Source organism: Bos taurus, chromosome X (genome assembly GCF_002263795.3).
Source record: "Bos taurus isolate L1 Dominette 01449 registration number 42190680 breed Hereford chromosome X, ARS-UCD2.0, whole genome shotgun sequence".
Classification (NCBI taxonomy): Eukaryota; Metazoa; Chordata; class Mammalia; order Artiodactyla; family Bovidae; genus Bos; species Bos taurus.
The window spans coordinates 87,915,990-88,030,730 of NC_037357.1; the positions used below are offsets into that span (position 1 = coordinate 87,915,990).

General features: G+C 41.2%; 2 protein-coding genes across 3 annotated transcripts; one reads left to right on the forward strand and one right to left on the reverse strand.

Annotated features, from left to right (window-relative positions):
• Nucleotides 1-577: 577 nt before the first annotated feature.
• AKAP4 (A-kinase anchoring protein 4) lies at nucleotides 578-18,357 on the reverse strand (the record flags this gene model as incomplete). The annotated part of the gene is given in 6 exon segments (NM_174235.1): nucleotides 578-942; nucleotides 1,172-3,313; nucleotides 4,854-4,955; nucleotides 5,181-5,231; nucleotides 17,254-17,349; nucleotides 18,241-18,357. Coding segments are annotated over 5 exon segments (2,547 nt in total). The 3' UTR covers nucleotides 578-786.
• A 6,419-nt stretch (nucleotides 18,358-24,776) lies between these two features.
• CCNB3 (cyclin B3) lies at nucleotides 24,777-84,802 on the forward strand. 2 transcript variants are annotated; one of them, XM_024988519.2, is made up of 12 exons: nucleotides 24,777-25,230; nucleotides 39,778-39,906; nucleotides 44,142-44,228; nucleotides 54,078-54,208; nucleotides 55,972-58,747; nucleotides 59,536-59,631; nucleotides 60,877-60,969; nucleotides 76,343-76,480; nucleotides 79,948-80,103; nucleotides 81,190-81,339; nucleotides 84,140-84,270; nucleotides 84,493-84,802. In XM_024988519.2, exons 2-12 carry the CDS (start codon nucleotides 39,814-39,816, stop codon nucleotides 84,563-84,565), a joined length of 3,924 nt encoding a protein of 1,307 aa, XP_024844287.1. In that variant the 5' UTR covers nucleotides 24,777-25,230; nucleotides 39,778-39,813; the 3' UTR covers nucleotides 84,566-84,802. The 2 variants fall into 2 exon arrangements, with proteins under 2 accessions (XP_024844287.1, XP_010820249.1); XM_010821947.4 differs by lacking the exons at nucleotides 24,777-25,230; nucleotides 60,877-60,969 and adding an exon at nucleotides 35,400-35,523.
• Nucleotides 84,803-114,741: the final 29,939 nt, after the last annotated feature.

Here is a 114,741-nt window from a genome sequence, read left to right on the forward strand (position 1 = left end):
CAAGAAATCTAGGAATTTAGTGCTAGTCTCAAAGGAGATATTGAGATTCACATAGGGTGGCTGTGAAGAATTTATCATTCTATAGCTTTGTTCTCTGCAAATTTTTTTCAAACTGCTGGAAAACAAGGAAATCTCATCAGTTGAAGGAAATGACTTATAAGGAAGCTTTGTGTGTGGGGAAGGATTGGATCCTGATGTAGTTCTGGGTGGTATTTAGCCATGTGTAGTGGACCCTGGGAGTGTATGTGTGTGCGTGAGTAATATGCTTTCTGAAGTTTGTTTTTCATCTAGGCTCCTATCTTCAAACTCTTAAGTGACCAAGAAATCTGCATTCTTGGGATTATAAGGGGGATTATCAAGTTATGTGCATAATTCAGGAAGAACAATAACTTGTGGACTGAGATTTGGATAAGCCAAATGACTTAGGAACTTGGACATGGGTTATACCCCTGTGTCTTGGTTGCTTAGAAAATAAACCAGGGTGAGATATGGATACAAGTCCAACACTGTTATCACCATTCCTTGAAACTGGACCCAATTGCCTTAGATATATCTGACAAAGAAAACACTGGCACCATTTTTCATTTTAATTTTTTTTATTCATTTTCTTTCCCAGCTTGTTGGGACACCCTGTATTTGCACAGTCCAACTGCTGATGTATTGGGAAATACAATCATGTAGAGTGCAGTTCACTGGCTTGATGGTAGGGGGTGTTCCAGCTGGGATGGAATGCTGCTGGGGGCGGGAAGTAAACGGAGAGGGAGAGGAGGCAAAGGAGTTGTTGGCTCACAGGTTAGCGAGCAGCCAGTCTAGCAGTTGTTTTCTAGCCATGTTTCCCACGGCTTCATCCAGTTGTCGTTCCTTGGCAAACTTCATGACCTCTTGAAGAAGATCTCCTACGCTGTACCCCTTCTCTGCTGCCTTAGCCGAAACTTCAGGAAGCTGCGCGAGAGCAGAGATAGCTTGAATCATGTGATGCTTTTAAAGCCAGGACCCAGAGGGAGAAAGTCACCTACACCCCACCCATCTTTCTGCCTATGATTCTTGGATTAAAGGCTGAAAAGATAGACTGAAAAAAAGAATGGACTGCTCTGAGTACAATACTACCTCCCTGCCCCTACCCACTCCAGCCCCCTTTCTTCTTGTTCCTTGTCGTGTCGCTATCGCTTACCTTCTCCAGTTGTCCATCATCATCTCCCATGAAGTAGAGCATGGGTACATTAAATTGTGAGGCTGCAATCCACTGCAGGACAGCTTGGAGCTGCTTTTGCAAGCTGCTTGTTGAGCACTGATTATTGACAATGACTTCAGGCCCGTGAGAGTCTTGGTAGCTCTGAGACATCCCAGCTTCGTAACTAGATCTGGGGCCACTGGTCTGGTAAAAATTAGAGTTGTTGGATGAGGATGCTTGTTCTTCCAAATCAGTGAGGGCTGCCTCGTTGTTGCTATACTTAGCCATGATAAGGCACAGCTTCATCACAGATTCTACCAGCTGATCTATAAATTGTCGGTTCACTTGCTTCATCCCACCGACAAAGTCAACTTCTCGATTGTCCTGGCCTTGTTCTTCCTCTCTGTCAGACTTCTTGAATATGGAGGTTGATTTGTTTGTCCTGATCTCGGAATGTTTGTTCTCACCTTCACAAAGATCTTCACAGTTGAAGGGGCTCTCATTAAGCAGTTTTTGAATAAGTGATAGAACCATGTTTGACATATCCAGCTTCTGGGAATCCAGATGTTGATTGTCCTTCATAGAGGTGGATGGTCCAGGTGCTCCACGAGTTTCTAGATGTTTCATTGAAAGTGCCTTGGCACTTTGGCTACCTCCGCACTTTTCATATTGGGCACTCTGGGTCATATAGCTCGTGGTACCAGGTGGACAGTCATCTTCACATGCCTCTTTGCCCTTGGCCTGCTGGGTCAGATGGTACTGGATCAGCATAAGGGCAGAGACAATCAAGTCCTTTGCCAGTGAATCTGTGGAAGGGCTGATCTTCTCTCTCTTTTCCTCCTTATGGGGACAGGTTTTGCTAGGCATCTTGCCTTGATTACACTGCTTTTGGTTCCACATAGTCAGACTCTCCTTGAGGATATGTTCACTGACTTTCTCAGCACTGGTCAAAGACTTGCATTCCTCTTGTTTCACCTTGCACTTGTCCTTTCCTTTCATCTCAGCCTTCACAGATGAAAATTCAAGACTTTGGTTTTTGCACTTGGCATCATGGGACCCGGCTTTCAAGGATGTATATGACAAACACTGAGATTTAGTTTCCTTTTTTTCACCAAGAAGAGCGCTGACCAAACGTTTCAGCATAGCCTCCATGATATCAGCAGCATTTTGTTTCCCATGATTGAACAGATTCCTCTTGACAGCTGAGACAAAGTCTGAGTCAGTCATCAGGACCCCAGTGATGTTATGTAGGTTCTTCATGCAGGAATCAATCAAATCTGACACAATTTCTTTGGTATGTTTCAATAGCACCCTCTTCAGGACCACACAAGCTGGAATTGGTTTCCCAGAGCTATGAACTTTCAAGGTCTTCATAACAGAAACCATCATATCGGATGCCACTTGATTGGCATAAACCATGAGTCCTTTGCTGATGGAATCTGCAAAGTCTTTGCTGTCTCTTTGGCACATTTGTTTGTCTCCGCCTTTGTTCTTGTTGGATAATTCACTATACAGAAAGGTTTTTCGACCACCATCCCTACACTCCTCCCCAGTGCCCCGCATTTCTGCAGAGGTCACTTCTACAGCATCATGGGCCATTTCAGAAGCGATCTTGCTCACAGCACTGCGAGGGCTGTTTTTCCCTTTGTCCCCACTGGGTGGATAGATCGAATGATGAAGACATTTGCTCCCATTTTCTAATTTCTCCTTGATTTCCTTACGGGCCATCTGGATTACCAGAGAAGATAATCGATTGACATAGAAGGAGAGATCATCCATAGAACATTCTCCATCAGGGGAGATAACTGCCCTCTGATTACTAGGAGATTTGCCTGGAGGAGTAGAAGGACTCTGGTTATTGTTGGTGTTTTTGGCTGCTGTCATTTCCAGACGTAGGCTCTGAGGTTCGTTGTTCACACAATCCATGTTCAGGTGATTGGCATAGATGCTGTAGCAGTTCCCAGAAGACAATTTTTGACAGTTTCCCTCTGTCTCTCCTACTTTATGTTTACAACTGGAGGCTGAAGGGCTCAGTGCATGTTGGAAACCTAGGGCATACTTTTGAAGATCATTCAGAAGCCAGTTGAAGACACTTAAAGGATCAGAAGGAGCTTGTTTGAAAAGGCACACTGACCCCTCCGTCTAAAAAAAGAACAACGCCCATCCATAAGAGTTTGGATAGGTACTTCTTTACCCTATTTAGAAAATATATCTCTGAAGTTTCACAGATTAAGGATTTGGCCTTTAGAATTTTCATGGGCACATATCATACAATTATATACATTAATACACATTCAAGCACAAGTGGCAGTGACAAAAGCTTAGTGTATATACATTTGTACATTTAACTACATATAAGTGTTATCAATATATTTGTCAATTTCATTTGAGTATGTGAATTTATAACAATATATGTCAAAAATGTGTCAGTGTCTCTGTTGTGTGTGTATATGCACATTAATATATCAACTCATGAGTGTGAATGTGTCAGTCAATATTGTGTGTGAAAATGTGCCTGTGTGTATGTGTGCACATGTGTGTCAGTGCACATGTGTGATGTCACTGTGTGTAAGCATGTGTCATAAGGTACTGACATCATACTCATTGTATTATGTCATCTGTATAGGCCAGCATGTGCATGGTAGTATGAATATTCAGTACATATGTGTGAATGTAAAAATATGCATGTATATCAGTGTGTCTCTTAATATGCTTGTCACTGCCACATGTAGCTTAAGTTACAATCAAGGAGACCTACACTGTGTGTTATAAATATGGGCTCCTCTTCTAAAAACAAACACCAGGTGTATCCTTTCTATTAAGACCCCAGAGTGAAGTTGGCCACCCCTAACTGAACCCAAAACCCTTTGGAAAATATTTTATAACTGGTTTTCCCTGCCTTCGAGTCTACTTTCATCATAATACATGTAAAAAATGCTTCAAAGGCATCTGTGGTCAGAAATTATGTTTCTGATCATAATATGAGCCTAGGAACACAGAACAAGGAATATTTAAGTCTTTTGCACTGAAACCAGATATCTTGTTCCAATTATCAGCTACTCTAGGCTTCTAGGACTGTGAGAATTATCATGTGTGCTAATGCCTACCCCAAACCAGCTTACCAGGTGTAATTTGGAATATTTACACAAAAACAAAAAAATTCCATATGTGATAGTGGTGTGCAAATGTAATTGATTCAAACGTTATGATACCCACTAGCCTAGGTAATCTCTTAGACAACAGGGTGGAGACCAGGCAACTACAGTGTTTGATTGTTGTGGATTCTCTCTTCTCCATATCTTCTCTATTGTTTTGGACACTGGGCAATGTGAGACACACAAGTCCATTACAAACCAGCAAAGAACATTGCAAACGATCTTGCTTATAAGCCCGTGTCTTTGTTAAGAAAAGCACAGCAAGATTCTATTTGCAGGAGCTACTTGAAATCAAGAAAGGGCATTCTGAGCCTCTGTGATTAGTGTCATTGTGAGATACTGTGAACTTACTGGGGGCATTGAACTTACCATGACTCTGAACTTAGGCATGTGTTCTCTAGAATGCCATAGTATTAAAATTTTGAGTCTATTTGACAATAGTTCTCTTACTATCTCTGAACCAGAGCCCTCAGATTCAGCACTGAGCTCTGGGAATGAGAAAGGCTAGACTCAGGGGCTGTCTATACCTTAGACTGGTCTTGCTTCTCAGTATCCTTGATCACAATAATTTCTTTTTCTTCTAGATTCTCCAGGTTTAAGTCACCTTCTGAACTACAACCAGCAGCATCCTGTGGAATTAAGAGATAAGATTCTTGTGAAAAGTTGCTTTTTTGAGATTTTTTCAATCTGCCCCCCTAGGCTACTACTTCAAACCAAGAATGATGGCTTCCCACCTGAGTCCCCTCCACCTTTCCCCCCTCTGCCACAACCTTTCCCTTCTCATGCTGTCACTGATAACCCTTCTTGGCAGCTTCCCGCCCATTCCAACTCTGAGGGGAGGAGAGGGTACCCACCTTAGAATCTTTATCTTCCATGCTCAGGGTAGACACATCGACAAAGCATATCTGCATCAAATTAGGAGGGTTAATTCAGAAAAATTCCAGAGAAAAGGCATTAATTTTCCTGGAAGATGATAGTAGCACCTACCTTATCAGTTCTTGTGAGAATTGATTGAGATAGTGTGTGTAAAGCTTTTAGGAGAGTGCCTGGATATAGTTAAGTATGCAATAAACAACAGACAAATAATTTTTATTAGGCAGATAGAATCTTAATGTTACTACATTTCCTAAGTGAGAATACTTGTGAAAGAGAAAGAGTTCAAAATACAGCACCCACATTTACTGAGAAAACCAAAAAGAGAGATGATTTGCCCAACTGACATAAACTCAAAGGTATAACTTGTATTATAACTGGCTCCCAGTTTGGAGCACTTTCTACTGTTGCCAAAATGTGGTGTTTTTACTATTGATAACATAGATTTTAGGTGGCCCATGGATAAAAATTTTTGTGTTTAATAGGTAATTTTTAATTGTTATTCATTAGGAAAATACACACTAGAATATCAAATCTATCATATTATGGATAACAGTGTTTAGAGTGATGGTAATTTTTAAATGTAAGTCATTTTTTAAAACATTGTAGAGGAGGCGGTCCTAAGATGGTGGAGGAATATAGGACGGAGAGACCACTTTCTCCCCGACAAATTCATTGAAAGACCATTTGAACGCTGAGCAAATTCCACAAAACCACCTCTGAACGCTGGCAGAGGACACCAGGCACCCAGAAAGGCAGCCCATTGTCTTCGAAAGGAGAACAAAGGACTGAGCGAATACTAGAGGAGAGCTAGCCGGCTCCGGACTGGCCCATCCCCGACTGGAGGCAGGGAGACAGGTGGGCAGCAGCCAGAGCTGGAAAGGGGCAAACTCGGCCCTAAAGATGGCACCCTCTACCAAACTGCAAGCAGGCTTCCAGTATCCAAGACTTTCTGGGATTCTGGATGGTTAACATCCGCCAGGAGGATTGTAGCCAGAGATCAGCTCCCCAGAAGACACACACAGCACACCTGAGAGGGCGTGCCCACTGCCACCCAGGAAATCCAGCTGCTGGGATCAGGGAGGCGATAAGACACACTGCACCTGGGGAGAGCGCGCTCGCCAAGCACCTGGTTGCCTGAGCTACTCAGACTTGGGAAGGGAACAAAACGCAGGCCCAACCAAGTCTGCGCCTTTGTGGAGTACCCAAGAAACTGAACCTGAGCAACTAAGACCTGGGAAGTGCACACAACCAGGGCCTGCTTCAGACAGTTCCACTGCAGAGCAACCTAAAGCCTTAGCAGTGTAGACTGGAAAAGCACATACGCTGTGAGCAGGCACAAACCCAGTGTGGCTGAGACACTGTGAGCACTCCCCACACACGCCAGTGATATTTGTTTGCAGTGTTCCTCCCTCCCCACAGCACAACTGAACAAGTGAGCCTAAATAAGTGACCACCTTCACCCCCTTGTGTCAGGGCAGAAATTAGACACTAAAGAGACCTGCAAATAGAAGAAGCCAAAATAAACAGAGGGAATCATCTTGGAAGTGACAGGTGCAACAGATTAAAACCCTGTAGTTAGCACTGACTACATAGGAAGGGGCCTATAGACCTTGAGAAGTATAAGCTGGAACAAGGAACTATCTGAAACTGAACTGACACCACACTGCCCACAACAGCTCCAGAGAAATTTTTAGATATATTTTTACTATTATCATTTTTTTAATTAAAAGTTTTTTTTAAATTTTAAGTCCTCTATTACTGCTTTAATTTTCATTTTTATAATCTACTATTACCTTGCAAAAGAGAAAAAAAGACCCTATTTTTAAAGCAAACTTCAATATATTTTTTATAATTTTTGTGATACTGTCTTGTTTTTTTAATATTGTACTTTTGAGAGTATAACCTCTACTTTAAATTTTTAATCTTTGCTTTGTGGTATTTGTTATCAAATTTGAACCTTTAAGAATCCAATCTTGAGTACCCGTTTTTACTTAGGAGTGTGATTACTGGCTTGATTGCTCTCTTCCCCTTTTGACTCTCCTTTTTCTCCCCCAGGTTACTTCTATCTCTTCCCTCCCTCTTCTCTTCTCTACCCAACCTTGTGAATCTCTGTGGGTGTTCCAGGCTGTGGAGAACACTTGGGGAACTGATTACTACCTAGATCTCTCTCCTTTTGATTCCCCCTTTTCTCCTCCTAGTCACCTCTATCTCCTTCCTCCCTCTTCCCTTCTCTATGTAACTCCATGAACCTCTCAGAGGGTTCCAGATTGTGGAGAGCACATAGGGAATTGATTACTGGCTAGATTGTTCTCTCCCCTTTTGATTCCCCCTCTTCTCCTCCTGGTCACCTCTATCTGCCTCCTCCCTCTTCTCTTCTCCATGTAACTCTGTGAACCTCTCTGGATGTCCCTCACTGTGGAGAATCTTTTCACCATTAACCTAGATGTTTTATCATAGGTGCTGTATGGATGGAGAAGTCTTGAGGCTACTGTAAGAACAAGACTGAAAACCAGAGGCATGAGGCTTAAACCCCAAACCTGAAAACACCAGAGAACTCCCGACTCCAGGGAACATTAATCAATAAGAGATCATCCAAAAGCCTCCATACCTACACTGAAACCAAGAACCACCCAAGAGCCAACAAGTTCCAGAGCAAGACATGCCATGCAAATTCTCTAGCAACACAGGAACATAGCCCTGAGCTTTGGTATACAGGCTGCCCAAAGTCACACCAAATCCACAGACATCTCAAAACTCACTACTGGACACTTTATTGCACTCCAGAGAGAAGAAATCCAGCTCCACCCACCAGAACACCGATGCAAGCTTCCCTAACCAGGAAACCTTGACAAGCCTCTGTTCCAACCCCACCCTCAGGGAGGAACCTCAACAATAAAGGGAAACCACAAACTGCCAGAATACAGAAAGGCCACCCCCAAACACAGCAATCTAAACAAGATGAAAAGGCAGAGAAATACTCAGCAGGTAAAGGAACGGGATAAATGCCCACCAAACCAAACAAAAGAGGATGAGATAGGGAGTCTACCTGAAAAAGAATTCAGAATAATAGTAAAAATGATCCAAAATCTTGAAAACAAAATGGAGTTACAGATAAATAGCCCAGAGACAAGGATTGAAAAGATGCAAGAAAGGTTTAACAAGGACCTAGAAGAAATAAAAAAGAGTCAATCAATAATGAATAATGCAATAAATGAGATCAAAAACACTCTGGAGGGAACCAACAATAGAATAACGAAGGCAGAAGACAGGATAAATGAGGTAGAAGATAGAATGGTAGAAATAAATGAAGCAGAGAGGAAAAAAGAAAAAAGAATTAAAAGAAATGAGGACAACCTCAGGGACCTCTGGGACAATGTGAAATGCCCCAACATTCGAATCATAAGAGTCCCAGAAGAAGAAGACAAAAAGAAAGGCCATGAGAAAATACTTGAGGAGATAATAGTTGAAAACTTCCCTAAAATGAGGAAGGAAATAGTCACCCAAGTCCAAGAAACCCAGAGAGTCACAAACAGGATAAACCCAAAGTGAAACACCCCAAGACACATACTAATCAAATTAACAAAGATCAAGCACAAAGAACAAATATTAGAAGCAGCAAGGGAAAAATAACAAATAACACACAAGGGGATTCCCATAAAGATAACAGCTGATCTTTCAATAGAAACTCTTCAGGCCAGAAGGGAATGGCAGGACATACTTAAAGTGATGAAAGAGAAAAACCTGCAACCCAAATTACTGTACCTAGAAAGGATCTCATTCAAATATGAAGGAGAAATCAAAAGCTTTACAGACAAGCAAAAGCTGAGAGAATTTAGCATCACCGAACCAGCTAAAGGATCTTCTCTAGACAGGAAACACAGAAAGGGTGTATAAACTCATACCCAAAACAACAAAGTAAATGGCAACAGGATCATACTTATCAATAATTACCTTAAATGTAAATGGGTTGAATGGCCCAACCAAAAGACAAAGACTGGCTGAATGGATAAAAAAACAAGACCCCTATATATGCTGTCTAAAAGAGACCCACCTCGAAACAAGGGACACATACAGACTGAAAGTGAAGGGCTGGAAGAAGATATGTGATACAAATGGAGACCAAAAAAAAAAAAAAAAATGCAGGAGTAGCAATACTCATATTAGATAAAATAGACTTTAAAACAAAGGCTGTGTAAAGGGACAAAGAAGAACACTACATAATAATCAAAGGATCAATCCAAGAAGAAGATATAACAATTATAAATATATATGCACCCAACATAGGAGCACCACAATATGTAAGGCAAATGCTAACAAGTATGAAAGGGGAATTTAACAATAACACAGTAATAGTGGGAGACTTTAATACCCCACTCACACCTATGGATATATCAACTAAACAGAAAATTAACAAGGAAACATAAGCCTTAAATGATACAATGGACCAGTTAGACCTGACTGATATCTATAGGACATTTCACCCCAAAACAATGAATTTCACCTTTTTCTCAAGTGCACACAGAACCTTCTCCAGGATAGATCACATCCTGGGACATAAATCTAGCCTTGGTAAATTCAAAAAAACTGAAATCATTCCAAGCATCTTTTCTGACCACAATGCAGCAAGATTAGATGTCAATCACAGGAGAAAAACTATTAAAATTTTCAACATATGGAGGAACAATATGCTGCTGAATAACCAACAAATCACAGAAGAAATCAAAAAAGAAATCAAAATATGCATACAAACAAATGAAAATGAAAACATAACAACCCAAAACCTGTGGGACACTGTAAAAGCAGTGCTAAGGGGAAGGTTCATAGCAATACAGGCATACCTCAAGAAACAAGAGAAAAGTCAAATAAATAACCTAACTCTACACCTCAAGCAACTAGAAAAGGAAGAAATGAAGAACCCCAGGGTTAGTAGAAGGAAAGAAATCTTAAAAATTAGGGCAGAAATAAATGCAAAAGAAACAGAAGAGACCATAGCAAAAATCAACAAAGCCAAAAGCTGGTTCTTTGAGAAGATAAATTAAATTGACAAACCATTAGCCAGACTCATCAAGAAACAAAGGGAGAAAAATCAAATCAATAAAATCAGAAATGAAAATGGAGAGATCACAACAGACAACACAGAAATACAAAGGATCATAAGAGACTACTATCAGCAATTATATGCCAATAAAATGGACAACTTGGAAGAAATAGACAAATTCTTAGAAAAGTACAACTTTCCAAAACTGAACCAGGAAGACATAGAAAATCTTAACAGACCCATCACAAGCACGGAAATTGAAACTGTAATCAGAAATCTTCCAGCAAACAAAAGCCCAGGGCCAGACAGCTTCACAGCTGAATTCTACCAAAAATTTAGAGAAGAGCTAACAACTATCCTACTCAAACTCTTCCAGAAATTTTCAGAGGAAGGTAAACTTCCAAACTCATTCTATGAGGCCACCATCACCCTAATACCAAAACCTGACAAAGATGCTACAAAAAAAGAAAACTACAGGCCAATATCACTGATGAACATAGATGCAAAAATCCTTAACAAAATTTTAGCAATCAGAATCCAACAACACATTAAAAAGATCATACATCATGACCAAGTGGGCTTTATCCTAGGGATGCAAGGATTCTTCAATATCCGCAAATCAATCAATGTAATACACCACATTAACAAATTGGAATATAAAAGCCAAATGATTATCTCAATAGATGCAGAGAAAGCCTTTGACAAAATTCAACATCCATTTATGATAAAAAAAAAAAAAAACTCTCCATAAAGCGGGAATAGAAGGAACATACCTCAACATAATAAAAACTGTATATGACAAACCCACAGCAAACACCATGTTCAATGGTGAAAAATTGAAACCATTTCCCCTGAAGTCAGGAACAAGAAAAGGGTGCCCAATTTCACCACTGCTATCCAACATAGTTTTGGAAGTTTTGGCCACAGCAGTCAGAGCAGAAAAAGAAATAAGGAATCCAAATTGGAAAAGAAGAAGTAAAACTCTCACTGTTTGCAGATGACATGATCCTCTACATAGAAAACCCTAAAGACTCCACCAGAAAATTACTAGAGCTAATCAATGAATATAGTAAAGCTGTAGGATATAAAATCAACACACAGAAATCCCTTGCATTCCTATACGCTAATAATGAGAAAATAGAAAGAGAAATTAAGGAAACAATTCCATTCACCATTGCAACGAAAAGAATAAAATACTTAGGAATATATCTTGGAGAAGGCAATGGCACCCCACTCCAGTACTTTTGCCTGGGAAATTCCATGGATGGAGAAGCCTGGTGGCCTGCAATCCATGGGGTCACTAAGAGTCGGACACAACTGAGCGACTTGACTTTCACTTTTCACTTTCATGCATTGAGGAAGGAAATGGCAACCCACTCCAATGTTCTTGCCTGGAGAATCCCAGGGATGGGTGAGCCTGGTGGGCTGCCATCTATGGGGTCGCACAGGGTTGGCTGCAACTGAAGTGACTTAACAGCAGAAATATATCTACCTAAAGAAACATGGTGATAGTAGCAAGGTCTGATGCTGTCAACAGCAATATTGCATAGGAACCTGGAATGTCAGGTCCATGAATCAAGGCAAATTGGAAGTGGTCAAACAAGTGATGGCAAGAGTGAACATCGACATTCTAGGAATCAGTGAACTAAAATGGACGGGAATGGGTGAATTTAACTCTGATGACCATTATATCTACTACTGTGGGCAGGAATCCCTCAGAAGAAATGGAGTAGCCATCATGGTCAACAAAAGAGTTTGAAATGCAGTACTTGGATGCAATCTCAAAAAGGACAGAATGATCTCTGTTCGTTACCAGGGCAAACCATTCAATATCACAATAATCCAAGTCTATGCCCCAACCAGTAACGCTGAACAAGCTGGAGTTGAATGGTTCTGTGAAGACCTATAAGACCTTTTAGAACGAACACCCAAAAAAGATGTGCTTTTCATTATAGGGGACTGGAATGCAAAAGTAGGAAGTCAAGGAACACCTGGAGTAACAGGCAAATTTGGCCTTGGAATATGGAATGAAGCAGGGCAAAGACTAATAGAGTTTTGCCAAGAAAATGCACTGGTCATAGCAAACACCCTCTTTCAACAAGATAAGAGAAGACTCTACACATGGACATCACCAGATGGTCGACACCGAAATCAGATTGATTATATTCTTTGCGGCCAAAGAGGGAGAAGCTCTATACAGTCAGCAAAAACAAGACCAGGAGCTGACTGTGGCTCAGATCATGACCTCCTTATAGCCAAATTCAGACAGAAATTGAAGAAAGTAGGGAAAACCACTAGACCATTCAAGTATGACCTAAATCAAATCCCTTATGATTTTATAGTGGAAGTGAAAATTGATTTAAGGGACTAGATCTGATAGATAGATTGCCTGATGAACTATGGACTGAGGATCGTGACATTGTACAGGAGACAGGGATTAAGACCATCCCCATGGAAAAGAAATGCAAAAAAGAAAAATGGTTGTCTGGGGAGGCCTTACAAATAGCTGTGAAAAGAAGAGAAGCGAAAAGCAAAGGAGAAAAGGAAAGATATAAGCATCTGAATGCCGAGTTCCAAAGAATAGCAAGAAGAGATAAGAAAGCCTTCTTCAGTGATCAATGCAAAGAAATAGAGGAAAACAACAGAATGGGAAAGACTAGAGATCTCTTCAAGAAAATTAGAGATACCAAGGGAATATTTCATGCAGAGATGGACTCGATAAAGGACAGAAATGGTATGGACCTAACAGAAGCAGAAGATATTAAGAAGAGACGGCAAGAATACACAGAAGAACTGTACAAAAAAGATCTTCATGACCCAGATAATCACGATGGTGTGATCACTGACCTAGAGCCAGACATCCTGGAATGTGAAGTCAAGTGGGCCTTAGGAAGCATCACTACAAACAAAGCTAGTGGAGGTGATGGACTTCCAGTAGAGCTATTCCAAATCCTGAAAGATGATGCTGTGAAAGTGCTGCACTCAATATGCCAGCAAATTTGGAAAACTCAGCAGTGGCTGCAGGACTGGAAAAGGTCAGTTTTCATTCCAATCCCAAAGAAAGGCAATGCCAAAGAATGCTCAAACTACCGCACAATTGCACTCATCTCACATGCTAGTAAAGTGATGCTCAAAATTCTCCAAGCCAGGCTTCAGCAATACGTGAACCATGAACTTCCAGATGTTCAAGCTGGTTTTAGAAAAGGCAGAGGAACCAGAGATCAAATTGCCAACATCGGCTGGATCATCGAAAAAGCAAGAGAGTTCCAGAAAAACATCTATTTCTACTTTATTGACTAGGCCAAAGCCTTTGACTGTGTGGATTACAATAAACTGTGGAAAATTCTGAAAGAGATGGGAATACCTGACCTGCCTCTTGAGAAATTTGTATGCAGGTCAGGAAGCAACAGTTGGAACTGGACATGGAACAAAAGACTGGTTGCAAATAGGAAAAGGAGTACGTCAAGGCTGTATATTGTCACCCTGCATATTTAACCTATATGCAGAGTACATCATGAGAAACACTGGGCTGGAGGAAGCACAAGCTGGAATCAAGATTGCCGGGAGAAATATCAATAACCTCAGATATGCAGATAACACCACCCTTATGGCAGAAAGTGAAGAGGAACTAAAAAGCCTCTTGATGAAAGTTAAAGAGGAGAGTGAAAAAGTTGGCTTAAAGCTCAACATTCAGAAAACAAAGATCATGGCATCTGGTCCCATCACTTGATGGGAAATAGATGGGGAAACAGTGCAAACAGTGTCAGACTTTATTTTTCTGGGCTCCAAAATCACTGCAGATGGTGACTTGCAGCCATGAAATTAAAAGACACTTACTCCTTGGAAGGAAAGTTATGACCAAGCTAGATAGCATATTGAAAAGCAGAGACATTACTTTGCCAACAAAGGTCCGTCTAGTCAAGGCTATGGTTTTTCCTGTGGTCATGTATGGATGTGAGAGTTGGACTGTGAAGAAAGCTGAGCCCCAAAGAATTGATGCTTTTGAACTGTGGTGTTGGAGAAGACTTGAGAGTCCCTTGGACTGCAAGGAGATCCAACCAGTCCATTCTGAAGTAGATCAGCCCTGGGATTTCTTTGGAAGGAATGATGCTAAAGCTGAAACTCCAGTACTTTGGCCACCTCATGCGAAGAGTTGACTCATTGTAAAAGACTCTGATGCTGGGAGGGATTGGGGGCAGGAGGAGAAGGGGACGACAGAGGATGAGATGGCTGGATGGCATCACTGACTCGATGGACGTGAGTCTGAGTGAACTCTGGGAGTTGGTGATGGACAGGGAGGCCTGGTGTGCTGTGATTTATGGGGTCGCAAAGAATCAGATACGACTGAGTGACTGAACTGAACTGAAAGACACAAAAGACCTATATATAGAAAACTATCAAACACTGATGAAAAAAATCAAAGAGGACACTAATAAATGCAGAAATATACCATGTTCATGGATTGGAAGAATCAGTATAGTGAAAAAGAGTATAGTAACCAAAGCAATGTATAGATTCAATGCCATTCCTGTCAAGCTACCAACGGTATTTTTCACAGAGCTAGAACAAATAATTTCACAATTTGTATGGAAATACAAAAAACCTCGTATAGCCAAAGCAATCTTGAGAAAGAAGAATGGAACTGGAGGAATCGACCTGCCTGACTTCAGGCTCTACTACAAAACCACAGTCATCAAGACAGTATGGTACTGGCACAAAGACACAAATATAGATTAATGGAACAAAATAGAAAGCCCAGAGATAAATCCATGCACCTATGGGCACCTTCTCTTTTACAAAGGAGGCAAGAATATACAGTGGAGAAAAGACAATCTCTTTAACAAGTGGTGCTGGGAAAACTGGTCAACCACTTGTAGAATGAAACTAGATCACTTTCTAACACCATACTCAAGAATAAACTCAAAATGGATTAAATATCTAAACGTAAGACCAGAAACTATAAAACTCTTAGGGGAGAACATAGGCAAAACACTCTCCGACATAAATCACAGTAGGATCCTCTATGACCCACCTCCCAGAATAGTGGAAATAAAAGCAAAAATAAATAAATGGGACCTAATTAAAATTAAAAGCTTCTGCAAAGCAAAGGAAACTATAAGGAAGGTGAAAAGACAGCCTTCAGAATGGGAGAAAATAGTAGCAAATGAAGCAACTGACAAATTAATCTCAAAAATATGCAAGCAACTCCTGCAGCTCAATTCCAGGAAAATAAACGACCCAATCAAAAAATGGGCCCAAGAACTGAACAGATATTTCTTCAAAGAAGACATACAAATGGTTAACAAACACATGAAAAGATGCTCAACATCATTCATTATCAGAGAAATGAAAAGATGCTCAACATCACTCATTATCAGAGAAATGCAAATCAAAACCACAATGAGGTACCATTTCACGCCATTCAGAATGGCTGCAATCCAAAAGTCTACACACAATAAATGCTGGAGAGGGTGTGGAGAAAAGGGAACCCTCTTACACTGTTGGTGGGAATGCTAACTAGTACAACCACTATGGAGAACAGTGTGGATATTCCTTAAAAAACTGGAAATAGAACTGCCATGCTGCTGCTGCTGCTAAGTCACTTCAGTTGTGTCCGACTCTGTGTGACCCCATGGACGGCAGCCCATCAGGCTCCCCTGTCCCTGGGATTCTCCAGGAAAGAACACTGGAGTGGGTTGCCATTTCCTTCTCCAATGCATGAAAGTGAAGTCACTCAGTCGTGTCCGACTCCTAGCGACCCCATGGACTGCAGCCTACCAGGCTCCTCTGTCCATGGGATTTTCCAGGCAAAAGTACTGGAGTGGGGTGCCATTGCCTTCTCCGAGAACTGCCATATGACCCAGCAATCCCACTGCTGCACATACGCACTGAGGAAACCAGAATTGAAAGAGATACGAGTACCCCAATGTTCATCGCAGCACTGTTTACAATAGCCAGGACATGGAGGCAACCTAGATGTCCATCAGCAAAAGAATGGATAAGAAAGCTGTGGTACATATTCACAATGTAATATTACTCAGCCATTAAAAAGAATACATTTGAATCAGTTCCAATGAGGTGGATGAAACTGGAGCCTATTATACAGAGTGAAGTAAGCCAGAAAGAAAAACACCAATAGAGTAGTATACTAATGCATATATATGGAATTTAGAAAGATGGTAATGATAACCCTATACGTGGTACAGTGAAAGAGATACAGATGTATAGAACAGTCTATTGGACTCTGTGGGAGAGGGTGAGGGTGGAATGATCTGAGAGAATACCAATGAAACATGTATATTATCATATGTGAAACAGATCGCCAGTCCAGGTTTGATGCATGAGGTAAGGTGCTCAGGGCTGGTGCACTGGGATGACCTAGAGGGATGGGATGGGGAGGGAGGTGGGAGGGGGGTTCAGGATGGGGGACACACATACCCATGGCTGATTCATGTGACTGTATGGCAAAAACCACTACAATAATGTAATTTAATTAGCCTCCAATTAAAATAAATAAATTAAAAAAAAAACATTGTAGAAATACATATTAAATAACAATATGAGTGGTGCTTGAACATGATAAAAAATATGAAGTACTATGTAAATCACTCTTAGTTTTGGAACATAGCATTAAGTATTTTGCCCCCCTGAGGGAGTCCAACTTTGGGGCAACTTACTGGTAGCTAGGCAACATCATTATGACTTCAGAGGTGTGAGGTAGTGAAGGCTGGTAACTAGGCAACCACCACCCCTCACTCCCCTCAGCCTCCCTCCCCGGCCTGCCCCCCCCTCCCAGATCCTTTACATCACTCACCGCCCCCCCCCCAGATCCTTTGCACCCCGTCCTTTAATTGTGACTGTGTTATCCATGACCTCACTGATCCCCCACAGACCTTACTGAGCTTGAATCCTTGGAGAGGTCACTATCCATTAGCCTATCCTGGGCTCCAGGATATCTATACCCAAACACCAATCCTTTCCACTCCTTGGTAGGAGTCATTTTTGTGTCTTACCACTTTCCGGTCCTGATCTTGTTGTCCTCTTGGGCTGTAGAGATCAACCTTGCACACGCCCCTGCGGCTGTGTAACCAGTCAATATCATCAGACATCTGGAAAGAGAAATAAAATAAATCTTAAAGTCTAATACATGATTTTAAGAAACTGAATTGGTAAAGAATCCCTGGAGGGCTTTCTGAAACCCATCTGTGTTTCATATAAGTTTTAGGTTGGGAACTGATAGGGTAAGCCATGGGGGAAGGACACTCTGAAATGTTTGGACCTGAAGATCAAAATCTTTTAGCTCAGTCCATGGTCTTCTTTAATTTAGATTCCCCACACCAACTATTTGAAACCAAGGGAGTATCATATTGACCTGGGAAAATGCCAGTCAGGAAAAATGACAGCCTGGGAAACAAATTTAAAAGGGGGTCTACACACTGTAGGGGAGTCAAGTTCACCTCATTCCCTTTAACTGAATTTTAGCTAAACCTAGTCTAACCCATGCCTTCGGTTAACAGCTATAATACTTACCACATAGGGCCACTGGAGAAGACCAAGGTCAATACTAGTAAAGTGAATAAAGATTTCAACATATAGAACAAGTTTCTGAACATTGAGACCGCTCAGTCTAATAAGTATAACTAAGAGACAAATGTCTGAGGGAAGATCAGACCCTGATCCCATAGGACAAAGTTTAATTTTACTTTTGAAAGAGAGAATAAACTCTGCCAACTTCCTTCAAACCCCTTGACACCTCCCACACTTTTCTCTCCCTCCTTTCCTCCTCTTTCTCTTCCTCCCTTCCACCTTCCCTCCTTTCCTCCCTCTCTCGTCCTTCCTCCCTCCTCCCTGCTCTTTCTCCTTTCCCATCCTCCCTCCCTCCCTCTCTCTCTTTCCCTCTGCCTCTCTCAGTCTCAACATTTTAATAACTATCTTCTGATGGCTAGCCTTCACAGGATACTAAAAAAAACTGTAAAAAATAAAATTTATAAACTCATTACCTTGATAATGAAGTTATTTTAGACTTCGGCTGAAGATGTGCCACCTAGAAGGGAGATGGGCCCCTTGAGATGGAAGTGGGCAGTGCCAAGTTCTTGGGCACGTGCAGCTGGCTGCCACCCCGGTCAGCTGTTGGATGAGACTGAGGGAGCCAGGCTCTTGCCTGCTGCTTTTGACCCTGGTGTGTGACATCAGGGTTTGTTGAATCATAATGCCTGAAACCATAGCAACCCAGCAGAGGCGGGGCAGGCTGGCAAACTCAGTAGCCCTCCATGTCAAAAGCATATCAGTTTATCTACTGTACAACACATCTTTTTCTGTTCTATCCAGAAGAGTACACATATTTCTTTTATATTTTGTCCTACTCACAACTCCTTAAGACTTCCCTTCACATTCACAGATCCTTAAGGCCTCCCTTCTCGTTCAGAATGCCTTAAGATCCCCCTTCTCATTCCTTTTCAGCCTAGACTTCCAGTACCATCTAGTCATATTAGTTACCAGTGTGGTGGGGTCTATTTTTCATATACAGATTGACCACCAGCCTCTCTGAGCATAACAGTATTAATTTTCATAGCTTATTTCCCTTTGGAAATTCAGAGTTATGTGGCAATAAATCTTTGGATGTATGTAGAAATAGAGAAACATTAAAGTCCTTTCTGGGTATCCTGAATAAAAATACGAAAGAAAATTTGAGGCAGCCTCAGCCCCTTCTGTAGTTTCACCTCACCATTAGGACATCCCAGTAGCTAGTCAAAAAGAAGGAAGAAGATGCCCTTACCTTTGTAGTATCAGAATAGGCTATCTTGTAGGACATTGGAATGGCTTTTTCTTTTAAATTTGGATGGTGTGATGACCCTTTCAGTTTGGCTCAAGATGGTGCTGCTTTCCTCAACCCTCCATACCCTCCTAAAGACTTGATTGCCAGTTGGTACCAGAACTTATACTTCATGACATCACTGTTTCCATGGAGAACAGTGACAGCACAGTCAGGGACTTTGTCCTTAGGATTCTAGTGTCTACTTCGTCCAATAAGCTTTAACCTTTCTTCATGAGACATTATTAGCCCCCCCCCCCCCCCACCCAAAGCCAATCCACTTGGGTCAGGGTCACCCTTTCACATACTCCTCAACCAATCAAAAGACCTGAGCCTCACTTATTATTTTCCATTATGGTCAGTGACAGATTGCTGGCTACAGTGTTTCTTAAAGCAATATCCACCCATTTGAGATGCCTTCAGGTTAGCCCCAGTTTGGAAGCATTAGCCCATAACCAAATCCTCTTATTGTGTCCAAGTCTTATCTTGGTTTTTCCTTGTCCTTTCTCCACCAGCCTTCACCTTAACCTCATGGGAACAAATGTATCTAAATTAAAAATCAGTTAAGATGAACACCTAAATCATAGTTTCAAATCCTTGGTTCTACCTTCATTTCTTCTTTTATCTGTTCCCTCAAATCACATGTCTTAACCCTCCTGTACAATTTTGATATTGTCAGTTCATGGCATCAGAGACAAACAGAGCTGGACCTTTGTTTGAGGTGGCAAAACCTATTTTATTCAGGCTACTGAAGTAAGGGAGATAACTCAGATGAACAGAGCTCAATCCACTGAAACAAAAGGCCTTTAAAATGCTGGGAAGTGCTAGAGGAAGTAAAATCTTGGTGGTGCAGTGGTAAGGAATCTGCCTGCCAGTGCAGGAGATGCAGGAGATGTGGGTTTGATCCCTGGGTCAGGAAGACCCCCTGAAGAAGAAAATAGCTACCCACTCCAGTATTCTAGCCTGGAAAATTCCATGGACAGAGGAGTGATGAGGGAAATCTGTGTGGTGGGAGGTTAATCAATGTGATCAGGACATCTGTGTTTGCTAACTGGTGCTTATCAAAGTTAGATTCCTACCCTTCCATACAGACTGGGAGACAGGGGCCCTGTCTTTCTTGATGATTACATTTCAAAGGGATGACTCCCAGGCCTTCGAGAAACATTTTCCTGGGTTATAGAGGATACTTTCCAAAGGGACAGAGAAAAGATTTACAATCACAAGTTTTCTAATGTAAATTTCTGAGTAAAGGAAGATCAGGGGGCTACAGTCAGGTTTTGGCTGAAATAAACAGTAAATTCTTTTGGCACTTTTGAACTTTCTCAGACAGGCATTTTAAAGAGGTTGGTATCATCATCCCATGGACATGGCCTTGAATTGATAGAAACTATGCTGGTGTTTGTTCAAGTCTCTTAATGTAGAGAGTGGATGAAATTGTTTGTGCTGAAGGTTATAGTTCTTTCTAGGCCAAGGTTGTGGAGAAGGCAATGGCACCCCACTCCAGTACTCTTGCCTGGAAAATTCCATGGACAGAGGAGCCTGGTAGGCTGCAGTCCATGGAGTCGCAAAGAGTCGGACACGACTGAGTGACTTCCCTTTCACTTTTCACTTTCATGCATTGGAGAAGGAAATGGCAACCCACTCCAGCGTTCTTGCCTGGAGAATCCCAGGGACAGGGGAGCCTGGTGGGCTGCTGTCTATGGGGTCACACACGACTGAAGCGACTTAGCAGCAGCAGCAGCAGACCAGGGTTGAGGCCTAGTTGAGAAGGCAGCTCAGAGGAACCTGACTATATCAAACCATCATGTTATATACCTTAAATATATACAACTTTACTAAAAAAATAAGTTTGGGTCAAGGAAGGTGTCTTCATCAATGGTTAGAATACTTAATACAAGACTTGTTTTTCCTATACTACTCTTTGGTCAGGGGAACTTTTGATGATTAAAGAAAAAGTTGGAGCTCCTGTGTCTGGCTCATGTCTGTGGAATAAGAAGCAAAGAAAGAAAATGTTTACTTATTCTTCAATCACAAGAAAGTATACCCTAACATAAAAACAAACAGACAACAGCCACACACACACACACACACAAAGCTATAAAACACCCCTCACAGCCTAGAAGAGAACAACTGTGATCTCTGTCTGGAAAATGTCTGATGAAATCACCTAACTGATAAAGAGGGAACTATTATGGATAATTAGAGGCCTGTCCCTTGGCATCCCAATCCTGTCATCTTGGAGGCTAACCAGGAACAAACAAGAGCAGCATTTGGATGGGATGGGAAACCAATAATGAAACGTAAGGAAGTTTAGTCATAGGTTACAGTATATCCAACAAGAGCTTCTCTCAAGTTGCTGAAGCTCTCAGACTGGTCTGTACTGACTTGAGATGGGGATAGATGGGGGAGAAGGGATACTCAAAGAGTCAAAAGAAGGAATATGCTGTGTTAGTGTGTGAATATGTCTGAAGTAGTATACACTTAGGTTAGCCTTTAAGAATCAAACATAGAGATGTTAAGCACACAACCTTTGGTTATCATTCTCCCTCCCAATCATCATCATCTGTTTTCTAACCTTGTTTATTCTACCCAAACATCTCTTGCACACAAACTTGTGAATAATTATACAAGTCAACACTTTAAATATGCTTTCAGTTTGCATTTGGTTTGAAAGAGCTATTAAGATAATAGAAATGGGACCTGTGCCTATAATGTAATTACTATGAATAATGGCAAAATGAAATTTAAATAAGCGGAACGATCAGCCTTTATTAAATCACTCTGCCTGTTAGTACCACTAATGATCTTCCAGACTTAGATTTAGCCTACTTAATTTAGCTTATATGATGACACTGTGACCATTTGGAAAATGGCCGTGATGCTAATGATTATCAGACATTGTTTACTGTGAACCAATACAAATGGAAAATCCATTTCTTTTTCTCCTGAATTGTTTTCCAACCATGAGAATACACAATGTCATTTAGAGCAGCTTCATGCAAACATACTATGATGAAAAATTAGTTATTTTGACATCTTGGCAATGGTGCTGCATAATTACTTCTGTCAAGCATTTATGTCTGTACTGTGCATATCTGTCTGTCCTTTCCTATGAGTGATTGAAGCAGTGGAGGGAGAAAATAAAAGACTTTAAAAGCTATAAACATTCTCATTTTTTTTTTTTTTATTTCAAGGGGCAGCTGGTAAAGGAAAGCAGACTCCTAGATATTTTGTGATTTTCTTTTAGGCAGGGGCTTAATTAGGCAGCTAAGATCTGTTCTATTGCCTTGTAGAAAATGACTTACAGGTATTTTGAGGGGTGGGCTTGGCTTGGCAGTGAACATTTCTAGTCAGGCCCTCCCCCTTATAATTGTGAAATTTCCCTCCTGTGATTTCCTAGAACATTTGTTTATTGTCTGTATAATTTATCTGACATTGACTAGATCTGGCCTTGTAGAGTTAATTAACTTTCCCTATTCCTGGATCACCTACATTGAAAGCCTGGAGGGCAGTTTCTCTGTCTCTTTCTCACTGTTTCTGTCACAATACTGGGCACACAGCTGGGCTCAAGAAACAAACGATGGCTTTGAATTTCAGGCGGGTAACAAGCCAGAAGCCATATAGTCATGAAATCTGTAATAATGACAAAAATCTTGGTTAGTTACTGGAGGGAGCAGCCTTCTTAGAGTAATAATTCTTACTCTTGAGTGTGCCTCAGAATCACCTGGAGAGCTTGTTAAAATAGAAGGTTAGGGAGCTCCCAGGATCAAGAGGGTAATGTACCTGAAAAGGGCATGAAGGTTCTGCATACACCTACCCCCACCCCATGTCTTGCCTTTTACATCCCTTCTTTTGGCTATTCCTGAGTTATAAACCAGTAAACATCAGTAAGGGCTTCCCAGGTGGTGCTAGTGGTAAAGAACCCGCCTGCTAATGCAGGAGACATAAGAGATGCCGGTTGGATCCCTGGATTGGGAAAATTGGGAGGGTACGGGCAATCCACTCCAGTATTCTTGCCTCGAGAACCACATGGACAGAGACCACGGCGGGCTACAGTTCATTGGGTAGCAAAGGGTCGGACTTGACTGAAGCGACTTAGCGCGCATGCGCGCGCACACACACACGCACGTGCACACGCACGCGCATGCGCACGCACGCGCGCGCACACACACACATAACAGTTTTAAAGTTAAACAAACAGATAGTTGGGCCCCATCCCAGAGTTTCTAATTCTGCAGGTCTGCAATGAGGCCTGAAAATTGCCCTGTACTGTGTTTTGCATGCATTATCTCATTTAATTCTCACACAATCTTCTGAAGTAGGTACCTTTCATACTTTTTCTCAGGGAATTTCTCTTCTGCATCTTGGATCTGCTGCTGCTGCTGCTAAGTCATTTCAGTCTTGTGACTCTGTGCGACCCCACAGACGGCAGCCCACCAGGCTCCCCTGTCCCTGGGATTCTCCAAGCAAGAACACTGGAGTGGGTTGCCATTTCCTTCTCCAGTGCATGAAAGTGTAAAGTGAAAGTGAAGTCGCTCAGTTGTGTCCGACCCTCAGTGACCCTATGGACTGCAGCCCACCAGGCTCCTCCGTCCATGGGATTTTCCAGGCAAGAGTACTGGAGTGGGGTGCCATTGCCTTCTCCGATCTTGGATCTGAGAAGAAACGGCCATTTTGGTGGTAGTCTCACACTGGTCACTACCATTATCCCGGACGTGGGTGTCTGTGTGTGCACAGAGATTCGTACCCCACCCCCCCTTTTTTTTTTTTTGGATTCTTCTCAGGTCCAAGATGCAGAAGAGAAATTTCCTGAGAAAAAAGTATGAAGGGTACCTATTCTGATCTTTTGGCCCCATCTGGTGGTTTCAGGTTTGACTGAATCAAATACTGCTCCCCCTGCTGGTGAGAATGGTTGGGTCTGTCAGAGGACCTCTTTTCCTGAGGTGGTTTTTTTTCTGAAGAGGTTCTGCTGAGGCGGTTGTTCCGAGGCGATTATTCCGAAGCGGTTAGTATTCCCCCACTCTCTGCCCCTTTTCTGGATTTTGTTTGTTTTGTTTTCTGTTTTCGTTTCTGATTGATGGGGAGCTCCTATTCAATGTAAAGCATTTATTCCAGTCCCCCTGTGACATGTTAAAGGTAAACATATTTTTCTAGGTATTAAGAGTCTTTTGCCATATATATACATACACACACACATATATAAACATATAAATATATAATTATATCCTGTGTCAGAGCTGGAGATGTGGCTGAGGGAATTCGGCTGTTAATCGGATTTTTTTTCTCTGTCAAACCCACAAACTTGTCTCGGACATCCGACAAAAATACTTAAAATATAGTATTAACTGGAGACAGAGTTTTTATCCTTCCCTCCAGATAGTGTCATTATCAGCGAGTGAATGTTTTAAACAAAGATCTTGGAGGAGAGGAAGGGGATCTTGGAGCACGAAGCCTCTCCGGTTCCCTCACAGACCCTGTAGGGGATTCCCTCCTCTCCCAACACGCACACTTAAGGATGATTAAAATAGGGTGAAGACTACCCTAGTATTCTGCTTTGCGCGTGTAGTGTGGCCCCGCGGGGCTCTCAGGCTTAGACCTTCTTTTGCCTTTTTCAAATCAAGATGACACAGAGGGTAATGAGTTCATGTGACCACCAGGGGGTCTCAGCTGCTTGGAAAACGTGTTTGTACACAAGCCTGCTTTGCCAAGTGAAGTGAAAGTCGCTCAGTCATGTCTTTGCGACTCTTTGCGACCCCATGGACTATACAGTCCTTGGAATTCTCCAGGTCAGAATACTGGAGTGGATAACCTTTTCCTTCTCCAGGGGATCGTCCCAACCCAGGGATCGAATCCAAGTCTCCGTCATTGCTGGCGGATTCTTACCAGCTGAGCCACAGGGAAGCCCAAGAATACTGGAGTGGGTAGCCTATCCCTTCTCCAGCGGATCTTCCCAACGCAGGGATCAAACCCAGGTTTCCCTCATTGTAGGCAGATTCTTTACCAACTGAGCTATAAGGGAAGCCCTCAAAGTGAAAATCGCTCAGTCTTGTCCGACTCTTTGCTACCCCATGGACTGTAGTCCATGGAATTCTCCAGGCCAGAATACTGGAGTGGGTAGCCATTTCCTTCTCCAGGTGATCTTCCTAATCCCGGGATCGAACCCAGGTCTCCTGCATTGGTGAGTCTCCCAAATTGGTGAGTCCCTCCCTGCTAGACTCACTCCCCATCCTAAAAACTGTTTGTATATGTTATATTTATTTATACGTTTCCTTAATGGCCCCATCATAAAAATGTGTATAGGTTCAAGGAGACAGCGACAGTCCAACTCCGTAGAGAAACTAACAGGGCCTCACGTACTTAGCCATTCAGTAATCACTCTTGGTGCTATCAGAGTGATTTTGACAGTAGTGATTGTGTTACAGTAATCACTCAGCATGTGTCCTCTGAAGCCTGTTTTAGTTTTATATTCAGCTTGCTTTGGGGCTTATCACACTCTGCCTTGTGTTGTAGTTATTTCATTAGGCACTTTATCTTTCCAAATACAGAAATGCTTCGGAGAATGACTCTGTTTTACTCATTTTCATTTACACTGTAAGAGATAGCACTAGGCTGGTCTATATTAGTGAGTGCTTAAGGATATTTACATAATTGAACGTTAGTGTGTACACCTGAAACTAATATAATGTTATATAATAATTCTTTTTCAATAAGGAAAGAAAGACAACCACTGGTAATGGTTGTCCAAGAATTGCTATGCCCAGAACCAGACAGAAGTGCCTCGCCACGGCCAAAAATACTGGATCATGTTGGTCCAAAATGCCTGGTTTATTTCAATACCTTCCTAACTAGTTCCATTGAGTGTTTCCTTCCACTCTTCAATAAAATATTTTTTAAAAGAACCAATATATTTTATTAGCCACTGTTATAACAGCTTTATTGAAATGTAATTTAGATACCACATACTTCATGTAAGTGTACAATTCATTGATTTTTAGGATACTCACAGAGTTGTGCAAATATCACCATAATAAATTTTAGAACATTTTCATCACCAAAAAAGAAACCTTGTACCCTTTAGCTATCATACCTCAGTTCCCCCAACCCTGTACCTCCTCAGCTTTAGACAGCAACCATTCTAATTTCTGTCTCTATGGATTTGCCTGTTTTGAACATTTAATATGTGGAATCATACAGTATGTGGTCTTTTGTAACTGACTTCCTTCACTTAGCATAACTTTTTTCCAGTAAAGAGTTGTGACAACACATGTGAAATGTTGTTCATGAAGGAAGGAAGCTCATTAGAGACTTGGTATCAAGGATTTTTGTTGGGGGCTGGTCATGCAGGCACCCTCTGCCTAGAACATACCAAAACTCCAGAGTCCCAGGAGGAAAGATGGTGTTCATCAGAAACCACGTTGTTTGCACAAACAGTGCAAGTATAGTGAGCTATTCTTGTCAATTAAGGTGGTGGGAACCCTCCCCAAATCCAAGTTCCCAGATCCTAGCCAAGGGCCAAACTTACCAACAGGATTTTCAAATGATAACATTCTCAGGCCTGTTATATTAACTCTTTTCTACACAGATTTTGATAGGGATTGCATTGATCATTTTGAGGGGAATTGCCATCTTAACAATATTAAGTATACCAACCACTGAACACGGCATGTCTTTACATTTATTTAAGTCTTTAATTTCTCTCAAAGATGTTTTGTGGTTTTCAGTGTGCAAGTCTTGTACTTCTTTGGATAAATTTATTTTGGACTATTTTATTCTTTTTGACACCATTGTATTCATTTTCAGATTGTTCCTTGCAAGTGTATGGAAATACAATTGAGTTTTGTATATTGATCTCGTATCCTACAACCTTGAGCTCATTTGTTAGCTTATTAAGTTTTCTTTTTGTGTGTGTGTGGATTTATTAGCTTGTTAATATGGTGGATTATATGGATTTTTAAAAATTGAAGTATAGTTGATCTACAATATTACATTATGCAGATGTATAATATAGTGATTCACCATTTTAAAGGTTATACTCCATTTATAGTTATTATAAAATATTGACTATATTCCCTTTATTGTACAGTATATCCTTATAGCTTGTTGTGTTGTTTAATTGCTAAGTTGTGTCTGATTCTTTTTGACCCCATGGACTTCAGCACACCAGGCCTCCCTGTCCCTCACTATCTCCCAGAGTTTGCCCAAGTTCATGTCCATTGAATTGGTGATGCTATCCAGCCATCTCATCCTCTGCTGCCCTATTCTCCTTTTGCCTTCAATCTTTCCCAGCATCAGGCTCTTTTCCAATGAGTGGGCTCTTTGCATCAGGTGGCTAAAGTGTTGGAGCTTCACCTTACTTCAGCATCAGTCCTTCCAATAAGTATTCAGGCTTTATTTCCTTTAGGATTGACTGGTTTGATTTCCTGGCTATTCAAGGAACTCTCAAGAGTCTTCTCCAGCACCACAGTTCGAAATCATCAATTTTTCGGCACTCAGCCTTCGTTATGGTCCAATTCTCACATACAAACATGACTACTGGAAATGCCATAGCTTTGACTATATGGACCTTTGTTGGCAAAGTAATGTCTCTGCTTTTTAATACACTGTCTAGGTTTGTCATAGCTTTCCTTCCAAGGAGCAAGTGTCTTCTCATTTCATGGCTGCAATCACCATCCACAGTGTTTTTGGAGTTCAAGAAGAGAAAATCTGTCACTGCTTCCACTTTTCCCCCTTCTATTTGCCATGAAGTGATGGGACTGGATGCCATGATCTTAGTTTTTTTTAATGTTGAGTTTTAAGCCAGCTTTTTCACTCTCCTTTTTTGCCCTCATCAAGAGGCTGTTTAGTTTCTCTTCACTTTCTGTCATTAGAGTGGTATCATCTGCCTGAGGTTGTTATTTCTCCTGGCAATCTTGATTCCAGTTTGTAACTCATCCAGCCTGGCATTTCACATGATGTACTCTTCCTATAAGTTAAATAAACAGTGACGATATACAGCCTTGTCCTACTCCTTTCCCAATTTTGAACCAGTCTGTTGTTCCATATCTGGTTCTAACTGTTGCTTCTTGACCCACATACAAGTTTCTTGGGAGACAGGTAAGATGATCTGGTATTCCCATCTCTTTAAGAATTTTCTACATTTGTTGTGATCCACCCAATCAAAGGCTTTAATGAAGCAGAAGTAGATGTTTTTCTGGAGTTCCCTTGCTTTCTCTATAATCCAACAAATGTTCGCAATTTGATCTCTGATTCCTCTACTTTTTATAAATCCAGCTTGTACACTTGGAAGTTCTCAGTTCTTGTACTGCTGAAGCCTAGCTTGAAGAATTTTGAGCATAACCTTACTAGCATGGGAAGTGAGCACAATTGTCCAGTAGTTTGAACATTCTTTAGCACTGCCCTTGTTTGGGATTGGAATGAAAACTGACCTTTTCCAGCCCTGTGGCCACTGCTGGGGTTTTCAAATTTGCTGACATATTGAGTGCAGCACTTTAACAGCATCATCTTTTACAATTTGAAATAGCTTAGCTGGGATTCTATCACCTCCAGTAGCTTTATTGGTACTTTCTAAAGGCACTTGACTTCACACTCTAGGATATCTGGTTGTAGGTGAGTGACCACATTATTGTGGTTATCCAGCTCATTAAGATCTTTTTTTGTGCAGTTCTTCTGTGCATTCTTGCCACCTCCTCTTAATCTCTTCTGCCTCTGTTAGGTCCTTACTGTTTTTTGTCCTTTATCTTGCCCATCCTCGTATGAAATGTTCCTTTGATATCTCCGTTTTTCTTAAAGAGATCCTTATAGCTTATTTCATATATGATAGTTTTGTGACTCAATTCCCTACCCCTATATTGCCCCTCTCCCTTCTCTATCCCCATTGGTAACCACTAGTTTGTTTTCTATATCTCTGAGCCTGCTTAATTTTTGTTATATTTACTGTTTTTTTTTTTTTTAGATTTCACATATAAGTGAATCATATACAGTATTTGTCCTTCTCTGTCTGACTTATTTTACTTAACATAATACCCTCCAGGTCCAATCATGTTGCTGCAAATAGCAAAATTTCATTCTTTTTATGGCTGAATAGTATTCCATTTTGTGTGTGTGTATGTGTGTGTGTATCTCACATCATCTTTATCCATTTACCTGTTGCTAGACACTTAGGTTGCTTCCATACCTTGGCAATTTGTAAATAATGCTCCTGTCAACATTAAGGTACATGTATCTTATCTTTTTGTGTTAGTTTTGTTTTTCAGATATATACCCAGAAGTGGAATTGCTGGGTCATATGGTAGTTCTGTTTTCAGGTTTTTTGAGAACCTTCCATACTGTTTTCCAGAGTGGCTGTACCAGTTTACATTCCCACCAACAGTGTACTAAGGTTTCCTTTTCTCAACATCCTCACAAACACTTTGTTATGTATTGTCTTTTTGATGATGGCCATTTTGACAGATGTGAGGTGCTATCTCATTGGGGTTTTGATTTACATTTACCTGATGATTAGCAGTGTTGAGCATCTTTTCATGTACCCATTGTCCATCTGCATTTCCCCTTTGGAAAAATGTCTATTCAGGACTTCTGCCCATTTTAAAATCTGAGTTTTTTGGATGTTGTGTTGTATATAGCTTTTTTTTTCAGTGCATGTTCTAATTATTCCATTATATATACACAACATATCACAGTCTACTGTAGTTGACATTTTATCAGTTTGAGGGAGTGTAAAACTTTTCCTTCCTTTATCCTCCTACATCGATATTATTGTTTTAAACATTTCCTCTACATATATTGAGAACTGCATCAGATAGTGTTATACATTTTGCTATAACTCTCAGACATAATTGAGAAAGCAGTATCAGAAGGAGGGTCAGTTGTATCTACCTGTATTTTTACTCTTTCCACAGTTCTTTCTCCCTTGTGTTGTTAATACAAAATTTCTTCCATGACTATTTTTTTTACCTTGTAAACTTTCTATTCTTTTAAGAGGAGCATCTGAGAACGACTTCATTTCCCCTTCACTTTTGACGGATATTTTCCTTGGATATAGAATTCTCAGTTGCCAACTGACAGCTCTTTCCTCTTAGTATTGGAAAAAACACTGCCACCTTCTTCTGGCCTGTATGGTTTCTATTGTCACTCGACAAAATTTTGCTCTATTAGAAAGGTATCATTTCTCTCTTGCTGCTTTCAAGGTTTGTTTTTTTTTTGTCTTTAGTTTTCAGAAGTTTGTTTTTGTTTGAATTTCTTTGGGTTTATCCTCTTCGGGGTTTACTTACCTTTTTGAATGTAGGTTTATGTCTCTCTCAATTTTGGAAAACGTTCAGCCTTATTTCTTGGAATAAATATTTTTGTAGAAAAGATTACCAGAAGTAGAATCTCCCATCAAAATATACAATTAAAATTGATGCAGTTTTTTGTCTATATATCATACCATGATAAATTTGATTTTTAAAAGAACTCAGAAGTGGCAAGCAACAATTGGAAAAGGAAAGTATTTAATTTTAGACTCTGAAAAGATGTAAAGCAAATATACAAAAGCCCACAAATATCTAAATTGTAAAGAATGACAAGAGTTTTAATAAAAATCTACATTTACTGAGGGAAAAAAAAAAAAGAAGTAGAATCTCTGGGTAAAATGGTTCAAATTTTTAAAAGTCACTATATCTTTTCAAATAACACTCCTAAAGTTGGTAGCAGTTTTTATTTCTGCTGAAAATGTAAGTGCCTGTTTACTCACCCCTTTAGTAACAGAAGTTATTACTAATCTATCAAAATTTTGCCAATATTCTAAACAAAACAATGCATTGCTGTTTTAATCTACATGTAGTTTTAGTGAAACAGCATATTTTTATGTTTATTGACCATTTATATTCTCTAATTGTTCATTTCCTTGTCAGTTTTTTTTTTTTTTTGGTGGATAGTTCATCTTTTTCTTGTTGATCATGAAGTTCTCTTTGTACATTTTGGAAATTATTCCTTTGTCACTTGTGTTGACAATGTTTTTAGCCAGTTTGTTGTTAGATTTTTTAAACCTTGTTTTTGTTTACTTGTTTTGCCAAATACTACTTAATATTATTGAGACTTTTGCTCAAAAATCTCTAAATTTTTGTCCTGTTTAGAAAGGTTTTCTTTTTTTTTTAATTTTATTTTATTTTTAAACTTTACATAATTGTATTAGTTTTGCCAAACATCAAAATGAATCCGCCACAGGTATGCCCGCGTTCCCCATCCTGAACCCTCCTCCCTCCTCCCTCCTCCCTCCCCATACCATCCCTCTGGGTCGTCCCAGTGCACTAGCCCCAAGCATCCAGTATCGTGCATCGAACCTGGACTGGGAACTCGTTTCTTACATGATATTTTACATGTTTCAATGCCATTCTCCCAAATCTTCCCACCCTTTCCCTCTCCCACAGAGTCCATAAGACTGTTCTATACATCAGTGTCTCTTTTGCTGTCTCGTACACCGGGTTATTGTTAGCATCTTTCTAAATTCCATATATATGCGTTAGTATACTGTATTGGTGTTTTTCCTTCTGGCTTACTTCACTCTGTATCATAGGCTCCAGTTTCATCCACCTCATTAGAACTGATTCAAATGTATTCTTTTTAATGGCTGAGTAATACTCTTTATTCAAGATTATAAAAATATTTTTTATATTTTATCTAATATTTCCATGGTTGCATTTTCACAATTAAATGTTGGATCCATGTGAAATATATTTTCATGTTAAAGTGAGGTAGATAAGAGCAGATGTTTCCTACCAGGTTTTCATACAGGAATGTAGTGGGTGGGGGAAAGGAGAGTTCATGACAATTTTGTATGCCTAGGTTGGAGGGAAATATTGGAAAATGGCAGTGTCAAGAGCTGTCTCCTCTTTTCTTAGTAGTCTCTCTGAGTGCTGCCCAAAGGAAAGGTTAAGTCAACTGGAGTTTTGAAAGTTGAGAGAATTTTTTTTTTTAATTTTTGGAAAAATTATAATTTTTACTCAATAACTGTTTAATTTTTGTGAAAAACTGGAAGGAAATAGGAAAAATAAATTTCTCGTTTTGTGATTTTTGTGTTGCTGTTGTTTTGGTGGATGTACTTTTTCCTCTTTTGACTAAAGAAGATCTGTAGTGATTTGTGTTAATACTATATTTCCTTTATAGTGCATCCCAGTAGGATGCTTATCCACAGCGATGACCCTTAAAGGAAGATAACCCATTTACTTGGTTAACAAATATTTTCCACTCATCTGTCCAGGAGACAGGTATGGGGTAGTGCTTTGTCTTTGGTCTCTGGAATCAGACTGCATGGGTTTAAATCCCAATCTAATAGCTTACTAGCTGTGTGATCTTGGGCAAGTTACTACAAGCTCCTCTTCTGCAAATGTGCTGTGTGCTTAGTCACTCAGTTGTGTTCGACTCATTGTGACCCCATGGGCTATAGCCTGCCAGGCTCCTCTGTCCATGGGGATTCTCCAGGCAAGAATACTAGAGTGGGGTTGCCGTGCCCTCCTCCAGGGGATCTTCCCAACCCAGGGATGGAACCCAGGTCTCCTGCATTGCAGGTGGATTCTTTACCAGCAGAGCTACCAGGGAAGCCCTTCTGCAAAACAGAAACTGTAACAATTCATTGTATTGTTGTGAGTGTCAAAACAGTGTTACACATACAGTAAGCAGTTGATAAATGTGGACTCTTCTTAATGCTAATCACTGAAGATAGAGCACAATGCCTGTGGTCCTTACAGTTGTGGAGTTTGCATTCTTGAGTGATGAGGTAGGTTCAAAAATTAAAAATTGCAATAATTACTCTAAAAGAAATGTAAGGGTTGAGATAAAGTATAAGCGAGTGGGAGAAGAATCCTACTCTAGATAACATGGTAAAGGAAGGCCTCTCTGAAGAGAGGATAGTTAAGCTGAGACTTTAAAGCATGAGAAAAAAAAGTGATTTAAAGAAGAGAGGGAAGAATATTTCTGACAGTGGGAATATCATGTGTGAAGATCCCGAGGAGTGTGATTTTCTGTATATTCAAAGTTTGGGAAGAAGATCATTATGGCTGGAATGGAGTAAATGAGAAAGAGAGTGGTATGAAATGAGGTTGGTGAGATAGATGGGACTTGTAGTCCAGGGTAAGGAGTTTGGATTTTAATTCTGTGGGTACTACAAAAGCAGGAGAGGGACATAATTTTTGTTTTTTGTTTTTTAAAAAGGTTGATCACATCACTGTATTGTATTTGCATTATAGACGAGCCAGATTGGAAAGGGGTAGAACATCTTGGAGGCTTTTGACAGTGGTCCCATTGAGAGATCATGGTGGTAGTGGAGATGGAGAGAAGTGGATGGATATAATATATATGTATGTGTATATATATATATATTTTTTTGCAACAAAGTTGGTTTATTTTCAAATGTCTCCTATGTTTAACTTACTTCTATCAAAACAGGATTTTTTAGAATGGTGTATTGAATTCTTTTTCAATATTCCCTTCCTCATTTATTATTTTATTTATTTATTTATTTTAATTGGGGGCTAATTACAATATTGTATTGGTTTTGCCATACATTTTGAGGTAGAATCAACAGGACTTGCTGAAGGATTGGATTTGGGAGGTTAAGGTGGTGGGAAAGAGTAGAATCAAGGATGATACCCAGGTTTCTGACTTGATTAACAGACTTGATATGGTACCAGTTTCTGAAATGGGGGGCATTGGAGGAAGGATCAGATTTGGTGAGGTTGTGAATATGTTGAGTTTGAGATATCTATTAGACAGCTAAGTGGAGATGTGGAATAATCAGTTGGATTTATGAGTCTGGAGTTCAGGGCCAGCTTTTAGGTGATATTTAAAGTCATGGATTTATATGTGATAACCTAGGGAGATTAAAAAGAGACGAGGGCTTGGGATCATACGACTATTTTCCCTTTAATGTAAAAGCTATGAGATACTATCAGTAAAAGGAGAATGGACTAATAATAAAGGTAAAAATGTAGTTTAGTAATAGAGCATCTGTATATGCAGGAATTCTTAGATTTTATTCCTGGTATCTCCACTTTTCTCTTTCCCTCCTCAGGACATAGAGCAGGGTGATAAACTCTTCAAGTCTTTTATCAGTTACTCATATATTTTTTTCTAGCTCCTGGACCAAAGCAGGTGCTCAATAAATGTTGAATGAATTAATTAATGTACTAATGAAATAAACGAAAATATCAATGGTAGTACCTGCTTTGCCACAATGCAGCATTTTGATATTGGGCAGTTAGCAAGCATGGGGCTTCACTGGTGCCTCAGAGGTAAAGAATCTGGCTGCAATGCAGGAGCTGCAGGAGACACAAGTTCGATCCCTGGGTCAGAAAGATCCCCTGGAGGAGGGCATGGCAACCCACTCCAGTATTCTTGCCTGGAGAATCCCACAGACAGAGGAGCCTGGCAGGCTACAGTCCATAGGGTCACAAAGAGTCGGACACAACTGAAGTGACTTAGCACGCATGCAATTAGCAAGCTACAGTTTTCTTGTGTCTGTAAAATGACAATAATAAAAGCACCTACTTTTGGGGACAATGTTTAAAACAATTTAAAAAGTTATAGCAATCACCAAGAGTTAGCCCTCAATTAATGTTTTAGCTACTATTAGTTATCTGCACTATGGGTGCTATCCATGAAATAGGGGCAATAATTTCTGCTCTGCTTCCATCACAAGGCCATTTGTGAAGCCAGCAAGAGTTCACGTTTGACTCTATAAAAGCTTATTATTGTTGTTGTTGTTATTATTTGACCGCCCTGTGGTTTTCGGGATCTCGGTACCCCCACCAGGGATTGAACCTGGGCCAGGGCAGAGAAAGCAGCGAGTCTTAACCCAATGGATCGCCAATTCTCCAAAGCTTAATAATGTTTTAATTGCTCAGGACTTCACCACGTAATGCAGCCGCTCTCAATCCTCTGGCAGGGTTATTTAAATAAAAACACGTCTTTAAAGGGACCCACCATGGGGTCGCTGGAGTCGGACACGACTGAGCGGCTTCACTTTCACTTTTCACTTTCATGCAATGGAGAAGGAAATGGCAACCCACTCCAGTGTTCTTGCCTGGAGAATCCCAGGGACGGGGAAGCCTGGTGGGCAGCCATCTATGGGGTCGCACAGAGTCGGACACGACTGAAGTGACGCAGCAGCAATACTCCCTTTGTCAGTCTAGTCCGGTCTAACCAATGGTACTCGAAACCACGCCCCATTGGGGAGTCTATTAGCCTCAGAGTTCACTTTGAAAATATCCAGCCCGCCCCTCCTTGCTAGGCGACGCGACTCAACGGCACGCTGATTGGCCCCTCCTGGCCAATCACCACTGCTCTTCTTCCTGGGCTGTACTTTTAAAAATTAGCTTGGCTAAATTGAGACGGACGCCGGTTGCTGCAACGCGGAGCTCCGGTCATTTCCCTGGCCTCATAAGGCCTAGGAGTGCGTCCGTGATCTTTCCTGTTCTGCCCTCAATCTCGATATGAGGTAGGCGCCTTTGAACTTGTCCTACTGACTCGAATGTCCGGCTCTGTCGCCCGCGGGTGGGTCCTTGAGGCTCACTCCAGTCCCTGTAACTTTTGCCGGAATGCGTCCTGCCACGAAATTTTTGCTTTCTCCTGTCAGTCAGCAGTCTGCGGAGAGAGTCCTGTCCAAGGTTGGGCAGGGAGTGTGTACTAGAGGGTGAGATGGCAAAACAAACAAACCCCAAACTGGTTCCCGGCTTTTAAATGGAGCTACCGCTGCAACATTCCTGAATCTGAGTACATTTCCGTAGTCTTTTCACAAGTGAAGGTGTACAGGACCAATTTAACCTACAAAACGTACTTAAGTTAGAGAATGCAACGTGAGAGATATCTTGAACTACAGGTGGAAGGATATGAAGGGGGATGGAAACGTGCCTTTTCTCCCTTGTCTCCAGTCAGTCCGTCAGTTGTGTGCTCAGTCGTGTCCGACTCTTTGCGACTCCATGGACTATAGCCCCCCAGGCTCCTCTATCCGTGTAATTTTCCATGCAAGAATACTGGAGTGGGTTGCCGTTTCCTCCTCTCGGGGATCTTCCCGACCCAGGGATCGAACCCAAGTCTCTTGTGTCTCCTGCATTGGCAGGCGAGTGCCTCACCACTGCGCCACCTGGGAAGCACCGTTGTCTCCACTAGCTAGTGATAGAAGAGAGTTAGTGAGACTTAAGATTTTCACTTTCAGTCCCGTCCAGCTCTGGCTTTGTCATGGCTCTCTGCTGTGGACCTCCTGGGATCCTAGAATGTCAGAGGTTGAAGGGATCCAAGAACAATACTTAAAGTGCATACAAATCACCAGGGGAAGTTAACTTCCACGTTCAGATTTGGTAAAGCCTAGTTTGGGGAGTGGGAGCAGGCAATGGCAACCCACTCCAGTACTCTTGCCTGGAAAATCCCATGGACGGAGGAGCCTGGTAGGCTGCAGTCCATGGAGTCACGAAGAGTCGGACACTACTGAGCGATTTCATTTTCACTTTTCACTTTCCTGTATTGGAGAAGGAAATGGCAACCCACTCCACTGTTCTTGCCTGGAGAATCCCAGGGACGGGGGAGCCTGGTGGGCTTCCGTCTATGGGGTTGCACAGAGTCGGACACGACTGAAGCGACTTAGCAGCAGCAGCTTGGGGAGTGAGATTTTAAATTGCTAACAAGATCCCAGGTGATGCCAATATTGCTGGCCCATTGACGATGGTTAAATGTCCAGGAGACTCTGGTCTCACTATCTCATTTTCTTAGGTGAAGGAAGGAAGCCTGGAGATGGTAAAGGGACCTGTCCAGTGTCACTCAGCCAGCTAGGGACAGGATCAGAACTACACTTTAGGCATCCTCCCCAGCTCAGTGCTGCTTTCATTGACATCATCCTGCTTTCTCTCCCCAGTGTCTTGCTGTCTGTAATCTGCCTTTGTATATAAAAAGAAGTTGCTACTGTTTCCTGAGACTGTCCTGATCTACAGTTTTGGACTCTGAGCAGTTGGGCTTCTGAACAAGCCTACTTGTCCCTGTGTGGGTTTCAACACCAGCCCTGGGGTAGAGCCTTTAACACTCATCAGGGTGTATGTAGTGGAGAAGGAAAGTCTGGAAAGTGGAGAGGGTTCTAATTTTCTTGTCTAAGTAAGGCTAAGGGTTCTGTAGGTAGTAGAAGTTGAGAGTGTTCTGCAGAGTGTCCTTTTATGAAAACATGCTTTTGGTGGTGTAATCCCCTCCCCTCTCCTAGTGGCAGGGAAATTAGTTACTTGAGCCAGATTATTGTTCAGGATAATGAAAGTGATAAATGACCATCATCTGAAAACTGATTTTCTCTGAGGTTTAGTCATGCTGTGATGTCATCAGCCAAAAGTTTTCTGGCCTGTTGACTCCAGTTTGATGTTTTTCTTTCCAGTTGAAAGATAAAGATTTCAGAACCCAAGTCTTTGGTTATCCATAAAGAATTGTATGAGGTGTGAACAATAATAATGGAGTGAGTGGTTTTCATACAGTCCAGTTAAGGCTGGGTTCACTCAATTTAGCTTTATTTCTGCTTGGCTGAGTTTTGAGGGATGAGATGGAAAATGGGTTTGGATTTGGAGGAAGAGAAGGAGAGTAAGATGCACCATTTATTCTGAGGACGTACCAGGTTAAGCTTTGCACATGCAAATTTACATTTGAGCCATACGATACCTCTGCAAGTAAGAGGTGGTACATAGCTCTTTTGCAAATAAGGAAGCAGGCGCAAAGATGCTAAATTGGCTGATTTAGAAGCCCAATTGCTTCTTTAAAAAGAAGTCTGTGGTCGTTCTAACTCCTCAGTACTCCTCATACTACCACTCTGTGGTCTTTAACTTTGTTCTGTGGGCTGTTCTGGAATCTTTTCACATACAATCAGAGAGGCTTCATGGTATTTTAGAGAAGAGCCCTGGAAAGAGCTGGGTGATCTATGCTGCTTAATAGTTTGTTCTGTGTAGTAAATAACTTTTAACTCATCTGAGACTATGAAGTGGAAAGAATTGTACTTGCCCTGCTTACTCTCACAGCTTGGGGAGGATTAACTGACATAATAAATGTGAAGGCACTTATTTGTACTGACTTTTCCTCGCCAACAAAATGTTTAATATTGTCCATCCAAAGAAAAACCCAAGTTAGCCTTTCTCTTTTCTTCAACCTTTCTCTCAAACTGCAATCTTCTCTGCAGTCTTCACAGAATGGTCCCAGCCTAGCTCTCAGCCTCTTTCTGACTCCTTCCTACACATTATACTTCACACTCCGGGCAACCTGGATGTTTCCAAACCTGCTGTGTTCTACACGTTCAAGCCTCTGCCTGGGCTCTGGCTTTCTTTGCCTGGAAAGCTCACCTGTCTACTTGAGAACCTTTTTATCATATTAAGTCGAGATCAAATATAGGAGGAAGGTGAAGCCTTTCTCCACCCCTTGTCTCCCACAAGATTACTGACTTTACGTTATGTTTCTAAAGTATTTTGTGTCTACGGTTATTAAATCATTTGTCACATTTATGTGTTGCTGTTAGAGCTGTGCCTGTGAATACTTCTAGAATAAGATCCGTGATTTATTTGTGTTTGTCTCCACTGCCTGATGTATCTTGTACATAAATTTGTTGCATTGCCTTTAGGGTCTCTCTATGGAAGCCTGTTCTTTGTCAAATGTCATTGAACTTGGAGACTGAATATGGGTGGGTTCAGAAGAGCAGTTGTATCTGAGTGGGAAGGGTCTCTTTTATATTCAAGAACTGATTCCTCCTAATATGCATCACTGACTCGATGGATGTGAGTCTGAGTGAACTCCTGGAGTTGGTAATGGACAGGGAGGCCTGGCGTGCTGTGATTCATGGGGTCACAAAGAGTCGGACACGACTGAGCAACTGAACTGAACTGAATGTGCTTGTAAGCCACTTAAGTGTATCATAACATAAGACACTTAAGTATATCATAAGTTATGATAGTGAGTTCTTAGTTTAGTTTGAGAACTCACAAGCTAAAAGACCCTTAAGGAGTATAGAATGGGGTCCCACACTGAGGTGGGGTGAAGGTAGGACTCCTAAGTTCTGTAATGACTGTTAAATTTTATATGTCACATGATTTTCACCAAGTAAGTTCCTTCTGCTATTATCTTTTTTTTTCCCACCAGTATTATCTTTTGATTTTTTTTTTTAACCAGATGTCTGGAACTGGACTGCAGTTTCTTGATTGAATGCAGCCTAGAATACCCTCTGGCCTATTCTGCATGTGTGTGTGTGCAGTGCATTCTTTTGCCTTCTCTGTAGCATCATTATTGCTGGGGCCAGGACCCCATGCCTTTTAAAGAACATTAACCCTACCAGTGAGCCTCCATACTATATGATTTGTCATGCTCTTGATTATTTTCAACTGTTAATTTTCCTCTAGTGTTCCTAGGCCTAAGCTAGGGGCTAGGCCATAGTCCCAGTACCCACAGGGGGTGACAGGCACTGTGCTTGGCTTTTTACACAGAGTATCTCATTTAATTTGAACAGTGCCCTGCAAAGATGTATATACTTACCTCCATCTTGCAGATGAGATAATTGAAGCCCAGGGAGGTTAAGTCACTTGCCCATGGTTAAGTGTGGTACAACCAAGATTTGATCCCAGATCTGCTAACATTGAAGTCTGTTTTCTCCTAGGGATGTTATAGAGAGACTGGGTTTTCTCAAGGATCTCCAGAGAATCGGTGATGTTTCTGGTGAATGTTTTAAAGAGTCTTTTTCTGATTGCAGCCCTGCCTTGGATAGACGCTGCTGAATCTGTAAGAAATGCCGCTGCCACTACCATCCCACCACTCCAAACATGAGACTAGGAAATCTCAGTCCAGCATTGTGCCCAGTGATCGTGAACCATCTGAAAAGGTTAGAGCAAGCTGTCCCTCTCAGTAGTGTCTCATTTAGCCTCTTTTCTGTGTTGGCTTAGTCCTTATTCTTCCCTCTGTATCTTTTGGAATATGTGTGGTTAATCTGAAAAAATGAGAAGGCATGGCAAACCTTGTAGTTGGAGGAGACCAGCAAATTATAACTTGGGGAGAAAGCATAAACTCTTCTTTCCGATAAGTGCATGGCTAAGATGAAGGGTGTCCTCCACAACTTTCAAAAGCAAACAATACTCAGTTCTCATTAGTGATCCCATTTAAACTCTTACTGTCTCCGAGAGGCTCAAAGCACCTTGCCAGGTGGCTGCTTAGTACATCCAGGGGAGAGTATGATGATTAGGTCAACAAATGTATTATACTGCTTTTTACAGCTATTACATTTGAAGAATGGGTCCATTTTGAGCCTGCTGTTTTGACCTTGTGAATAGTTTGACATTGACATTCCAAGCTTGTGATGTTCTGTGTTTGCCATCAGTCATATTTTAATCAGAATTTTACTAATACTGATGAATTGTTGCTAAGAAAGTGTTTCCTGGAGCAAACATCATTAGGCCAATTTAATTTCCTTGATTGGTTTTCTCTCAGCACAGATAAACACGTTCTAATCATTTTCATTTTTGTCTCACTAAAATGGTTTTCTTGGCGGTTAGGGAAAACAAGTGTATTTTTCCTATGTAAATTTGGCAAGAAAGATTTGCTATATTGATCAAATTTTTGTTCACATCAAATTTTATGATTAGAGTTCTGCCACTGTACATTTTCTTTTGTGGCAGTTATTTTTCCAAATCCAACTTTCTCAGGGTGTATTTTTCAAATATAAATTTTATAGGATTCAGTTTCACCAATAATTTTATTTGGGGCTGGTTATTTCTGCCAGTAATATTAAGTAGGAGTGGGATAGCAGACCATAGTTAATTTCTTAGCTAATTTGTGAGAAAATAATAATTTATTCTTTGCTAATTATTTCCATTAGGATTATTTATCATGAACTAGATGAAAAACTAATAGTTTACTTATTTCTTAGCTTAAACAGTTAAAAAACAGAAGTAATTCTTCTCAGCTCTTTCAGAATTGCTCCACTGTACTAGAATTGGTCTATTGTAATATGAATCTAACTCTCTAAGTTTCTAATCACTTACTGTGTCATGTACTAACTGTACATAATGTTAAGAGAGAAACGGAGAAAATAAATGGTCTGACCTCAGTGTTCTGTTTCACATTATAACAACTTGCTGACATAGGTAAGGCAGAGTTCTCAGTTCATAAAGGAAATCTGATACATAGGACACTTTCACCAAACAAAAACTGTTAGGGAATAGAGAAACCCTACAGTGTGATTTACCTTAACCTTTAACCCCATAGAGATAGTCTTGCTCATTTGGTAGTGGGATAAGGCATTTCAGATAAACACTAGCTAGAAAGAAAGCTCCCTTTGCTCCAAAATATTCTCCCTGCCTCCTTTTCCCCATTCTTCCCTTATATACACTAAAAGGGATAAATATGAATTACCAAACTCCTTTCTTAAAATACAGAATTTTCCTTATGAGTTTTAAAATCACACTGGACCATGTATTTTTAAAATACTATTTCTGCCCATTTACAGCTTATATAGATTTTTGAAAAACATGTATTCTCTTATTTGATCCTCAAATAAGGTAGGTCATCTTTCCAGTTTTACTGATGAGAAGATTGAGGTTCAAAAATTAAGTGACTTTTCCAAGGTCAATCGCTAGTAAAGGACTGATCCTGGATCAGTATCTAGGTATGTGTGTGATTATCCTTACTGAGAATGTCTTAACTAACATAAGAGAGGTTCGTGACATTGTACAGGAGACAGGGATCAAGACCATCCCCATGGAAAAGAAATGCAAAAAAGCAAAATGGCTATCTGGGGAGGCCTTACAAATAGCTGTGAAAAGAAGAGAAGCGAAAAGCAAAGGAGAAAAGGAAAGATATAAGCATCTGAATGCCAAGTTCCAAAGAATAGCAAGAAGAGATAAGAAAGCCTTCTTCAGTGATCAGTGCAAAGAAATAGAGGAAAACAACAGAATGGGAAAGACTAGAGATCTCTTCAAGAAAACTAGAGATACCAAGGGAACATTTCATGCAGAGATGGGCTTGATAAAGGACAGAAATGGTATGGACCTAACAGAAGCAGAAGATATTAAGAAGAGACGGCAAGAATACACAGAAGAACTGTACAAAAAAGATCTTCACGACCCAGATAATCACAATGGTGTGATCACTGACCTAGAGCCAGACATCCTGGAATGTGAAGTCAAGTGGGCCTTAGAAAGCATCACTATGAACAAAGCTAGTGGAGGTGATGGAATTCCAGTTGAGCTATTTCAAATCCTGAAAGATGATGCTGTGAAAGTGCTGCACTCAATATGCCAGCACATTTGGAAGACTCAGCAGTGGCCACAGGACTGGAAAAGGTCAGTTTTCATTCCAGTCCCAAAGAAAGGCAATGCCAAGGAATGCTCAAACTACCGCACAATTGCACTCATCTCACACACTAGTAAAGTAATGCTCAAAATTCTCCAAGCCAGGCTTCAGCAATATGTGAACTGTGAACTTCCTGATGTTCAAGCTGGTTTTAGAAAAGGCAGAGGAACCAGAGATCAAATTGCCAACATCCTCTGGATCATGGAAAAAGCAAGAGAGTTCCAAAAAAACATCTATTTCTGCTTTATTGACTGTGCCAAAGCCTTTGACTGTGTGGATCACAATAAACTGTGGAAAATTCTGAAAGAGATGGGAATACCAGACCACCTGATCTGCCTCTTGAGAAATTTGTATGCAAGTCAGGAAGCAACAGTTAGAACTGGACATGGAACAACAGACTGGTTCCAAATAGGAAAAGGAGTACGTCAAGGCTGTATACAGTCACCCTGCTTATTTAACTTATATGCAGAGTACATCATGAGAAATGCTGGACTGGAAGAAGCACAAGCTGGAATCAAGATTGCCGGGAGAAATATCAATAACCTCAGATATGCAGATGACACCACCCTTATGGCAGAAAGTGAAGAGGAACTCAAAAGCCTCTTGATGAAAGTGAAAGAGGAGAGTGAAAAAGTTGGCTGAAAGCTCAACATTCAGAAAATAAAGATCATGGCATCTGGTCCCATCACTTGATGGGAAATAGATGGAGAAACAGTGGAAACAGTGTCAGACTTTATTTTTGGGGCTCCAAAATCACTGTAGATGGTGACTGCAGCCATGAAATCAAAAGACGCTTACTCCTTGGAAGGAAAGTTATGACCAACCTAGATAGCATATTCAAAAGCAGACACATTACTTTGCCAACAAAGGTTCGTCTAGTCAAGGCTATGGTTTTTCCTGTGGTCATGTATGGATGTGAGAGTTGGACTGTGAAGAAGGCTGAGCGCCGAAGAATTGATGCTTTTGAAGTGTGGTGTTGGAGAAGACTCTTGAGAGTCCCTTGGACTGCAAGGAGATCCACCCAGTCCATTCTGAAGGAGATCAGCCCTGGGATTTCTTTGGAGGGAATGATGCTAAAGCTGAAACTCCAGTACTTTGGCCACCTCATGTGAAGAGTTGACTCATTGGAAAAGACTCTGATGCTGGGAGGGATTGGGGGCAGGAGGAGAAGGGGACAACAGAGGATGAGATGGCTGGATGGCATCACTGACTTGATGGACATGAGTTTGGGTAAACTCCGGGAGTTGGTGATGGACAGGGAGGCCTGGCGTGCTGCGATTCATAGGGTCGCAAAGAGTCGGACTCGACTGAGCGACTGAACTGAACTGAACATAAGAGACACTTAAATTTTGTTAAATTATTGAACTAATTTACCTGGAAAGTCCATATTAAATGAATGATTGGGAGTTGCAAGGTGGTGGTGATGGTCATGATTAATCTTGGGTAGGATAGCCATAGATATGAGAGGAATAAGAGAGAAAATTAGCTTCACCAAGCTATTTTGCTCATTTTAAGAGTTACACTGAAGGTCTTCCTGTCTCCTTAACAGCCTTGTCACCATCATCAATGATTACTACCTCCTTTAGGAACACTCTAAGCAGCAGTGAGTGCCAAAACTTTCTTTTGTTGTAATTTATTAGGGTTTATTTTAGGCATTCCCAATTGCTTGGAGATTCAGGCGTTTCCCTGTTGAGCTCCAAAGATGACCTGAAGTCCCTGAAAAGATTGTTCACAATTGGATATACTCATTTACCTTTTTTCCTTTTTTAGAAAGATGAGAAGTACCAAGCAAAGATATCTCCATCTTCACCTCAGGGACCACTCAAAAAGAGATCAGCTTTTGAAGATCTCACCAATGTGAGTATGCTAGTCTAATCCTATGGTGTTGCATAAGGTTCAAACAACCTCTTCCTTGAGGGACCTTTCTAGTTTACCAAACCCTGACCCTCTGTAGAATGCTGAGAGCCAATTTTACTGGCTGAGAGCCAATTCCAATTTTATTTGGAGTCAGTGACCCAATTTCAGAAACTGTAGGGGCTTTTCTGCTGGCACATACCATCTGTTTTAATTGGTGGAGCTCGCTGAAAGCCACAGACAGAATGATGATCAGATGTGAACTTGTAGACAGATATGAGAACTATGGAATCTTGCATTTAGGTAAAGTCCAGAGATGGCTCGACTGGCTGCCTCGGCCTTGGAGGCAAGTGTCAATACAATGGTGGGTTCATTGTAGTCTAGGGCAGTGTTTATCAGTTCAGACACTATGGGCATTTTTGAATAGGACAGCTTTTCTACTGTGTAGGACTGAATGACTGGGAGTTGCACCACCTTGCAACTCCCAGTCATTCAACCAGCATTCCTGGCCCCTGGCATTAAGTTCCAGCAGCATCCCAGTCATAGTGACAATCAAAACTGCCCTCTGATGTACAGAACCATGGATGACCACAGTTCCATGATCTGGTTTTCGACTAGGGATATCTAGAAACTCAATTGTGACTAGAATTCTTGAGTTTACTTCCAAGTTACCTCCCTTCTGGTATTACTAAGGTACTAGCAAAAAATCAAATTTAATAGTTAGAATGTTACTAATTGAATATAGATAACCTTTGGTCTTAGAAATCAGTAATGACTGATAGCTCCTGAGTGTTTACCACATGCCAGGCACTATTCTAAGCATTGTCCCATGTATCCACCCACTTAATACTCATAAAATTCTATGAGGCAGACACTAAAACTATAACCCCTTTACAGATGAAGACATGGCTAGTGTTGGTTTTGAAGTTCATTTCATCTAGGATACAGACAGCCCTAGTGAGGCCTGTCCTGCCCTCTATAATAGAGTGTTCTTTTGTGGCTACCAGAATTCTTAACATTTACTAGATAATATTTTACTGCCTTGGGCAGGGTTGGATAAGCATTGGCAAAGTTCTCTCCTTTGTATCTCTGCTCTTTAGATGCCATGTGACTACTTTTGTGTTAAACCAGTCTTTCCCCCACACAGATTACAACATGTGTAATTGTGTTACAGCTTCCTGCATAATCAGATTTACTATATACTGGTTGAAAGAGCTGCCTCCCACACAGACCTGTAAAGTTAAATTCATTTCCTGACTTATTTTACCATGGCTCTTGAAACTGTTGAGATAAGGTAGCTACATAAGTCAGGAGCAGATGCAGCCTATCTTAGTGTAGCTTCCCTTGGCCTCCAGAGTCCCTGATAGTGCAAAGAAAAGTCTAACAGCACATGAGAAACTTTCCTGCTGTGTCTCAGTACTTTTTTATTTGTGAAATTTATGTCATCATCGATAAAGAACAAACAAATTAATAGGAAATACATGCTAGGACTCTCGGTTCTCCAACTGAATTCACCATCTGTTAGGTCACATACTCCTCCAGGGTAGGGAAAGCAAGGCATCCCTGGGAAGTATCTCTGCCTCTAGCTTTTCAGAAGCTCAGAAAGCCCATTTCCCCTTTTACCTTCAAGTTCTGGTCATTTTGAATTGTCCTTGGTGCTTTCCAGAGAAAGTTCTGTGATTACAGTATACCTAAGTCATTCCAGGATTGAGCATTTCTGCAGATGTCTGAGCTCATCTCTTTGAGGGTTGAGGACTCCTTTCTCTCTGAATTTTGGGGATTCCCTTTATGATTTTGCTTCTTCCTGTCAGTATTACTATGTCTTCATGTCCTCATATCTGTCTTCTCCTCAGCATTCACCACAGTGAGGTTCTGGCTGGCCAAAGGAGCTGATCTGTTTTAGTTATTTAGTCTGCTGTGAGTTTTCTTTTTCCTCTCCTTTATCCTTCCAGCATGGGAAGGAGTTTTGATTTGTTAGAGCTGATCCTGAGCCATTGGCTGAGGAGATAAGGTCTATTTCCTAAATTATGTTTTGTCAGTAGGATTTTCATCTCTATTTTCCTATTTCTCAGTGAAAGAATTATGGGGAAATACTGGTAAAGGACCCTTGAGCTTACATCTGAAAATATTAGTACTTTGAACCTTCACATATGGCAAGTAGAAAGTTTTGCTCTGGGAATTAGAGTCTCCACCTCTCTCCTGCCAAGAATGCACATCTTTTCCAATTGTGGATCTCGGCTGGACAAAGAAGGAGTTTGTAAATCTTTAGGTGATTTTCAAATACAAACTGTGCCAAACTCTTCGAAGAGCAGAAGTGGACAAAAACCTGAGGGCCTAAGAAGGAATTCCCTGCTGGATTGTAGTAGCTTATTATGATATGATGATACAAAGGCATATTTTTTTATATTTCATTTGGAAATAATTTCATTTATAAGTTGCAAAAAGAATAATACAAAGAACACACATATACCTTTTACTTCAGTTCAGTTCAGTCGTTCAATTGTGTCCAACTCTTTGCGACCCCATGAATCGCAGCACGCCAGGCCTCCCTGTCCATCACCAACTCCCAGAGTTCACTCAGACTCATGTCCATCGAGTCAGTGATGCCATCCAGCCATCTCATCCTCCGTCGTCCCCTTCTCCTCCTGCCCTCAATCCCTCCCAGCATCAGTCTTTTCCAATGAGTCAACTCTTCGCATGAGGTGGCCAAAGTACTGGAGTTTCAGCTTTAGCATCATTCCTTCCAAAGAAATCCCAGGGCTGATCTCCTTCAGAATGGACTGGTTGGATCTCCTTGCAGTCCAAGGGACTCTCAAGAGTCTTCTCCAACACCACAGTTCAAAAGCATCAATTCTTCAGCACTCAGCCTTCTTCACAGTCCAACTCTCACATCCATACATGACCACAGGAAAAACCATAGCCTTGACTAGACGAACGTTACATTTGTTGGCAAAGTAATGTCTCTGCTTTTGAATATGCTATCTAGGTTGGTCACAACTTTCCTTCCAAGGAGTAAGCATCTTTTAATTTCATGGCTGCAGTCACCATCTGCAGTGATTTTGGAGCCCCCAAAAAATAAACCCTGACACTGTTTCCACTGTTTCCCCATCTATTTCCCATGAAGTGATAGGACCGGATGCCACGATCTTAGTTTTCTGAATGTTGAGCTTTCAGCCAACTTTTTCACTCTCCTCTTTCACTTTCATCAAGAGGCTTTTGAGTTCCTCTTCACTTTCTGCCATAAGGGTGGTGTCATCTGCATATCTGAGGTTATTGATATTTCTCCTGGCAATCTTGATTCCAGCTTGTGCTTCTTCCAGTCCAGCATTTCTCATGATGTACTCTGCATATAAGTTAAATAAGCAGGGTGACAATACACAGTCTTGACGTACTCCTTTTCCTATTTGGAACCAGTCTGTTGTTGCATGTCCAGTTCTAACTGTTGCTTCCTGACCTGCATACAGATTTCTCAAGAGGCAGATCAGGTGGTCTGGTATTCCCATCTCTTTCAGAATTTTCCACAGTTTATTGTGATCCACACAGTCAAAGGCTTTGGCATAGTCAATAAAGCAGAAATAGATGTTTTTCTGGAACTCTCTTGCTTTTTCCATGATCCAGAGGATGTTGGCAATTTGATCTCTGGTTCCTCTGCCTTTTCTAAAACCAGCTTGAACATCAGGAAGTTCACGGTTCACATATTGCTGAAGCCTGGCTTGGAGAATTTAGAGCATTACCTTACTAGCATGTGAGATGAGGGCAATTGTGCGGTAGTTTGAGCATTCTTTGGTATTGCCTTTCTTTGGGACTGGAATGAAAACTGACCTTTTCCAGTCCTGTAGCCACTGCTGAGTCTTCCAAATGTGCTGGCATATTGAGTGCAGCACTTTCACAGCATCATCTTTCAGGATTTGAAATAGCTCAACTGGAATTCCATCACCTCCACTAGCTTTGTTCATAGTGATGCTTTCTAAGGCCCACTTGACTTCACATTCCAGGATGTCTGGCTCTAGGTCAGTGATCACACCATCGTGATTATCTGGGTCGTGAAGATCTTTTTGGTACAGTTCTTCTGTGTATTCTTGCCATCTCTTCTTAATATCTTCTGCTTCTGTTAGGTCCATACCATTTCTGTCCTTTATCGAGTCCATCTCTGCATGAAATGTTCCCTTGGTATCTCTAGTTTTCTTGAAGAGATCTCTAGTCTTTCCCATTCTGTTGTTTTCCTCTATTTCTTTGCATCGATCGCTGAGGAAGGCTTTCTTATCTCTTCTTGCTATTCTTTGGAACTCTGCATTCAGATGCTTATATCTTTCCTTTTCTCCTTTGCTTTTCACTTCTCTTCTTTTCATAGCTATTTGTAAGGCCTCCCCAGACAGCCGTTTTGCTTTTTTGCATTTCTTTTCCATGGGATGGTCTTGATCCCTGTCTCCTGTACAATGTCACGAACCTCAGTCCATAGCTCATCAGGCACTCTATCAGATCTAGGCCCTTAAATCTATTTTTCACTTCCACTGTATAATCATAAGGGATTTGATATAGGTCATACCTGAATGCTCTAGTGGTTTTCCCTACTGTCTTCAATTTCAGTCTGAATTTGGCAATAAGGAGTTCATGATCTGATCCACAGTCAGCTCCTGGTCTTGCTTTTGTTGACTGTATAGAGCTTTTCCATCTTTGGCTGCAAAGAATATAATCAATCTGATTTCGGTGTTGACCATCTGGTGATGTCCATGTGTAGAGTCTTCTCCTGTGTTGTTGAAAGAGGGTGTTTCCTATGACCAGTGCATTTTCTTGGCAAAACTCTATTAGTCTTTGCCCTGCTTCATTCCGTATTCCAAGGCCAAATTTGCCTGTTACTCCAGGTGTTTCTGCAGGCCATTGTGTCGCTAAGAGTCAGACACTACTGAGTGACTTGACTTTCACTTTTCACTTTCATGCATTGGAGAAGGAAATGGCAACCCACTCCAGTGTTCTTGCCTGGAGAATCCCAGGGATGTCGAAGCCTGGTGGGCTGCTGTCTATGGGGTTGCACAGAGTCAGACACGAATGAAGCGACTTAGCAGCAGCAGCCAGATGTTTCTTGACTTCCTACTTTTACATTCCAGTCCCCTATAATGAAAAGGACATTTTTTTTGGGTGTTAGTTCTAAAAGGTCTTGTAGGTCTTCATAGAACTGTTCAACTTCAGCTTCTTCAGTGTTACTGGTTGGGGTATAAACTTGGATTACTGATATTGAATGGTTTGCCTTGGCAAAGAACCAAGATCATTCTGTCGTTCTTGAGACTGCATCCAAGTACTGCATTTCGGACTCTTCTGTTGACCATGAATGGCTACTCCATTTCTTCTGAGGGATTCCTGCCTGCAGTAGCAGATATAATGGTCATCTGAGTTAAATTCACCCATTCCAGTCCATTTTAGTTCGCTGATTCCTAGAATGTTGACATTCACTCTTGCCATCTCTTGTTTGACCACTTCCAATTTGCCTTGATTCATGGACCTGACATTCCAGGTTCCTATGCAGTATTGTTCTTTACAGCACGGACCTTGCTTCTATCACCAGTCACATCCACAGCTGGGTATTCTTTTTGCTTTGGCTCCATCCCTTCATTCTTTCTGGAGTTAGGCACCTACTGACCTGGGGAGTTCCTCTTTCAGTATCCTATCATTTTGCCTTTTCATACTGTTCATGGGGTTCTCAAGGCAAGAATACTGAAGTGGTTTGTCATTCCCTTCTTCAGTGGACCACATCTTGTCAGATCTCTCCACCATGACCCGCCTGTCTTGGGTTGCCCCATGGGCATGGCTTAGTTTCATTGAGTTAGACAAGGCTATGGTCCTAGTGTGATTTGATTGACTAGTTTTCTGTGAGTATGGTTTCAGTGTGTCTGCCTTCTGATGCCCTCTTGCAACACTTACCGTCTTACTTGGGTTTCTCTTACCTTGGGCGTGGGATATCTCTTTACGGCTGCTCCAGCAAAGCGCAGCCGCTGCTCCTTACCTTCGACGAGGGTATCTCCTCACCTCTGCCCCTTCTGACCTTCAACGTGGGATAGCTCCTCTAGGCCCTCCGGTGCCTGCCCAGCCACCACTCCTTGGACGTGGGGTTGCTCCTCCCGCCTGCAGCCCCTGGCCTTGGGTGTGGGGTAGCTCCTCCCAGCCGCAGCCCCTGGCCTCGGGCGTCGGGGCGTGGGGGCGTGGGGGTGTGGGGGCGTGAGGGCGTGGGGTAGCTCCTCCTGGCCGCCGCCCCTGGCCTCGGGCGTGGGGGCGTCGGGTAGCTCCTCCCGGCCGCCGCCCCTGACTTCAGATGCGGGGTAGCTCCTCTCGGCGGCCGCCTCTGACCTCGGACTTGGAGTAGCTCTTCTCTGCCGTTCCTGCGCCGTCTCAGCCTGGCACTCTCGGCCACTGCCCCTGACCTCGGATGTGGGGTAACTCCTCTTGGCCGCCGCCCTTCGGGCATGGGGACCTCCTGGTTTCTGCCCCTGACCTTGGACGTGGGGTAGCTCCTCTCGGCCGCGCTTAAGTGCGCTGAAGTGCGCCGGTCGCAGCTGCCCGCGCCTATACAATCTGTACCTTTTACTTAGGTACCTATTATTAACATTTTATCCCATTTTCTTACATACATCATTGCCCTTTACCCCTAAGTACTTCAGTGTATATTACCTCAGAGAAGTAGTCTTATATAACCATAGTGCAGTCAACTTCATAAGTTTACACTGATGTAATGTTTTTATGTAATTTATTGCCCATATTCCCATCCTTCCCATTGACTTTGTAAATTCAACATTATAAGCATTTTTCCCCCTCCAGGGAAGGATCCAGTCTAGGGTTGTTTACTTGTCATGTCTCTAGCTTCTTTTAATCTGGAATGCTTCCATAGCTTCTCTTTGTTTTTTATGACATTTTTTAAGAATAAAGTCCCACTCAACTCCTCTTTTAAAAATAGAACATTCCTCATTTTATGTTTTTCTAATGTGTCCATGGGATTAGATTGGTGTTATACGTACTTGACTGGAGTACTGTATAGGTGATGGTCTGTCCTTAGGGTATCACAGCTGGAGGCATACAATGTCCATCTGTCACTCACTGGTGAGGTTAATTTTGATCACCCAGTCAAGATGTCTGGTTTCTCTGCTGTATAATGACTGTTTTTTTCCCTCTTGCAACTGTCTGTGGGACACACTCTTAAGAGCCTGCAAATAACTGCTTTTCATCAACATGCCCCCTAGATTTAGTATCCATTGATGATTTTTGCCTAACCCAGTCTTTATGGTGATTTTTCCAGCTATAGCTCTTGCTCCCCATTTACCAATCAGCCCTTGGCATTCTATAAGCAGAGCATTCCCTTCTTCCCTATTTATTAGTAATATAGACTTACGAATTTTTATTTTTCAGTGGTTTGTTGTTCATTATTATGTTATTTTGGTGTTCAAATTGGCCACTAGGGTCCCCTTGAATCTAATTATTGTGTCTTGGTGACATACTCTCATCATTTTTTTGAGCATTTTCATTCCAGCATAACAGGATGTCTCAGACTCATCATGTGCCTATTTTTATCTCAGACAGGGAGTCAACTGTTTTTCCAAAGAATTCCTGCTCCTTTGAGTGGGGAATAGTACTAGAGACCAAGCTCTCAGTATTAGGTGTGCTACTGGGGTATCTGCTTTTTCTGCCCTTTTTGCGGAGAGTTAGGAAATATCTGGATGTAATACATATATTTATTGTTCTTTTAGTCACTAATTCATGTCCAACTCTTTGTGACCCCATGGACTGTAGCCTGACATGGCTTCTCTGTCCATGGGATTCTCCAGGCAAGAAAACTGGAGTGGGTTGCCATTTCCTTCTCCAAGGGATCTTCCTGACCCAGGCATGAAACTGGGACTCCTGCATTGGCAGGCAGCTTCTTTAACTGCTGAGCCACCAGGGAAGCCCACATATACATTATACATACACACATATCTGTACTTAAAGATATACACACACACATATATCTATATATACAAGTAATACACTCCTATATATTCAGATGTATATATATATCATAATATATAATATGTATCATATATCACATATATATGATATATCATATATATCTATATCATTACATATACCTGTGTAAGAAATCATGAGTCTACACAGCTCCCATTCCAATGCACAGGATTCTTTCTTATATTCCTCAATCCATATTTGTATGTTCCTTCTTTACAGTGAGAACAATGGTTCCTAAGATCATCAACATATTTACTCAATAGTATAATACATCTAAAAGTTTCAGAATTACTTGTTCCACACTACCATAATAAACCCACCTATTAAAAAGAGTTCCAGATTTATTTGTGATATTCCCTACCACCCCAGAAACCCATCCTGATTGAGAATGTATATACTGAGGGTATATAGCCTGTGTTTACTTGGATTAGCTGTTTCTTGTATTTTCTTCTGTTTTCTTTCATTTGTCCTTCAGTGTAGTTATGGTATTTATTTGGAATATAATTAGATTCAGTTTGTTTTATTTTAAAGGCATAACCTTTAAAATGATTTTTTAATTGATGTTATTCACAGTCCCATGATTTCTTCTACTGTTTAATAGAATTAGTCATGATTAGAGTTTTTGGTGGAGCTCCCCAGAGCCCCATGTTAAATAAATATCCCCTCAGTGGGATGGGATAGATGTATCACAGATAGTGATGTGTTAGAGGTCTACCCTGAAATGTTAGTTGATCTTGGCATTCTCAGGCAGCAAAGCCAGTTATATGGTCTTTTCCCCCCTCTGAACGTCTTATGGGGTCAAATGGAATGTGACGTTTACAGAATATCTTTTTGGGAATTTGCCAGCTAGTATGGAGATCAACACTATATCCTATATATCTTGAAATTACTGAGTGTTGCTATATAGCTAATATGTACCAGGATGAAAGTGAAAGAGGAGAGTGAAAAAGTTGGCTTAAAGCTCAACATTCAGCAAACGAAGATCATAGCATCTGATCCCATCTCTTCTTGGGAAATAGATGGGGAAACAGTGTCAGACTTTAATTTTTGGGGCTCCAAAATCATGGCAGATGGTGATTGCAGCCATGAAATTAAAAGACGCTTACTCCTTGGAAGGAAAGTTATGACCAACCTAGATAGCATATTCAAAAGCAGAGACATTACTTTGCCAATAAAGGTCCGTCTAGTCAAGGCTATGGTTTTTCCTGTGGTCATGTATGGATGTGAGAGTTTGACTGTGAAGAAAGCTGAGCGCTGAAGAATTGATGCTTTTGAACTGTGGTGTTGGAGAAGACTCTTGAGGGTCCCTTGGACTGCAAGGAGATCCAACCAGTCCATTCTAAAGGAGATCAGTCCTGGGTGTTCTTTGGAAGGAATGATGCTAAAGCTGAAACTCCAGTACTTTGGCCACCTCATGCGAAGAGTTGACTCATTGGAAAAGACTCTGATGCTGGGAGGGATTGCGGGCAGGAGGAGAAGGGGACGACAGAGGATGAGATGGCTGGATGGTATCACTGACTCGATGGACGTGAATCTGAGTGAACTCCGGGAGTTGGTGATGGATAGGGAGGCCTGGCGTGCTGCGATTCATGGGGTCGCAAAGAGTTGGACACGACTGAGCAACTGAACTGAACTGAACCAGGACTATTGTACCGCTAGCTTCCATCATGATTAGTTGGCACCAGAACCATACTGGTTGAGAGATATTTTGATTGGTGTTTCTGAAAACACTCAAACAAGGCGTCCAGGGTGAGGACGTGGGTCAGGACTTTCCTATAAGAACCACTTTCTGAATAATTTGAAGTTTTCTCTCTCCATTTCCTTGTTTCCTTCTCCTGATCACCACCCCCCACCTTTTTTTTTCAGGCTCCTCAAAGTCAACCTGTCCAGCCCAAGAAGGAAGCCAATAATGAGTTTGTTAAAGATACTTCCAAGAAGAGAAACAGGAACACATCTGCTAATAGGTTGCCTGAAAACAATAAGATGAATATAAAAAGGTGAGTAGAGGGAACTCAGATGGCATTGCTTTAGATGTTAAAGGAGAGGGAGTGACATCCTTTTGACTGCCTTTTGTTCCCATTGAGAACATTGTTAGTGAGCCACAGTGGTGAGTACTATATTAACCCTGGGTGCTTAGATGGTCTAAGTTGCTAAAGAATTTCAGGCCTCTTGTCTCTCCCTCCCTCCCTCCCTCTGCCCCTCACCCCCATGTTGTGTGCATATTGAAAGAGCTGTTGTCGTTGAGGAATTTGCCAAGAGATCTTGTGTTCATATTTTCTCTCTTTTGGTGATTCAGTCCCTGATTAAGCAAGTCTGGGCTCGAGCCAATTTTCAGGGGATTCTCAGCAGCTGATTAATAGCTTGCCAGTCTGCTTATCCCATAAGAAGCCTTAGGGGGAGGCTTGTTTCTTGTTACTCTAGAGAAATTACTGTCTCCTTAGGCCAAAAATGTGTATTTTCCAGCTGTTTTTAGGGAACTGATCACAGGTTCTGCAAGTAGATATGAGTATTCTCACCTAGGATTTGGGAAAAAGGATTTACTCCTAGGAAAACTTTTATTGGAAGAAGAGTTAGAAAGTGGAGTAAGACCTTTCTATATCTTTTCCTATTCCAGTGGGAATTACTTCTTTTAGGAAGAATAGATTTCCCAGTCCCCCTTTCTGTCTTCCTCCCCACCCCTTCCCAGCTCCAGACACCCACCAGTCTACTATCTGTTATGGATATACCTCTGTGGATATGTCTTCTCTGGATGATTCGTATAAATGGAATCATATAATATCTAGTTTTTTTGAGGTACTTTTGTTCAGATCGATCATATTTACCAATAATTCTCTTTTCTTGTTCTGATTTTTAGTCATCCAGTGATTTGGTCACACCAGGTTAATCATTCTAATTGAAGTGCAGTCCTATTCAAAACAAAGCTTTGCATCTGACACATGTCAACAAATGTTTATTTTGGTCTTTTTATTACCTTCACTGGGAAAGCATCTTGTGAATGGCCTAGGGTGAAGGGAATATGATTAGATACCATGAGCATTAAGTACCAGACCAACTTTCTCTTATAAGCTTTCATAAGCCTTTTATAAGCCTCTCTCTTATAATCCTCTCTCATAAGCCTGAAACAATATTAATTTCAATCTGAATTTCACCAGATGTCTAGTGCTGATAGACAAAGACAAATGCAGCTAGTGACAGAAACTGATACATAAGCAAATCACTCATACAGTGTGCTAAGTATTATAATAAAAGCCTTTTTATATAAATAAAGGTAATAAGTCATATATGAAAAAGCAAGATAAGGATTTCAGGGGGAATTTTTTAAAGAAAAGTGTGAGGACCTAGATCATAGAAACTATACACTATGCTACTTAGTAGATTTACTGTGTTACCCATTGATTTTTACCCTCTAGTCTGTCTCTTGGGGTTGCAGTCCTTTCCCTTTCCATACATTTAGTAAGTGTAGTGACAAAATGTAGTGAACACTTCCCTGGTGGCTCAGATGGTAAAGTGTCTGCCTACAATGCAGGAGACCTGGGTTTGATCCCTGGGTCGGGAAGATCCCCTGGAGAAGGAAATGGCAACTCACTCCAGCATTCTTGCCTCGAAAATCCCACAGACGGAGGAGCCTAGTAGGGTACAGTCCACGGGGTCACAAAGAGTCAGACATGACTGAGCGACTTCACTTCAGTGACAAAATGAAATGATAGGTAAGGATTCTAGGAACTACATTCTTCTCACCCAGACTTTGTTTCCTTTGCAGATGTAAGGTAGAACTCTCACCAATAGTAGTGTCAACCACCATGATGCCAAATATTATAGATAATCTGCTCACTCTGGGTATGTCTACCAGCTCCAAGACACCCAATACTGAGGAAGCATCTCTTTTCAAAGAGCCATTCATTTTAAAAGAGGAACCCACTTCTGAGGATGCAGTCCTCATGAAGAGGTCATTATCTTCAAAGAAGTGCACAGATCAGGGGGTAGTGTCCCTCTTGCAGAAGCCACTGTCCTTGCAGGGGAAGAGTGACAGTGATGTTGTACAGCCAATGATTTTTGGGAAGAAGTGTAAAACCGAGGAGACAGCCATCACCAACAGGACATTATCCTTAAAGAATATGTGCCCATATCAGGGAAAGCAGTCCTGCTCAGGGGAGGAGTTGGCCTTGCACGATGTCAGTGTTGAAGAGGATTCTTCCTTTATGGAGCTCCAGAATGTTAGGAAGAAGCCTAAAACTGAGGAAGCAACCTTCACCAACCCATTATCATCTTTAAACAAAAAGTATACCACTCAGAGGAAGATGTCCTGTAGCAAAAATCCTCTAGTACTGCAGAAGACCACCTCTGAAGAAAAGCCACTTACTAAGGAGTCTTTTAAGAGAAAGCCTACTGCTGAGAAGGAGTCCTTTTTCCAGGAACCACCTGCATTGCAAGAGAAGCACACCTCTGAACAAGAAATATCCATCTTGAAGAAATCATTGGCCTTTCAGGAGAAGATTGACACTGAAGACAAATCACTTTTTAAGGAACCATTGGCTTTTAAGAAGCAATCTACCACTGAGGAGACAACCTTCACCATGAGGCCATTACCTTTAAATAAAAAGTGTACTACTCAGAGGAAGAGGAAGATGACCTACTCAAAGATGACCACCTCTGGAGAGAATGCATTCATTAGCCAGTTGCTGTCCTTTAAAAAGAAGCCGACCCCTAAGGAGGAGTCCCTCTTCCAGGACCTCTCAGTGTTGCAAGAGAAGCATACTGATGATGGAGCAGTGACACTTGTGAAGAAGCCATGGGCATTGCAGAAGAAAGATGATGAAGATGATTTTCTTATGGAGCCACTTTCCTTTAGGAAGACTCATACTACTAAGGAGGCAACACTTCCCAAGAAGCCACTACTTTTAAAGAGGAAGTGTACTACTCAGGAGAAGATGTACCACTTGAAGAAGCCACTAGTATTGCAGAAGGTCACATCTGAAGAGAAGTCACTCGTTAAGGAGCCATTACCCTTTAAGAAGCCGCCTACCACTAAGGAATCCCTTTTCCAAGAGCCATCAGCATTGCAGGGTAAGCACACCATTCTAGAGGAGGCATCCATCTTGAAGAAGCCCTTGGTCTTGCAAAAGATTCCAACTGAGGAGGAATCACTTAAAAAGGAGACTTTGATTTTTAAGAAGTTTACCACTGGGGAGGCAACCTCCACCAATATGCTGTTATCTTTAAAGAATAAGTGTACCACTCAGGCTAAGTCCTGTTTGACCAAGCCACTAGTATTGCAGACCATTTCTGAAGAGAAATCACTCATTAAGGAGCCTACCACTGAGGTGGAGTCCCTCTTGAAGGAACCATCTGCACTGCAAGAGAAGCACACCACTCAGGGGGATGTGGCCCCCTTGAAAAAGCCATGGGCATTACAGGAGAGAATAGACAGTAAAGATGAATTTCTTATGGAGCCACTATCATTTAGGAAGACACATACCACAAATGTGGCAGTCTCTACCAAGGAGTCATCATCTTTAATGAAGCAAACGTGTGCCACTCAAACACTAATGTCTATCTGGCAAGAACTGTTGGGGTTGCAGAATATGATTGGTGAAGGTAAGAATTCCTTTATGATGCCAGTATCATCTAGGAAGAAGTCTTCAACTGATGAGGCAGTTCTTACCAAGACACCATTATCTCCAAAAATGAGGCAAATCACTCAGTGGAACACCGTCATAGAGAAGACCACCTCTGAAGAGGAGTCACTCTTTAAGAAGTTATTTCCCTTAAAAAAAACGTCTACAACTGAAGAGGAGCTCCTCTTCCAGGGTCCATCTGTATTGAAAGAGAAACACACCTCTCTGCAACAGGCATCCCTCTCAAAGAAGCCATTGACCTTACAGGAGAATATCGCCACTCAAGAAGAATCATATATCAAAGAACTGTTGACCACGGAGAAGTCCTTAGTCTTGCAGAAGACCGATACCAAAGTGGACTTCTCGACGTCATTGGCTTTGCAGAAGAAAAGCACCACTGAAGAGAAATTCTTTTTCGAGAAACCATTGGTTCTGAAGGAAAAGCTCTCCCCCAAGGCAGCAGCCAGCATAGAGGGACAATCATCTTTTAAGAAGCAGCCCACTGCTCAGGGGGAGGTGTTCCTCTTGAAAAAGCAGTCGACCTTGCAAGAGAACATCACCAGTGAAGAGGAGTGCATTATTAAGCAGCCACAGGCCTTGCAGGAGAAGTCCAGCGTTGAAAAGGAGACGATCCTGAGGGAGTCCTTGGCCTTGCAGGAGAATTCCACGATTGAGAAGGACGCTGTCTGGAAGGAGCCATTGGCCTTGCAAAAGACTCTCGCTCACAAAGAAAACACCTTTCTCAAACATTGCACCCTGCAAATTGAAACCAGCCCAGATGTGTCCACCACCATCCCTGAATCTGGAACAGGCTTGTCCAACACCATCACCATGTCTTCCAGTATCATAAGCAAGTCCAGTACTTGTGAATCCAATTCCGATAAACCTTTCTCATCTTCCGACAAAAAATCACAGCAAGAGGTATTCTGCTTTCTTTCTTCTTAAATTAGATGAAGTGTTCTTTGTTGTCTTGGAGGTGGCTGCTAGCAAAGAGATTTTTTTTGCCTTCCTAAGCAATTGAGTTGTATATAGTAAGTGATATTAAACCAAACTGGCCTTGTAGAATCTCTTGACTTCATGATTGGCATAGTGATATACCTGAGCCACTAGAAAGTATTTATTCCAGGGACACCCTCAAGGGTCTGGAATACTCTGTGTGTGTGTGTATTTCAGTAGTGGTTAGATAATTTCAGGAAATTGCCTTTCTTAGTAATTGCAATCTGCATTACATAGGACCTTAGCTAAAGATGAGTTAAATTCACAGAGGCATCTTCCAAGGAAGATTGTTTATAAGTTGTAAATTAGAAGGAAAATGAGATGAGATTTGGTACCTGGGAGGAGAAACAACCTGGATGTAGGCAAAATAACTTGATTAAAGATATAGAAGGGAGGAAAAAGCTAACAAGATGAACTGGGCCCGATCAAAGCATTGAAACATGACAGGTGACATAAGCTGGAAGATTGTAAGATCACAGTGTTTTTCTTGGAGAATCTTGTGCTTACCTGTAATAATAGTGCCTGGTTCTTAGGGCAGAGCAGGTATGTACAAGGATTAAGTATTTCTTGGTTACTCAACAGTATGCAGATTACAGGGCAAAAGCTTGAGCTGAAGATACAAGTGGGAAGAAAGGAGTAATTTTTTATGTGTGTGTGCTAAGCTTCTCTTGGAATCTTTTCCCTAATGTATCTTTTTGATGATTTCCAAACAGGTGATCCCACTGGGGAATACTGACATAGACTGCAGTGACCCATTTTTCAGCTCAGTATATGCTAAGGATATTTTCAGTTACATGAAGAAAAGAGAGGTATGTAGGGGATGGGGGTGAGGGGAAATGATTTTCCAGTTCTCATTTCCTCCATCCTTCAAATGCAGCTTTAAAGGGGAGATAATAATGATGAGGAAAATAATAACAGTAGCAACTGATGTCTCCTGGTAGCATACTATGAGTTAAACATTATGCTAAAGGATTTATAAACATTATCTTCTTTAATTCTCCCAATAGCTTCATGATGGTAGGTATTATTATCTCCTTTTTATAGTTGGGGGAAACTGCTCAGTCAAAACAACTAGTGTGTAGTAGATCTGGGATATGAACTAGAGTCTGATTACCTTAGAAACCATAAGCCCGCACCTCTAATTGCTTAGGAGGTAATCTCAGACACACAAATTGTCAAGTGAGCTCTTTCTGAGTGACTGTTCTTAGAGATCTTTCCCCTTCTTTATGCAGTTTTCTGGCATTGCATATAAAACCAGACTCTTTGTTCCAGCTTTCCAACCTGGTGAAATGTTCTTTCTCCTTTCAAATCTGCCAGTCTCCTTTACCACTAATGTTCATCAATTCCAAATTTTCTTCTCTCTCTCAGTGGAACAGATGGAACCAGGGTTATGTACTAACTAGAATTTTAGCAGGCCATTCATAAGAGGAATGATGATTGTCTCATCTTCTCTCTAGAGATGTGGTAATAGATGAACTGACTCCAGAGCCTGTACTTTGTCTAGTATATCTTGGAAGAAGCAAGAGATAATTTTGCTATACTAAAAGTGTGGGCCTTAGCTCAGCAGTATTGGTTTCACTTAAGATCTTGCTAGAAATGCAGAAACCTAACCTCACCCCAGACTTTCTAAATTTTAAAGATCCTCAAGTACCTTTCAAATATGTATGTTAGAGTTTGAGAACGACTCCTCTATACAGCATGGTATTGTGCTTTTGATTGAATTGCAAAGAAGGGGCAGAATCTTGTTGGTATTCATCTATAGTCATAGGTGTATTTCTGCCTATATTTCATATTCTGCTAGACTCCTCAATATCCACCCTGACACTTGAATATCATGTGTGTTCATTTCCCAAGGATAACTGACCTTGTCTGGGAAAGGATACTTTGCTCTGGCTCTATCTGATACCAGCTAAAAATAATGAGTTAGAACTATAAAGAAATTACTTATGTTGTTATAATTTGTTTTTAGATATTAGTTGCTTATAGCTTTTCCTAAGTTATAATTTTGAACTACAAGAAGAGTTTATCTGTTAATATTTCTTTCTTACTGCCAGGAAAAGTTTGTACTTAATAAATATATGACCAGGCAGACTGATATCGACAGTGACATGAGGGCCATTCTTGTGGACTGGTTGGTGGAGGTGCAGGTAAGCCTGACAACTGCTGCCTTAAGGGGCTGCTATTCTCTTTATTGATTATTCACTCAGCATTGCCAGGTCTCAAACAGTAAAAGTTTACTGGGTCTCCAGAGCTGAATAAGCCAGGATTCCTGCCCTCAGGAAGCTTATGACCTAGGGGACAAGATAAGACATGCAGGCAGGTAAGAATAATACAAAGTAGAATATACTAAGTAATGTAAGAATGCTATTAATAAGACACTGTGAGAAACCAGTGGAAGGAGAGAGATTTATAGAAAAGGTAATCATGGCATGGTAGTTCAGTCATTCTCAAAATCTTGTAAAAGTATATGTAGTGATTGGATAAGGGTCAGTGACAAAGTCTTTCAAGCTTTGGATGGGATGAGTAATAGGAAGGACAGTATAGCCCCAAACAGGGCAGATGGCTGTTTGTTCAGAGTTGACTGTTGAGGGAATATTGTTGTGAATACTTAATTATTACTTTACACTAATGAAGGTGTAATAGTACCTGGATGTTGTAGGTGTCAGTGAATATTTGTTGAATGAATAGAATTGAAGGAGTTGCTCTGGAGTTTGCAAGGACATAAAAGGCATAGTCTGTGCTCAGCAGAAGAAAAGGTGATATTGTTAAACATCCTTTAAATACCAGAGTAATGGCTCAGGCTCACTTTGGAGTGACAAACCAGGGAAATGTGGTAAACATTGTATATTTGAACATCAGCAAAGCATGAAAATGTCATTCTATGGAAATGATGAAAAATAGTAAACTAGATAAAGTAGAATCTGAGTAGATCTTAAATAAGTAAAATTGATCACAAATATTGCTGATCATTACCAAACAAGAAAGAGATTTCTAGTAGACTGCCAGTGGAATTTGTTTTGATTGACATTTTTTCTAAATGATATAGAGGAGAACGGAGAGGATCATCTCATCAAATTCACAGATGGCATGAAACTAGGAGTAGTTGTTTGTTGTTGTTTAGTTGCTAAGTCATGTTTGACTGTTTTAGAGATACCAGCTGGAATGAAGAACTGAATTTTTTAAAAAAGGTTTTTGTTATTTTTATTGCACAAAAATTCACATTTATTATAGCCAAGTAAGAAATTATAATTACTTATGATCCCACAACCTACAAAGAGTGTTAATATTCATGTGTGTTTATTATGCCCCCATTTTAAAAATGGTACACTGATCACAGAGTCAGATGCCCAGGTCCCGTCTGAGACTTATCATATATTTTTTAAGTTCCATAAGCCATGCTAATATATACTTTTGATAGAGAATCACAGTTGTAGAAAATGTGTTCCTTTATATATTACTTTTATAACTTTAATTTTTATATCTTAAAATAATTAGTAAAATTGACTTTTGGTATACAGTTCTATGAACTTTTAATATTTTTAAATAATAGATTCACAAGAAGGTGCAAAAAAAAATAGTATATAGAGAGGTCCTGTGTACCCTTCACCTGGTTTCTCCCAGTGGTAACATTTTGCATAACTGTCATATAATATCACAGTCAAGGTCCAGAGGCTTTATTTATATTTTACCAGTTTACATGCTCTTATTTCTGGAGAAGGCAATGGCACCCCACTCCAGTACTCTTGCCTGGAAAATCCCATGGACCGAGGAGTCCATGGGGTTGCTAAGAGTTGGACATGACTGAGCTACTTCACTTTCACTTTTCACTTTCATGCATTGGAGAAGGAAATGGCAACCCACTCCAGTGTTCTTGCCTGGAGAATCCCAGGGACCGGGGAGCCTGGTGGGCTGCCGTCTGTGGGGTTGCACAGAGTCGGATACAACTGAAGTGACTTAGCATGCTCTTATTTCTGTGTGTGTTTAGCCTATATAATTTTATCACACATGTAAGTTTCATAAGCACCATCAGATCAGATCAGAGCAGATCAGTCGCTCAGTCGTGTCCAACTCTTTGCGACCCCATGAATCGCAGCACGCCAGGCCTCCCTGTCCATCACCAACTCCCGGAGTTCACTGAGACTCACGTCCATCGAGTCAGCGATGCCATCCAGCCATCTCATCCTCTGTCGTCCCCTTCTCCTCCTGCTCCCAATCCCTCCCATCATCAGAGTCTTTTCCAATGAGTCAACTCTTCGCATGAGGTGGCCAAAGTACTGGAGTTTCAGCTTTAGCATCATTCCTTCCAAAGAAATCCCAGGGCTGATCTCCTTCAGAATGGACTGGTTGGATCTCCTTGCAGTCCAAGGGACTACCACAGTTAAAATACAAAATTGTTCCATCACCAGAATGATCCCTTGTTTTACTCTTTTATAGCCACAGCCATCTCCCTCCCCTCACCTTCCTGTCCCTGGAAACTTCCAATTTGCTTTCCATTTCTGTAATTTTGTGATTTCAGGAATGGTATATAAATGGAATCATATACTGTGTAACCTTTTGGGATTGACTTTTATCACTTACCATAATTCCTTTGAGATCTATACAGGTTGTGTGTATCAACAGTTCATTCCTTTTTATTGCTGAGTAGTAGTCCATGGTATGGATGTACCAAGGTTTGTTTAAACCTTCCCCCATTAAAGGACATTTTGAGTTGCTTCCAGTTTCTGAGACTGTGAGAAGAATGTCTATAAACATTAATGTACAGGGTTTTATGTCAATATAAGTTTTTTTTTTTCCAACATCAACACCCAGGAGTGGGATTTCTGGGTCATATGATAAATGTATGTTTAACTTAATTAGAGAGTGCTACAGAGTGACTATCATTTTGCATTCTTACCTGCAATATATGAGAGTTCTAGCTGCTCTGCATCCTTGTTAGTACTTAGTATTGTTTGTTTTTAAACTTTGACCATATAGACGTATAGAGGAATCTCACCATAGTTCTAATTTGTGTTTCCTCAAGGGCTAATAATGTTGAACATACTTGTTTGTATGAAGTCATCTTTGATGAAATGTCTGTATCTTTTGCCCAGTTTTAAATTGGATAGTTTATTTTCTTTGTGTCAAGTTATGAGAGTTCCTTATATGTTCTGGTTACAAATCCTTTGTTGGAGGTGTGATTTACAAATATATCCCACCAGTTTTTTTTTTTTTTTTATCTGTGTCTTTCATAGAGCAAAAGTTTTTAATTTTTATAAAGTTCAATTTTTCTATGTTATCTTTCTATGCTTAGTTGCTCAGTCATGTCCAACTCTTTGCAACACTATGGACTGTAGCCCGCCAGGCTCCTTGGTCCATGGGGATTCTCCAGTCAAGAACACTGGAGTGGGTTGCCATGCCCTCTTCCAGGGGATCTTCCCAACCCAGGGATTGAACCCAGGTCTCCCACATTGCAGGCGGATTCTTTACCATGTGAGCCACCAGGGAAGCCTTGTGCTTTTTGTGTCATGTTTAAGAACTCTGCTTAAACCTAGGTCATGAAATTTTTTCCTATATTTTATATGAATGTTTTAAAGCTTTAACATTAAATCTATAATCCATTTTGAGTTGAATTTCTATAAGGTATGAAGGTTTTGAAGTCAGTTCATTGTCTTGCATATGAATGTTTAACTGTTCTAACACCATTTGTGGAAAAATATACTTCTCCACTGAATTGTTTTTGGACCTTTGCCAAAAAACAATTTGCCTCATTTGTGTGGGCCTATTTCTATACTTCTTTCTACATTCTGTTTCATTGATCTGTGTGTCTTTCTCTTTGCCAATATCACAGTCTTTAGTTCTGTAGTTTTATAATAAATCTTAAAACTACATAATGTGATTCTTCCAACTCTAGTCTTTTTTTTTTTTTCAAAATAGTTTTAACCCCACTTAGTTTTAGAATATCATTCTTATATATTTCTGGATTATATTTGCTAATATTTTGTTGAGGATTATCGCATCTATGTTTATGATGGATGTTGGTCTGTAGTGTTTTTTTTCTGTTTTTTGGTACTGACTTTCTGGTTTTGGTATGAGAATGATACTGGTTTTATGAAATGATGTGGAAAGTATTCTCTTCTATTTTCTTGAAGACGTGTAGCATTGATGTTTTATTCTTTCAATGTTTAGTAGGATTCACAAGTAAAACCATCTGGGCCTGAAGGTTTTTCTTTTCTCTGAAGAATTTTCTCTAAGAATATGGGCCTGAAGGTTTTTCTTTTCTCTGAAGAATTTTCTCTAAGAATATAATTTCTTTAATAGTTATGTGATTTTTCAAGTTATTATATCAGATGACTTTTGGAAGTCTGTGATTTTCAAGGAATTGGTCCTTTCATTTAAGTTGTTGCATTTATGTTCATAGCATTTGCTGATTATTTAGTCGTTCATTCTTGATATTTAGTAATTTGTGTCTTCTCTCGCTTTATCAATCTTGCTAGGAATTTATGATTTTTATTGATCTTTTCAAAGAACCAGGTTTTGGTTTCATTTGTTTTCTCTATTTTTCTGTTATCAGTTTAACTGATAGCTGCTTTAATTTTCACAGTTTCCTTTCTCTTGCTTTGGATTTAATTTGCTCTTTTCCTAGTTTGAGGTAGAAGAGTAGATTATTGATTTGGGACTTCTTTTCTTCTTTAAAAAGATTTATTTATTTATTTTCGGTAGTGCTGTGTCTTGGATGTCGCGCAGGCTTTCTCTAGTTGCAGTGAGCAGGGGTACTCTCTAGGTGGAGTGCATGGGCTTCTCATTGTGGGGGCTTCTCTTCTCGTGGAGCATGGGCTCTAGGGCAAGTGGACTCAGTAGTTGTGACACACTGGTTTACTTGCCCCGTGGCATGTGGGATATTACCAGACCATGGATCAAACCATGTCCCCTGCATTGGCAGGCCGATTCTTAACTACTGGACCACCAGGGATGTCTTAGGACTTTTCTTCTTTTCTAATATAAGCACCTAATTGCTATAATTTCTCCTTAAGTACCACTTTTAACTGCTTGAACTATTTAGAAGTTTGTTTAATCTCTAAGTGTTTGGAGATTTCACTATTATTTTTCTGTTATCGATTTGTAGTTTAATTCCACTGTGGTCAAAGAAAACAGTTTGTATGATTTTTAATTATTTAAAAAAGTTTAAGGTTGATTGTTCAGGATATGGTCTGTCTTGGTGAATGTTACGTGTGCACTTGAGAAGTATTCTGCTGTGTTGGATGGAGTGAGTGTTCTATAACATGTCTGTTAGATTCAGTTGGTTCATGTTGTTAATTTCCTTATTATTTTTGCTGATTTTCCGTGAACTAATGCCGTTACTGAGAGAAGAGTATTGAAGTTTTCAACTATGATTATGAATTTGTCTATTTCTCTTTTCAGTTTTGTCACTTTTTTCTTTGTGTATTTTGAAAAATCTGTTGTTCAGAGCATATGAGCATATATTTTTAGGATTATCATGTCCTCTTCATAGTTCTTTATGACTTGCTTTTTTTTCTCATGTAACAATGCTCATGTAATTGCAAATATCTTTCTAGTTAAATTGACATTTCTACATCAATTTTGTCAACTGTGAAGTATTCTGTTTTCCCATCTAAGTACTAACCAGGCCCAACCCTGCTCAGCTTCCAAGTTCAGATGAGATCGGGTGTATTCAGGGTGGTATGGCCTTAGACCGTAGTATTCTGTTCTTCAACTGGCATTATTTACTCAGTCTCCTATTAATGGACATACAGGTTATTTCCAATAACCCTGTAGTGAACAGGCATACATTTGCATTGCTCATAAATGTACTTTTGTTTTTCTGGAATAAATACTAGGAATAGAAGTATTAGACCAACAAAATGCATATTTAAAATTTTTGTGGGTGTAGGAAACTATTTTGGGGGGCTCTCAATAAATATCTACTGCTTTAAAAAATTGAATTTATCCAATTGTGTATAGACAACTATGCTTCTGAAGTGTCTTGCCCAATTGTACTTTTCAGTTTGGTCAGTTCAGTTGCTCAGTTGTCCGATTCTTTGTGACCCCATGGACTGCAGCACGCCTGGCCTCCCTGTCCATCACCAACTCCCGGAGTTTACTCAAACTCATGTCCATTGAGTCGGTGATGCCATCCAACTATCTTATCCTCTATCATTCCCTTCTCCTCCTGCCTTCAATCTTCCCCAGCATCAGGGTCTTTTCAAATGAGTCAGTTCTTTGCATCAGGTGGACAAAGTATTGGAGTTTCAGCTTTCAGCAACAGTCCTTCCAATGAATATTCAGGACTGATTTCCTCTAGGATGGACTGGTTGGAACTCCTTGCAGTCCAAGGGACTCTCAAGAGTCTTCTCCAGCACCACAGTTCAAAAGCATCAATTCTTTGGTGCTGAGCTTTCTTTATAGTCCAACTCTCACATCCATACATGACTACTGGAAAAGCCATAGCTTTGAATAGATAGACCTTTATTGGCAAAGTAATATCTCTGCTTTTTAGTATGCTGTCTAGTTGGTCATAGCTTTTCTTACAAGGAGCAGGTGTCTTTTATTTTCAAGGCTGCAGTCACCATCTGCAGTGATTTTGGAGCCCCCCAAAATAAAGTCAGCCATTGTTTCCACTCTTTCCCCATCTATTTGCCATGAAGTGATGGGACCAGATGCCATGATCTTAGTTTTCTGAATGTTGAGCTTTAAGCCAACTTTTTCAGTCTCTACTTTCACTTTCATCAAGAGGCTTTTGAGTTCCTCTTCACTTTCTGCCATAAGGGTGGTGTCATCTGCGTATCTGAGGTTATTGATATTTCTCCCGGCAATCTTGATTCCAGCTTGTGTTTCTTCCAGCCCAGCGTTTCTCATGATGTACTCTGCATATAAGTTAAATAAGCAGGGTGACAATATACAGCCTTGACGTATTACTTTTCCTAAAGAACAACATTAGAACAATACAAAAAAGGAAGAATATATATATACACACACATATATGTGTGTATGTGTGTGTGTGTGTGTGTATAGGGGGAGAGAGAGAGAGGTAGTAAGAAGAATGTGCTCTAATTCCTCCATTGTCCTCTCCACACAGTGAACACCAGCCAGTCTGTGTACTGAGGAAGTCCTCTTATATTTCTAGGAAGGTCTCTGGACCTGCTGTGGGGTCAGCCCAGTCTCAGATCTGGCCTTACTCCAGGTTGTGCTTGCTCCCAAAGTCCACAATTGCCTGCAAATTCCACAGTCTCAGCCTAATTGCGTGCGTGTAATCCGCTGCAGCTGTTCAGATGGTAAAGCGTCTGTCTACAATGTGGGAGACCTGGGTTTGATCCCTGGGTCAGGAAGTTCCCTGGAGAAGGAAAAGGCAACCCACTCCAGTACTCTTGCCTAGAAAATCCCATGGACAGAGAAGCCTGGTGTCCATGGGGTCGCAAAGAGTCGGACACAACTGAGCGACTTCACTTTCTCTTTCCTCTTTGCTCACACAGCCCCTGGTGCTCTGCTTTGATTTTAGACCTGCCTCTGCTTGTAGGCCGCCCTGTTGTGTCTGTTCCCCACCCAAACTAGTTGGGGCAAAGGTAGCAGCTTTTTAGGGCTCACTTGCTCAGTTGGGCTGTGGAGAGGGAGGGTTATGAAAGCCACAGTTGGGGTGTTTGGAGAGTGTTTGCTGGGACTCAGGCCTGCAGGAAGTTGCTAAAGTCGGAGGTGGTTCATGCGCTCTCTCACAGGAATTGGCCTTGAGTTGTATGTCCCTTGGCAGAGCCAAGCAGTTTAGGCTCCCCAGAAGGTGTGGGCAGTAACCTTTGCCTGCTTATGGCTTGGTGGCAGCTACTACCTCTGTGGTCAGGACTGCAGTGGTGGTATTTAGTCCCTGTCTCAGGCACTCCCCCTGGCTTTGAGGCTTCAGCAGTGGCCAGTCAGCTTGCATTCTCCCTCTGGGATTGTAAACTGCAGTCACATCTAGTTCCACCTCTGGCACTCTTGCTGGCTTGGCATACTTTGGTGGTGGCCAGGCATACCTTCCTCTGGGGTCACACAGCTCACAGCCCTTGCTTACCCCACCTATGGCATTCTCGGAAGTGGGTTCCTGGGATCTGTGAGCTTGGGGAGTGAGAGGTTCTTGCAGCAACAAACTCTTGCCTCTCTGGGAGGCCCAGGCTTTTTCCTGGACTCCCTCAGCTGTGTTGTACTAGCCCCTCAGAGTATCTGCATAGTAGTCAACCCCAGTTCTCTCCCTGTGGCCTGAGCCCTGAAGTCTTAATCCTCAGCACCCAGCCCCTCTCTTGCCACGGTGGGTGTGCAAGCTGCTTCTTGGCTGGGAAGTGCTGGTTGGCAACATCTCTGTGGTGAATTCTCTCTGTTTTGCCTTCCAAGCACCCATTGCTGCATTACCCTTGAGGGTCTGAAGCTCCCCCTATCCCTACCCGTGCTGGGGTGTCCAAATGTGCAGAAACTTTTCCTCCTTCATGGCTCGCTCCCTGGGTGCAGGTCCCTGTTCCAAACTCCTTCGTCTCTTTTTATCTTTATCTTTTGCCCTACCTCATTCTGAGGAGATTGGCTTGCCTTTTTGGAAGTCTGAGGTCTTCTGCCAGCATTCAGAAGGTGCTCTGTATGAGTTGTTTCATGTGCACATGTATTTTTGATACATTTGTGGGGAGGAAGGTGATCTCCCCATCTTCCTCCTCTGCCATCTTGAAAGTTTCACACCTAAGGTCTTATTACTCTTCTTGAGTCATTTTTGTAGTTTATATTTCATTAAAAATCATTGATTTCATGGATATTTTCACAGATATTACTATAGATTGCATATGGTATTCTTTTACAATCCTTTGAAATTATTTCTTTTCTCATTCAAAATGTGTGTGATGTGTTATCTCTCTCCCATGTATTTCCATGCCTTTTTTTCCTCAGTTTTCCTCAAAAAAGATTGATTCAGTCCTCTGGTCAAAGAACCAGCTCATGGATAAATATATAACTCTTTCTTTTTAATGAAATTTATTACCATCTGCTTTCATCTTTTTTATTTTATTCTTATTTTATTAAATTTTATTTGCTGTTTTTCCCTGGCATCTTAAAATGAGTGCTTAGTCTAATTTAAGTTTTTCTGACTTCATAATAAAAGCCCCCAAACTATATATCTTTTTCTAAGTAAAGTTCTGACTATATCCTACCAGTTTTGAAAGATAGTATTGTAGCTATCTTGTTTTTCCTCAATAATTTGCAATTTTTATTTTCCCTTTGAGCAAGGCTTTTTTCTTTAAGAATAATGCTTATGATTTTTTCAAATGCATTGCTTGTCTTTAGTTTGTTTAGTTTATCCTTTTATTGCCAATATCTAGATTTATTGTATTGTGTATTGAGTATGTGACCTGAATGATAATTTCTTCTTTTAGTTAATGAGATTTTCTTCATGGCTTCAGATATAATGGGTTTTTGTAAATAGTTCACTGATGTTTGAAGAAAATATGTATTCTCTTTAGGGTACAAGAATCATTCTATCAATTAATTTTGGCTTAATTATTGTATAATTTATATGCTAATTTATTTTTTCTGCTTAACTTATCAAAGTCTAAGAGCAATGTGATAACCACCCATAATCATTGTTTAATTAATTTATCCTGGCCTTTCTTCACCTCCTCCATCTCACTTTGACCACTCTGTTCTATACAATTTTTTAAGCTACAAAATTATTACATGTTTAAAATATGTATTCATACGTTTGTGTGTGTGTATGTACAAAAACAACTGTTTTACCCTATCCTTATTTCTCAGAGATAACTATAATTTAGGATGTATCTTGTCTTATCACTTCTATTAAGTTTTTGACTATCCTTTCTTTAAAAATGTTGAATTATGTGAATACATGAATGCATATACATACACACATATATAAAAATATAGCTTTTTACTGAGTATGGGTTTTTTGATATCTTTTGTTGCATGACTAGGTCATGTGCCACTTGCTCTTTTCTCTTAATAAGCCTTAATAATCTTTCCATATAAGTAGATCTATACTTATAGATAATATTCTACCATATGGATATTGTTGTTGCTTACTTAACTAACCCCTTTGGACCTGATCTATTAATTGACTCTCAAGAAAGATGAGATAACCTGCATACTTTTAGTTTATTTCTTCTCCTGTTTTTAGTCAAAGCAGTCTAGACTTTTAGATTCAGATTATTATTTAATATATTACCTTCCCTATAAATAATTATTTTTACATGTCTATATGTAGATCTGTTTTCCTTAATTTTATCTGGTATATTGTGGGTCCTTTCACTCTAAAGGTTCAGTCTTTCTTTGGCTCAGAGAAAATTTTATTTATTATTTTTCTCTCATTTTGATTTCCCGTGTGTGTGTGTGTCTCTCTCCAAAATCTGTTCTCCTTGAGTCTCAAGTTTTTATTCATTATCCTCAACTTTGTTTTACCTCTCAGTTCTGGAAAAATTTCTTAAAGTGGCCTTTGAATCATTGGTTTGGTTTTTTTCATAATCTAATATACTGTTCACTGCCTCTATTGCATGTTATTTATGTAGCTACTTTTTCATTAGAATTAGTCTTTCTAGATCCTGGAGTATTCTCTTTTCATAGATTGAGTGTCCTCTCAGATCTAGTTGAGAGTTTACTTTTTAAAACAATTAATTTATTTCAATTGGAGGCTAATTACTTTACAATATTGTGGTGGTTTTTGCCATACATTCCCATGAATCAGCCATGGGTGTACATGTGTTCCCCATCCTGAACCTCCCTCCCACCTCCCTCCCACCTCCCTCCCACCTCCCTCCCCATCCGATCCCTCAGGGTCATCCCAGTGCAAGACAGCAAGAGACACAGATGTAAAGAACAGAGTTTTGGACTTGGTGGGAGGTGGTGAGGGTGGGATGATTTTAGAGAATAGCATTGAAACATGTATATTACCATATGTGAAGTAGATTTCCAGTCCAGGTTTGATGCATGAGACAGGGTTCTCAGGGCTGGTGCACTGAGAGTTTACTTTTAAAAAGTTTATTCTGTATCTTTGGAGTGAAAAGATTTCAATACGTAAGACACTTGCTCTGGTTCCTCAAAGCATTTCTCCTTGAAAAATTACTTGTTCTTTTTCACACATCTGGTAGATTTTTTCTGTAAATTACTTGTTCTTTTTCATATATCTGGTAGATTTTCTGTTTATTCATCTTTATAGAAGGTGGTCTTTGAGTTTTGGAACTTGGGATGAATTTTATCATATATGCTTCCTAACATATATGAATACATACACACATATTTAAAACATATATTAAGTTCAATGTTAAGAGTAATCTTTCTATTTTCTGTAGTTTTGATTGATTTATCACTTCCTTTGGTTTCTTCTTATCCATTTCCAGATATGGAAAAGAGTTGTTTTTGAAGAATTGGAAGGATATGCCTGACAAAGGCAGTCATGAGGGAGAGAACCTTGCTCCTATGATGAAAAGCTTCTTGTCCTCATTTTGTGTAGCTGGTTGGAATTACCCACTCTTCTCTAACTGGCACAAAGTTAGGCTCCTGATTTGAAGCCTGATTCTGAGCAGTCAGAAAAACTGTATCATGTGAAAAATAGATGAAGTCAAGTTATTTGGTCTAGAATGAAGATGTATAGGAAACAGAATAACTAAAACAGTAGCTGAAGGGCTGTCACAAGAAGGATTAGACTTGTTCCATGTAGTCCCAAGTGGTAGTTATGTTAGCAGAGTCTCGTCTCACATTCAAGGAAGGAAGAGTGCTGTAACTGACACAGCTGCAAATTTAAATATTTATTGACTCCACATTTCAACAATTCATTCAGATACTACCTATTTTTGATGTTATCATTTGATAATGATGTACTGATGGGTGGCCAGGTGCCTATGTGAGGTACTGCAAGGAGGCTATGCATCCACTAGCCTTGTTGTTTGCTCACAAAGGCATCCTCAGAGAATTGCTGTTTTTCATTTTTACATTTTTTTCCCTGTTATTATATGACCTCAATTTCTTGACACTTAGAGGTGATAGTCATTCTCTTCATCTGCATGAACTTTCCCCATCCCTTTCTTATATGTCCCTTTGGAAAACGTAGTAGGCAGAATAAAATGCCTGCATCCTAATCCTCAGAATCTGAGTATGTTACCTTATGGGAATGGAAAATTAGACTATGGAATTAAGATTATAATCAGCTGAATTTAAGGTAGGGCGACTATACTAGGTTATCCAAGTGGGCCCAATTATAATCACAAGTGTTAAATGTGGAATAGATAGGCAGAGAGTAATGCAGTATGAGAAAGACTCCGCCGGCCACTGCTGGCTTTGAAGATGGAAGGGGCCACAAACCAAGGAATATGGGCAGTTTCTAGAAACTAAAAAAGATTCTCTACTAGAACCTTCAGAATGAAACATAGCCCCACTTTGCACTTTGATTTTTTTAGTTTAGCAAACCCAGTGGACTTATGACCAACAGATCTGTAAGGTAATAAATCTGTATTGTTTTAAGCCACTAGTGAATTTTCTAGGCCAGAATACTGGAGTGGGTAGCCTTTCCCTTCTCTAGGGGATCTTCCCAACCCAAGGATCGAACTAGGTCTCCTGCATTGCGGGTGGATTCTTTACCAGCTGAGCCACAGGGAAGCCCAAGAATACTGGATTGGGTAGCCAATCCTTTCTCCAGCGGATCTTCCCAATGCAAGGATCGAACCCAGGTCTCCCTCATTGCAGGGTGGATTATTTACCAGCTGAGTGTGATAATTTATTGCAGAAGCAGTTGGAAACTAATAAAGCCAGATTTCTGAGAACATCCAGGCCATATCCCAGGAACAATAAGAAAAGCTTCATGGTATTTGTTATTCAGAAATGTAATATATCTATCGCTAAACCAGTGTATTCAATCATTATCTGGTAATTATTTGCCCATCCAGTTATATATCCACTTCTCCAGTGCTTTTTATGGACCTCCATTTGGTTATCTAGCCTCCGGTCAGTAATATTAGCCAATGAAAAAGGAGGCCCAAAGAAGTAAGTAAGCTTACATTAAGGGTGATATCTACTTAGTAGAAAGAAGAATTTTCTGTTAAAACCAGGTTCTGGTTTCTGTTAAAGCCAGGTTATATTTGGAGGTTCTGTGGCAGAAACTGAGTAACTATTTGGTGGAGATGTTAGAGGGGATTCACACATTGTTTAAGGTGTTGGACTGTTACCAAGTCCAAGCTCATTCTGCAGTAAATCAGGAGATGAGGTGTTGGGGCAAGAAATAGTGACCTTTATTCAGAAAGCTGCAAGTCTGAACCATCTTGCCAGGGTCTGGATGCTAGTTTCTTTGATGAAACAAAGAGTAGGTGAGGTGAGAGGTCAAGTAGGCGGCCATAAGTGGGGGAGATGAGAGGTAAAGTAAAAGGTCATAAGGTGTTGCAAATATGTCCTGATTTCTGCCAGGGGAGGTATGTTAATTTCTTCTTTCTGGCAGTCTTTTACAGGTGGGCTGAGTTAGGATGTTTCCTTTGAGCTGAATTTATTTTAGTTTCAGGCCTGGGAGGAGGGCAGGATTCCTGCAAATAGGCCATTGTGTATGCTTTAAGCTATAGGCAACATCTCTGAACAAGTTACAAGTTAATCAACTTGTAGAATAAGGAATAGAATACAAAGGTTAAAGTAAAAAAAACCAGACCCAATATGGAGTCAGATCTGATAGATTGTATTGTTTTTGACTCCTAAGAACCCAAGGTGGTGTAAGGAAGAAGCCTCACCGATACATTGTATTGTTTTTGAATCCTAAGAACCCAAGGTGGTGTAAGGAAGAAGCCTCAGTGAGGATTGTGTAGGACCACCATGAGTGCAAAGTGTGCCTACACACAGCTTCCAGGCAAGGCAAAAGCAGGCGTGGAATCTAGCTAATAGCCTTATTTGCTAAGCTGTGCATTCTGACTATGGGGTTGCTAGGCCTGAGGCAAAGGCACCTTTTGCTAATTTATATAAAAGTATTGTCTACTTGATAAGATGTGTGCCTGTAGGGCTGCATTCACCCAGAGAGACTCCTTTTTTCTAATTTGCACAAAGATGCCATATGGGCTAGCACAAACTGTGGGACTAGGGCTATAGGAGAGTTTCTTGGAGTTGGTGAATGCAAGAATAAGGATAAATAAGAGAAAGAAGGAAAGGAAGGTTATGCTACTAATGCTTTAATCTCTTTCTGGGTTCTTTAGCCCCTCAGCTCACTAACAAACTGTGCTATTGGTACTTGCTCCCAGTCCATATATTCTAATAGCATATCTAGTTGGGAAGAGAAACTAATGAATGAATAAACTAATAAACAAGTCCCTTTATTTCAGAGCTAAATAAACATCTCCTTTGGGAGTTCACTGTATGAGGTTATAGTGTTTTTTGTGCTGGTCTCAGCCTATCAATAACTAATGTCATGGCTGGACTACCCTCTGTGGTTCGTGTTATGATAGCGGAACACCCTTCAGCAATAACCATAGGAAACTTTGAAAAAATACAGGTTTATTACTTACAGGGCTTGGAAATTACACAGCACAGCTGGGTCCACATGGTGAGGTTGAGGTTGGAGGGAAGGAGACAGAGAAACAACACACATGTAAACATGCAGGCCAGGGGGTTCTGCTTTTACTGGGTCAGAGGTGCGGGCCTAGGCTTTCTGGTGCTCATTCTTTATTGGCAAATTTAAAGCCTGGGAAGAGAAAAAAAAAATCAGTCCAAATGATCAGTTATCAAAGCCAACCAAGATCTTTAAAACAAAGAAGCCTCAGTGGGGAAGGTGGCCTGGCTCTTTGTCTCGTCTTGTGACTGGCAGTCTGTTCATTGGACATAGCCATTCTTGAAGTGGATGTCTCTTTGAAGTGGATACTTTGGCAATCAAAACTTAAGCCAGGCGCTGGCATTACAAAAAGTCCATGCTTAGGGTTTACACTGTTGCTGCTAAGTCGCCTCAGTCATGTCCGACTCTATGCGACCCCATAGACGGCAGCCCACCAGGCTTCCCCGTCCCTGGGATTCTCCAGGCAAGAACACTGGAGTGGGTTGCCATTTCCTTCTCCAATGTATGAAAGTGAAAAGTGAAAATGAAGTCGCTCAGTCGTGTCTGACCCTCAGTGACCCCATGGACTGCAGCCCACCAGGCTCCTCCATCCATGGGATTTTCCAGGCAAGAGTACTGGAATGGGGTGCCATTGCCTTCTCCAAGGGTTTACACTATAACGTAGCAAATGCGGAGAGCAAGAATCTAAGTTTTGGAGGTGAAAGAGAGAGGATGTGTTCACCCAAGGTGCTCATAGAGAAGGCAGAGCATCTCCCTCTGATGTAAGATTTGTCATTTACCCAAATGTGTAGGGATAGGTATTGCCAGGGTCCTCAGAGGCACTAGAGATACAGCCAGGCACCTAGCTGAAGCATTTCTTGCACTCAGAGCAGTTTCAGCTGGCTAGGTCTTGTAGTTACAGTGTCCTCAATACCACAGACCAGGTAGTTAGATCATCTGGATATGCCTTTGGAGTTGGACAACACTCAAATTCGTGCCTTGTTTGTGTATTCCTCCAGATGAGCTTTGAGATGAGTCATGAGACCCTGTACTTGGCAGTGAAGCTGGTAGATCACTACCTTATGAAGGAAATATGCAAGAAGGACAAGTTACAACTCCTTGGTTCCACTGCTTTTCTGATTGCAGCAAAATTTGAGGTGAGCCCAAATCCATGGGACTTGGAGAAAATTAATCAATTTCTGTCCAAGCCATATATGTATGTATGTACATTTACATATGTATGTATATATGTGTGTGCATGTGTATATATATTATATACATGTATACCACATGTATGCATGTGTATACATTTGCATATATGTGTATCTCTGTGTGTATACAATTACATTCATGAACACAATTAAGTTTTCCTATCAAATTTTTGTCTATCTTCCATAGCAGGGAAGCTGGTATTGGGTGCAAATGGTGGTGTATTTGATTCCTGGCATCAACAAAGTTCTCCTGTTTCCTCTTTGAAAATGTGTGTATGTAGACATATTCCTAGTTAAATGAGTTGTTCTTTTTAAAGCTTACTTCTGGACCATAATTCTCTGTCCTCACCCACTTTTCTTCCAGCAACTCCATCTCCCTCTGGTGGAGTCTTGAATTGCATGTATAAGGAAGCGTTTCCAAATCTAGGTGCTGGAGACATTTAAGAGAAAATGGCCTAGTGTAGATGGTAGTGAGTCCACGTAAATTACTTTTGAAGTAGCATTATAAAAGCAAGTAGTTGGCCATAATCCATCTAACTATCTGATTCTTTCCTCTTCCTCAGGTACTAAATGGTCTTGTTCAACTCTCATTTTTCCTTCAAATAGGCTAATAGTATAAAACCTTATGGTTTAGGAACAGAGAAGTAGTAACTTCTACTGAGTGCGAAAACCTTTAGAACTGTGGATTTGTTTTTGTGTTCCCTCCTCAGCTGTATCCCTAAATAGCTTTCCACTTCCCTTCACTCTCTTCTTCACTCGCTAGCTCCTACCAAGATCAGTACCTCCCTCTCTAACTCAAACTCTCCCTCCTTTGCTCCTTACTTGCTTCCTTCTTGCGCCAGTTCTGGCCCACATCCCCGCTTCTGGCCTTCACTCCATTTCTGCCCTTACTCTGCTTCTGTGCTCATTACACTTCCGCCCGTGCTCCATAGCTCCCTTCCTCCCTCCAGCCTTCTTTCAGTTCCTTCCTTGATCCCTCAGTCTGTGCTTTGAACACTCACTCCATGCTGAGCTTCCTCCCTCCCTCCCTCCCTCCATCTGCCCACCCACTTCTTTCTCTTTCCAGCCCTCATTTTCTTTATCTTTCTCTTGATTTCTCCTCCCCTCCTCACTTGCTCCCTCCTTCCATGATCCTCTCCTTCCTACCCTGGTTCTATCCCTCATTCCTCCATGCCTCCCTCCCTCCTACCACCTTCCCACCCTCCTACCCACCCTGTTTCTCTCTCCATCTTATGCTCCACCCTCCCTCCCTTTCCTTTGTTTACTCTCTTTTCTCCTTCCCTAGCTAACTCTCTTCCCTCTGTCCCACACTCTTTCTCTTGCTCTTCCTTCTCTCTCCTTCCTGTTGCTCTGCTGGTGCCTGCTCCCCTCTCTCTTTCTCCCCTCCCCCTTCCCCTCTTACCCCTTTCCCTTCTCCCCCTTCTTTTTCTGCTGGTTCCTTCTCTCCCCTCCCCACTTGCTCCTTCCCTTCCTATCTCCCATCCTTGCTACATGGTACCCTGGCAACATGACCCCCCCCGCTTAACTTCCTTCCACCTTCCTTCCCTGCTGCTAAGTCGCTTCAGTCGTGTCTGACTCTGTGCGACCCCATAGACAGTTCTACAGGCAAGAACACTGGAGTCGGTTGCCATTTCCTTCTCCAATGCATGAAAGTGAAAAGTGAAAGGGAGGTTGCTCAGTCGTGTCTGACTCTTAGCGACCCCATGGACTGTAGCCCACCAGACTTCTCCATCCATGGGATTTTCCAGGCAAGAGTACTGGAGTGGGGTGCCATTGCCTTCTCTGAACCCTCCTTCCCTGTTTGCTTCTTTTTCTTCCTTCTCTCTCTTCTCCCTCCCTCCCTCCCTCGTTCTCCTGATGTTTTTCCTCTCTGACTCATTTCCTTCCCTACTCTCTTACTCCCTGGTTCCCTTATACCTCCTCTCTCCTTGCTCCCTCTCTGCTCAACTCCCTCTCACTCATGCTTGTTCCTTGTTCCACTCCATCCTCTTTTCCTTCCTGACCTCTTCTTTCCCTGGCTCTCCCCCTCATTACTATCCTCCTACCCTCCTTCCTGCCCTTGCTTCCTAACCTTTTTGCTTTTCTTCCTCTTTCCCTTCCTCTTCTCTCACTCTCTCCCTTGTTCCCTGCTTCCTTCTCTAGCTCATTCCCTTCCCTGCTCACTGGCTTCCTAGTCCATTCTTTGCTCCCCTTCCTCTCTCTTTTTCCTTCTCTCTCTCCCTGCTCCTCCCTCTGCCTACCTAGGGATGTCCTTGGGAATTGAGCAAGTATTCCCTGCCTCAACCTCAAGGGGGTTAAAAAGAAGCTAGGGATCCCTGGCCAGCCAAGCACAGGAGGGAGAAGGAAAGTGCAAGGTGCTCTTGTTAGCAAATTTTGGAACCAGGAGTGCCTGTCCTTTGGTTGTCAGGACAAAGGACCCCCACTAGGTTTTTTTGGAGCAGGAGTGTCTTCCCCTCACAAGACAGAAGTACAGAAAGACTTTTGCAAGGGGAGGTAAGGAGATGATAGGAGAAGAGAAGAAAGGAAGGAGCCACTGGTAAGTAGAGCAGTAGAAGGGAGAATTTCTTGTTCTGGTCTTGTCACTAGGTGGCTGTGTGACCTCAGGCAAGTCTCTTTCTCTCTCTGGGCCTCAATTTCCTTGTCTGCAAAACCAGAGGATTGGTCCAGTTTGTGATCTAAAGATAGAGAAAGTTGTGACAAGAATGCTGGAGTGGGCAGTGAGGTGCAGCTAGAGAAAGGATTCAGGGGTCTTCCTACCTCCTCTTCCTCACCCCAAAGCTCAATTTCAACCTGCAGAGGGCGGGACATGGGAAGGTGCTCCTGAATGGGGAGAGAGGTGTTGTTCTCACCCACCATCTGCCCTGGATCTTCCCAGTCTAGCCCCCCTTGCATGTCCTCCCACCGCCTTCAGTCTCTGCTTGGGTTCCCTCTGTGCCCTTCTCTCTGTCTCTCTTTCAGTGCCTTTTACCCCAACAGTGCCCCCTCCCAAACATCCTTATTCATTCCTTAGACTAGGAAACAAAGTGTGGGCTTAGTTTCCATCTCTAGCTCCCCTTTTTGTGGCCTCTTTCCTTCCATTCCCCTCAGAGCAGGCCTCAGAGTTCCCATTTCTGGCTCTCACTTATCAGAAGAGAGGTCAGTGCTTCCAGTCCATGCGCTGTGTTGTGCCACTTGCAGTGCTGTAAGACCCTACCCAAAAAGGCCTTGTCCTCTCCCCCTGTGTCTGATTTTGTTTTTCAGATGGACTGCTCACATCAACCAGATGCTGGCTCTCAGAGCTACCCTGAAGGTTTATTCCAGGGAACGTTATTACCTCCTATCATTCACCCCCTCTTCCCCTGCCTTGCATCTCCAAGCAGAGAAGGATGGGTTGTCTTTGCCTGTTTGTGACTGCCTCTCCTCTCCACCCACAGGAGTGCTACCCACCTAGTGTGGATGACATCCTGTACATCTGCAACGATATTTATAAGAGAGATGAGATGCTCGCCATGGAAGCCAGCATCCTGAAAATCCTCAAATTTGATATCAACATTCCCATCGCCTATCATTTTCTGCGCAGATACGCTAGGGTAAGAGGGCGGAAGCACATCTTCATTTTCCCACTGCTGAGTTAGTCCCCTCCATTCCCAGAGTAGCTCCCTGAGTGGTAGGGAAAGGGACAACTGAGGACAGGGGAGTTTCTTCAAGCCACCCTCCTAGAATGGTGATCTTTATGGAGTGTGGTGGTGGTGGTGGTGGTGGTGGGCAGAGAAAATTGCAGATTTCCATGGTATGCCTGTAAAGTTTTGAGGTGAGGGCAGAGTAGGGGAGGGGAAGAAGATTCTTTAATCAGGAAGGGACACATGAGAAGTTTAGAGGAGATGCTAGCAAAGTTCTCTTCCTTCACCTGAATATTGCTTACAAGGGAAATCATTTTGTAATTATTCACTTATTCTACAAGTGTGTTTTGTGGTAGGATTTATGTGTGTGTGTATGTACATATAAATATACATGAAAAGTGTTAATCGCTCAGCCGTGTCCAACTCTTTGCGACCCCATGGACTTAGCCCACCAGGCTCCTCTGTCCGTGCATTTCTCCAGGTAAGAGTACTAGAGTGGGTTGCCATTCCTTTCTCAAGGGGATCTTCCTAATCCAGGGACAGAACCTGGGTCTCCTGCATTGCAGGCAGATGGTTTACTGTTTGAGCCACCATGGAAGCCCATAAATATATATGTGTATATATGTGTCTGTGTGTGTGTATGTATGTAATATATATGTATGTTAAAATTATACGTGTGTGTGTGTGTGTGTAGATTCAAACAAGAAAAGATTTCTAGTCTGGAACCTGGTACAAAGATAGCAGTTGGAGGCCTTTGGCTTTTCAAAGGATGGCATATACAGAAAAGGGAGGTGGGAGGGTACCATAAGTACAGTTGGTATTTTGGCTTAAGATCCTAAAGATGGCAAATACCATTGCTGATTTCAGAATCCCCCCTCCTAAAGATTCTGTGCTTTAGGGACAGGGTCCTTAGTGTGGTCATGGTGGCAGAAGTACATCGCTCAGGCAGAGAACCATTTAGGCCCAAGGTAGGATAGCTGGAGTGAGTGCAGGGGTCATCTGCTTGGTGCCAGTGTTCTGAATTGATTGCTGAGTCAGTCTTCTTCCTGCCTCTAGTGTGTCTGTGCCAGCATGAAGACACTCACCTTGTCCCGCTTCATCTGTGAGTTGACCCTGGTGGAATATGACTATGTCCAGGAGAGGGCTTCCAAGCTCGCTGCTGCCTCCTTCTTCCTGGCGCTCTGCATGAACAAGCTCGGACACTGGGTAAACACTTGTGGGCAGTGGGGAAGACGGGGTGGGGATTTAAAAGCACAGGGTCAGCTCTGGAGGAAGGTATAAGTTAGGGTTGTGGGAGACTCTGTGACAAAACTGCTGCATATGTGCTGTTATGAATCCTTTAACATCTTGACCTCTTAGGGGCCTGGCTGCCTAAAGGTTTTCTGTAGCCCTGGTTTTGAAGTCTTTTATTTCATTTTTCTTTGTCACAGTACCATTTGTTCTAAAGACAGCTTACCTGAAATCCCAATATCACAAAACAGACTAATGTGAAATTATTTTGATTGTGGCAGGGGGTGGAGTAGACCCACTTGCCTTACCCCCATGCCACCCCTGCTCCTAGCAGTCCTCTCAGCAAGGTTGGCCCCCTACAGGAGAGCTCACTGGAACAGGATTTGGCAAGTACTGACCCAGAGAATAGAGCAGTGAAAGTAATGTCCGTGTACATAACAGGGGACTCAGACATATACTATAGTACTCTTCTCTGAAGGGGAAGGCCTCCACAGCCTCCTTCCCCAATATAAATAAAATGTATATTTGATGCTTTCTTAATTTTATGAAAAATTGTGAATAAAAACAACTTTAGAAAACTATGAACTTTTAAAGATGTAAATGAAATCCAAGTAGAAGAGTGTGTTCACAAAGGAGCATACTCTTCCCAACCTCCCCTAGGCCCCTCCAGCCTAGAAATTCTAGCATCACTACTGATGGAAAAACCTCTGTGTGCTGAGAAAGAGCCCTAAAAACAGTTGTGTGAACTTGGACAAGGCCCTGAAATGTCTTGGGACAGAGAAAGCATTCAGTAAATGGCAGTGATGATGATGAAAAAGAATATGTAATAATGGTTAGCATTTATTGAATGCTTAGATGGTGGTCTAAACATTTTGTGTATTAACTCACTTAATCTTCACAACAACCCTATGAAATCAACAGTATTATCTCTATTGGACAGATAAGAAATAAGTTCCCATGTTTGGCTAATGAGAGGCAGAGCTAGGCTTTGAGAACTACGAGTCTGTTCAAAGTATATACCTACTCTACAATCAGAATGGATGTGGCCATAGCTCTGGCGTCATGATCCTGGAGGCCCTATGCTGACCAGGCTTTGGATCCTGGGGAAGGTTGGTAGTCTTCAGGGAGGACGGTTGAGAGGCTCAGGGCAGCAAACTGCTTGCCAACCAGCATAGAAATATCTCATTATTTTAATATTTGATGTGGATGTACTAACATCAGCTAAATGTCAGTCCTGATCTGAACTCAGGTAGTCTGGCTTCACAGTCCTGTACACTGTATGTGTGTGTGTGTGTATATATATATATATATATACATATACACACTCCTATATACACACATACACACACACTCCTATAGATGAGAAAGGCTTCACACAGAATATGACTTTTGAGTTGGGTCTTGAAAGATCAGTAGGAACATGTGAGAAGGGACATTCTAGGCAGAGGGAAGAATGATTGAAAGGACGTGAAGGCAATAAGGAAACTGATTTTGGGGAGGCAGATAAGATATTTCCTATGGACAGAGCAGGGAACGTATTAACAGGGAATGGTGAGAGGTGAGAGCAGCATTCCAGTGACTGCCCTTTGCCTGTGGCAGTGGTTTCCAATATTCAGTAGAGCCCTGAGATTCCTGCAGAAGTATCTCAGGGCCATGTAAAAGGGAAAGGGATCCAAATTGGTGGACTTCTTATCCCCTGCCCCCAATTCCAGGTAAGATATTTGGAAAAAAATGAGTTCCGGGAGAATAATTTAAGACGTTTTAAGAAAACTCCTGCTTTGCAGAATAATCTTCCTTTCTCTACCTGTGGAACTCCCATTAGACTTTTAGCACCTATTGTAGATGTACGCTTCTCTACAAAGCTTTCTGTGGCTCTCCCAGACAAAAGTCATGGGTCCTACAGCTCTTTTCCTCTAGTGTCCCATGCTCCGTTCCCTGGTAGCACTTCCCACACATTTTGTAATTCTCTGTGTGCATGTCGTCTCTCCCACTAGACTACAGACTCCTCAAGGGCAGGAGCCTTAGTCATCCTTGTATTCCCAGCATTGTGTATGAGGCTTGGTTAATATTAATCCTAGCTCGTATGGTATGGGCATGTGCTAGACTCTGTTTCATGTGCTTTATGTATATTAACTCATTTAATCCTATTATGTAATTACCGTGATGATCCCCATTTGGCAGATTTAGAAACAGCGGTACCGAGAAGTTAAGTAGCTGGTTCAAGGTCATGTTGTAAGTGGAGCTGGAATCTGAACCCTAGCAGCTTGCCTGCAGAATCTTCGGTCTTAAACACTCTGCAATGCTCCTTTTGCCACATGCTAGGCATCCTTAAAGTTGAATGAGAAAATAAATGCGTGAAATGATAGCTGTTCAAGCCAGAGAGGAAGAACAACCTTAAGTTCCTGATGGCTGTTTTGTTGGGACCTTAAGTTTGTTCTGAGGTTTGCCTAGCCATTGGCTCTTAACCTGAGACTGCCTAAGTTATAAACTCTGTCCTGTTCCTTGAATTCTTAGTGGATTTCAGTTTAAATACCTATGACGGGGCCTTGTATCCAGCTGGTACATATGGATATAGCCATTCCACTAGCTTGCAGATAAAACATATTTTTCTAGGTAGTACCCTACAATTATTGGCCAGTGTCTGTGCTGTATGAGTCTGAATTGTTTGACTATCTTCTCTGCCTGTACTATGGATAGGAGGTTTGGACTTGGGTATTGGAAACAGGAAGGGTCTGCTTCCTATCATAAATGTTACTGTTCATGTTGCTTCTTCCAGGCTCCTATCCTGGAGTATTACAGTGGCTACAGGATCTCTGATCTTCACGCCTTGGTCAGGCAGCTGAACATCCTACTGACTTTTCATTCTTGCAATAGGCTCAAGGCTGTACGTTCCAAGTATTCGAACAAGTAAGTATCAGTCTCCAGTTGAGATTGGGTTTATGCTTCGTCATGGGGAGGCCCAGACTAACCTCACTTAAGGGGAAAGAAGGATTCAGATACTTTTTTACCTTACTTTCTGTTCCAGAGTTAAAGCAAGATAGGGAACCAAGGACCAATGTCCCACTTATTCCATGGAGCCTCCTTGCTTTGGCCTGTTTCACACTGAGCAGACCCCTCTTCCTTTTGCAGGGTCTTCTTTGAAGTCACCAAAATCCCACCCTTGGACATGTTGGCACTGGACAGAATTTTGAGGTGTTGCTAATTCTGAGGCCGAGGGTCTGGTACTCCGGCAGCAGCCACCAGCGCTGGGCAGGCGCATAAATAGGCTGTATTTATTCTGTCTTTGGATTTGTCTTTTCTTCGCTTTTCCTCATTTTTATACTGTTTGTCTTTTCCCAAACTGATAATGTTGTAAATGTTTAAATCTTTTTGTTTACAAAAGAAAAGTTGTTGTAATATTTGATTATAAATTTAATAAAAATGATGGTTGTTGTTAAAATGACTCACTTCCCCTTTATTGCTCAGGAGCCCCATACGTAGCCCACAGATGTATTTTCCTCTGCCTAGTAAAGGCTGTGCCTCAGGGTCTGGCTTATCCAGTTTCCCTCTTTATTTGAAGGCCTTCTCTTCAAAGGAAGAGGAATTGAGCTAGGTGTACATTGATGGATGAGTCTGTAGAAGGAGCACCCTGGTGCTGGGAGAGGCAGTCCAGAGAGAGAGACCCCTTACAGACAGACAGGCCTCAGTGTTCGGATCTGGGGCAGCTGGATGTGTGGCCCAATATCCATCAGTCCCCTTTTCTGGTTGCCTGCTTTCTTTGCTGCTTCCTACATGATGAAAAGGTAGGGATCAGGATTTTCACTGAAGTGTACCCCTACTTTTGCAGTTAGGTGACTTTCTAGAGTCTAAATTTGAAAACAACTTGGCATGGTGCACTGAAATCTTTTGGTCCTTCAGTCAAGAGGAAAAATTTCCACCGGTGAAATCTGCAAGATGTCCCATGAATGGAAGCATCAACCACTTGCTCAATCCTTCATAAAGCTTTCAGGAGGTTCTACTCTCCCTATCCTATGTTTGTGGTGAGGTATACTGATACAGCACTTCCCTGCTGGCTCAGACGGTAAAGAATCTGCCATTTGAGTTATTAGCAGAGGACTTGGACATCCTCTGTGCCAGTTGATGAAGAGCCACTGCCCCAGTCTTGCCTCTAGGACTTCTAGGACCTCCCCACAATCTAGCAACTGAATCAGGTAATGTCTGTCATAGCAAGAGAGCTCCAAGGCTCTGTTCTAGTGTTGTGACTGGCAACTGTTGTGATTGCTCTGTGGCCGATTATCACTTGTCAAATATTTTGAAATTTAGTCCTGGAGGTAGGTATCTGGTAGAAGGGGGAAGTCATTGAAGACTCTCCAATTCTCACCCGAGTCCCCAGGCTAATCTGGTCATATCTCCTTCTCTGATGAGTTGGACACAGGAGGGAGAGCGTGCCATGCCTTAGATGCTTTCTTACCCATTGTGTTAATTTTCCATTCTGTCTCCCAGCTTGCTTTGTTTTGGTGACCAAGTATCATTAGGTTTATGCCTGTCCCCTCCCACTGCCTTGCAGAGTGACTGAAGGGTACTGCCAGAGAGGTCCAAGCTGCTTGGCAGTGATTTAGCTGGTACAGCCAATTTTGTATAAACATGTTAAAAGCACTAGGCTGGAAGCTGTCTTGCAAATCTCCAGCCTCACTAAAAGCAGATCTCTTGTCTGTACCCGGTTTTTAATCCTGCAGCTTCATCAGGGGAAACAATTGACTGTTTTACTTTCCGTCCTTTTTTCCACGTCTGTTGTCCTTTAGTGATGCTAATGAAACTGTTAGTCATTTTTGTTGTAGTTGTTGCACATGTCTTAAAATTTATTTTACACTCATCACTACTTCAAAAGCAAGTTAGCTCTTAGACCTGGATCTTGTTATTTAATGCCTTACTAAAGAAACACACCTATTTCTTTATCAAGATTTTGTGTCTATCTTTTGATTCCTCTGGTTCAATATAACTGATTTTCTTTGAACCTTATGCATTTTCAACAGTTTTATTGACATAAAATTCACCCACTTATAGTGTACAAGTCTATAGTTTTTAGTATATTCACAGAGTTGTATATCTATCATCACAGTCAAATTTTGGAACATTTTCATCATCCCAAAAGAAACCCCATACCCATTAGCAGTCAGTCCCCATCCCACCCCATCCCTACCCCCTAATCCTAAGCAGCCATTGGTTTACTTTCTGTCTCTGTAGATTTACCTGTCCTGGACATTTCATATGAATTAAATCTTACAGTGTGTAGCCTTTTATGTTTAACTTCTTTCATTTAACATAAGATTCATCCATGTTGTAGCATGTGTATTTCATTTCCTTTTATTGATGAAAAATATTTCATTGTATGTGCTGTGCTTAGTAGCTCAGTCGTGTCTGACTCTTTGTGACCCCGTGGACTGCAGCCCACCAGGCCTCCTCTGTCCATGGGGATTCTCCAGGCAAGAATACTGGAGTGGGTTCCCATGCCCTCCTCCAGAGGATCTTCCCAACCTGGGGGTTGAACTCAGGTCTCCTGCATTGCAGGTGGATTCTTCACCAACTGAGCCACCAGGAAAGCCCATTCCATTGTATAGATACAGCATATTTTGTTTATCTAATCATCAATTGATGGGAATGAGGGTTGTTTTCACTTTTTGGCTATTATGCATGATTCTGCTTTGAATATTCATGTACAAGTTTTTGTGTGCACATGTTTTCATTATTCATGCATATTTACTGAAGAGGGAAATTGCTGGACCATGTACTGCTTTACATTACCATCAGCAATGTATGAGGGTTCCAATTTCATTACATCCTCTGCAACACTTTTTATAATGTGTCTTTATCAGCCATTCTAGTGGGCATGAAAGTGGTATCTTCCTGTGATTTTGATTCACATTTCCGTAATGGCTAAAGATGTTGGACGTTTTTATCTTGTGCTTATTTGCCATTTGTGTATCCTCTTTGGAGAGATATCAGTCCAAATTCTTCGCCCGTTCTTATTTGGCTTATTTACTTCTATATTATTGAATGGTAAGAATTCTTTACATAATCTGGGATTATATTTATGATTTCAAATATTTTCTCTAATTCTATGAATTGTCTTTTCACATTCTTGATTGTGTTAATTGAAGCATAAAAGTTTTTAATTTTGTTGAAGTCTAAATTTATCCAAGAAACCATGGCCTGTCAAGATCATGAAGATTTACCTGCATTATTTCTTCTTGGGAGTTTTATAGTTTTTGTTCTTATATTTAGGTCTTAAATCAATTTTGAATTAATTTTTGTATATGGTGTGATATAGGCATCCAATTTCATTTTCCTGCATGTGGACACGTGACCGAATTGGTTGCCTGGACCCATGCTTGGGTCCTAGCCTGGGATCAGACCTCTTGTCTTGGCCAGGGAGGTTCTTTTTCTGATCAGATTTGCACAGCTAATAATGAAACCAATTCTGAGACTAGAACTGCTGTTGCTGCTGTTTAGTTGCTAGGTCATGTCTGACTCCTTGCGACCCTATGGACTATAGCCCGCCAGGCTCCTCTGTCCATGGGGTTCTCCAGGCAAGAATACTGGAGTAGGTAGCCATTACCTTCTCCAGGAGATCTTCTGACCCAGGGATTGAAACTGGTCTCCCACATTGCAGGCAGATTCTTTACTGTCTGAGCCACTGGGGAAGCCCCAAGACTAGAAGAGCACAAGCTTTATCTGATGGCTGAATAATGGAGAAGCAGGAATTCACTTACAAATCAACTTCTCAACCTGCTTTGGGCAGACATCATATATATAAGAAGTTCAATGTAAAAGGTGGGTAATTGGAAAGAGAGGGAGGGATATTCTTGACTTACTTTAGAGCAGGGGTGTGGTTTGGACCAGAACTGAGGCAATTCTTCTTTTTAGTCCTTGTATGGGTTTTTCTGGTGGTTGTCATGGTAATTGGGTTGGGAAGATCCCCTGGAGAAGGAAATGACAACCCACTCCTGTATGCTTGCCTGGGAAATCCCATGGACAGAGGAGTGGTGGTGGGCTACAGTCCATGGGGTCACAAGAGTTGGATACTACTTAGCGACTAAACCACCACCACCACCTGGAAAATACACAGCACACCTGGGGCCACACAGAAAGATCAAGGGTTTGGGGAGAGAGAAAAAGAGATACAGAGACAAAAAGGGAGAGGAGAGAGAGAGGGAGATAGAGTGACACAGAGACAGAGACAGAGAATGAGCGAGCAAGCTTCTATTGAAGGTGGGAACCTCGGGTTTCTGGGGCTCCCTCATTATTGGTGAATTTTAAAATGCAGGAGTGGAATTTGAAACCAGAGAAGAGAAAAAATAAGCAGTCCAAATGGTCAGTTATCAAATCAAACAAGATTGCTATAACAAAGGAGTAGGAACTGGGGTGGGGATGGCTAGCAATGTGTTTTTTGAGGTTGCTGTCTTTGAAATGGGTGCCTCTTTGAAGGGGATGTCTGGGCAATCAAGGCTTAAGTCAGACATTTGCATTACAAAAAAGAGAAAATCCAAATGCCAAGACTTATACTGCAACATGATATGTCTTTCCATTTATTGAAGTAGTCTTTTCAACAGTGTTTTACAGTTGTCAGAGAAATATTTTTATATTTCTATTGTTATATTTATTCCTAAGTATTTTTTAATGGAGCCATTAAAAAGTCTTGACCACTTTGAATTTCTTACATGTTTCAACTATGGCCTTGTAAGAGGGTCATCTCTTTGAGTCTTAATCAATTTTACCTCCCAAATATTTCTTGAATTGGCATTCTCATCATCGTCTCTATTACCAACTGCCCAGATTTGAGATCTCATCTATTACCTAGATTACTATAGTACTTTCCTAACTGATCTCCCTATCTTTAGTGTTGTTCCCTTCAAATTCACCTTCCATATCACCACTGGAGTGATTTATTTAAAATTCAATTCTAGATTATAGTTCTGGGTAAGATGGTTAAGTACTTGCTACTCTTTGTCCATCACTGAACACAGTCATAAAACCTGGACAGAATTCACGACACAGCTGTTTGAGAATACTGAAAAGTAAATAGCTGCAGGAAGACTAAAGAAAAACATCAGAATTTGAGAATCCAACAAACCAGTGGTGAGTTTCCCACTTCTCCTACCCTATTCCCCAACCTGAACTTAATCCATTTGGAAACGTGAAAGTGGTTACTGTAGTACAGTCAGAGAGTTCCAGGAGAAGCCCTCTAGTTCTTGTTTGAGAAGTGAGAGAAGGGGGAAAGTCCTCCATTTTCCCCTTTATTTCTCTTCTCTCACATCCCAGCCCTCAGGCAATCATGCAGTGGCAGCAACAGTGGCAGCAGTGAAGCCATCAGGAACCAATATTCTTGGAGAGGGGAACCCTTAGTCTCTGATGAAGCTGTGGCCATGAGAGCAGAACCACTTACTGTTGCTTTTTTTTATCTCTCTGTTTTCCCACTGCTTGTTTCCAGATGTGGCACAATTGCAGAAGTGAACACTTTCCAACTGGAGGCCTGAAAGGGAAATCCCAGGGTACCACTGGTGAGACTGGAGAAGTAGGAGTTCAGGAAAATGACCCCATAATGTTTTTTGTTAATGAGCTCCTGGATACCCACCACTAACCTGTGCCTATGTTGATTAGATCCCAATGAGCATACCAAAGAACTGAGATAACTGACTTTTATCTAGATTCCAGACTGACCACTTAGTGACACATACCAGACAAATCTGAGTTAACATTTGAAAACTGAACTGACATTGAACCATCAGCCCACAGCAGGCTGGTGGGAACATATGGCCTGAACCTAATCAGATTAAGTGCTAAAGCAAAAATATAAATGCTTTCCATACTTAGAGTTTTGTAATGTCATATATGAAATGTCCAGGATATACTCCAGAATTATCAGCCATATAAAAAACCACAATGATTTCAAGTTGCATGGCAAATAAATACATTTAAAATTTTAAAAAATAAAATAATAAAAAAACAGCCACAACCAAAGGATGCAGATGTTGCACTTATCTGAAAAAGACTTTGTCAATTAACTATAAAAAATTCAAATGCATAGCACAAACACTCTTGGAACAAATGTTAAAATACAAAGCCTAATCAGATAAATAGAAGATATAAAGAAGTAGAAACTAGATGACAACTTCAGAATTGAAAAATGCAGTTGTTTAGTTGCTAAGTTGTGTCTGACTCTTTTGCATCACCATGGACTGTAGCCCCCCCAGGCTCCTCTGTCCATGGGGTTTCCCAGGCAAGAATACTGGAGTGGGTTGCCATTTCCTTCTCCAGGGGATCTTCCTGATTCAGGGATCAAACCTGTGTCTCCTGAAATGGCAGGCAGAATTTTTTTTTTTTTTTTTTTTACCGCTCAGCCACTAGGGAAGCCTGAAAAATACAATAACTGACATTAAAAAAAATTCACCAGATGGGCTTAATAGCAGAAGTATGATGTTAGAGGAAAGAGTCAGTAGACTTAATTTTTTAAATTAATTTATTTAATTAGAGGATAATTACTTTATAATATTGTGATGTGTCTTCCCCAATGCTGAAACCCCCTAACACCTCCTTCCTCACCCTATTCCTCTGGGTTGTCCCAGAGCACCTGATTTGAGTGCCTTGCTTCATGCATCGAACTGGCACTGGTCATCTATTTTACATATGGTAATATACATGTTTCAATGCTATTCTCTCAAATCCTTGCCTTCTCCCACTGAGTCCAAAAGTCTGTTCTTCATGTCTGTGTCTCTTTTGCTGCCTTGCATGTAGAATCATCAGTACCATCTTTCTTTCTTTTTTTTTTTTAATTGATTTATTTTAGTTGGAGGCTAAGGCTAATTACTTTACAATATTGTATTGGTTTTGCCATATATCAACATGAATCCACCACGGGTGTACACGTGTTCCCCATTCTGAACCTCCCTCCCCATCCCATCCCTCTGGGTCATCCCAGTGCACCAGCCCCAAGCATCCAGTATCATGCATCGAACCTGGACTGGCGACTCGTTTCATATTTCAATGCCATTCTCCCAAATCATCCCACCCTCGCCCTCTCCCACAGAGTCCAAAAGACTGTTCTATACATCTGTGTCTCTTTTGCTGTCTCGCATACAGAGTTATCATTACCATCTTTCTAAATTCCATATATATGCATTAGTGTATTATATTGGTGTTTTTCTTTCTGGCGTACTTCACTCTGTATAATAGGCTCCAGTTTCATCCACCTCATTAGAACTGACTCAAATGTATTCTTTTTAATGGCTGAGTAATATTCCATTGTGTATATGTACCACAGCTTTCTTGTCCATTCATCTGCTAATGGACATCTAGGTTGCTTCCATGTCCTGGCTATTATAAACAGTGCTGCGATGAACAATGGGCTACACGTGTCTCTTTCCCTTCTGGTTTCCTCAGTGTGTATGCCCAGCAGTGGGATTGCTGGATCGTATGGCAGTTCTATTTCCAGTTTTTTAAGGAATCTCCACACTGTTCTCCATAGTGGCTGTACTAGTTTGCATTCCCACCAATAGTGTAAGAGGGTTCCCTTTTCTCCACACCCTTGCCAGCATTTATTGTTTGTAGATTTTTGGGTAGCAGCCGTTCTGACCGGCGTGAGATGGTACCTCATTGTGGTTTTGATTTCATTTCTCTGGTAATGAGTGATGAGCATCTTTTCATGTGTTTGTTAGTCATCTGTATGTCTTCTTTGGAGAACTGTTTAGTTCTTTGCCCCATTTTTTGATTGGGTCATTTATTTTTCTGGAATTGATCATAAACTCTAGATCACAAAGAAGCAACAATTTTTCAAGTATTGAAAGATTTATCAGTTCGGATATACAGCAAGAAAATATCCCTCAGGAATGAAGGTAAAATTTAGAACACAATTTTAGATAGAGGAAAACTAAGAAAATTCATAGCAAGCAGACCTTGTGAAAAAGAATTGCTAAAGGAATTTTTCTATCAGTTCAGTTCAGTTGCTCAGTCATGTCCGAATGTTTGCATCCCCATGGACTACAGCATGCCAGGCTTCCTTGTCCATCACCAACTCCTGGAGTTTGCTCAAACTCAAGTCCATTGAGTGGATGGAGGTTGGTTGATGGTGATGATGCCATCTAACCATCTCATCCACTGTTGTCCCAATATTTCCCAGAATCAGGATCTTTTCCACTGAGTCAGTTCTTCACATCAGGTGGCCAAAGTATTGGAGCTTCAGCATCAGTCCTTCCAATGAATATTCAGGACTGATTTCCTTTAGGATTGACTGGTTTGATGTGCTTGAAGTCCAAGGGACTCTAAAGAGTCTTCTCCAACGCCACAGTTCAAAAGCATCAATTCTTTGGTGCTCAGCTTTTTTTTTTTTTTATGGTTTGGACCATCTCTCACATCCATACATGACTACTGGAAAAACCATAGCTTTGACTAGGTGGACCTTTGTCAGTAAAGTAATGTCTCTGCTTTTTAATATGCTGTCTAGGTTGGTCATAGATTTTCTTCCAAGGAGCGAGCATCTTTTAAATTCAATGCTGCAGTCACCATCTGCAGTGATTTTGGAGCATAAAAAAATAAAGTCTGTCACTGTTTCCACTGTTTCTCCATCTATTTGCCCTGAAGTGATGGGACTAGATGCCATGATCTTTGTTTTTTTTTTTTTTTTTTTTAAATTTTGAGTTTTAAGCCAGAAAATCTCTTCTGTCCTCTTTCTGTATCATCAAGAGGCTCTTTAGTTCCTCTTGGCTTTCTTCCATAAGGGTGGTGGCATCTGCATATCTGAGGTTATTGATATTTCTCTGGGCAATCTTGATTCCAGCTTGTGCTTCATACAGTCTGGCATTTCACTTGATGTACTCTGCATAGAAGTTAAATAAGCAAGGTGACAATATACAGCCTTGACGCACTCCTTTCCCAATTTGGAACCAGTCCATTGTTCCATGTTAGATTCTAACTGTTGCTTCCTGACCTGCATACAGATTTCTCAGGAGGCAGGTAAGGTGGTCTTATTTTCCAATCTCTTGAAGAATTTTCTACAGATTGTTGTGATCCACACAGTCAAAGGCTTCAGCATAGTCAGTAAAGCAGAAGTAGATGTTTTTCTGGAACTCTCTTGCTTTTTCTATGATCCAATGGATGTTAGCAATTTGATCTCTGGTTCCTCTGCCTTTTCTAAATCCAGCTTGAACATCTGGAAATTCTTGGTTCACGTACTGCTGAAGCCTGGCTTGGAAAATTTTGAGCATTACTTTCCTAGCATGTGAGATGAGTGCAATTGTGTGGTAATTTTGAGCATTCTTTGTCATTGCCTTTCTTTGGGATTGGAATGAAAACTGACCTTTTCCAGTCCTGTGGCCACTGCTGAGTTTTCCAAATTTGTTGACATATTGAATGCAGGACTTTAACAGCATCAACTTTTAGGATTTGAAATAGCTCATCTGGAATTCCATCACCTCCACTAGCTTTGTTCGTAGCAATGCTTCCTAAGGCCCACTTGACTTTGAACTCCAGGATGTCTGGCTCTAGGTGAGTGATCACACCATCGTGATTATCTGGGTCATGAAGATCTTTTTTGTATAGTTCTTCTGTGTATTCTTCCCACCTCTTCTTAATATCTTCTGCTTCTGTTAGGTCCATACCATTTCTGTCCTTTATTGAACCCATCTTTGCATGAAGTGTTCCCTTGGTATCTCTAATTTTCTTGAAGAGATGTCTAGTCTTTCCCATTCTATTGTCTTCCTCTATTTCTTTGCATTGATCACTGAGGAAGGCTTTCTTATCTCTCCTTGTTTTCTTTGGAACTCTGCATTCAGATGGGTATATCTTTCCTTTTTTCATTTGCCTTTAGCTTCTCTTCTTTTCTCAGCTATTTGTAAGACCTATTCAGACAACCATTTTGCCTCTTGGCATTTCTTCTTCTTGAGGATGGTTTTGATCACTGCCTCCTGTACAATGTTTCAAACCTCTGTCCATAGTTCTTCAGGCACTCTATCAGTTTTAATCGCTTAAATCTAATTGTCACTTCCATTGTATAATCTTCAGGGATATGATTTAGGTCATACCTGAATAGTCCAGTGGTTTTCCCTACTTTCTTCAATTTAAGTCTGAATTTTGCAATAAGGAGTTCATGATCTGAGCCACAGTCAGCTCCTGGTCTTGTTTTGCTTAATGTATAGAGCTTCTCCATCTTCAGCTGCAAAGAATATAATCAGTCTGATTTCAGTGTTGACCATCTGGTGATGTCCACGTGTAGAGTCATCTCTTTTCTTGGAAGAGGGTGTTTTCTATGACCAGTGCATTCTCTTGACAAAACTCTGTTAGCCTTTGCCCCGCTTCATTCTGCACTTCAAGGCCAAACTTGCCTGTTACTCTAGGTATCTTTTGACTTCCTTCTTTTTCCTGTCCCCTGTGGTGAAAAGGACATCTTTTCTTGGTGTTAGTTCCAGAAGGTCTTGTAGGTCATCATAGAACAAACACATGAAAAGATGCTCAACATCACTCATTATCAGAGAAATGCAAATCAAAACCACTATGAGGTACCATTTCATGCCAGTCAGAATGGCTGCGATCCAAAAGTCTACAAGCAATAAATGCTGGAGAGGGTGTGGAGAAAAGGGAACCCTCTTACACTGTTGGTGGGAATGCAAACTAGTACAGCCACTATGGAGAACAGTGTGGAGATTCCTTAAAAAACTGGAAATAGAACTGCCTTATGATCCAGCAATCCCACTGCTGGGCCTACACACTGAGGAAACCAGAATTGAGAGACACGTGTACCCCAATGTTCATCGCAGCACTGTTTATAATAGCCAGGACATGGAAGCAACCTAGATGTCCATCTGCAGATGAATGGATAAGAAAGCTGTGGTACATATACACAATGGAGTATTACTCAGCCATTAAAAAGAATACATTTGAATCAGTTCTAATGAGGTGGATGAAACTAGAGCCTATTATACAGAGTGAAGTAAGCCAGAAAGAAAAACACCAATACAGTATACTAACGCATATATATGGAATTTAGAAAGATGGTAATGATAACTCTGTATGCGAGACAGCAAAAGAGACACAGATGTATAGAACAGCCTTTTGGACTCTATGGGAGAGGGAGAGGGTGAGATGACTTGGGAGAATGGCATTGAAACATGTATAAAATCATATATGAAACGAGTCGCCAGTCCAGGTCGATGCACGATACTGGATGCTTGGGGCTGGTCCACTGGGACAACCCAGAGGGATGGTATGGGAAGGGAGGAGGGAGGAGGGTTCAGGATGGGGAACACATGTATACCTGTGGCAGATTCATTTTGATATATGGCAAAACCAATACAATATTGTAAAGTTAAAAAATAAAAAAAAAATAACTGTTCAGCTTCTTTGGCATTAGTGATTGGGGCATAAATTTGGATTACTGTGATATTGATGATTTGCCTTGGAAATGAACAGAGATCATTCTGTCATTTTTGAGATTGCACCCAAGTACTGCATTTCAGACTCTTTTATTGACTATGAGGGCTACTCCATTTCTTCTAAGGGATTCTTGCCCACAGTAGTATATATAGTGGTCATCTGAATTAAATGCTCCCATTCCAGTCCATTTTATTTCAGTGATTTCTAAAATGCCGATGTTCACTCTTGCCATCTCCTGATTGACCACTTCCAATTTACCTTGATTCATGGACCTAACATTCCATATTCCTATGTAATATTGTTCCTTACAGCATTGAGCTTAAACACCAGTCACATCCACAAGCTTTGGGTCCATCTTTTCATTCTTTCCACAGTTATTTCTTCACTATTCCACCAGCAGCATATTGAGCACCTACTGACCTGGGGAATTCATCTTTCAGTGTCCTATCTTTTTGCCTTTTCATTACTATTTATGGGGTTCTCAAGGCGAGAATACTAAAGTGGCTTGCTATTCCCTTCTCCAGTGGACCACTAGAACTCTCCACCATGACCCATCCATCTTGGGTGGCCCTGCATGGCATGGTCATAGTTTAATTGAGTTAGACAAGGCTATGATCCAAGTAGCGCTACAGCGGCTGCGACCGGCGCACTAAGCGCGGCCGAGAGGAGATACCCTGTCCGAGGTCAGGGGCAGAAGCCGGGAGGACCCCATGACCAAATGGCAGCAGCCAAGAGGAGTTACCCCACGTCCGAGGTCAGGGGCAGCGGCGGAGAGTGCCAGGCTGCAACGGCACAGGAACGGCAGAGAAGAGCTACCCAAGTCCGAGGTCAGGGGCGGCGGCCAGGAGGAGCTATCCCGCGTCCGAGGTCAGGGCCGGCGGTGGGGAGGACCTACCCCATGTCCACGGAGTGGTGGCTGCGGGGACACAGGAGGGCCTAGAGGCGCTATCCCACACTGAAGGTCAGGACGGGCGGCGGTGAGGAGATACCCCTCGTCCAAGGTAAGGAGCAGTGGCTGCGCTTTGTTGGAGCAGCAGTGAAAAAATACCCCATGTCCAAGGTAAGAGAAACCCAAATAAGATGGTAGGTGTTGCAAGAGGGCATCAGAGGGCAGACACACTGAAACCATACTCACAGAAAACTAGTCAATCTAATCACACTAGGACCATAGCCTTGTCTAACTCAATGAAACTAAGCCATGCCCATGGGGCAACCCAAGACGGGCGGGTCATGGTGGAGAGAGATCTGATAGAATGTGGTCCACTGGAGAAGGGAATGGCAAACCACTTCAGTATTCTTGCCTTGAGAACCCCATGAACAGTATGAAAAGGCAAAATGATAGGATACTGAAAGAGGAACTCCCCAGGTCAGTAGGTGCCCAATATGCTACTGGAGATCAGTGGAGAAATGATCCCAGAAAGAATGAAGGGATGGAGCCAAAGCAAAAAGAATACCCAGCTGTAGATGTGACTGGTGATAGAAGAAAGGTCCGATGCTGTAAAGAACAATATTGCATAGGAACCTGGAATGTCAGGTCCATGAATCAAGGCAAATTGGAAGTGGTCAAACAAGAGATGGCAAGAGTGAATGTCAACATTCTAGGAATCAGCGAACTAAAATGGACTGGAATGGGTGAATTTAACTCAGATGACCATTATATCTACTACTGTGGGCAGGAATCCCTCAGAAGAAATGGAGTAGCCATCATGGTCAACAAAAGAGTCCGAAACACAGTACTTGGATGCAATCTCAAAAACAACAGAATGATCTCTGTTCGTTTCCAAGGCAAACCATTCAATATCACAGTAATCCAAGTCTATACCCCAACCAGTAACACTGAAGAAGCTGAAGTTGAATGGTTCTATGAAGACCTATAAGACCTTTTAGAACTAACACCCAAAAAACATGTCCTTTTCATTATAGGGGACTGGAATGCAAAAGTAGGAAGTCAAGAAACACCTGGAGTAACAGGCAAATTTGGCCTTGGAATACAGAATGAACCATGGCCAAGACTAATAGAGTTTTGACAAGAAAATGCACTGGTCATAACAAACACCCTCTTTCAAAAACACAAGAGAAGACTCTACACATGGACATCACCAGATGGTCAACACCAAAATCAGATTGATTATGTTCTTTGCAGCCAAAGATGGAGAAGATCTATACAGTCAACAAAAATAAGACCAGGAGCTGACTGTGGCTCAGATCATGAACTCCTTATTACCAAATTCAGACTTAAATTGAAGAAAGTAGGGAAAATCACTAGACCATTCAGGTATGACTTAAGTCAAATCCCTTATGATTATACAGTGGAAGTGATAAATAGATTTAAGGGCCTAGATCTGATAGAGTGCCTGATGAACTATGGACTGATGTTCGTGACATTGTACAGGAGACAGGGATCAAGACCATCCCCATGGAAAAGAAATGCAGAAAAGCAAAATGGCTGTCTGGGGAGGCCTACAAATAGCTGTGAAAAGAAGATAAGTGAAAAGCAATGGAGAAAAGGAAAGATATAAACATCTGAATGCAGAGTTCCAAAGAATAGCAAGAAGAGATAAGAAAGCCTTCCTCAGTGATCAATGCAAAGAAATAGAGGAAAACAACAGAATGGGAAAGACTAGAGATTTCTTCAAGAAAATCAGAGATACCAAAGGAATATTTCATGCAAAGATGGGCTTGATAAAGGACAGAAATGGTATGGACCTAACAGAAACAAGATATTAAGAAGAGGTGGCAAGAATACACAGAAGAACTGTACAAAAAAGATCTTCACGACCCACATAATCACAATGGTGTGATCACTGACCTAGAGCCAGACATCCTGGAATGTGAAGTCAAGTGGGCCTTAGAAAGCATCACTACGAACAAAGCTAGTGGAGGTGATGGAATTCCAGTGGATCTATTTCAAATCTTGAAAGATGATGCTGTTAAAGTGCTGCACCCAATATGCCAGCAAGTTTGGAAAACTCAGCAGTAGCCACAGGACTGGAAAAGGTCAGTTTTCATTCCAATCCCAAAGAAAGGCAATGCCAAAGAATGCTCAAACTACCACACAATTGTGCTCATCTCACACGCTAGTGAAGTAATCCTCAAAATTCTCCAAGCCAGGCTTCAGCAATATGTGAACCATGAACTTCCTGATGTTCAAGCTGGTTTTAGAAAAGGCAGAGGAACCAGAGATCAAATTGCCAACATCTGCTGGATCATGGAAAAAGCAAGAGAGTTCCAGAAAAACATCTATTTCTGCTTTATTGACTATGCCAAAGCCTTTGACTGTGTGGATCACAATAAACTGTCGGAAATTCTGAAAGAGATGGGAATACCAGACCACCTGATCTGCCTCTTGAGAAATTTGTATGCCAGTCAGGAAGCAACAGTTAGAACTGGACATGGAACAACAGAGTGGTTCCAAATAGGAAAAGGAGTACGTCAAGGCTGTATATTGTCACCCTGCTTATTTAACTTATATGCAGAGTACATCATGAGAAACCCTGGACTGGAAGAAACACAAGCTGGAATCAAGATTGCCAGGAGAATTATCAATAACCTCAGATATGCAGATGACACCACCCTTATGGCAGAAAGTGAAAAGGAACAGAGGACCCTCTTGATGAAAGTGAAAGAGGAGAGTGAAAAAGTTGGCTTAAAGCTCAACATTCAGAAAACGAAGATCATGGCATCTGGTCCCATCACTTCATGGGAAATAGATGGGGAAACAGTGTCAGCCTTTATTTTTTTGGGCTCCAAAATCACTGCAGGTGGTGACTGCAGCCATGAAATCAAAAGACGCTTACTCCTTGGAAGGAAAGTTATGACCAACCTAGATACCATATTCAAAAGCAGAGACATTACTTTGCCAACAAAGGTCCGTCTAGTCAAGGCTATGGTTTTTCCTGTGGTCATGTATGGATGTGAGAGCTGGACTGTGAAGAAGGCTGAGCACTGAAGAATTGATGCTTTTGAACTGTGGTGTTGGAGAAGACTCTTGAGGGTCCCTTGGACTGCAAGGAGATCCAACCAGTCCATTCTGAAGGAGATCAACCCTGGGATTTCTTTGGAGGGAATGATGCTGAAGCTGAAACTCCAGTACTTTGGCCACCTCATGCAAAGAGCTGACTCGTTGGAAAAGACTGTGATGCTGGGAGGGATTGGGGGCAGGAGGAGAAGGGGACGACGGAGGATGAGATGGCTAGATGGCATCACTGACTCGATGGACCTGAGTCTGAGTGAACTCCGGGAGTTGGTGATGAACAGGGAGGCATGGCGTGCTGTGATTCATGGGGTCGCAAAGAGTCCGACAGGACTGAGCGACTGAACTGAACTGAACTGATGATCCAAGTGGTCAGTTTCATTATATTTCTGTGATATGTGGTTTCCATTCTGTCTGGTCTCTGATGAATTAGAGGCTTATAGAAACTTTCTGATGGGAAGGACTGGCTGTGGGGGAATGTGGGTCTTGCTCTGATGGGTGGGGCCATGCTCAGTAAATCTTTAATCCAATTTTCTATTGATGGATGGGGCTGTATTCCCTCCCTGTTGTTTGGTCTGAGGCCAAACTTTGGTAGGGTTATTTGTTAATGGCGACCTCCCTTAGAAGGACTTACGTCAGCACTGTTGTATTCAGTGTCCCTGACCCCACAGAAGGCCACTGTCAACCCACACCTCTGTCAGAGACTCCTGGACACTCTCAGTCTGGCTCAGTCTCCTGTGGGCTCAGTCTACTGTGGGGTCACTCCTCCTTTCTCTTGGGTCCTGGTATGCATGAGGTTTTGTTTGTGCCCTCCAAGCATCTTTTTCCTCAATCCTGTGGAAGTTCTGTAATCAAATCCCACTGGCCTTCAAAGTCAGATTCTCTGGAGGGTTCTCAGTCCCTTTGCTGGACCCCCATGGTGGGAAATCTGTTGTTGGCCCTAAAACTTTTATAACAGTGCGAGAACTTCTATGGTAAAATTGTTCTCTAGTTTGTGGTTTGTGTGCTCAGTAGCTCTATGGTGGGGCTCATGTGCCACACCTCCCAGGTCTGCTGCAGCCAGAGCCCCTGTCCCCGTGGCAGGCCACTGCTGACCCATGCCTTTGCAGAAAACACTCAAACACTCAAAGGCAGGTTTGTTTCAGTCTGTTGTGGGATGCCTAGCTCCTGGTGCACACAAGGTTTTGTTTGAGTCCTCCAAGCATCTCTAGTGGGTATGAGGTTTGATTCTAAACACAATTTTGCCCCTCCTACCATTTTGTTGGGGCTTCTCCTTTGCCCTTGCACATGGGGTATCTTTTTTGGTGGGATTCAGCATTCTCCTATCGATGGTATTTCACCGGTTAGCTGCAATTTTGGAGTTCTCACAGGAGAAGATGAGCCTAAATTTCTTCATACAGAAGTCAAATGATATCAGAAGGGAAAGTGGAACTTTACAAATGAAGGAAGACCACCGAGTGGTGAAAACCTGGGTAATAAACTATTTTTCTTCTTTTGAGTTTTGATTGAAAGTGAATAGCAACAATTTCTGATGGGATTTTCAGTGTATGTAGATGCAATATATAAGAGGATATTAGCATAAAGTGGAGAGGTAAAGGGCCCAAAATGCTGGAAAGCTTTATTCACCTTGCAATTAAAGTGGTAAAATATTGATTCTAAATAAACTGTGAAAAATATGTGTTTTTTAAATCCCTAGACCACCTACTAAGAAAATTATACAAAGAGATTTCAAAGTCACAATAAATTGAGTATAAAAAATGTTCAAATAATTTAGAAGAAGGCTGGAAAAGAGAAACAGGAATAAAAATTCAGAGGAACCAGACAGAATATAAATAGTAAAATTGCAAACCTAAATATAGTCATATCAGTAATTATATTAGTGGTTTAAACACAACAATGAAAAGACAGAAATTAAAATGGCATACTCAACTATGTCACCTACAGAAACTTGAAGGAAGATTCAAATCATCAATATCAGGAATGAAAGAGGGGAAATTACTACAGATTTCATATTAATTAAAAGGCTAGTAAGGCAATACTAAGAACAACTCTATGCAATAAATTTAACAACTTAGATGAAATGGACCAATTTCCTGAATACTATGAACTACCAAATGTCTTTCAGATAGAATAGATAACCTGAGTAGTCCTATAACTAATATAGTAATTGAATTCATAGTTGAAAACCTCCCCCCACCCCTAGAGAAATCTACATTATCAGGTGGTTTCACTGGTGAATTCTACCAAACATTTAAAGAAGAATTAACACCAATTCTACACTATCTCACCAGAAAAAAGATGGAACATTTCCCAACTCATTTTGCAAGGCTACCTTTATCCATATAACCAGAAACAAACAAAAACAGTATAAAAAAAAGGAAAATTACAGATTAATATCTCTCATAAACATAGACTCAAAAACATCTTTAACAAATCCAGTCCAGAAATAGTAATACTCAAACAAATGAAGTTCATCTTTGGAAAGAAAAGCTGGTTCAATATTTGAAAATTATCCAGTGTAATCAGTAATTATTAGCAATTTAAAGATGAAAAGTCACATGTCAATTGATATGAAAAAAGCAGTTGACAGAATTCAACATTCATCCATGATAAAAATAATCAACAAATTAAGAGTAGATAGAAACATTCTGAACCTGATAAAGTGAAGTGAAAGTTGCTCAGTCATGTCCGACTCTTTGCAACCCATGGACTGTAGCCTGCCAGGGTTCTCTTTCCATGGAATTCTCTAGGCCAGAATACTGGAATGGGTAGCTCTTCCCTTCTCAGAGGATCTTCCCAACCCAGGGATCGAAGCCAGGTCTCCCACATTGCAGGTGGATTCTTTACCATCTGAGCCACCAGGGAAGCTGGTTGTCTCCAAAACTCTGCATGTAACATCATGCTTAATGGTGAAAGACTGAATGCTTTCCCTTTTAGATTAGGAACAAGACAAGGATCTCTACTCTCACCAGTTCTTTTCAACAGTATACTAGAAGTTTTATCCAGTGCAATGAGACAACAAAAAGAAGGAAAAAGAATACAGATTGGAAAAGAATAAATAAAATTGATTTTGGGGGGCAAATGACATGACCATATGTGTAGAAAATATCAAGGGATCTATAAAAGAAAAAGTAAAGCTCCTAGAGCTAACTTGTTAGTCTAACAAAGTAATACAACACAAAACGAAAACATAAAAATCAATCACATTTGTATATCTTGACAATGTAAAAGGCAATTAAAACTTCAAAATACCACTTACAATAGGTCCCCAATATGAAATGGTTAGGTATAAATCTAATAAAATATTTACAAAATCTATGTAGTGGAAACTAAAAATGCTGATGAAATCATGTAAATTGAGAAACATGGTGTTCATGGTGTCAACTAAGTAAAGACGTCACTTCTCAATTGATCTATAGATTAACTCAATACAAGTCAAAATTCAGCAGGATATTTTTTATAGACATAGACAAATTGATTCTAAACTTTCTTTTTATTTTTAAAATTATCTTCTTAAATTGGAGGATAACTGCTTTACAATGTTGTGTTGGTTTCTGCCCTGCAAAAATGCAAATCAGTCATAATTTTATATCTGTATCTATATATATCTTCCTTCCCTCTTGAGCCTCCTTCCCCGCTCCCATCTCACACTTCTAGGTGACCACAGAGCACCAGGCTGGCCTCCCTTTGTTATAGCAGCTTCCCACTAATTATCTGTTTTACATGGTACTGTATATATGTCAATGCTGTTTCAATTTGTTGTACCTTCTCCTTTCCCTGTGGTGTCCACAAGTACATTCTCTATGCCTGAGTATCCATTACTTCCCTGAAAATAGGTTCATCAGTACTATTTTTCTAGATTCCATATATATGTGTTAATGTATGATATTTGTTTTTTTCTTTCTGACTTACTTCACTCTGTATAACAAGCTCTAGGTTCATCCTCCTCACTAAAACTGACTCAAATTCATTCCTTTTAGTGGCTGAGTAATATTCCATTGAATATATGTCCACATCTTCTTTACCTATCCATCTGCCAATGGATATCTAGGTTGCTTCAATGTCCTGGCTATTGTAAATAGTGCTGCAGTGAACATTGGGGTACTTCTGTCTTTTTGAACTGTGGTTTTCTCAAAGTATGCACAGTAATGGGATTGATGGGTTGGTTGGTAGTTTTATTCCTAGGTTTTTTTTAAGGAATTTCCATGCTGTTCTCCATAGTGGTTTTATCAATTTACATTTCCACCAACAGTGCAGAAGGGTTCCATTTTCTCCACATCCTCTCCAGCATTTATTGTTTGTAATTATTTTGATGATGGCCATTCTGACTGGTGTGAGGTGATACCTCATTGTAGTTTTGATTTGCATTTCTCTAATACTGAGCGAATGTAGAAAGTCAAGAGATACCTAGAATATCAGCAAGTTTGGCCTTGGAGTACAAAATGAACCAGGGCAAAATCTAACAGAGGTTTCTCAAGAGAACTGCTGGTCATACCAAACACCCTTTTCCAACAACACAAGAGATGACTCTACACATGTACATCACGAGATGGTCAAGACTGAAATCAGATTGATTATATTCTTTGCAGCCGAAGGTGGAAACGTTCTATTCAATCAATAAAAACAAGACTGGTCACTGATTGTGACTCAGATCATGAGTTCCTTATTGCAAAATTCAGACTTAAACTGAAGAAAATAGGGAAAACCACTAGACCATTCAGGTATGACCTTAATCCAATCCCTTATGATTATACAGCAGAGGTGACAAATAGATTCAAGGGATTAGATCTGGTAGACAGTGCCTGGAGAACTAGGGTGGAGATTTGTATCACTGTACAGGAGGTGGTGACTAAAATTATCCCTGAGAAAGAAGAAATGCACAAAGGCAAAATGGTTATCTGAGGAGGCCTTACAAATAGCTGAGGAAAGAAGAGAAGCGAAAGGCAAGGGAGAAAAGGAAGGCTATACCTAACTGATTGCAGAGTTCCAGAAAATAACAAGGTGAGATAAGAAGCCCTTCTTAAGTGAACAATACAAGGAAATAGAGGAAAACAATAGAATGGGAAAGACTAGACATCTCTTCAAGAAAATTGAAGGTATCCAGGGAACATTTCATGCAAGAAAGGGCACAATGAAAGACAGAAATAGCAAGGACCTAAGAGAAGCAGAAGAGATTAAGAAGAAATGGTAAGAATGCACAGAAGAGCTACACAGAAAAGGTCTTAATGACCCAGATAACCATGAGGCAGTGCCCACTCACCTAGAGCTGGACATCCTGGAGTGTGAAGTCGAGTGGGTCTTAGGAATCATTACTATGAACAAAACTAGTGGAGGTGATGGAATTCCAGCTGAGCTATTTCAAATCCTAAAAGATAATGCTGTCAATATGTGCTGCCTAAAAGTGCTGCAGTCAATATGTCATCAAAACATCCAGTATCCAAGGCCATCCAACCTTTGACATACTTGATTGTGCTCTTCAGGAAAAGAAGCAACACAGAAGCAATGGCAGAACTGAAAAAATAATAGCCTGGAAGTCAGGAGACCTGATTTCTGGCCCAGGGTTTATAATTAAATCACTATGTGACCTTGGACAACACACTTAAACTCCTAAGCTGCATCTCAGTTTAAGATAAATTCACCTGCAATATTTAGGATTAAGAATTAGAATGCAGGGCTTCCCTGGGGGCTCAGTGGTAAAGAATCCACCTTCCAATGCAGGAGACATGGGTTCAATCCCTGGTCTGGGAAGATCCACATGCCACAGAGCAACTAAGCCCATGTGCCACAACTACTGAGCCTGTGCTCTAGAGCCTGGGAACCACAACTGCTAAGCCCACACTCTGCAACTATTGAAGCCCACATGTCCTAGAGCCCGTGCTCTGCAACAGGAGAAGCCACTGCAGTGAGAAGCCCAGGCACCGTAACAAACAGTAGCCCCCACTCACTGCAACTAGAGAAAAGCCTGATCAGCAACAAAGACCCAGCACAGCCAAAACAAGTAAGAATTCGAATGTAGTGTGTGCGTCTGTGTATGTGTTCACTCAGTCATGTCCGACTCTCTGTGACCCCATGGACTGCAGTCTGCCAGGCTCCTCTGTCCATGGAATTCTCCAGACAAGAATACTGGAATTTAAAGGAAATGAATGCCATTTCCTTCTCCAATGCGAATTTTAGTAGTAGTAGTGTAGTCGCTAAGTCGTGTCTGACTCTTGCGACCCCACAGACTGTAGCCTGTCAAGTTCTTCTGTCCATGGGATTCTCCAGGCAAGAATACTGGAGTGGGTTGCCATTTCCTTCTCCAGGGGATCTTCCTGACCCAGGAATCGAACCCTGGGTCTCCTATATGGCAGGAAGATTCTTTACCAACTGAGCTACAAGGGAAGCCCCAATTCCTTTGTAATTAAGCTTATACAGAGACTTGCGATTTTCAGTGTGTCATTTGCTTATGACACAGCCTCATGGCTTAAAGGAAGTGGTAGGGTGAAAAGACCTTTAGTATAACACAGCTGGATGGCCTTTCTTTAAGCTACCATTTTGAAGAATGTTGCCTGTTGGACTGACTCCGAAACTCCATTTGGCTAGCACTTTGGAATTTAAATGGGTAAAAAATATGATTTTCCATTGCTCCCAACTGCCCTGCATGGTTTACCAGATGAGTATTTAAAAGGAAATAGAACCAGCACTGATTTATTTTATGAACTTAGGAAATTCTGCTTAGTGTCTTCATATGCTCAGTTCTTTCATATAGTAAATGGAAGATGTTGATGATAAAGGTAGTTAATTGTTTTGAAAATTATAGATATCTTTTACTTAGGGTTAAGAACATCCAAAGGTAGAATGCTGTTTATTGATGGAACCACAAAGGTTGAAAGGATATGTGGTTTGCAAATTGTCATAACAGCAACAACATAAGTTATTTACACACATCATCTCAGACTATCATAATTATCTTTCAAAATGGGCCATATTGTGTTATTTTATGGATAAAAAAATGAAACTTACAGAGCTGTTTTGGTAGAACATAGAACTATTTAACTTCCTAAAGGTAGTTAATATTTATTGAGCCCTTATAATTTTCCAGGTACTGTCCGAAGCCCATATTTTTAAACTTCAGTTCAATGCTCTAAGGTGAATATTGTTATTCCCATTTTAAAATTGAGGAAACTGAGGCAGACAAGTAAGTAGCTTTTATAGCTAATCAGTTCAGTTCAGTCGCTCAGTCGTGTCCAACTCTGCGAGCCCATGAATCACAGCACGCCAGGCCTCCCTGTCCATCACCATCTCCTGGAGTTCACTCAGACTCATGTCCATCGAGTCAGTGATGCCATCCAGCCATCTCATCCTCCATCATCCCCTTCTCCTCCTGCCCCCAATCCCTCCCAGCATCAGAGTCTTTTCCAACGAGTCAGCTCTTTGCATGAGGTGGCCAAAGTACTGGAGTTTCAGCCTCAGCATCATTCCTTCCAAAGAAATCCCAGGGCTGATCTCCTTCAGAATGGACTGGGTGGATCTCCTTGCAGTCCAAGGGACTCTCAAGAGTCTTCTCCAACACCACAGCTCAAAAGCATCAATTCTTCGGCGCTCAGCCTTCTTCACAATCCAACTCTCACATCCATACACGACCACAGGAAAAACCATAGCTCTGACTAGACGAACCTTTGTTGGCAAAGTAATGTCTCTGCTTTTGAATATGGTATCTAGGTTGGTCATAACTTTCCTTCCAATGAGTAAGCGTCTTTTAATTTCATGGCTGCAGTCACCATCTGCAGTGATTTTGGAGCCCCCAAAAATAAAGTCTGACACTGTTTCCCCTGTTTCCCCATCTATTTCCCATGAAGTGATGGGACTGGATGCCATGATCTTCGTTTTCTGAATGTTGAGTTTTAAGCCAACTTTTTCACTCTCCTCTTTCACTTTCATCAAGAGGCTTTTGAGTTCCTCTTCACTTTCTGCCATAAGAGTGGTGTCATCTGCTTATCTGAGGTTATTGATATTTCTCCCAGCAATCTTGATTCCAGCTTGTGTTTCTTCTAGCCCAGCGTTTCTCATGATGTACTCTGCATATAAGTTAAATAAGCAGGGTGACAATATACAACCTTGATGTACTCCTTTTCCTATTTGGAACCAGTCTGTTGTTCCATGTCCAGTTTTAACCGTTGCTTCCTGACCTGCATACAGGTTTCTCAAGAGGCAGATCAGGTGGTCTGGTATTCCCATCTCCTTCAGAATTTTCCACAGTTTATTGTAATCCACACAATCAAAGGCTTTGGCATAGTCAATAAAGTAGAAATAGATGTTTTTCTGGAACTCTCTTGCTTTTTCCATGATCCAGCAGATGTTGGCAATTTGATCTCTGGTTCCTCTGCCTTTTCTAAAACCAGCTTGAACATCAGGAAGTTCACGGTTCACATATTGCTGAAGCCTGGCTTGGAGAATTTTGAGCATTACTTTACTAGCGTGTGAGATGAGTGCAATTGTGTGGTAGTTTGAGCATTCTTTGGCATTGCCTTTCTTTGGGACTGGAATGAAAATTGACCTTTTCCAGTCCTGTGGCCACTGCTGAGTCTTCCAAATGTGCTGGCATATTGAGTGCAGCACTTTCACAGCATCATCTCTCAGGATTTGAAATAGCTGAACTGGAATTCCATCATCTCCACTAGCTTTGTTCGTAGTGATGCTTTCTAAGGCCCACTTGACTTCGCATTCCAGGATGTCTGGCTCTAGGTGAGTGATCACACCATCGTGATTATGTGGGTCGTGAAGATCTTTTTTGTACAGTTCTTCTGTGTATTCTTGCCATCTCTTCTTGATATCTTCTGCTTCTGTTAGGTCCATACCATTTCTGTCCTTTATCGAGCCCGTCTTTGCATGAAATGTTCCCTTGGTATCTCTAATTTTCTTGAAGAGATCCCTAGTCTTTCCCATTCTGTTGTTTTCCTATTATAGCTAATAGGAAGTGCCTATTATGAATTGATATGAATTGAGATATGCTGTTGGAGAACGCAATGGCAGCCCACTCCAGTACTCTTGACTGGAAAATCCCATGGACGGAGGATCCTGGTAGGCTGCAGTCCATGGAGTTGTGAAGAGTCAGACACGACCGAGTGACTTCACTTTCACTTTTCACTTTCATGCTTTGGAGAAGGAAATGGCAACCCACTCCAGTGTTCTTTCCTGGAGAATTCCAAGGACGGTGGAGCCTGGTGGGCTGCTGTCTATGGGGTCTCACAGAGTCGGACACGACTGAAGCAACTTAGCAGCAGTAGCAAGGAGAGAAAAGAACTGTACACAGAAAATTATAAGACATTAATGAAAGAAATCAAAGATGACATAAACAGATGCAGAGATATTCCATGTTCCTGGATAGGAAGAATCAATAATGTGAAAATGACTATACTACCAAATGCAATCTACAGATTTAATGTGATCCCTATCAAATTACCAATGGTATTTTTCACAGTACTAGAATAAAAAAATTCACAATTCATATGGAAACACAAAAGACCCCGAATGGCCAAAGCAGTCCTGAGAAAGAAGAATGGAGCTGGAGGAATCAACCTTCCTGACTTCAGATTATACTACAAAGCTACAGTCATCAAGACAGTATGGTACTGGCACAAAAACAGAAATATAGACCAATGGAACAAGATAGAAAGCCCAGAAATAAACCCATGCACCTATGGGTACCTTATTTTTGACAAAGGAGGCAAGAATATACAATGAGGGCAAAGACAGCATCTTCCATAAATGTGCTGGGAAAACTGGACAGCTACATGTAAAAGAATGAAATTAGACCATCTCCTAACACCATACACAAAGATGAAGTCAAAATGGATTAAAGACCTAAGTGTAAGACCAGAAACTATCAAACTCTTAGAGGAAATCACAGGCAGAACACTCGATGACATAAATCAAAACAAGATCCTCTATGACCCACCTCCTAGAGTAATGGAAATAAAAACAAAAGTAAGCAAGTAGGACTTGATTAAACTTAAAAGCTTTTGCACAGCAAAGGAAACTATAAGCAAGGTGAAAAGACAATGTTCAGAATGGGAGAAAATAAAAGCAAGTGAAACACCTGACAAAGGATTAATTTCCAAAATATACATGCAGTTCATATAACTCAATACCTGAAAAAGAAACAACCCAGTCAACAAGTGGGAAAAACCTAAACAGACATTTCTCCAAAGAAGACTTACAGATGGCTAATAAACACATGAAAAGCTGCTCAACATCAATCATTATTAGAGAAATGAAAATCTGAACTACAATGAGATATCACCTCACACTGGTCAGAATGACCCTCATCAAAAAGTCTACAAACAATAAATGCTGAAGAGGGTGTAGAGAAAAGGGAATGCTCTTGCACTGTTGTTGGGAATGTAAATTGATACAGCCACTGTGGAAGAGGATATAGAGATTCCTTAAAAAACTAGGAATAAAATCACTGCATGACCCAGCAATCCCACTCCTAGGCAGATACCCTGAGGAAACCAAAAAGAAACAGACACATGTATCCCATTGATCATTGCAGCACTATTTACAATAGGTAGGACATGGAAGCAACCTAGATGTCCATTGACAGATGAGTGGATAAAGAACTTGTTGTACATATACATAATGAAATATTAGTCAGCCATAAAAAGGAACGCATTTGAGTCAGTTCTAATGAGGTGAATGAACCTAGAACCTATTATACAGAGTGAAGTAAGTCAGAAAGAGAAAGATAAATATCATATTCTAATGCATATATATGGAGTCTAGGAAAATGGTACTGAAGAATTTACCTACATGGCAACAATGGAGAAACAGACATAGAGAATAGACTTATGGACATGGGGAGAGGGGAGGAGATGGTGAAATGTATGAAAAGAGTAACATGGAAACTTAAATTACCATATGCAAAAGAGATAGCCAACTGGAATTTACTATATGGCTCAGGAAACTCAAACAGGGGCTCTGTATCAACCCAGAGGGGTGGGATGGAGCGGGAGATGGGAGGGAGGTTCAAAAGGGAGGGAATATATGTATGCCTATGGCTGATTGAGGGCGGGAGGAGAAGGGGACAGCAGAGGATGAGATGGTTGGACGGCATCACCGACTCAATGGACATGAGTTTGGGTAAACTCCGGGAGTTGGTGATGGACAGGGAGGCCTGGTGTGCTGAAGTCTGTGGGGTTGCAAAGAGTCAGACATGACTGAGTGACTGAACTGAACTGATGGCTGATTCATGTTGAGGTTTGACAGAAAACAACAAAATTCTGTAAAGCAATTATCCTTTGATAATAAATAAATAAATAAACCCAAACAATGAATAAATAGAAGAAATAAAAAAAAAAGATCAAACCAGTCAATCCTAAAGGAAATCAACCATGAATCTGTTGGAAGGACTGATATTGAAGCTGAAGTTCCAATATTTTGGCCATCTGATTTGAGGAACCAACTCATTGGAAAAGACCATGATGCTGGAAAAGATTGAAGGCAAGAAGAGAAGAGGGTGGCAGTAGAAGAGATGGTTAGATAGCATCACTGACTTAATGAACATGAATTTGAGCAAACTCCGAGAGATAGTGGAGGACAGAGGAGCTTGGCATGCTTCAGTCCATGGGGTCGCAAAGAGTCAGACATGACTTAGTGACTGAACAGCAACCACAGTTGGGAAAGAGAGAGGCAAGACAATGTAACAGACAGCCCAGAATTAGACCCACACAATTATGGCTATTTGATATTTGAGAAAGGTGCAAAAACCAGTTCTGTGATAATGGCAGTCTTTTTTACTACATGGTGTTGGAGCAATTGAACATCCATATGCTAAACAATGAACCCTCACCTAAACATCATTCATTATACAAAAATTAGCTCAAAATGAGTCATCGATCTAAAACTGAAACATAAAACTATAAAACCTTTAGAAATCAATATAAAGGAAAATTTTTGTGACCTGGAGTTAAACTTGGGTTTCTGAGCAGCAGCAGCACCACTGACATTTTTGGCCTGATAATTCTTTGTCAGGGAAATGTTGCTGTGCGTTGTAGGATATTTGGGCTTCCCAGGCGGCGCTAGTAGTAAAGAACCCGCCTGCCAATGCAGGAGACATAAGAGACACGGATTTGATTCCTGGTTCTGGAAGATCCCCTGGAGGAGGGCATGGTAACCCACCCTAGTATTCTTGCCTGGAGTATCCCCATGGACAGAGGAGCCTGGCGGGCTACAGTCCATGGAGTTGCAAAGAGCTGGAGAACGACTGAGCATCTAAGCACACATGCACGTGGGATATTTAGCACCATCTCCAGCCTTTACCCACGAGAAACCAGTAACACCATGCCCCCCAATTCATGACAGCCAAAAAGGTATCCAGACATTGCCCAGTGTCCCTGGGGACAAAGTAACCCCTGGTTAAAAACCATTGAGTTGGTTTTTTAGATATGACAATAAAGTACTGTCCATAGAAGAAAAAAATGATGAATTATTCTTTTTATAAAAATGTAAAAGTTTTCCTCCGAAAGATATTGTTGAGAGGATGAAAAGACAAACTATGGACTGGCAGGAGATATTTGGAAATCATGTATCTGAAAAAGAACTTGGATCCAGGATATATAAAGAATTCTGAAAATTCAGTAATGAGTAAATGAAAAGCGCAGTTATAAAGAGGGAAAATAATTTTAGCAAATATTTCACCAAAGAAAATTTAAATATGACCAATAAGCACATGAAAAGATATTCAACATCATTAGCTATTAGGGAAATGCTATGATGAGGTGCCACTGAACACCTGTTAGAATGGCTAAAATAAAAATTACTGAATATCAAGAGCTAGTGAGAATGTGTAGGAAGTGAAACTTTCAAGCATTTCTTTTTTGTATGCAAAATGGTACAGCCATTCTGGAAAATAGTTTGGAAGTTTCTGATCAGGTTAAACATGCATTTATCATATAATCCATCAGTCACACTCCTGGGTATTTATCCTAGAGAAGTGGATACAATAACCTGGATATGAATGTTTATAACAGCTTTATTAATAATTGTCTAAAACTGGAAACAAACTAAAGGTCCTTCAGTGACTAGATGGATAAACAAAGTAGTAGATCAATATAATGGAATGCTATTCAACAATAAAAGGAACAAACTGTTGATCATATAACAACTTGAAAGAGTCTGAAAGGCATTATGCTGAGTTAAAGAAGCTTGTCTCAAACAGTTACATATTCTGTGCCATTCTTGAATGGACTCAACTGTAAGGATGGCAAATAGATAAGTGGTTGGAGGTGAGGTTAAGTTACGTTAAAGGAATTATACAGGACTTCCCTGGTGGTGCAGTAAAGAATCTGCCTGCCAATGCAGGGGACACAGATTCTATCCGTGGTCCAGTAAGATTCCACAGGCTATGAGGCGACTAAGCCTGTGTGCCGCAACTACTGAGCCTACACACGGCAACCACTGAAGCCCACACACCCTACAGCCTATGCTCAGCAACAAGAGAAGCCACTGTGATGAGAAGCCCTTGTACTGCGACTGGAGGGTAGACCTGCTCACCACAACTAGGGGAAGCCTATGTGCAGTGATGAAGACCCAGCACACCCTAAGTTAATTAATTTAATGGAATTATACAAAGGAGATTTATGGGGTAGTGGAAATTTCTGTATCCTGATACTGGTGGTGGTTACATGAATATCCACATGTGTTAAAATTCACCAGAGTATATACCAAAAGATAAAAAAGCAATTGTATTGTGTGATAATTTAAAAAACAGACAAAATTAAATTCTGATGGTACTTTACTAGGTTTATAAGATGTAGTGTAAACTTCTTAGCATGAATTACAGGGCCCACCCTGGGGTAGCTCCTCAGCAACAGGGCTGTTTCCCTCATAAAGCATAAGAATATCATTTTTATGGAGAGACTGATGTGTGGTCCTGAAGGTCACAACTGTTTTGTCTCTAAGTAAGAGACAGTTTTTTTTGGCTCAGATGGTAAAGAATCTGTATGCAATGCGGAAGACCTGGGTTCAATCCCTGGTTTGGAAAGATCCCCTGGAGGAAGGCATGGCAACCCACCCCATTATTCTTGCCTGGAGAATCCCCATGGACAGAGGAACCTGGCAGGCTACAGTCCATGGGGTTGCAGAGAGTCAGACACGACTGAGTGACTAAGCACAGCAGCACATAAGAGATAGTAGTACTGGAAAGTTGAGGATTTAGAATATCCATCCTTACCTGGTGAGAAATGCTGGTATAGCATTTTGTGGAATCCTGGTCTAGTACAGCCTCAGTTGACTCTATTAAATGTGACTAATAACTGATTCCCCCAGAGTCATTGTTGGGCAGAAACTGAACCACTTTTGATCCCAGGCCTAGTCAACTTTGCATCTGACAAGAACAATCCTTCCCACTTCAACCCTTCTGGAAGGGAGAGGAGTATGTGATGTGTGGTCAGTTGAGGGGAGCACATTGTATTGTCAAGAGTTTTTCTAGTTACTTTTTGCATTTATGCATTTAGTTAGCAATCTGGGCTGTACTCCTCTACTCACTTCACCTCCCCTGTAACCTGACTCATTTCATTGGAATCTAGATTCTGCACAGAATTGGCTTTTAGAAGAAGTATTAGTTCAGTTCAGTTCAGTTGCTCAGTCATGCTCTTTGCGACCCCGTGAACCACAGCACACCAGGCCTCCCTGTCCATCACCAACTCCCGGAGTTCACTCAGACTCATATCCATCGAGTCAGTGATGCCATCCAGCCATTTCATCCTCTGTCGTCCCCTTCTCCTCCTGCCCCCAATCCCTCCCAGCATCAGAGTCTTTTCTAATGAGTCAACTCTTCGCATGAGGTGGCCAAAGTACTGGAGTTTCAGCTTTAGCATCATTCCTTCCAAAGAAGAAGTATAGTAGCAGGTATATTTCCCCACAAGTTCGTCCTGAGTTGTTTTAGGTTTTAGAACTTTTTGTGGCAGCCCTTTTAGTGTTATGATCACCCTGATGGAGAATCTTGGTTTGTGCTGCTGCTGTCC

What these genes read in the sequence shown, in the direction of transcription:
- CCNB3 (XM_024988519.2), top strand. Translation starts at nt 39,814, where the DNA reads ATGCCGCTGCCACTACCATCCCACCACTCCAAACATGAGACTAGGAAA. An exon ending in ATCGTGAACCATCTGAAAAG is followed by an intron (nt 39,907 to 44,141) that starts GTTAGAGCAAGC and finishes TTCCTTTTTTAG; the next exon opens with AAAGATGAGAAGTACCAAGC. An exon ending in AATAAGATGAATATAAAAAG is followed by an intron (nt 54,209 to 55,971) that starts GTGAGTAGAGGG and finishes TTTCCTTTGCAG; the next exon opens with ATGTAAGGTAGAACTCTCAC.